The sequence below is a fragment of the Notolabrus celidotus genome, chromosome 3 (assembly GCF_009762535.1).
Source record: "Notolabrus celidotus isolate fNotCel1 chromosome 3, fNotCel1.pri, whole genome shotgun sequence".
Lineage (NCBI taxonomy): Eukaryota > Metazoa > Chordata > Actinopteri > Labriformes > Labridae > Notolabrus > Notolabrus celidotus.
The window spans coordinates 40,068,863-40,187,896 of record NC_048274.1 but is presented as its reverse complement, the minus strand read 5'-3'; the positions used below and the strand labels follow the sequence as shown (position 1 = coordinate 40,187,896).

General features: G+C 40.7%; 6 protein-coding genes across 12 annotated transcripts; 3 read left to right on the top strand and 3 right to left on the bottom strand.

Annotated features, from left to right (window-relative positions):
- Positions 1–5,712: 5,712 nt before the first annotated feature.
- On the top strand, positions 5,713–18,472 carry zgc:158785 (uncharacterized protein LOC791214 homolog). Its single transcript, XM_034679929.1, has 5 exons — positions 5,713–5,813; positions 9,076–9,281; positions 9,676–9,871; positions 13,898–14,104; positions 17,122–18,472. Exons 2-5 carry the CDS (start codon positions 9,100–9,102, stop codon positions 17,278–17,280), a joined length of 744 nt encoding a protein of 247 aa, XP_034535820.1. The 5' UTR covers positions 5,713–5,813; positions 9,076–9,099; the 3' UTR covers positions 17,281–18,472.
- lmnl3 (lamin L3) lies at positions 18,043–33,473 on the bottom strand. Its single transcript, XM_034679928.1, has 11 exons — positions 32,861–33,473; positions 32,360–32,516; positions 31,122–31,247; positions 30,748–30,918; positions 30,522–30,647; positions 25,575–25,795; positions 25,215–25,434; positions 22,338–22,445; positions 22,065–22,181; positions 21,553–21,660; positions 18,043–18,163 (listed from the first exon to the last, which is right to left on the bottom strand). Exons 1-11 carry the CDS (start codon positions 33,247–33,249, stop codon positions 18,128–18,130), a joined length of 1,779 nt encoding a protein of 592 aa, XP_034535819.1. The 5' UTR covers positions 33,250–33,473; the 3' UTR covers positions 18,043–18,127.
- A 3,210-nt stretch (positions 33,474–36,683) lies between these two features.
- efl1 (elongation factor like GTPase 1) lies at positions 36,684–65,946 on the top strand. Of its 3 annotated transcripts, XM_034680684.1 has the most exons (24): positions 36,751–36,767; positions 36,915–36,971; positions 37,301–37,400; positions 38,405–38,472; positions 38,562–38,646; positions 39,585–39,718; positions 39,969–40,106; positions 40,272–40,489; positions 43,220–43,343; positions 46,603–46,682; positions 47,363–47,499; positions 47,622–47,744; positions 48,433–48,532; positions 49,695–49,852; positions 49,965–50,128; positions 51,207–51,342; positions 54,160–54,291; positions 54,783–54,930; positions 56,217–56,346; positions 57,935–58,061; positions 58,593–58,797; positions 60,134–60,639; positions 64,565–64,749; positions 64,950–65,946. In XM_034680684.1, the coding sequence occupies exons 3-24, from the start codon at positions 37,310–37,312 to the stop codon at positions 65,136–65,138; spliced, it is 3,378 nt and encodes a 1,125-aa protein (XP_034536575.1). In that variant the 5' UTR covers positions 36,751–36,767; positions 36,915–36,971; positions 37,301–37,309; the 3' UTR covers positions 65,139–65,946. The 3 variants fall into 3 exon arrangements, with proteins under 3 accessions (XP_034536573.1, XP_034536575.1, XP_034536574.1); XM_034680682.1 differs by lacking the exon at positions 36,915–36,971 and having other exon boundaries at positions 36,684–36,767; XM_034680683.1 differs by lacking the exon at positions 36,751–36,767 and having other exon boundaries at positions 36,838–36,971.
- A 2,252-nt stretch (positions 65,947–68,198) lies between these two features.
- mex3b (mex-3 RNA binding family member B) lies at positions 68,199–73,453 on the bottom strand. The gene is made up of 2 exons (XM_034679550.1): positions 72,861–73,453; positions 68,199–70,830 (listed from the first exon to the last, which is right to left on the bottom strand). The coding sequence occupies exons 1-2, from the start codon at positions 73,081–73,083 to the stop codon at positions 69,446–69,448; spliced, it is 1,608 nt and encodes a 535-aa protein (XP_034535441.1). The 5' UTR covers positions 73,084–73,453; the 3' UTR covers positions 68,199–69,445.
- A 7,931-nt stretch (positions 73,454–81,384) lies between these two features.
- Positions 81,385–99,347, bottom strand: LOC117810648 (plakophilin-3-like). The gene is made up of 13 exons (XM_034680573.1): positions 98,916–99,347; positions 94,990–95,078; positions 94,083–94,681; positions 93,778–93,904; positions 93,493–93,697; positions 93,180–93,339; positions 91,707–91,815; positions 90,402–90,566; positions 88,020–88,199; positions 87,769–87,922; positions 87,358–87,553; positions 86,913–87,000; positions 81,385–83,435 (listed from the first exon to the last, which is right to left on the bottom strand). Exons 1-13 carry the CDS (start codon positions 99,115–99,117, stop codon positions 83,394–83,396), a joined length of 2,316 nt encoding a protein of 771 aa, XP_034536464.1. The 5' UTR covers positions 99,118–99,347; the 3' UTR covers positions 81,385–83,393.
- fah (fumarylacetoacetate hydrolase (fumarylacetoacetase)) lies at positions 98,544–118,812 on the top strand. Of its 5 annotated transcripts, none has more exons than XM_034680576.1 (15): positions 98,544–99,187; positions 101,818–101,934; positions 102,451–102,561; positions 103,454–103,575; positions 104,765–104,814; positions 105,008–105,098; positions 108,405–108,502; positions 109,854–109,906; positions 110,080–110,179; positions 113,027–113,157; positions 114,220–114,295; positions 114,510–114,556; positions 115,840–115,941; positions 117,922–118,039; positions 118,369–118,812. In XM_034680576.1, the coding sequence occupies exons 2-15, from the start codon at positions 101,854–101,856 to the stop codon at positions 118,443–118,445; spliced, it is 1,257 nt and encodes a 418-aa protein (XP_034536467.1). In that variant the 5' UTR covers positions 98,544–99,187; positions 101,818–101,853; the 3' UTR covers positions 118,446–118,812. The 5 variants fall into 5 exon arrangements, with proteins under 5 accessions (XP_034536467.1, XP_034536466.1, XP_034536465.1 ...); XM_034680575.1 differs by having other exon boundaries at positions 101,695–101,934; XM_034680574.1 differs by having other exon boundaries at positions 98,544–99,205; positions 101,695–101,934.
- The last annotated feature ends 222 nt before the right edge of the window (positions 118,813–119,034 follow it).

Sequence of the window (119,034 nt, the reverse complement as noted above, 5' to 3'; positions counted from 1 at the left end):
TTACTGTCATTCTGCAAAAAAAAGGTATCATTAAGTTTGTGTTTGAATATGTGACTGAGCAGAAAACAATGACGCAGTAAGGTTTGAAGTGCTGAAATAAAAACATTAGATCTGGTGTCTGGGGAGGTTTTTGGATCTCTTCTCCAGTCAGCCACTTGCCAATTCTCTTATCTGTGTTTTAAAAAAAGACCCTTGAAAGGTCTGCTAGCATCAAATCGTTTGTCGCCGAGATAAAACACTCAGCGACCCCTTTCCTCACTTCAAACAGCCTTGGCAAGCCCAGTCTGAGTCCCTGCTCAGGACTCAAACAAGCGGCTGCTAAACAAACCAACTCAAGCAACCAGTGTGGCATGGATACAAATTTAAATCACATGTGGAACTATATTCTTGAAACAAATCTCTTCTTTGATCAACTTACTGTTGAGATATATAATATGTGTTCTCAGGAAGGATTGAGGACCTACATGCATTATCTGGTAAAAACAGATATGCCATCAGAAAGCAAGCACAAGATACCACGCTAATGTTTAAACTACTCTGCAGTTTACCATTTGAAGACATCAATCTAGCTGTTTCTGTGCATCTATAGCTCAATTTTGAAACCCATCCAAGAAACTTTCCAGTCATGAAGTCACTGTCAGCCACACAAGTATTCTGAAGGGGACATTTTAGGCCTTACATACTTTTCTTGACGGTTACAAGGGCAGTTGTTTGATTCTCAGAGAAAGATGTGTCACACAGCAGCATTCATTTCAAATGAGATTTGGACACCTTTTACTTCTAAAAAGTCAAGTTTGTCTAACAATTTGGAGACATCTTGCGCTTTCAATTGAGTAATAAGTTATTTTTCAAGCCTTTACCAAGGTATTTGTGCAAAAGCAGCAACCTCTGGTCTGAAAATATGAAGTCAATGCTGAGGTGAAGTGCTAAAAACTGCAGTTCATCGAGCGTCCGCTTGAGGCTGGCTGCAGAAACACAGGAAACCACATACACACCCATTCAAAAGAGACGATCTTTACAGCAGAAATAAACATGTTTACAGCCTGGTTCAAAAAATGGCTCAGGTCTGAGTAGTAAATCTCTCTATCAGCACACACTGTACAGAGGTGAATTTTTCTATAACTCTGTATTTAGGAAGATATTAAACTTACAAGTTTTGCCCAAATAAGGACATGGCTGACTTAGCGAAAAGGCTAAAGGCCCGCCTCTTTACCTCACAGTAGCTCGGACAAAGTTAGGTTGTGTTCAGCATTACCAATATGGCTGACAACTGGCTTCAAAACAGGAACAGATGGGTGGCTTCACGGATACTACGTCCATTTTTTTATACAGTCAATACTCCTCATTTGTTTTTCACACCGAGGTTGTGTAATATTTGACAGATTAAGTAGTACTTATTGTCATAGCAATAACAACCTTATTGTATTGTATTGTATTATATAGTGCATAATTATCTTATCTTATCTTATCTTAGACCTTAGGCTCCAAGGCACCAGGATTTCCACCATTTGATCATTTAACCACAGTATAAACATTAGTAGCTGCTCAGGTTTGTCAAAGGTAAAACTGTGTGGGCTTCAGACAATGCACTGAACAACCAGTCCTTCAGAACAGACCCTTTATTAGAGGAAACACACATAAGTCAGCTCCACATGTGTAAGGTTTATCCTGTTCACACTTAAACCGAGTAAGATAAGTCATAAAGTGGATTTTTTGATCTAAAGAAACATCATTACCTTAATGAAGCATGTTGACCCTTTAATAAAGAGTCCAAGCAGGATACAGGGAGGTAACTTTGAAATCAAGAACATGTTTTTGCATGCAGAGTCCCTCATTTATAAAAACAAAAACAAGAAAAATATTTGTTCAATTGTTTTATTTGATAATTGTTAAAAGCTTTGAAAAAGAAATATATGGAGAAGTTGAGGCTCAGTGATAGAGTCATTCATCTCTACAACAGGATGTTGGGGGTTTGATCCCAGGCCCCACTGTTCATGGGGAAGACAATGAACCCCAAACCCTCCCCGTGGCTGTGCCAGCAGTTTGTGAATTGGGATGAATTAATACTGATGGTTTTTCCCAAGCAACAACCTCCAGTCTAAAAATATGAGTCCAATGCGGAAGTGTTAAAAACAGTTGTTCATCGAGGACCAGCTTGAGGCTGGCTCCGGAAGAACCGGAAACCACATACACACCAATTCAAAGAAGCCGATCTTTACAGCAGAAATAAACATGTTTACAGCCTGGTTCAAAAGACCAGTGTAGTCTGGAAAGCTCATTCTTCGATCGGCACACACTGTGGGGGGGGGGTGAATTTTTTTATAATGCAGCAATTTCAAAGATATTGAGAATATGAGTCTTCCAATGAGAGGCACAGCTGACTTGATTGACAGGTTGGAACACTGTAGCTGTTGGCTAGAAGGCTCAAAGCCCGCCTCTTTACGTCACAATCACTCCACAGCAATATGGCTGCTGCCGACGATTTGCCTCAAAACAGCGCTTCAGAAACAGATGGGTGACGTCACGGATACTACGTCCATATCTTATACAGTCTTGCTCCACATAGCGTCCATCAGTGTATGAATGTGTTGTGAACGGGTGAATGTGACATGTAATGTTAAGACTAGAGAAACAGCTACATAAACAGTCCATTTCCTGTTTTCTGAAGTCGCTCTCTCCTGATGATTACAGCAGTGTGAGTTAAGGTGCAGACAACCTCCTGATGTTTGTGTCTATCAATCCAGATTAAGCAGCACATTGGATTAGCATCTTTTGGTTGCTGTTATGGTACCTGATGAAGCGTAGGGTCAGTAGACTGGAGAGTGGCCCCTCACTCCTGCACTGGGCAGGATTAGAGAGGGCCCCAGACACATTTCACAAAGAGAAGTGGAGTGGGATAGACGGTTCCACAGATCACACAGAGCCTTTTGAATAGAGCCCAGACACAATACCAGAGCAGCCAGACCTAAAGGCTGAATCCCATCACTGGCCACAGACAGAAAGAGCAGAGTGCTGTATGTTTTTATCCAGCATGTCTGGGGCTGTTGTGCTGCTGTCCTGCCTCCGAGAGAGGAGTTATCCACCCTCTCAGTTCATGAGGGAACTCTCTGTGATGTGCGTACCCTCTGGGCTTTGTCAGGAGCAGCCTGGGAATGAACAACAGATTACAGGGAGAGGGAGTTAGATAGACTCCATCTCCCTCTCTCCATGTTTCTCAGTTATTTACTGCAGGATATTCACCTGAGCAGGTCCTGTGAGGACTTTTGATCTGGTAATGAAACAAACTGAGGTTAATACTGTTTAATACAAAAACAGTGACCATTTCTACATAGTTACAAATATTCCTCTTCACATTTTGGTTCTTGATATATTTGAATGTTAAATGTACAGGAAAACATCAGCAAAGACCGCTCTGTCCACAGGGGGCGCCACAATTGTTTGATATTGAGAGTTCCTCACAGGAAGTGTCAGTTTAACCATAATTTATGTAACCCTGATAAACATGGGATAAACACCAGCCTTCTTGTAGGTTAATATCAATAGAAGTACATGTGTTAGTTATGCATTGCTCAGAGTGTTTAAATAACAGTTTAACAAGACAAAGTCTAAATACAACTTAGCCTAGCATAACAGCATCATGGCAGGAGCTCTCTCTGATGCTCAGTGGTTGTGTTACAGCTTAGACACAACATGTCAGCAGTATTAAAACTAACCTTATAACAATGAAAGTATTAAAAACTTGATGAACTGACTGGTGATTCTAGTGCTGACTAGCGAGGGTGATAACATTTTATCGCAAAGACAACTTAACAAGCACATCATTGTCTCTTGTTTCATTAACTTCCTGCTCCCCTTTGTTTCCCGCTCTCTTGATTGCCCGGATGTGTTGCCCCTGTGTCTCGTTAACTCCACTCCCAGTGTTTATTGAAGCTCACTCTCCCTTCCCTCTGTGCCAGTTCTTCTTGTGCCTTGTGTCAGAGGTCCGGCCTTTTTCCTTGTGTTTATTTTATGTTTTTATTTATGTTTTTAAATGTTACCTTTATTTTACCAGGTAAAAATGTTTGAGAACCATTTCTCATTTACAAACATGACCTGTTTACTCCTGTGTCTCCTTAGTTTTGTGCTTTTTTGTGTGCCGTTTGTAAAATTGTGCACACTGATAATAACAGCAACAATTCCCTACATTTAGCTTCCAAACCTTATAAAAATGTAGTGTGAATTTTTAAAAGTCACTTTTTTTTATCACATTTAGAGCAATATTTTCCTTTTTCACATTTCATTTTGTTATGAAAAATATATTTTCGTTGCAATCACAGTTAAATCCAACTGCTAAGTATAAAAAATGAAATGTTAAAGATACATCTAAATGTTAAATATATATGTTGAATATAATTCTAAATGTTAACTTTATAACAAAATGTTAAATTTAACATTTAGATTTATATTTAGCATTTGGATTTAAGAGTGATTGTAAGTTAAATATTTTTCACAGCAACATTCAACATGAAAAAGATTGCAAATATTGCTCTAAATGTGATAAAAAGTGACTTCTGGAGCTAAATGTGGAGAATTGTTGCAGTTATTTTCAGTGTGCACAACTTTACAAATGGCACCCCATACTTTTGACTATAATTCTTACCTCTAGTCTTTGCTGCCTGCCTGCCTGCCTGCCTGCCTGCCTGCCTGCCTGCCTGCCTGCCTGCCTGCCTGCCTGCCTGCCTGCCTGCCTGCCTGCCTGCCTGCCTGCCTGCCTGCCTGCCTGCCTTCCTGCCTGCCTGCCTGTGTACATCATTTGTTATTAGATTAAATGGACAGATTTCTGCCTGCCTTCCAGTCCTCCTTTTGGGTCCAATACTTGGTACAGTTTCACAGTTTGGGCTCTGAAACTCCTTTTAATTTTTCACTGTTTGAAAACAAGTAGGTCTGTGAACCCAACTTAAGAGCCATCTTTTCTTATACATATCCCTCATCATGTCAAAATGTCATTATTCAAAATGATTTGAATTATTCATGAAAAATGTGATTTTACACCAGAGTGACAACTCTTTGGAAGGACTTTTGCTCTAACACTAAAACAAGACACACCAAGACTTCATTAATTTAGGAAAATAAGGCAGCAAAGCATGATGTCAAAAGAGCACATGTAGACCGAAGAACTAAAGGGTCCACATCTTATCCAACAAATGGAGAAGATGGTGATAAAATATTTCTTATTTCTGTTTGTTTCTAACATCTTTATGTTACCCTGGCTGTCATGGGTGTTATGACTTAAAGGAGTTCATCAGCCTTGTAAGTTTCAAGCTGATTCTCCAAGCATTCCAGAGTCAAAGACAGAGACTGTCACTGACTAAATATCCCCAGTGATTATGTATAAGACAAGTTTAAAATCCTGAGTCTTATCGCCTCTCTTCGGCTTCAGACCACACCAGCTAACATTACCATAGCAGCTGGGGGGCCAGGGAAAGACTTGTTATGCTGCCGGCCTGGTAGACCCCTAACAGGATTAAGGAAGGCATGGTTAGGTGGTGCTCCTTCTTGGTGTAACTCACTCTGATGTGATTTTCATTTGTCTGGCTGTGCTCCTACTTTCCCCTCTGTCTAATCCTTCACTATTCTCACCACCGTCCATCAGCCTGACTAATCTGCTGGCAGGAGGAGCAGAGACTTCCACACAGACACACTCTCTCTCTCTCTCTCTCTCTCTCTCTCTCTCTCTCTCTCTCTCTCTCTCTCTCTCTCTCTCTCAGATAAACACAGGAGGAAAGAGCTGGGAAAACACACCTTATCAGAGTTTTGTGGACATCAAACTAGTGGTAAGATAACAGTTTAAAATAGACCTATAGCTATTCACAAGGTGCTTTTGTCTTACTCCTCAGGATTAGCCGTCATTAGCTCGACTGTATGTGTGATTGGCTTTGCTTAGCCACGCATCAATGTTGTGTGTCATTTGTCAGTCCTAGTTTGTTTGTGATTGTGCATGCACAGTGTTGGTATCATTGACATTGTTGCAGCTGAGATAGTTGTTTTCTTTAATTGCACCAGGGTTTAAAGCAGTGGTTCACATGGAGGAGAGACATGTAAGACAGTAAAGGTCTGGTGCACATGTTATGGATATGTGATCTCACTGTAGAATATCATTCTTTGGACACAGGTAGGTACATTCACTTTTCAAATCTGTGGGAAATGATGCAGTTTATTGAGCACTTACTGGTTTGACATGAAAATCTAATTGTTTTTTTTCGATAAAATCATCATTTTATCACACTTTTTTAACCGGTTGAACATTTCTTGTTGCATTGTGACTTTTTTTGTAAAAATATCACTTACAAGCCCATCCTTACGTGTCCTTCCTTTTAGCTCAGGTTTGATCTCTACCATTTCGTCATCTACATGTTGGCAGTGAACCAGCACTTTACTGTTGGCTCATCAAAGATCTTTGAGAGTAAAACTAAATTGTCTTTTGCTGACTTTATCCCTTTGTGATTTGCTTCTAATAGCACAGACCTGGTTCATCAGAGTTTCAGGTATACTGATATGAGACAGTTTAAAGATGCTGGTCCATATGATTGGAAGGGTAAATGAGTTATTTAAGGCTTCAGGGTGCACATCAGGGTAAATCAAATCCTCTGATAATATAAAATATGCTCTTGTGTTAACCTGACTCTGACTCTGCTACCACGAGTTCAACAGCCTCTGACCTGTATTCATGTTTCAAACATTTAAAAAGTAGTGAAATGTATGTGAGGTCTTTTGTGGTGGAATTTTGAGGAGAGCAACAGAAGTCTGGCAGTCTGGGAGCTTTTCACAGACGTCTGCAGCCACTGCTGAAAGACACTTTCGACTGAAGTTTTTCAAACACAGATTGTTTGATTGAAAAAGTCCTTCAGGTGTTTATTAGTACTGTGAGCATCCAGGGATCTGTCAAACGTTCTATGTTTGTATTTAGAGTTTAAACAGCCACACAGCTGAAGTTCTGGCTCTTGCAGCCTTTTTTTTTTCTTCTTCTGTGGTGGATGTTTAAACTGTTCTCTTTAAGGCGTCTCTGAACCTTCTTGTTTATATCAAACCCATAGTGCATTATTTAATGCTTTTGTATGAAAAACGTTGAACAAAGTGATGTTTTTGTGAAGACGAGGTCGAAACTACTGCTAGAAAATGACCTTGAAGAGATGCTGTCAAAATCACAAGACAGAAATGTGTTTTCAGACACATTGATGGAGTAACTGAGCTGAAGCTAGGTCCTGAACATTCAGACCTGATTTCAAAGGTAATCCTGGTCTGGGCTCTCTGGATAAACATGCATTTATTTCCAGTGGTGGAGTATTATTTTTATTGAACTTATTACTTTGACTCCATTTAAAGACAAATCTCATCCTTTTGACTCCTCTACATTTCTATCAGTGCTCTAGTTACTCTCTACTTTATCTTTGAAGTCAGCTGATGAGTCTTCTTTTCTGAAATCAGATCCCAAAGACCGTAAACTGTTGGTGTCCTTGTGTTTGGTTTGTCTCAGTGGTGTAGCCGTACCTGTCAGTAGATCAAACGTTCTTCAGATCAGTGCGTTCATTTAGTCGTGGTGATGATGGCTATGACTGAGAAGGATGATGATTCTCTACCTGAGCACCACGGCCATATTTTAAACCCACGTTTGAGCTTTTGAAATAAAGAATGATTGTTTGTATTGTTGTAAATCTCTGATCTGTTTACCACACAAACTTCATCACAGCCTCCAAAACATCAGCATCTAACCTGAGAAAGCATGTGGAGGTCTGGAGCTAACACACTGCTTTGATTCCAGAGGAACATTGGAAACTTGTCTGTGCTTGTAGTAACTTAGTTTAGATTTCATGGTAGACTTTTTAGATATGAAATCATGTTTTCTAGATCAACAGAACGGAGCAGAATGTTCACCCATGCATTCTTGACTGACCTCATGCTTTGTGAAAATACATTTAGAGATATTTTAAAAAGTCCTTTGAATACTTCAGTATTTTTAAAATCAAGTACTCCAGGACTTTAACTCAAGTCAGAATCTGACTGAACAACTTTCACTTGTGTTGGAGGAATGTTTGACCAGGAGGATCTATGACTGAAGTCATGAAGACGTGGACGTGTCCACCACTGTTTGTTTATTTCCCTTTTTGCCGTGGGATCTGTCACATGAAGGCACCTGTAGTTTATTGCTCTAAGAGATGAGAGACCAGAGCCAGCTGGCCCTGAACCTAACCATGACTCTTTCTTTAACCTGCAAAGTTTCAACATATCTATGTATCGCCCTATTAGCTACATTTTGCACACCAACATAATATTAAGAGCTATTGTTAGATAGACGTAGCAGTAAAGGTTAATAGCAAACAAAGACAGTAAGATATAGATGAAGTGAGTATGCTGTCAGCCTTGCTCTGAAACGAAACCCAGCAGGAGTTTGACTTAATTAAAGGTTTGTCGTCAGAGGAGGAGGCCAGGTGAAGCCGTGTTCTGGACAGCATTTTAACAGCTTTGTTCTGCTGTGGTTAGGATTTGTTGAAGTCTGCAACACGATTGATCGTGTGTTTTTTTTAACTGTGGATGATTAATTTATATTTAACAGGGCTGTTTTAGTTTCTGATCAAATGTATGCTGAACAAAAAGCAAATCAGATTTATGGAATCAGAATTGGAACATATACCATTTTTTTTTGGGGGGGGGGGGGGGGGGACATATCCACACAGAGAGACCTGTTGAATATCATTGCAGAAGGAATGATGAGATCAGCTGTAAAATATCATATTTGAACTTAGTGAAAATGACAAATTGAATTGATGCATTATATATCAACAATAACTTTTTAAAAATGTAGGTTTTATGTTCCCGTTGATGCTGCTGTTCTTTACACAGTGTTTCATGAATGGTCATTTTTCTGTTGCTATTTTTACCTAATATCACTGAAAGGTCTTCGAGGAAGATAATGCACAACTGTCAAACTTTATTTGTTGAAACACAACTTGACTGTATGAGAAAAGAAGCTGCAGGGATGGTATTCCCATGCCATAAATGTTATGAAAATGAATTTGGTGTCTTTGTGTCTGACAACAGATTTGATGCTCCGGGCATGAGTGAATGGCCCCTGACAGAGCAGACATGACAACAGAGGAAACTCTGGACCCATGGGTATCGAGTCCTGTGGGGGAGATCAAGTCGACACCTGAGCAAGGGCTTGAGGAGGAACTCAACAGATTCAACCAAGAAACACACACTGCGACAGACACGCCTGGTGAGGAATGTGCATCCATCAGTGACAGGTAACACAAATGTTTAGAGGGAGGATACTTTGGTTTGTGAATTTCTGTGTAGTGTAAGATCTGATATTTCTGAAACTACTTGTGGATTTTTTCTATATCTGCACTTCAGGCTTAAGTACATTTAAATCCTCTTGAGTCTTAGGTTTTATTTTTGAATCAGTTATAGGAGAATAAACATTTCTCCATGTCTGCATGGATGAGACCTTACCTCAACTTCAGCACAAAGCATTGAATTAGTGAACTAAATAGGCAGTTTCTTTGATGAGGTTGAGTGGTTGCCTTACATGAAACTGTCTATGAAGCCTTCTCATAGAGCTACCATCATAGCTCAGTCAGGTCAGCGTTGGCACACTCTCTTCTTCCCTGTGACATGACACTTGTCTTTTCTGTGCAGAGACGAGTTGTTCTGCAGGATCTGCCATGAAGGCGGGGAATCGGTGGAGCTGCTGTCCCCTTGTGAGTGCTCTGGAAGTCTGGCCATGGTGCACCAGGCCTGCCTGGAGCATTGGCTCACTGCCTCCAACAGCAGCCACTGTGAACTCTGCCATCATCAGTTTGCACTGGAGCGCCTGCCAAAACCTCTTACTGAGGTAAGCCTTCAGTATTGTTGTAGCTCAACACACTGCTCCTCCACTGCAGTTCTTCACATGTTTTATGTGTGAAGTCATGAAGTCATGGACATTTGTGACACTCAATGGAAACTTCACAAAGAGGACAGGCGACTGGTTAGGGCCCTTCTTTGTGGCCTTGAGAATAACATCTGATTTTCATGTATTTCATCCAAAACTCCAGAATATATACTATGTTTCTTCATACAATTAACTGCGTACGTCCTGGTTGTGGAAAATGAAAGCAGACAAGGCACCACTAAAATCAAAGTTGAGAGTTTAGAAGTCATCTTACTTCTTGTTTTTGTGATCAAATTTCTAATTTATTGATGTTTGTATATGCATTACAAAAACGAGATACAATTATCAACACAAACAGTGCATGCACAGCATGCACAGGTACGATGCTCTTTGTGTTGATAATTGTATCTTGTTTTTGTAATGCATATGCAAACATCAATAAATAAGAAATTTGATCACATAAACAAGAAGTAGGATGACTTCTAAACTGGTTAGAGAAGCTATAAAACTGGCCTTTCTTTGAGCTAGTTGAGTATCTGGAACATCATATTTGTGGGTTCGATTATACTCTCAAAATGGCCAGAAAGAGAACTTTCATATGAAACTCCACAGTCTATTCTTGTCCTTAGAAATGAAGGATATTCCATGCAAGAAATTTCCAAGAAACTGAACATTTCCTACAACGATGTGTACTACTCCCTTCAGAGAACAGCACAAACAGGCTCTAACCAGAGTAGAAAGAGCAGTGGGAGGCCCCGGTGCACAACTGAGCAAGAAGACAAGTACAGTAGAGTCTCTAGTTTGAGAAATAGACGCCTCACAGGTCCTGAACTGGCAGCTTCATTAAATGGTACCCGCAAAACACCAGTGTCAACGTCTACAGTGAAGAGGCGACTCCGGGATGCTGGCCTTCTAGGCAGAGTGGCAAAGGAAAAGCCATATCTGAGACTGGCCAATAAAAGGAAAAGATTAATATGGGCAGAAGAACACAGACATTGGACAGAGGAAGATTGGAAAAAAGTACGGACAGACGAATCAAAGTTTCAGGTGTTTGGATCACACAGAAGAAGATTAGTGAGATACAGAACAAGTGAAAAGATGCTGGAAGAGTGCCTGACGCCATCTGTTAAGCATGGTGGAGGTCATGTGATGGTCTGGGGCTGCTTTGGTGCAGGTAAAGTGGGAGATTTGTAAAAGATAAAAGGGATTTTGAATAATGAAGGCTATCACTCAATTTTGCAACGCCATGCCATACCCTGTGGACAGTGCTTGATTGGAGCCAATTTCCTCCTACAACAGGACAATGACCCAAAGCACACTTCAAAATTATGCAAGAACTATTTAGGGAAGAAGCAGGCAGCTGGTATTCTGTCTGTAATGGAGTGGACAGCGCAGTCACCAGATCTCAACCCCATTGAGCTGTTGTGGGAGCAGCTTGACCGTATGGTACACAAGAAGTGTCCATCAAGCCAATCCAACTTGTGGGAGGTGCTTCAGAAAGCGTGGGGTGACATTTCTTCAGATTCCCTCAACAAATAAACAGCTAGAATGCCAAAGGTCTGCAATGCTGTAATTGCTGCAAAGGGAGCATTCTTTGATGAAAGCAAAGTTTGAAGGACAAAATTATTATTTCAACTAAAAATCATTATTTCTAACATTCTCAATGTCTTGACTATATTTTCTATTCATTTTGTAACTCATTTGATAAATAAAAGAGTGAGTTTTAATGAAAAACACAAAATTGTCTGGGTGACCCCAAACTTTTGAACGGTAGTCTATATATATATATACAAATATATACATATATATGTGTGTATATATAAATGTTGAACAAAAATGATGACCAATAACTCAGCTAACTTCAATCAATCAATCAATCAATCAATCAGTCAATCAATCTTTATTTGTATAGCGCCAAATCATAACAAACATTATCTCAAGACTCTTTCACAAACAGAGCAGGTCTAGACCACTCTATGTTAAATTATGAACAGAGACCCAACACCAAGACATGATAAGACTCAGTCTGACCCCACCTTAATCCACCATGAGCATTGCACCTCACAGTATTTAGCTAGTTACAGCGGAGAGGAAAAACTTCCTTTAACAGGCAGAAACCTCGAGCAGAACCAGACTCATGTTAGACAGACATCTGCCTCGACCAAGTTGGGTCTGGTAAGAGGGATAGAGGAGAATAAGAGAGAGAGAGAGAGAGAGAGGGGTGATAGTCATCATCCCCGTCTGTAAGTCCCAACATGCAGTTTGCATGTTGTAATTCTTTTTTTTGACCACTTGAAAGTCTTTCTACGTAATAAAATGATCTTTGGTAGCCTATGTGCGTACCTCTTTGTGTTGGCTTTTAATACCTGTTGACATCCCAACATCTTATTTTGCTTTTATTTGTAGTGGCTTTTTTGTGTTATCTATTGCATTTTTAATATCTATTCGTTTTAAGTAATATTTGTTTTTATAGATTGTGTTTTTAAAGCTGCTGTTGGTATATATACATCAGTTCAGAGAGAGATTTTGAATGTCAACACTACCGATAGTTATTTGAGGCTGTCATCAGTGACACGTCACATGTAGATCTGGGCCTGAAATGCAGTCACCCAAACTTAGCTGACTGACTTAGCTGTGCTTGAGACCCCTCAACAACATGACTTATCCCAAAGTATTGCACCAGCCCAGTATAAGTGTACAAAGCCATTTACACTGAACTTATAATAAAACAAGCCTCCTATCACACCTGATATCCACTGACCTGTTGTTGTTTTTTTAAATCAATGTGAGAGCACATGTAATCATCAGTAGACTGAGACTGTTAACTCATGCAGCCTTCACGTTGGAGGACCTGCTGCTGCTGCTCACTGGACTGCTGGAACCCACAAAGCCACTTAGCCTGAAAGCCAGATTAGATGGCACTTCCTCCCCTTGCTGCTCCGTAGAGGACACTGCAATTGAGTGTATTAGTGGCCACCTTCACTTCCTCAATGTGCTGCATGTGTGGTCACAGCCACTAATCTGATGATTAGGCACCATGTGCTCTGTCAGGTTAAGCTACACAGTGAACAGCATAAGCCTTCTGTCAGGCAATGACATGCACATATACACATCCATACTTCGTATTGGTGATGTAGTGCAGCTGTCCTGGAGCCAGGGTGGATGTCCATCAACACTGACTCAGCAGCAAGCTTTGCATACATTCAATGCATTCAGAGGAATTCCCTGATTGCACACACCTTGTTACTCTCAGTAGTAGAAGGTTGATCGTGTCCTCTTGGTTTTGGGATCTTTATTACATTTAGTAGAAACTCACATCGTCATAAGCACTCATCTGAGCTGCACTAAAGCACCTTTGGCCTGTATGGCAGTCTTAGATATACATAATAAAGAAACTGCTGTTGCTCATAAAAGGTCTTTTTACTTCATTACTATTTAAATTAGCCTAAATATGAGACCATGGAGACTTTAGAGAGTTAGGAATAATTAAGATTTTTTGTTTATAATTGACCTTCTATCATGGATGTATTTAAAGATCATTTTAAATGCAGTGGAACTTTAATTTCTCAGCATAATAACACCTGTATTGACAATACATACCAAACAGTGATTCTAATACAATATTTTTTTATTTCATGACTTCAATATTTGAGAATTGGCATGGACCCACTTAATATTTATGTTAATCAACTCTCATATGTTGACAATTTATTTAACAAAATAATGGACTTTATTCATAGCCCGATATGCATACGTGATTTACAACATACTTGAATGTAGTCTGAGTAATATTTGCTTCCCCTGCTCACTCTTGTTCATTCCTCAATATCCAGGCTTCAAGTTTTGATCACCACCTGCTGGCCATGCTGTGTTGTCTTCGGCTGTCATTTGTTTTTCTGTCCATAGTATTTGAATGATGTCTTCATGATCCCGGGTTGAAGTTGTCTAATTTGCTGTTAACCTGTCTCATTGTCTCTCTCTCCACAGTGGCTGGGTTCTCCGTCTGTGCAGCAGCAAAGAAGAACGCTCTGCGGCGATGCAGTGTGTTTCCTGTTCATCACACCCCTTGCCAGCCTTTCAGGGTGGCTGTGTGTTCAGGGAGCCAGAGACCTCTATAACACCAACGGCATGGAGGCCCTGGGGCTCCTCGTCCTCACCCTGGCCCTCTTCACCATATATGTCTTTTGGACTGTGGTGAGTTCAGGGTTTAATAGATCATTCAAACAGAGCATATGTTGTTTATATATCCTTCCTGACATTAAGTGCAATCAAGCAGATAATAAATGAGAATGATGTACAGAATATGAACTGGGATTAAGTTATACAGTCGTGTGATTTAAATAAACATTTTATAATTTTAATGAACACATTTATAAAAAAAAAAATGTTTAACTGCTAATATCGGACTAAAGAGCTCTCTCTCTCTCCCTTGGATTACCAGTGATCTCTGCCTACTAATGAAAAAGGACCAGGCCAGAAAATCACTTCGGAAATTACACAGATATTTTTAATTATAAAGAACTTCAAAATAAAAGAATAAACTGCTAGCATTAGCATCTGTTAGCATTAGCATGTAGCAATTGTTAGCTTATGGCTAGACTAACAACAACACAAGTTAAGGTAACGGCCCCTACAAAGCTAAACATGGGTTATGTATTATATAATCTTGCCGCAGTTTTTTAAGCTTCCCAGTGTGCATGATTTCCATCTCTGCAAGTCCCGCTGGATCTCCTCCTCAGTGTACACTGCAAGCAAGGCCTGCACCTCCTCGTCGCTCCACCGGTTGTAGGTCCTCTTCTCACTCATGTTGAATTTGAAAGAAAAGCACCAAGTAAACACTGCAGCATGACTTGCAGTGTTTTAAACATGGTGGGTCCAATGAAACCACTACAAATGCCAGACCAATCCGACACGTTCAGCATTGCAGGCCCTGCCCCCCGAAAGCCCCCGGACCTTTGAAAAGTGCTACCCCCCTAGCAGACCCTGGGTCCACCAATAGTTCAGGGGTTAAGTCCCTAGTTCCAGGGTAAAGTTCCTCCGGTCAAAAAAACGCCTGTAGTCAGAAAACGGGGGAAAGCAAAGGCCGCCTATTTTCCAAAGTTAAGAGTTAGGCGAATATAGCTAATCTCTTTGGAGACATGTTCACAGGTTAACTAAACAATCATCTCTGATAGCATGGAGGAGGCAAATATATTAAATACCTACTTTGTACGATCAGTGGAGGAACTGGCAGAACATTTTCAACCAGTAGTTACATAAGACATCTACAACTGATGAATGCAAAATTCAACAAAAAATGTTAAATGTTAATTAAATTATTCATTGGCTAAAATTTGGACTGAATATTGAATTTATAAAGAAGCACAGCACTCTTATATAACTAATATATAATGTGGGTACATGATAAAATGACCCATTAATGGTGGAGAACTTCAAATATTTAAACTAGGAGTCATAAAGCCTGCAACTACACACCAATATCAATTCTTTATGCAATCTCCAAAAATCTTGAAAAGTTAGTGACAGAACAACGGATCAATTCTCTTTTTCAGTAGACAGCTTCCAAACTATCTATTTTAAAGAAAGCATGAAGAAATCATAAGATGGCAAAATGTAGAATCAGTATTTTTGACCTGATACTGTAAAGCATGACTATTATTTAAATTAATTAAAAAAGCTGAACTTCTCTGAACAAGATCTCAGCTGGTTTAAGCTATAATGCCTGAAATCTCAAAAGCAATGTGTTGATGCAAATAGCTCAATATCCTACGTTCAAAAATGTTGGCATGTAACAAGGCTCTATTCTGGGGCCTCTTCCAGTCAGTGTTAAACAGTGGTCAAAAAAATGTCCTTCTTAAACCTAAATTGTGCAAAAACTGTTTCCATGTGCTTTTGCATTACACCAAAAACACAAGTGACTAACATAACTATAGATCAGGAAGAAATGCAGACAGTAAATGAGTTCAAATATTTGGGTGTAGTCTTTGATTCCCAATAAAAATTTGAAGCACACATCAGAAATGTGTCCAAGTCCACCAAGACTAATCTGAACCGCTTTCAACTTATGAGATCTTGCTTATCTATTAAGGCTGACCAGCTATGACACCACCTTGATTTGAACCACACCACTCTTATTGTGTTCCAGTCTGGGTTCAGGCCACCCAATCAATAACAAATCAGAAGCCAATGAAATGGCACCATAGCAAAATTCAACAGTGTAAATTTTATCAATATTTTACAATTTCATAACTTTCTCACTCATAAAACTGAGTTTTAGGTGTGTGAATAACTTTGCCCCGGAACTGATAAACTGAGACCTCTACAAGAGGAGAGGTTAAGGGGGACCGTAATCCAGCAACAAGACCAGTCGTCCTTCTTCATTAAAGGTCCGCAGATTAAGAATACTCAACAATCACAAACAAAAACAAACTGACTCCAAAGCTTTCAATATTAAAACTGTAGCCTAAAAAAAAAAAAGGCAAATCCATGACCACTAAGTTACATGTTATTTCTGTTCAACAGTTAGCTCTTATGAGTGGATGTGGCTATGTCTGCTTTAACTGTAAGTTTTTAAGCCAAACCGGTGTTCTGCAAATCAGCCAGGGGTAGAAGTCTTAATACATTGCATCAGTTTGACTTTCATTTAGCTATAACAATGCCTACAAGTATTGTCAATTGATCAATCTTTATTTGTACAGAAACCCAGTCCCCAGTTACCGATCTTAACTCATCTTAATCCACCATGAGCATTGCACCTCACAGTATTCTGCTAGTTACAGTGGAGAGGACAAACTTCCTTTAACAGGCAGAAACCTCCAGCAGAACCAGACTCATGTTAGACAGACATTGGCTTTGACTAAGTTGGGGTTGGAAAGAGGGATAGAGGAGAATAAGAGAGAGAGAGAGAGAGCGATGTTAGTGATATTGTTCCTGTCAAATAAAAATAATACCCAAAAGATTACCTGACAGACTTTGATCCCAGAGAAATGTTCACCTTGACTAGGATAAAACAAAGATGGGCTGTGTATCAATCTGAACAGTTAACATTATTTCACACCTTAAGAAAATCTCAATCAAATTTGCATACATCACACAGACCAATAATACGCTTTCCATCCCTTCCAAAAAGCAAATAAAAAAATATACCTTCAAACATTGCCTTGTTTTTAACCTGTACAATCTGATCTGAGACATGGTTCTGTGCTTCACAGGTGTCTGTGCGCTACCACATGCACCTGTTCAAGACATGGAAGACTACAGACCAGAGAGTGCGGCTTCAAGTTCCCCCTCCGGCCAACGGCACACAAAATCCACAGACCCTGTCCATAAATACCCTGAAGAGAGCGACCAACAAAGAGACCATGGTTTAAAAGAGAGACTATGATTCTGAGTATGGCTCGAGGAGAGGAGCAAAGTAAAAGGACAAATCCTGAATGAACAGCAGTGAGGACTCTTTCAGGAGCTCGAGGACAGTTGGAGCTTCAATAACCATTGCACAAAGTAAGATTTGGGTCAAAGGAAGAAACTATGATGTCTCGCTACTTTTGAGTGTTTTTCAGTAAAAGCTGGCATCAAAATGAAAAGTCATTATGGTACCTTTAGAAATGTACAACCATTTTCTGATCCACGTTGACGAGGAGCATCAAGATATCCTGACGTTGACGATTCAAGTGGAATAAACCCAACCTTGCCAAATTGATGACAAACTGTTTAAACTGACATGAAGGACAAGTGTTAAAAATGTAAAAGGCACAAGCAGTCCTGGTATTGCACATTGTTTCACACAAATAGTCAAAAAGCTTTGATAATCATTTATGCCACATCTGATTCTAAAGTCAGGGGAGAGGAAGAGTTGAACCCACTTTGGAGAAGACCTCATGCTGCTCAAGAAGTGAAGAATGGAGCTTTGACAGGCAAGCTTCACAGTTGGTGTGTGGTTTATGTAGTTTTGAAATAAAACATTTTGTTTAGAGGTTATCTTGGCAAACCAAAGCTAAACCATGCCGCTAACAATACGAGTCAGCACGAGCATTTGTTAACTGGGACTATCTTCATGCCCACCGCTCGTCCTGCCAACTTCAACTCTTGCTACATTTGTTGTGGTAAACAGGCAATAAAACCCACAGCCGACATTCTGACTGAACAGTAGAATAACTTTATTATGAAATATTTTTTAACAGTTAGATAAAAGCATAATGTAAGCAGCAGATTTTGTATTCACATGACAGCACAGCTCTCCTCCTTAGAGAGATCCTGAAAAACATACAGTCTTTGTTAGCACATGGGATCAGTTTTCATCATTAGACACATGCTGGGGTTGTAAAGTTAAAGGAAGCACAACCATGCAGTTAGGCACAGCGACTAAAGGGATAGAGTCAATGCACAATACATCCTCACTTGTGGACCTATTAGAGTCCAGACTAGATGACTGATGGATTCTGTCCAGCCTCCAGCTTTTCAAACTCTTCTGAACCAAAGAACTTCCCATAATTCAGAAACCGTAACACTTCTTTTGATTTTGAGCACGTCATTACTGTAGAACTGTTCAATGTTTTCCTGTGATATGTGTCATTTTTGCATCATATGTACTTGTACCTAAACATTACAGATATAAAGTTACATTTTCTAAGTAAAGCCACCTGAACAGCACTACTCTTCATTCCAACAGAAATATATTTTTAGACACTGTTAGACGTCCCTGGACCATGACTTGATACAATTACATTGTGTACTATAGGTTTAGTGTAATAATGAGTAATTAATGTTCTCTAAAGCCAACAAATGTCATCAGGCAAATAATGTTAAGGTTATCTGTGTAGGAAAGAAGACTCCAGTGACCTCTGCATGGTCGTATCACTGATAATCCAATGTCTTTTTTTAACAACTCGAAAAGTGCTGTATTAGAAGCTCTTCCTTAAACGAGTTAGTCTATCCACTCTGGGACAGGCACTAATATTTTCATAAGAGTGCCACCGTTATTATTCCTGGTGTCTACTTTGACACAGAAGCTTCCTGAGGAAAACACACTTGGAGCAGAACATTTTAATAAGAGTAAAAGTCGGTGTAAGATCGAGAAGAAAACATCCTGTCAAATCAGGGGGGCAGACAAATGAGATATTAGCATGGCACATGAGGGCAACGTCTTCTTGAGGGTAGCATTATCCCATCAGTCCCACACTGTGTCAGTTTATAAGTTACATCTATGAATGAGGACTCTGGGTCTGCAACATGAGGTAAGATTTGTGAATGTAGTAACACTCTTGGGCTTCTCTCAGGTTCTCTAACATGAGAGCTGGCTCCCTAAACTCACTGCTAAACATGTTTGACATTCAAGGTGCGCTTCATGATTGTCCGCCTAAATTGGAACCACTTTTGAACTCGCATTACAATGTTGGTTGTAATTCAGCTGACTTAACTCAAACAGAACATCAACATGACAGGTCAGCGGTGCAGCTTAAGTTAGAAAAGGGACACAGCCAGGTTACAAACAGCCAGCATCAGTGCACAAAAAAAAAAACACATACAGTGGGGCAAAAAAGTATTCAGTCAGCCACTGATTTTACAAGTTCTCCCACTTAGAAAGATGAGAGAGGTCTGTAATTTTCATCAGAGGTACACTTCAACTATGAGAGACAAAATGAGAAAAAAAATCCAGGAAATCACATTGTAGGATCTTTAAAGAGTTTATTTATAAATTATGGTGGAAAATAAGTATTTGGTCAATAACAAAAGTTCAACTCAATACTTTGTAACATAACCTTTGTTGTCAATGACAGAGGTCAAAGGTTTCCTGTAAGTCTTCACCAGGTTTGCACACACTGTAGCTGGTATTTTGGTCCATTCCTCCATGCAGATCTCCTCTAGAGCAGTGATGTTTTGGGGCTGTCGCTGGGCAACACAGACTTTCAACTCCCTCCACATATTTTCTATGGGGTTGAGGTCTGGAGACTGGCTAGGCCACTCCAGGACCTTGAAATGCTTTTTACAGAGCCACTCCTTCATTGCCCGAGCGGTGTGTTTGGGATCATTGACATGCTGGAAGACCCAGCCACGTTCCATCTTCAATGCTCTCACTGATTGAAGGAGGTTTTGACTTAAAATCTCACGATACATGGCCCCGTTCATTCTTCTCTTAACACGGATCAGTCGTCCTGTCCCCTTTGCAGAAAAACAGCCCCAAAGCATGAGGTTTCCACCCCCATGCTTCACAGTAGGTATGGTGTTCTTGGGATGCAACTCAGCATTCTTCTTCCTCCAAACACGACGAGTTGAGTTTTTACCAAAAAGTTCTATTTTGGTTTCATCTGACCACATGATATTCTCCCAATCCTCTTCTGGATCATCCATATGCTCTCTGGCAAACTTCAGACGGGCCTGGACATGTACTGGCTTAAGCAGGGGGACACGCCTGGCGCTGCAGGATTTGAGTCCCTCTGGGCGTAGTGTGTTACTGATGGTAGCCTTTGTTACTTTGGTCCCAGCTCTCTGCAGGTCATTCATCAGGTCCCTCCGTGTAGTTCTGGGATTTTTGCTCACCGTTCTCATGATCACTTTGACCCCACGGGATGAGATCTTGCGTGGGGCCCCAGATTGAGGGAGATTATCAATGGTCTTGTATCTCTTCCATTTTCTTACAATTGCTCCCACAGTTGATTTATTCACACCAACCTGCTTGCCTATTGTAGATTCACTCTTCCCAGCCTGGTGCAGGTCCACAATTTTCTTCCTGGTGTCCTTGGACAGCTCTTTGGTCTTGGCCATGGTTGAGTTTGGAGTGTGACTGTTTGAGGCTGTGGACAGGTGTCTTTTATACAGATAACCAGTTCAAACAGGTTCCATTAATACAGGTAACGAGTGGAGGACAGAAGAGCTTCTTAAAGAAGAAGTTACAGGTCTGTGAGAGACAGAAATCTTGCTTGTTTGTGGGTGACCAAATACTTATTTTCCACCATAATTTACAAATCAATTCTTTAAAAATCCTACAATGTGATTTCCTGGATTTGTTTTTCTCATGTTGTCTCTCATAGTTGAAGTGTACCTCTGATGAAAATTACAGACCTCTCTCATCTTTCTAAGTGGGAGAACTTGCAAAATCAGTGGCTGACTAAATACTTTTTTGCCCCACTGTACCTCCCTTAGCCCCTGAATCTCGCTTCATGGTACATCCCTCTCCTCTTTCATTTACACATGTTTGGCATGTTGCTGCCTAAATCACAATGGCAGGAGCAGTTCTAATGAGCAATAAACAAGCCATGCACCAGAGCAAATCAGGTATAAGCAGAGGAGCAGCAGGGAAATGCCTCCTCACCTACTGTGCTCCACACTCAAGAGACAGAGCAACACTTCTTCTTTTTCCTTGGCTGAAAAACAGTGATCACAGTTCACAGTACAGCATCAAGCGGTCGTCTTTGATGATTATATATATATATATATATATATATTCTTGTTGAAATTCTTGTACTGTACACTTTTGTGTTTGCTGCTGTAACTCCATGAATTTCCCCATTGTGGGACGAATAAAGGAGTGTCTTATCTTATCAGTGCTCAAACCATCTGTGCGAGTAAGTGCTCGTTTCTACACGTCATGCTGAGGTTTTTGGAATTGAGCTACATCTGCAGGTTATAGAAATCAGTGTGGTTACCTGTCTGTGAAAGCGCGGGCTGTCACTCCCTACGGCAAACTCTTCAAACTCTTGTTCAGTTTCATCGTCACCTCTGCTCTGCACATACACCCTGCGTTCGGCTACTTCCTAAAAACACACCACATGACACCCGTTTGTGAGTTATACTCCACATTGTTAGATACTCTAAACATCCCTCTTATCAGGAGGAGAAAAGCTGCTCTTTAGCAGATGCAAGCACAATCACCTAAACAACTAAAGGTGATCCATATTGTAGTTGTATAACCTCAAAGCTTAACATGTTGAAAAGCTATGACAGTATTTGTATGTGCTCTCATGTATAGCTCTATAGTTCTGTCAACATTTGAATGAAGTAAGATGACGCTGCAGAGGTGATTTATGAAAATTCATAACAGACCAAGATTTGTAGAGGACAATTTTAAAAAATGTGACAACATTTTTAAGATTTAGACAGCAATTATTGGAGTAGAGTGAACAGGTGCATTCTGGGAGGTGCAGTTTGTTTCACTTACCTCACGGTTGGGGTTCAGAAGGATCACCCTGACATCAGTGATGGGACCCCAGCTCTTATGGCCCAGCAAAACCAGGTCTCTAGATGCAGTTGCTGCACCTACACCTTCTGCCCAGATCTAATGGGACACACACACACATGCACGCACCCACGCACGCACGTTATATCAAATGCACCTACCAAACAGCTCAATCATATTACCCTCTAATGCCTTCTGTGGAGACTTTCTATCTGCAGGGGAAACAGTCAGACATGAATCACAGTAACTACTCACTGTGAGCGTCTCCCCACAAGCCAGAGTGCAGGACAAAGGGAAGTTGAAGGAGATGTCCTCAGAGTCTTGGCAGATCCTCTGAAGCACCCAGCCACCCAGTGGCTGCTCCTGAAATAGCAGCAAGAAGAGAGGAAACAATGCATCTTTAGTTCAACCTATGCTTTAAATGAACTACACTGCTCAAAAAAATAAAAGGGAACACTTAAAAATTACAATGTAACTCCAAATCAATCACACTTCTGTAATATCAACCTGTCCAGTTAGGAAGCAACACTGATTGTGAATCAATTTCGCCTGAGGTTGTGCAAATGGAACAGACAACAGGTGGAAATGAGAGGCAATTAGCAAGACAACCCCTATAAAAGGAATGGTTCTGCAGGGGGAGGCCACAGACCATTTCCCTGTCCTCATCCTTTCTGCCAGATTTTTGGTCACTTTTGCATTTTACCAGTGCCCTCACCACTAGAGGAAGCATGCGGCGGTGTCTGCAACCCACAGAAGTTGCTCAGGTAGTGCAGCTCATCCAGGGTGGCACATCAATGCACGCTGTGGCAAGAAGGTTTTCTGTGTCTCCCAGCACAGTGTCATGGAGGAGATACCAGGAGACAGGCCAGTACACCAGGAGACATGGAGGGGGCCGTAGGAGGACAACAACCCAGCAGCAGCACAGCTATCTGCTTGTTTGTTCAAGGAGGAACAGGAGGAGCACTGCCAGAGCCCTACAAAATGACCTCCAGCAGGCCACTAATGTGCATGTTTCTGCTCAATCTGTGAGAAACAGACTCCATGAGGGTGGTATGCGGGCCAGACGTCCACAAGTGGGGCCTGTACTCACAGCCCAACACCGTGCATGCCGATTGGCATTTGCCAAAGAACACCAGGATTGGCAGAGTCGCCATTGGCGCCCTGTGCTCTTCACGGATGAGAGCAGGTTCACACTGAGCACATGTGACAGACGTGACAGAGTCTGGAGGCGCCGTGAAGAACGTTCTGCAACATCCTCCAGCATGACCGGTTTGGAGGTGGGTCAGTGATGGTTTGGGGAGGCATATCCTTGGATGGCCGCACAGACCTCCATGTGCTAGCCAGAGGTACCCTGACTGCCATTAAGTACCGGGATGAGATCCTCAGACACATTGTAAGACCATATGCTGGTGCAGTGGGTCCAGGGTTCCTTCTGATCCATGACAATGCCCGACCTCATGTGGCTGGAGTGTGTCAGCAGTTCCTGAATGTTGAAGGCATTGATGTTATGGACTGGCCTGCCCGTTCCCCAGACCTGAATCCAATAGAGCACCTCTGGGACATCATGTCTCGTTCCATCCACCGACGCCACGTCGCACCACAGACTGTCCAGGAGTTGATTGATGCCATGATCCAGGTCTGGGAGGAGATCCCTCAGGAGAACATCTGTCGTCTCATCAGGAGCATGCCCAGACATTGTAGAGAGTGTATACAGGCACGTGGAGGCCACACACACTACTGAGCCTCATTTTGAATTGTCTTGGAGGAATTTCCACAGAAGTTGGATCAGCCTGTGATCTGATTTTCCACTTTGATTTTGAGTTTGATTCTGAATCCAGACCTCCATGGGTTAATGATTTTGATTTCCATTGAACCTTTTTCTGTTATTTGGTTCTCAACACATTCCACTTTGTAATGAATAAAGATTTTTAACTGGAATGTTTCATTAATCGAGATCTAGGATGGGTTGTTTAAGTGTTCCCTTTATTTTTTTGAGCAGTGTACATCAAGGGTGGACATTATAAACCAGACATAATACAAGATATGATGAAAAAGGTCAAGGGTTGTAGACTGTTTGCTAATGTATTCCCACTTTGTTTTGAGTGAAAAATGCAGTACCACACCATCGAGCAGTATGCTGATGTTAAAGAGTGGACTTTCAGAGTCTGAATGAGTTGTGGTATCACCCTTAAGGTCAATTACAGTCATTCTAATCCGATCATCCAGTTCCCTAGAGCCATAAAAACAATTGTAACTGATTTCCTGATTTCTAGTCCTTAGTGCGAGTCAAGCTCTGAAAACAGTGGATCCTACATTTCCCACAATGCAACCAAATTGAAGTTAAACCTCTCTTACCAAGTAAATGCTTTTCTATCAGACTCTTAATGTAATTAAGTCTCTGTGCAGAAGATCAGATCATTTTGATGACATCACCTTATGTTGTCAGAGTAACTCTTCAAGAACTACAGGAGAAATTAGAAAATGACGTGTCTTTCTAAAAATCTGTCTTAAACTTTACAAGCAAAATAGGGAAAATAGGATATTACAAAAAAAAGCACAAACAGCGCTGCCCCTCCCTGTAAGCAGAACACACTGCACATCGGACATCATCTGTGAGGGGGTTCACGTTTGCACAAGTTGTTGGAAGAAGTTGTGCATGCAATCATCAGGCTGGTGTCTGCTACATGAAAAATATCTGAGGTAATTAACACCCACTGTTGACCTTAGCAAAGACTTTACCTTGGCATCAGTCAGCCACCAAAGCATGTCAAAAATACAGTTAATGCCATATACGCGACACTGTTCACCACAGAGGTAAGCAGTGATCAATGATCAACTATCTTACTTCATGGCAAAGTTCTGTTTGTTGGAGGGAACAAGGGTCTGGATTCTACAAGTTTGTTTTGATGGAAAATATCTGTAGTTAAAAGATAAACTATTTGTGACCTTTCTTGATTTAATATGAACTGATATAAGACACATTCAAGTTACTATTACTTTGTTGTGCACTCATTTTGAAGGAAACTAAGTATAGTGTGTCAGATTTTGCTCAGCCACTCAGGCCAGAGTCTACCCTAAGTACAAATATAGACTAAAGTAAAGAATCATCAACCTGGTGCATGAGAGTCTTACCATTTCAGAGCTGTTCTTCAGTCTAACGTATTTCCCTTCCGTGTCTATCTCTGCCACACTAACAGCTCCGTGCTCTGCTGAACGACTGGACATTTTATAGGCTGGCAAGCTACTGGAGGCTCCTTCGTGTTTCCTCTTCTTCCCTCTGATCTTGCGGCTACTGTGTTCATGTGTTCGAGGTGAAGCCGTGCGCTGGGAGGGGCTGGGTGACATCTGCAATCTGAAAAATATATCCAGACTTATTTGAAAAAAATTAAAACACAATAGAACCTAAAGCAGAAAACAGCAAGAGTGACCAAAGGTCAGAATGTTATGCCGTGTTTTTGATCTGTAAATTGTGTTCACAGCTCAGAGCCACACCTCTGCTCCTCCATCTCTAGCATTTTTCTGTATGCATTGATCTCCATGTCCAGAGCCAACTTGACATCCAGCAGGTTCTCGTAGTCTTCCAGCTGGGAGTGCATCTGGCTTCTCATGCTCAGCAGCTCCTGCTCTTTCTGACCAAGTTTTTGCTGCCAAATTTCCCGCTCCCTGTCAAAAGTCCTCTCCAAGTCCTGAACGCGGCTTTCCAGCAGCATTTTCTGCAAGAGAAGGTGGAGAAGAATAACAAAGTCTTCTTTCTTGCAACCAAACAGTAAAGTATCTTGAGTGTAACTTTTTTGTTCTTTAAAAGTTTTCAAACTAAAGAGCTAATCCGAACACAAAGATTACAAAAGAGCCTGTGTTATGAATAACCCTCTGCTGGAGGATTAGGGGTCAGCATTCTAGACCAGTTGTAAGTAGAATTGGTAAGATTTGATAAGGCAGGTAAAAATAATTACAGAAGTTTATACCTAGTGAGGTCACAGCATGTATACATTTCTTCATATGGTTCTCAACCAAGGAAATCTAAGTTTTTTTGTGTCTTTGGTGCAAAAATCATAACTGCCAGTGTCCACACGTATTGGAAAAACTGCATCAAAGTTTTGTAGACCCAACTGGGAGGTTGAAAATAAAGCAGCAAGACTGCCTTTTTCTCAGTTACCTAATCAGGCCTGCCTGATTGATGAGTACAGGAAATAAGGAACAATAACACAACTTCTCTTTGGTCTGCAAAATGTTATTTTCAATCCAGCTTCACAATGCAGTATTACGTGATCAGTCATCTATTGAATTAAAGATACATCAGGTTATTGTCTGTAAAAAAAAAAAAGAAGAACAGATTCAGCCTCTGCAGAAGATCTACAATCTCTCAGTTTCTAACCTCCTTGCACTGATCTGAGTGGGCAGGGATACTAATGATAATAAGGCTCTGCAATGATCGGCTGCCCATATCAATCAATTAGCTTGAGGGTTGAGCTCTGAGCTCTGAGCTTATTCTGAGGAGAGTCGGACGAGAGACTAAACCTTACTGACCAGTATGACATTAATGATTGTGCTTTCCACACTTCGAGAGACCAAAACAAGAGTTATTTAGCTGTTGCACTAATGAGATCTAAAATTATGTAAGCTTATCCCTTCAAATATGTCCAGGATTACTGGAACTGTACACAAAATATTAAATTGTTATGGCTCTGCCACTAGCTAACATTTTCATGGTTGTGTACTGGACAGATGAATGGAGAAACTGCGTCAGCCTGAATCACTTGCGCTCCAGTTTGCTTCCTCCCTCTCCCACATACAGGTGAATCATAATAACATGGTCCCAAAATAATGCAATATTTACCAACAGTTATTTAAGAAAGAAAATGTAAGATTTTCTCAATTCATTACATGTAAACTAAAATGAGTCAAGGTTTTTTTGGTTTTGAAAGATAGGGAGAGGTTTACCACTCTGTAAGAGACTGTGTGAGCAAATAGTTCAACAGTATCAGAAAAATGTTCCTCAGAGTAAAATGACAGAGTTAGAGTATTTCATCATCTACAGTTCATAACATCATTCAAAGATTCAGATAATCTGGAGACATCTCAGTATAAAAGGGGACAAGGACCAAAACCAATACTGGATGGATGTGATCTCCAGGCCCTCAGACAGCACAGCTATAAGAACAGACATGACTCTGTAGTGGAAATCACTGCATTGGCTTAAAATTACTACCAAAAACCATTGTCTGGAGACGGTTTGCATGGTACAGTTTTAACCTGCATCTGTGGACGCAGTGACAAAAAGGAAACCATATATAAACATCATCCAGAAATGCTAGCGACTTTGCCAAGTCCAAGCTCATTTAAAATTGAGTCAGGCGAAGTGGAAAACTGTCCTGCAGTGTGACAAAATACATTTTGACACTCTTTTTGGAAACCATAGGTGCTCCATCCTCCATTTTTAAAGAGGAGCGGGGCCATCTGGCTTGTTACCAGCGCACAGTTCAAAGCCAGAATCCCTGATAGTATGGGGATCATAAGTGTCCATGGTATGGGTAGCTTACACATCAGTGAAGGCTCCATTAATGCTGAACAATATATGTTACAATGTCACAATGTCATTTAGCAGACGCTTTTATCCAAAGCGACATACATACGAGAACACAAGCAAAGATCTAGACAATAGGAAACAAGATCAGTACGAGTAACAAAGTGCTTCAAGTCCATTTGGGTGCAATATATACATACAGTGGGGCAAAAAAGTATTTAGTCAGCCACTGATTTTACAAGTTCTCCTACTTAGAAAGATGAGAGAGGTCTGTAATTTTCATCAGTGGTACACTTCAACTATGAGAGACAACATGAGAAAAAAAATCCAGGAAATCACATTGTAGGATTTTTAAAGAATTTATTTGTAAATGATGGTGGAAAATAAGTATTTGGTCACCCACAAACAAGCAAGATTTCTGTCTCTCACAGACCTGTAACTTCTTCTTTAAGAGGCTCTTCTGTCCTCCACTCGTTACCTGTATTAATGGCACCTGTTTGAACTGGTTATCTGTATAAAAGACACCTGTCCACAGCCTCAAACAGTCACACTCCAAACTCAAACATGGCCAAGACCAAAGACCTGTCCAAGGACACCAGGAAGAAAATTGTGGACCTGCACCAGGCTGGGAAGAGTGAATCTACAATAGGCAAGCAGGTTGGTGTGAATAAATCAACTGTGGGAGCAATTGTAAGAAAATGGAAGACAAACAAGACCATTGATAATCTCCCTCGATCTGGGGCCCCACGCAAGATCTCATCCTGTGGGGTCAAAATGATCATGAGAATGGTGAGCAAAAATCCCAGAACTACACGGAGGGACCTGATGAATGACCTGCAGAGAGCTGGGACCACAGTAACAAAGGCTACCATCAGTAACACACTACGCCGAGAGGGACTCAAATCCTGCAGCGCCAGGCGTGTCCCCCTGCTTAAGCCAGTACATGTCCAGGCCCGTCTGAAGTTTACCAGAGAGCATATGGATGATCCAGAAGAGGATTGGGAGAATATCATGTGGTCAGATGAAACCAAAATAGAACTTTTTGGTACAAACTCAACTCGTCGTGTTTGGAGGAAGAAGAATGCTGAGTTGCATCCCAAGAACACCATACCTACTGTGAAGCATGGGGGTGGAAACCTCATGCTTTGGGGCTGTTTTTCTGCAAAGGGGACAGGACGACTGATCCGTGTTAAGGGAAGAATGAACGGGGCCATGTATCGTGAGATTTTAAGTCAAAACCTCCTTCCATCAGTGAGAGCATTGAAGATGGAACGTGGCTGGGTCTTCCAGCATGACAATGATCCCAAACACACCGCTCGGGCAACGAAGGAGTGGCTCCGTAAGAAGCATTTCAAGGTCCTGAAGTGGCCTAGCCAGTCTCCAGACCTCAACCCCATAGAAAATATGTGGTGGGAGTTGAAAGTCTGTGTTGCCCAGCGACAGCCCCAAAACATCACTGCTCTAGAGGAGATCTGCATGGAGGAATGGGCCAAAATACCAGCTACAGTGTGTGCACACCTGGTGAAGACTTACAGGAAACGTTTGACCTCTGTCATTGCCAACAAAGGTTATGTTACAAAGTATTGAGTTGAACTTTTGTTATTGACCAAATACTTATTTTCCACCATAATTTACAAATCAATTCTCTAAAAATCCTACAATGTGATTTCCTGGATTTTTTTTCTCATTTTGTCTCTCATAGTTGAAGTGTACCTCTGATGAAAATTACAGACCTCTCTCATCTTTCTAAGTGGGAGAACTTGCAAAATCAGTGGCTGACGAAATACTTTTTTGCCCCACTGTATATGCTACCATCCAGATAATGCCTTTTTCAGGAAGACCTTACATATTTCAGCAAGACAATGCCAAACCACATTCTACATGTATTACAGCAGCATGGCTCTGTGGTAGAAAGAGTCCAGGTGCTGAACTGGCCTGCATGGAGTCCTGACTTGTCACCCACTGTAAACATTTGGAACATCTTGACACAAAAATACAACAAAGGAGACCCGGAACTGTTGGGCAGCTGGAATCCTACATCAGGCAAGAACATTTCACTTTCAAACTCCAGAACCTGGTCTCCTGGGTTCATAATTGTTTACAGTGGGTTGTTAAAAGAGCTGATGAATCAAACTTAAAATTAACATATATTTTTCACAAAGGAATAACAGATTTACAACACTTAAGTTGTCTTTACTCTATTTGCCTATTATCAGATTGGAGTCGAGCATACAGATGTAGCTAATTAGACTGATGGCAGCTTGCAACCACATCACAAAAGCAAGCAGAGCACTATTTTTATTTAGGAGCGTGTGAATAACCACAGACCTGTGGTGGGACTAAATCAAACAAGTTAACAGCATTTGCTAAAAAGTGGAAACTTCAGTCCGGTCCAAATTGTGGAAGACTAAAAGGTTGGCATGTTGTGATATGCCTCACCATCATGGGAAACAGTTCCACAACAGCTGAGCAGATCAGTTAAAAGTAAAGAAAGAAACCAAACTGGCTCTCTGGCTATCACAGGACAACAGTGAGTAATTCAAATAACCCCTGAGTGCAACAAGGACTACAGCCCCTGTACATGGGGTGCACTTAACGCACTGAGCCAGCCAGTGCCCCTCATTGCTTTCATTTCAGAATCAAGACACTGATAAGAATTTTACAGTGTTTATATGGAGTCAAAATATGTTTTCTAATGGAAATTAACGGAAATCAAATATGCATTTAAAAGTGCAGCTGACTATTGAGTGATGAATTTACAAGAATAATCATTTGACAGCTCTAATAAGTAGATTTGTCCTGCTCCTTGATGTACATTGCCAGGCACAGCAGGGTTAATCTTGTTCTCCTCACTTCCTCAGTCCCTCCATCGGACAACAATAGCAACTGGTGTTTTTTTACCAGACTGAACTTACATCTTTCTGGTGCTGCTGGAGCTGGGAGCTGAGGGTCTCAACCCTTAACTTGGCTGTTTCAAGCTCCTCTTTGGTGGCTGATACAGCTCTGTTTTTCTCCGATGCAGCCTGCTGGGCATTCTGTAACTGTAAAAACTTGATATTAAAATCTGTAAAACTTAACATGAAGAATAAAGAGAAATTAAGGTACTTTTAAAAGTAGTCATCCCATGTTCTGCGTTATTACCTTTGAACTGAAGTTTCTATCCATCTCTTCTTTGTACTGCTCCAGCTGAGACTCATGGTCCTGTCGGAGCTGCTGCATTAACTCGGCTACTTTATTCTCATATTCTCTTCTTCTCCCCGAGTCCAGCTCCACCAGACGGCTCTCATGTCTGTTTCGGACCTCAAAGAGCTCCTACAGAACATAAATGGTTGCAGGCATGTACCTATTAGACCAGAAAGCCATGAGAAAGAACTTAACAACTAACGTGCTCACTTCAATATATTTTTAATACAGCATGTCAAATCCTCATCATTAATATCATCATATAATGTTATCCCACTGAGCAGTCATGCAAGTTTCAGGAAAATATGAATAGTTGTGCGTGTGTGTGGGACCTGCTCACTGATGTTCCTCTGGAGTTCAAGTTGTTCTTTCAGGGTTTGCACCTGGTTCTCAGAGTCAACCCTCCTCAGTATCTCAGAGCTCAGCTGGTTCTTTGTGTCGTCCAATACGCTCTCTACCTGGAGGCAACACACACACACACACACTCAAAACACAGCAAAACACTGCCCTGCAAATATTTAAAAAGCCCCAGTTATAACTTCTGTTGTCAGCATCACTTGGAAAATGTTCAGTACAGACTTTAAGTTCTACATCCATCGTGTGTAATGATCTATCTCACTCTTTTTTCTGGCTCAACATAAAGACCAGGAGCAGGAGGGTGCAGCTTGCTAAGGTCTATTCAGCAGAGACTGAAATAATGCTACTAAAGCTTCAAACTAAATACTGATGTGAGAAATCCCCAGCATGCTAATGTTGAGCAAGCAGGTAATCTACTTTGTTTACCAAGCCGAGACCCAACCTGAACCCTTTGGAACAGGTTGTTGGGACAGTTGCTCATTTTAACTTAAACCATAACCAACCAGTGAAGCTGGACAGGTAGCACCATGGTTACCTGACACAAAGAAACAACAAAGTCTTTTTTTCACAGAGCATGTGATTGACAGGAATCTATTTTGCTACAGCCAACAGAAAACTGCAAAGATGGTCACACTGAAAAACATCAAGTCATCCCTCCATCCAACTAGACATAGAGTGATGTCATAATTAGCATATGTGTGTACCAAAACTAGGTCTTGATTCAACAGAGAGACCATTGCCTTTTACAACAGATCTGTACTCACCTGGAGTTCAAGAAGACATTAGGGTCAAATATGATTACTCTTTCCTGGGGCTTATGGGATATTGAGTTCATAAAAGTTAAATATGTGGGGCTGATGGATAGACACCACAAAAACATACATCCTGGAGCAAAGACTGTCCAGACATGTAGACACAAGAAAGACCAGGCTGGCATTTTTCTTATGACTCCAGTATTTTTGTTAAACTAGACCAAAAACAATTGTACTCCAGCCCAGTAAAACAAATCATGTTTGGATATCTCAAACATGAAAAATAGCTCATTTTAATAAAACTGTTTCTAAAGTTAGGGTATGTGTGTGTGGCATGAATATTCTTTAAGACATAACCTCCCAAATATAACTTGTGTGGTCTGTTTTTTGCTGTATTTGCTAGATGATTGCTCACAAGCACCTGTCGTTAATAGGGACTATAAATGTAGATTCATATTTACGTGATTCAGCTGTTCCTGCAGGTCAGAGAAGTCTTCATTGAGTCTCCTGTTGTCAGACAGCAGCTTAGTGTGCTCGGCATCTTTGGAGCTTAAGGCAGCCTCAAATCTCTTACACTGGGATATAGCATTTGCCAGATCATTCTCGTCCTTTTGGTTCCTTAAGAAATCATAACTCTTTTATATGTTTCACCACATCATAGGGAATAAAAATGCAAGTCAGTTTTGCAGTAAATATTAAAGAGTTGTAAACTATGTCTGGAGCAATCAGCTCTTAGCCTGAGAAACAAAACAGACGTGTTAAAGTTGCCCCAAGTTGTCAAGCCTCAGGGAATCAGGGGTGTGTGTGAGCTGGCTACAAAATGATGACCACTACTGAATTAAATACTGCTTGATGCATTATGTAGCCTAGTGAAGATAACAAAGCAGATACATGTGTGTGAGTTTTGCAGGTGTGTGAATCAATAGTCTGACACCTGCATGCTCATGTGCTTTATTCCATACCTGGCTTGAAGATTCCTGTATTTCTCGCACAGATTTCCGTAGTCGATCTGTAGCCGGGCCCTCTCTCCGGCCAGGCCGTCCAGGGACTTTCTCACATCGGCTAGCTCCTCCTCGTACAGCCGCCGCAGGTTACACTTCTCCTGGCTATTCGACTGGTCCTTGTCCTCCAGCTGATGGAGCATGGTGGACCTCTCACTTTCCAGCTCTTGGACCATCTGGATGTAGTTGGCGAGGCGGTCGTTGAGGGATCGGAGCTCATCTTTCTCATGGATGCGGGACAGGCAGGTCGGGCTGGTGCTGGAGGGAGTCGGGCCGGCAGCGCTGCGGCGGCTGGCGGAGCGGCTGGAGCGGCAGCCGGGGCCGACAGGGGTGGAGGTGATAGCGGCCATAAATACAGACAGAACGGCACTCCTTTACGAGCTCACAGTTAACCTGCTGTTAGTTCTATCAGTGCAGCACATGGGGAACCTGGATCCGCTCAGCTGGTCTCATTAAGAGCTCTTTTCCCCCTGGGTTCAGATGTCCACAGCTGGAACTAATCAGATCCGATGAGACCAGAAGAGACGCACTCTGCCCAGGACGAGTACCGGACCGCGTCAGCACCAGATGACCCCGAATGACGCAGCACATTTCCGGTTAGGATTTTCAGAATCACAACATACAGACGATGTGATGTGTGTGTGTGTATGTGTGTGTGTGTGTGTGTGTGTGTGTGTGTGTGTTATTATTATAATTATAATTATAATTATTATTATTATTATTATTATTATTATTATTATTATTATTTATTTGAATCAGTATTATTTGAATCAATGCTTTGACATTTATTTATCTTATTTAATTATTTATTAGGGCCCGAGCACCGACGAGGTCGACGAAGGCCCTCTTGAAACCCGATGAATTATTATCATAATAATAATAATAATAATAATAATTATTATTATTATTATTATTATTATTATTATTATTATTATTTATTTCTTGTTTCTTTCTCCCGACTTTTGAATCCCCAATTTGCTTGCCTTAACGCGGCCCAAAAGTCCCCAACTGTTGCACGTGCACCAGGCCTGGTGAAAATTTCGATATTTTGGTGGTCCCGTGAAAAACATCCCAAAAATGGCTAAACAGCGCCCCCTTGAAGTTGACAATTTCAAAAGGGTACATATTTATGTAAACCCCTCCTAAAATTTTGCTCCGATCAACTCTAAACCACGCACATTTTGAAGTAGACAGATTGACAATCAAAAGCTATCAGACAGAATTTCTGTAAGTCAATTGCTGTGGGCGTGGCACCTCGCTACACTGGGAGGACATTTTGAAAAACTCTAAACAGTTATATCTCTCATATGCAATAATGGATCAGGCCCAGGCCTATCATGCATGATAAGTGCCCCAGCCTGAACGCCTCTATGGGCAAAAAAAAACCCAATATCATATAGCGCCCCCTACTGGCAGCAGAAAATCACATGTCCTCAAGATTTTATCCAATCAACTCCTGCTTTACTCACAATGTTGTTGTCACACTGCAGATGAACATTTGTCAAAGGAATCTTCCTAAATCAATGGATGTGGGCGTGGCGACCCCTCAAACTCTGATGTCTCGCCATGAAACAGGAAATACTTATAGTTCCTTCATACAGTGTTCAATCTGTTTCAACTTACATATACATGATCAGGGTCCATCCCTCAACACACCTATGGACTCATTCATCTACTACAGCCATAGCGCCACCCACAGGAAATACATGGTACTGACATTTACATACAACACCCGATCTCTTCCAAATTTGACATGTTTCATCATGGACCCAACCTGAACTCATATACATACACATGTTTGTCATATGAATAGCGCCACCTATTGGACACAATGCGTATTTACTCTCAGAACATGTTTTTAACATGCTTGTGATCACAACTCTTTCTATAATGATCTGTGATGAACAATCCTTCAGAACATAATTAAAGACACAGCAGCACCTACTGGTGACAGGCGGTACTGCAATGTACACTATGCTGATAATTACTCGAGTTTGCTCACAGTTTCATCCTAGGCAGCTAAGCAACACCTGCAGCACATCAGGCTGTGGCTTACATGAGGCAGTGGCTTACATCAGGCGGTTGTGCACATAAGGCGGTCGCGCACATCAGGCGGTGCTTGTACGAGGGCCCACACATATCCGCTTGTTTCTCTATTAATTATTTCTTGTATCCATCTCTATGGTGGCCCTGAAGTGCAAATCACAACGGCAAATCAGAAAACGCAACGACAAATCAACCAAAACACAATGACAAATCAGAATCTCCACACACATACCTCATTCGTAACAAATGACACTGCTTTCATGATTAATATATTTTCTTCAGATTTGTTTGAAAATGATAAATATTTTGTAACACAGTTATTTAATGGAAAAGGGCTATTTTGTCTACCTATCAGATTCCTGTCACCACTTAATAGTTTTCGGCAATAATGGATAGTCCCAAAGGTGTAATCATGTTATTCAGGTGTTATACGGAACCTTCTGCTTCTCCTTGTTCAGGGAAATTGAATCGCACCACTGTGGGAAAAAAATGTTTCTCAGACCTTCAACCAGAAATAAAAATAACTACTGTCCCATATGTTTATCCATAGCTGGAGAAACTGTGTCCCATATCCAAGGGGGAAAAAAGAGACCTTAACCTCTAGATTTTTAGTTACAAAAAACAGTGGTGTACTCAGGCTGTTTGAGAAAAAAAAAAGGGCACCTCCCTCCAAACCCCTGGTACTCACAATTTAGGGTTAATTTAAATGTACTGATTCAGCGTTAGCAAGAGGGGGTCTGTGGCCCTACCCCAGAACATTGTTTGCATTTAAGACTTAATTCTTTGCATCGTGGAAAATATTTTTGTGACTAATTGTGGTGGAAAGTTAACTATGAAAATTGAAACCACAATACCATTGACAAATTTATATGTCATTGTTTATATTATAATAAACATAACATAACATAACATAACATAACATAACATAACATAACATAACATAACATAACATGACATAATGAACTACTAGGTCAACCAGAAGGAACATTTTTTTTTACATTTATATCACTGGAGGGGCATCCAAAGGGTACTTTTGTGCATTTAATCCAACGAAGAGGAACCCAGAAGACTTTTTAACAATTAATTGACTGTAAGGCATCCAGGAGTAATTTTCAATGCATTGACCAATAAAAGGGCACCTGAGAAGGCAATTTGTAATGTTTTATCTAATCCAAGAGGGCACTTTAGCGCAGTTTATTTTCGGACATGAGGCAGGCGGGGGCCCTTAGGCCCCCCTGAGTCCACCACTGACAAACACACTCTGTTTCAAACTTCTCTACTGATGACATCCAACCAAACATTATTCATAAAAGATAAGAAGAAAGGACATTGTCAATTAAACTTCATCATGCTTGTTTGTGCTTGTAGAACTGTTCCTCCAATGTTGTTTTTGGAAAAGTGTTGTTGTAAAGTCGTTGTGAAATTCTTTAAAGCCTTATTTTCTTCTACAAAGATGTGTCGTCTTTACGAATTTAGCCAATCAAGACTACAAAAATACCATACTATAAATCATTTCATTACTTAAACTAAATTTCACATCCAAAAAAGAAAATGTAGAAGAGCCAGATTTATTTGGTATTTTCAGTGAACTCCAAGGCCATGAAGACTCTTGAACCTTTTAGATTGTATTAACTGCTAATATTGTTTCTTTTATTTGTTTTACTCTATGCTGAACTTTATCTCATGACATGTTTGTTCCTAAATGCACCATTGTATCTCAATCAATGTTAACAGGACACAGAGTAATAAAGTTTACTTTGAAAAAAAACACGACGTAGGCAAATGGGCGTGGCTTACAGTCCCTCAGTTCCGGGGAAATAAGGTGAGTTGAAAATGAGCACATGTCTTTGTGTTATGAACTCGTTCTGATAGTTATTCTGCACCAACTTCGTATCATTAGGTTATGTTATGCTCTTATGTAGAGATATGTAACGCCAGGTTGAGCTTTTATGATCTCTGTCATTCACAGGAGTTCAGTTTGGACTAACTGTGAAGACGTCACCCCCTCATTCACAGGCTCATTCATGTCAGTCGCTCATTCGCAGTCCAGTGTCAGTCTATCCCTCTGACTGTGTTGTTGTTGTTGTTGTTGTTGTTGTTGTTGTTGTTGTTGTTGTAACCTCCTGTTGTGAACAAACAGCGGTTTGACATCTCTATCTAAAGTCAGACACTGTTGACATCTTTGCTGCGTCGTTGTATTAAGCTAACGTGATATCCAGCAGCAGCGTACAGTGAGCTCAGCCTGGAGTCATTCTACTGTTGTCCTCATGAAACTGTCCCCACACCTGACTGTTACAATATACAGACCCCTGATTAATAAGCCGATCAATTAATGAGGTATATGTTTTGATTTAGGTGCCAACCATGGGACACATCAGCCTTGATAAGATCGTGGCTCTCCAGAGAAACCCTGCAAACACTAGAAACATATGCATCCTTGCACATGTTGATCACGGTGAGTTATTTGCAGCAGTTAGCCCTGATTGCGGCATCTCTATGAACAATATAACATTAACCATTTCATTTCAAATCCAGCTCACTCAATGTTAAGAAGCCCAGCTTGTTTGCAGAAGTACTGTGTATTGTATGGATAGTAATTATATAAAGAATAGAATCAATCTTTATTTTCTTGTTGTGAAACAATGAAAAGCAGTTTAGCACCTCTTCACATAGCAGCACATAATTTAACATTTAAGAAAACATTATGACAATAGAAATAAAAACAAGGCACGTTAGAGTGAGAACATAGTTAAGAGAATAAAGTAAATCAATTAAAATGCACTGTGTGTCTGTTCAGGTGTGTATGCCAGTCATATAAATAGTTATCTTTACAAAGTGCAAATACTGCTGTGCAAGGGATTGAGGTTGATGTTGATTTAATGCTGTCCATACTCAGGCTCTGCTGGGGGAGGGGGGATAGGGCGGAGTGGGGGGCACACTACCGTAACAGCTTGTGGGAAGAAGCTGTTTTTCAGCCTGTTTGTGTGTGCTTTGATTGTCTGGTATCTCTTTCCAGAGGGGAGGGGGGAAAGTAGTGACCAGGGTGTGTGGGGTCCTTGCTGATGCTGCTGGCTTTCCTGCGTAGTCAGCCAGCAAAAATGTCATTGAGGTTAGGTAATGTGGTCCCAACGATGCGCTCCGCAGCCCTCACCACCCTTTGTAGGTATCTCCTGTTCTGTGCTGTGCAGCTGTTGAACCACACCGTGAAGCAGTAGGTCAGGAGGCTCTCTACTGTTGAGTGATCAAAGTTGGTCAGCAGGCGTTGAGGGAGTTGGGCCTGCTTTAACTTCTTCAGGAAATATAGTCTCTTCTGGGCTGATTGGGCTTGAATTGTAAATTGCTGGAGTGTTAATTCACACTGAATTGACCTATGTGGCCAGGGTATGATAACATGTCAGGGGATATGTTCAGATCAAAGCTGGAAATACAGACTCATCTGGAACCGTCTCGTCTTTACAGGTAAAACTACTCTGGCTGACTGCTTAGTGGCAAGCAACGGCATCATATCAAGTCGACTGGCTGGAAAGGTACGTTACTTCATTCTTTAGAGAGAACTGTCTGACGGTCATGTGGTGATCAGTTTTGAGTTGTGTTGTATGATGTGTTGATCTCTCAGTTAAGGTATCTGGACAGCAGGGAGGATGAACAGATCAGAGGAATCACCATGAAGTCCAGTGCAATCTCTCTTCACTTTGGAAATGGTGAGACCACCTGGGTTAACCTGGAGTACATGCACTAGATCAGGGGTTCTCAAACTATTTGGCTTGTGTACCCCCTTTCAAAAACAACTTCAGCCAAGCACCCCCTTGTATGGCAAAGGAAACTTTTTAGGATATGGGAATATAACATGAATAAATGTATGCATGTGGTTTTACAGTGTCATAATAACAGTGAAATGAAAGCTGACACAAATTCTATTCTGTTGTAGTGCAATATTTTTCAGAAATAACTAAAGATTGAGGCAGCTAATACCTTTGATGGCCTAAGGAGCACACTGATTTATTTCTGTCAAACAAGAAGCATTTCAACCACCTGTCCATTGTTCTTCTCCTGGCCAAGCTTTTATTAGCATGCAAATGTACGTGATTGTGTTCTGAACTATTGACGTCAACAGACGGAGGCCGTCTGGTCCGAGCAGTTTTGCAAATAATATATTTTATGAATGAATATGCTAAATTTGGAAATAGTGCCCTATTTGATGTTGCATTGAAATAAGAATTAGACTCTGTTGATAAAGTTTTTAATCAGATTTTTTTTTTACATTTGTCACGTACCCCTTGCGGTACTCCCATGTATCCCTAAGGGTAAGCGTACCCCCATTTGAGAATCTCTGCACTAGATTATCTTTCTGTGTGGTGTTCATTACCCGCCAGAATACAAAAGTTATTCCTGTTCTTTATCCTGATTTACCTGACTTATCTGACATAAAGAAATACCATAAAATAAAAATAAATGATACTTTCAGTTTCACATTTCATGTCCACTCTGTGTATGAAATATCAAATTAAAATGTGATATTTCATATGCTGAAGCTTGTTTGAACCTTTGGTCCGTGGTGCCGTTCTTGATTGTACTCTTACATGTGTGAAAGACAACAACTGTAAGAGTTTAGGTGTAAGCATGTGCCCTCACTCCACAGGGGATCAGGACTACTTACTCAATCTGATCGACTCTCCTGGACACGTCGACTTCTCCTCAGAAGTTTCCACTGCTGTCCGGCTTTGTGATGGTGCAATTGTAGTTGTTGATGCTGTGGAGGGCGTGTGTCCGCAGGTAAATAACCTTGTTTACTTATGTAACAATACAAAGTATTTGATTTGACATATCAGAGTTTGTTGAACTAAAGTTAGATTAACGAATTCATCTTAATCAACTAGCAGTTAAGTGTGATGGTGGGCGAATGTCAATACATAATAAGTACTATGATAACAATCAACCAGTGTGATCTTTACAATGACATTTCATACAGTGCTCTATTCATGCTTTATGCAAAAATATGATGCAGTGTTTTGTATGTGTGCAGACCCAGGTTGTACTCCGTCAGGCGTGGCTGGAGAACATCAAGCCTGTTCTGGTTATCAATAAGATAGACCGACTCATCATGGAGCTGAAACTCACCTCTCAGGAAGCTTACGGCCACCTTCAGAAGATCTTGGAACAGGTGAGGGGCCCAGCTGCTGTACAGGCAGTATGTCTTCTTACAGGCACTCTCTGAAGTTGCCCGCTTGTGTACAGCAGCCTTTAAACACCAAAGTTGGAAGAACATGTAAAGAGAGATGTGTGTACTGCTGTATCTCTGTGTTAAGGTGTGTGTTCATCCTTTTAGGTGAATGCAGTGACAGGGACATTGTTCACATCCAGAGTGCTGGAGGAGCGGGCGGAGAAAGAGAAGGATGAGGAGCAGAAAGAGAGCAAGCCGGTGAGTGGAGATCAGCTGTATGATTGGAGCGCTGGGCTGGAGGAGGCTGACGACTCCCATCTCTACTTTTCTCCTGACCAAGGCAACGTGGTCTTCGCCAGCGCAATAGATGGGTGGGGCTTCAGGTGAGTCTAGCTTCTTTATAAATAAACTTAATGTTAAGTAAAAGGTCAAATTGTAAATCAATCATCATCAGTGAACACAACAGACGCATGCAATCAGTCCAACAAGCAGAACAAATCACAGCTGACTCTTCAACGTTATGGTAGTAGACTGGTTCCAATAGATGCAGCTATACAGATAAGGGGCCATTTCATTACAACTGTTTGTTGGCAGAAATGTACCTAATGTTACTCATCATCTCTATATCATTAAAAATCAAGGCAAAGCAAGTTTATTTATAAAGCACCATTCATACAAAGAACAATTCAAAGTGCTTTACAGAGTTAAAAAGAAAAAACAAAACAGTAACAATCAACAAAAACACACAGCAAACACTTCAAACATTTTCTAAGCATTTCAATTTCTTCTTCTAATTCAGTTCATATGATTGTTTGTGCTGCCAATATATTTAATGCACTCTTTCTCTCTCTACTTCTATAACTTACATACATACTCAGTAGTGTTGGGTTTGTTTTGAATGGGCAAGGATTATTCTAAATAATCAGCACACCTCACTGCTCTGAAGTCCGTAACTTGCAGAGTCTTACTGTTCTCACCAGACACAGAATCAAAACTGATCTTATCTCAACCCAAAAGAACCAAAACTGATCTTATCTCAACCCAAAAGAACCTTTAATTATCCCTTTATCTCAGAACATCTTCCCAAAGGATTAAGACTCACTCTTTTCTGGTTTGAGTCGCAGCATGAAGCTGGCTCAGACCTCTTGCAGAGTGCCCGACAGCCAAACAAATATTGGAAATATGAAATTAAATCTTAAAATTTCCTGTTTAAAATATGACATTAAATTGTGAAATATCTTGTTTAAAATATGACATTGAATTGTAAAATATGAAATTAAATTGTAAAATAACCAGTTTGAAATATGACATTAAATCGTAAAATATCCAGTTTAAAATATGACATTGAATTGTAAAATATGACATTAAATTGTGAAATATGCAGTTTAAAATATGACATTGAATTGTAAAATATGAAATTAAATTGTAAAATAAGCAGTTTAAAATATGACATTGAATTGTAAAATATGACATTAAATCGTAAAATATCCAGTTTAAAATATGACATTGAATTGTAAAATATGACATTAAATTGTGAAAAATGCAGTTTAAAATATGACATTAAATTGTAAAATATGCAGTTTAAAATATGACATTAAATTGTAAATATCCAGTTTAAAATATGACATTGAATTGTAAAATATGAAATTAAATTGTAAAATAAGCAGTTTAAAATATGACATTGAATTGTAAAATATGAAATTAAATTGTAAAATAAGCAGTTTAAAATATGACATTGAATTGTAAAATATGACATTGAATTGTAAAATATGATATTCAACGAACAAAAGCATTAAAACATAAAATATATTGTATAATATACTATCATGAAAGAAAGTAAAATGAATTGATTAATACATTTCATTAAAACTCAGTTTGTTAAAATAAATTAAAAGGGAATCCTTAGAGTTTATGGAAAGTTGTAAACGTTTGTAATTAAAGAAATAAAAACTAAAGTTTAAAATGGCTTTGCATCCATTAGAGTAGAGAGAGTAAGCAGCGTAAAAGTACAGATCAGCAGAAGAGCCACACATAGCAACATCACAGGACTTGATGTCTTCATTTTGGGAGTGGTGCCTGACCTTGGCATGACATCAACCAGTTTGCTTACCAGCTGCTGCGGTTCATAGGTTTCTAAAGTTTCCAGCCACTCAGCATTTTCACTTGCAACAATTTTGTTGTTCGGAAATGACATTTTATATGATAAAAGTTGACAATGGCGGGCTATATGGTGTGCCTTTACGGTGTCAATTTTGAAACTGCTTGTCCCAACAACAAAAGAGACCACCCTAAACTTTTCAGTTCAGGTAACTTTATTAATCTCTGAAGGACAATTCAGTTTACAGATTACCCTGCATTAAACAAACAAATGCAAAAAAATCACAGCAGCATATAGAAAACCACATTCACATTCACATGTCAGTGCCAGCAGATCAGAAGGATCACCAATAAATGCATGAAATACAATGCATTAGGAAGTAAGACACACCACTTTGCCTCTCAGTATTTAGCAGGCTGATAGCTCAAGGTATAAATGAGTTAGATAATCTCTTTGTTTTCCTTGGGGGTGCATGATAGCGCCGCCTAGAGGGCATAAGAGAAAGGTCAGAGGAGAGAATGTGGCCAGGCTGATCTTTTGTTCCTCTGGCTTTCTGGGCCACACATTTCTTCCAGAGGGAGCTCAAGTCCTTCAGCTGGACTCCAATGACCTTGGAGCAGACTTTCACTATCTGGTTCAGACTGTCCTTTACAGACAATCCATTGAACCAGCAAATGAAGGGAAATGTTAAAAGACTTTCAATAAAAGTCTTTTAACATCAAAATGAAGAACTATATTCATTAATTTACCTCCACAACAAATACACACTTGTGTAAGAGCCATATCTTTATAACAATGGGTGATGGTACTTATGGGTAATGCAGTCTTCATCCCTGAAAACAGTTTAGCCTGTCACTTCACAACACATTTCAAACCCAGCGACATAAAGAGTTAGTCCTAAATATCAGTTTATAGTATGTTATGAATACCTGCATGAAAGAATGATGCTTTCTGTTATTTGTAAACCACTCAAAGATGCAAATTCCAAACCTGCACCTTTTCTGTGTTTTTGTAGTGTCCAGCAGTTTGCACACATCTACAGCCAGAGAATGGGCATTAAGGCAGAGGTGCTACTGAAAACCCTGTGGGGAGACTTCTACCTCAATGCAAAAGCAAAGAAGATTATGAAAGGAGCTCAGGTAAAGTAACTCCAGGGATGTTAAGATCACTACAATATAACTCTCACACTCAGATAGGTATGATACTTGTGGTAACACACTTACCTGAGTATGTTACTGTCCATAGATCCCTATCCCTGACTTAGCAGCAGACTGTATGATGACGTGTTTAGCTACGTTAGATAGATTGTGCTCATTTTAACTGTTTTTCTGATAGTTGTCTTATCTTTAGACGGGCTGATTTATATAACAAGCTTGATCAGAAAAGGCAGCTGGACTTGGTAGAAACCAACTTTAGGAATCTTAACGTCTTTACACCTCAATACATTTTTGTCAGCGAAGAAAAATTGGGAAAGCCTTTGTTGTTGTTGTTGTCTTTTTGTCAAGTATGTGCACATTTTTGACTGCCCTCTGTTTGTGCATGCACAGGTTACTGACAGGGACAACATTTCCAGAAGCCAATAACTGCTAATAGGAACTACCAGTTTTCAGCAACAAATCAAGCAGAGTGTTTGACTTGAGTTTGATGTTTCTTTGTGGATTTATTTATGAGAAAAAAGAGGTGTTATGGTCACAGTGATCGACCAGCCAAACTAAGCCCCTCCAGATTCAGTTAGAGGAGTCTGAGTCTTGTCTTTCTCTGATTTTGTAATTTTCTAAATGGGAGAAACGCTGAGAACGCCTATCTAAACTCTATCCTGCAATTTACTCCTAAATTCAGAGGCTGTTTTTGAAACCACCTACTCTGCTACTAGGACGTACTGATCTGGCCAAAATTCAGTGTGTAGTATGTGAACAAGAGCAGAATCTCCATGACTTGTCTGACAGTACTGTGACATTGATTCTGATTTATTGTTTCTTATGCATGATAAGTTATACTTTAAACCAGGACTGACAACTTCAGTGTACTGAAACTGGCCCCTAGCAGTGTCTCCTAAAAACTGGTTCTTCATTTTTTAAACTCGTGTATTAAATCTGTATTGTTTGATCTTATTGGGGCGGCTGTGGCTCAGTGGGTAGAGTCGGTCGTCAATCAATCGGAAGGTTGGCAGTTCGATCCCAGCTCTGACAGTCACATGCTGAAGTGTCCTTGAGCAAGACACTGAACCCCAAATTGCTCCCTCTGTTGTTCAGAGGTGTGTGAATGTGAATTAATGAGATAAGCTAACACTGATGGTCCCTCACTACATAGCAGCCTCTAGCATCAGTGAGTGAATGGGTATAAATGGGTGAATGTGACGAGTAGTGTAAAAGTGCTCTGAGTGGTCAGACAGACTAGAAATGCGCTATATAAGTACAAGTCCATTTACCATTTACCATTTATTGATACTGTAATTAACCCTCATGGAACCTGTCCTGTAACAGCATGCACAAAGAAGGATTATGGCAGTCAGTCAGCAAAGAGCTGAATGTGCAGAGAGGTCTGAGCTGGGATACATTTGAACCAAAACAAAAGATAAAGAGGAATCAAAAAGCAATTTTTGGTACCATGTAATCTTTTAAAGGGGGGACACTGCCAACCAAAACACAGCACCATGCACTGACTTTGTTTTGAAAAAACGTAGTCTACTGCTAACAGTCATCCTCCAGTGATCTACAGAATATTTCAACAGGCCTGAGTCTTCTAACCAGAGTAGTTTTTCTTGCCATTAGAGTGGCAAGTTTAGTAGCCCCAGGAAACCATTGCCTTTGTTTTAAATCATGATGCTACTCAGCCAATCAGAGCTTTTACTCAGATCAGCCTTACGACTTGTGTGTATGTGAACAGTACGCATGCACTCAGGATCCAGCCCAGAGCAGTGTTACCGAGACACAGCAAGAGAAGAGAAGTGAGTCAAGAGGTAGGATCAAGCAGCAACCTCCGTTCTTAAAATATCAAGCCCATGCGGTCATTCTAAAAACTGCAGTTCCTTGAGTGTTCGTTTGAGTCTGGCTGCAGAAACATCAGAAACCACATACACACCCATTCAAAGGGGATGATCTTTACAGCAGAAATAAACATGTTTACAGCCTGGTTCAAAAAACTGTTTGGGTCTGAGTAGCTCATCTCTGTATCGACACACACTGTACGGGGGCCCAAAATTCTTTATAACTCTGTATTTTCGGAGATATTAAACTTATGAGTTTTGCCCAAATAAGGACTTGACTGATTTGATTGACAGTCGGGCACACTGTAGCTGTTAGTGAAAGCCTAAAGTCCCGCCTCTTTACCTCACACTAGTTCGGACGAAGTCTGGCTCTGTTCAGCATTTCCAATCTGACACCTGCTGATGATAGGCTTCAGAACAGCACTCAGGAACAGACGGGTGACATCACGGACACTACGTCCATTTTTTATTCAGACCATGGGTAAGATGCATGGTATGCTTTAATATGACAAAAAAGATGATCAAAAAAGAGCTTTGTTTTCCCAATGGACCCAGATGTCTTATGTACTCTGATACATTGGCGATTATTAAAAGAGACGAGATATACAAGCATCAATATGAATCAAAGCACAAATACCTAAACTGATGGCACTGAAAATAAGTGAACTGAAAGCCCAATATCATGTGTCCAACAGTGTGCCAACAGTGTCCCTGTGTAGTGTCTTCTTTCATTGGTGTGTAAATTTTAACTATCAACCATGTCATAGCACCGTGTTGTGCTGGCTGGATTCTGCTGCAGTGATTTTTCATTTTATGTTCTACAAAGTTATTTGTTGAACTGTGAATACATTTTCAAGTTCAGGAATTTTCCTCATGGTCTGTCAATGTTGATATTTAGTGAACTGTTTTTTTACGCTCCTTGAAATATTTTTCTGTCTGATTAAATATTTTTGCCTTTTGTGAAATGTTTTGCGCTCATTTGGCGAAACGGTTTTAGCAGCCATGGAATCTTTGTGCCATTGACCTTCAGGTGAGGGAGCGTTTTACACAGACCTCTCCCCGTAGTGTTAGAGTGGGAATATAGTTGTAACTTAGAGTCAATCAGTCAATCAGTCAATCAATCAATCAATCAATTTTCATTTGTATCACGCCAAATCACAGCAAACGTTATCTCTGGACGCTTTTACAAACAGAGCAGGTCTAGACCACTCTATGTTAATATGAACAGGATGGAGGGATAGAGGAGAATAAGAGAGAGAGAGATGGTAGTTAGTACCACTTCATAGTGATTTTCAGACTTGGCCCATGAAAAGAAGGGGTTGCATTTAGCTGTGATTGTTTACTCTATGACTACATTTAAAGATAAAAGCTGATTCACTGAGTTCATGTTGTTGTCTCTGTCTTGATTTCAGGCCAAAGGAAAGAAGCCACTGTTTGTGCAGCTTGTGCTGGACAACATTTGGAGTTTATATGATGCAGTTGTGATTACAAGGTGAGTTTTGGATAGTTCCTGTTTTAAACTCTGAAGCAGTGTTTTTTTTTTTCATTTTAATAATATGACTTAGCAATCAAAATGGTGGTAGAAGTAGAGCTCAGGAGTTCAAGCAGTTTAACATATAGATTTTATTTGGTTTGCGGACAGTTGGCAGAGCGTATTCTTTCCCTCATCATTTCTCTGATCCTCACATATTAAATTGCACACGTCATTCGGGCATTGTTTGGCATTGCCACTTGGCTCCTAATATGAGAAACACACCTCACACTTAGTGATGAAACAGGCCATAGGTGCAGTGATAACCACAGACTTTATGAGTTTTGACCCTGCTATGGGTCAGCTTTAGTGCTGCTGCTGCTGCTGCTTGGGTCTTTATTACTGTAAAATCAAGATGTTGTCATTCACTATTCTCACAGATGAACCCTGTCAGAATGGCCTACCTGATTGAGGGAACAGGGATAACATTATCCCTCTTGAAATGGTCTATGTTGCAAAACTTCAATTCACTTCTTTTAGTCTCATCTTTTCAATCCCTAACACAAGTTCTTGAGCTTTGACACTGTCTTGATTTTGTAACCAGTGAGGGCACTTTCAATAAATAACAAGCGTGTAATAGGCACAGATCAGGACATCCTCTGTTCTTTGTATGAATATATGTCTTACATTTCTGTCTTCAGAGACAAGCAGAAGGTGGAGAAGGTGATGACGTCACTTGGAATAAAGGTGATGGCGAGGGACTCCAGTCACTCCGACCCCAAAGTACTGCTCTCTGCTATCTGCGCCCAGTGGTTACCAGTTTCTCAGTCGGTCCTTGGTATCCTTTTGAACTATGAGTCCGTATCAAAAAACATGTATACTTTGATTTCCTCTCTGTTTGGATGCCTTCCTTGAGTATTTTTGGAAGTTGTGGTGTTTGATGTCTTTAACTGAGAGCAGCAATGGTGTGTGAGAAGCTTCCAAGCCCCCTGGACATGGTGGCAGAGAGGGTGGAGAAACTGATGAGTGTTGGTGCACGACAGTTTGAATCCATGCCCCAACAGACACAAGAACTCAAAAGAGGTTAGAACACGCACACAGCAGGTATACATGCACCAACTGGACTGAGGATGACCTCTGTATGGAAGTTTATCACAAATGTATGTCCATGAAACACCACCACCAACCCTTACATGCACCCAAATGCACAGCCCCAGGTACAACAAGATCAACTGTGGTTAAATTATCTTGCTAAATTACAAAAGAATGAGTCATTTTAAAAGCTTGTATAAGAAGGAAGTTCTCTTTTGATCATGACCCTGCTTTAATATGGAAAAATATGAACATAGAGAAATGTAGTACAAGAGAAAAAGATCTAACTTCCAGATCCACTACCCAATCAGACTACGTGTCTTACCCGGTGCTACCGGTAATGTCTCTCTGATGGAGCTCTCTGCGGCTGTGTGTTAAACTCTCCTCCTCAACATTTGAAGTTTTCAAATCCAGGTGGAACCAAGTTTCAGAACACTTAAAGGAATCAAATCAAAAGAAATCAAAGTTACTTCCTCTGGACCTCATCACAGATGTCAGAGGGTCAGACTCTGAAGGTTAATCTGAACTACATGTGTCAGGTCTAATTACTGAAACCTCAGATTTTAATGCCTGATAAATGTAAGTAGTGGTGCTTGAATCTGAGGTTAGTTTGAGAAGTCATGTTGGTTTTGCTCAGGCTCGGTTTGAGACTATTTCTATCTGTTTGGTTATGTTCTAGCCTTTCTCCAGTGCTCCAGTGAGGAAACAGCTCCAGTCATCGTCTTTGTGTCCAAGATGTTTGCTGTGGACTCCAAGGCATTGCCCAAGAACAGACAGAGGTAAATGTGTATGTATGTGAGAGTAGTGTGGACAGAGCTGCCAGAAGATGGTGCTGCAGCTCTCTTTCTCACTTTTCCCCTGTGGCTGGTGACCAATATGCTTTGCAAAGGATCTAAAGGAGTGACAGGAGTTTGATTTATTGTCTTCATACTGACATCAAGTTCTTGTGACGGTCACATGAGGTCCATTTACTCAGAATCTCCACAATTACGTGGCCAGAGGGATAATAGTGAACATCAGAACTACACGTGGATCATAAACTTTGCTTCTTTTTTCACCTTTCTTCTGCTTCTTCTAAAATGTTTTAGTTTAGAAGAAGGATGGAAAAATATTTTTTGTCTCAATAAAGGTGTGATATGAACCCCTGTCTCAGAATAAGAATTTAGATGAGAAAATTAATTTAAAGTAATGATAATAATAATAATAATAATAATAATAATAATAATAATAATAATAATAATAATAATAATAATAATAATATCAACAAAAACAATAACAATAATAATAATTAAATGATAAAACAAATAATAATATACAGTATATATTTAACTTCATGTCCAATATGTGAATGCATTTTTAAAAAAGAAACAAAAAAAAAACCCAAATTCCATCATCAAGCACTGAATCATTTTAATTGATGAAAACGAGTAGGAAAAAGTACTCAGCAGAAGAATACTCAGTTTGTTGAACATGTAAATAGCTTTTCTATTTGGCAAAGGATCATCCTGAGGGAAAAAACCTGTTCATGGACCAGCCCATTACAAATTAATTTAGGTCAGGTTTTGTAAGGAATTATCTTGATCATGATCATGCTAACTGTTCTATATTCAGCACTTTGTCATTTACTGGTCTGTCTTATAATGTCCAAGCAAAGAGTGCTCCAGAAAAAATACAGTGTAGTCCATGGTATGATTAGGCTTCAGACTCATGGATCAACTGCTCCAGCAACATTGTTATTGGCTATTGTTTTTATTGTTTTTGATTAAAATGACAGATTTGAACTATTTCCTTATAGTCATTTTACATTTTAGCTAACTGCCTGCTTTTCACACTGCATCTCAGATCTCTATGGAACAACTGTTAACAGGGAGTCTAATTGGAGTTCAATCTGTGTTTTTTTTGTGTGCGTGTGTGTATTTATCTGTGTGTTTGTGTGTTCAGGCCATTGACTCAGGAGGAGATTGCCCATCGTAGGGAACTAGCAAGACAGAGACACGCTGACAGGATGGAAAGTAATCGGGTGTTAACAGAAAGCCAAACAGAACCTACCCACTCAGGGACGACCCCACGGGAAGGCCAACCTGTACAGCCCAGTCCAGGTAAGCTCAGGTCTCACTTTTTATACACACCTTACCTACTCTGACTGAGATATGTACTGGTTTTATATGTAGATAAAACTATCTTATATGTTGTCTCGTTTTTCTCCGTCAGCTCAGACAGAGAGTCTGATGATGCAAGACTCAAAGCCAGAGAGGGAAGATGAGCAGAAGGAGACTTTTGTAGCGTTTGCTCGGGTCTACAGTGGAACAGTGAAGAAAGGACAGAAAGTGTTTGTACTTGGACCAAAGTATGACCCTGCTCAGGGCCTGAGGATGGTGAGTTTTGTTATTTATCCACGCTAACAGTCTTTATGTGAACAGTTCTGGCTAGCACTACAAAGAACAAGGAAATTATTTCTGTGATTGTTGTGCTGGATGCTCGCATGCTGATGAATCCTTGTATGATCACCTCGGGTGGAGAGGGCAGACCAAGCAGCAACCTCCTGTCTCAAAATATGTAGCCTATGCGAAAGTGCTAACAGCTGCAGTTCATCGAGGATCCGCTTGAGGCTGGCTCCAGAAACACTGAAACCACATACACACCCATTCAAAGAAGACGATCTTTACAGCAGAAATAAACATGTTTACAGCCTGGTACAAAAGACGAGTGGAGTCTGGATAGCTCATTTCTCGATCGGCACAAACTGTACGGGGGGTGAATTTTTTTCTAATGTGGCAATTTAAAAGATATTGAGATTACTAGTCTTCCAATGAGAGGCACAGCTGCCTGCGGGAACACTGTAGCTGTTGGCCAGGAGGCTCAAAGCCCGCCTCTTTATGTCACAATCACTCAACAGCAGCAATATGGCTGCCGCCGCCAATTGGTCCCAAAACAGCTCTTCAGAAACAGATGGGTGACATCACGGATACTACGTCCATATTTGATACAGTCTATGATCTACACACATCAGAGTGCTGCAGTCTTTTAGTCATTTGGCTTTTGTTCGTTGACAGTTTTTGAAAACAACATAATAAAGAAGTCTCAAAGTGTAACACAATATAGCTGTTCAGGAATGGCTAATTGCTAGCCTAAATGCTACTTCACAGTTGGTAGCTCCCCAGTGATTCAAGGATTAAGCCTGAACTAAACAGCCCAGTTAAAGAAGTTGGCTTTGTCTCTATTGTACACTGTTTCATCCCCTTTGTTATTCACCTCATATAAAAACACATGCTCAACACTCAGTCAGTATTGACATATGTGCAGCAGTTGTTCCTGATACATCATGGAGACTGGCCTTATACCTGATGTTCATTTATTGTCTGTGCATTTTAATCCCAAAAACCTATAATTACACATGTTGCATATGTGTCCCTCGTCTCTCATCATGCTTACTCCCTCTCTCATACCTGCCAGCTGCCTGATGGTTGCACTGCTTCTGAATGTGAGCTTGAGGTGCCTCATCTGTCCTGTTGCTCAGTGGAAAGCCTCTACCTGCTGATGGGCAGAGAGCTAGAGGAGCTGAAAGAGGTTCCTGCAGGAAATGTCCTTGGTGAGTACGTCTTTTCTCTGGTGTATAACCTTCCAGTAAGAGGTTTTGGTAAGCAGGTTGTTTTGACCATAAGTCATGCATTAATAGGTGAAGCACAGTCTTCCTCCATGAATGAACACAGATATGTTATAAAGCCTATATGTTGATGCTGACCTCACACAGACTACATGTCCACATGTTGGAATGACACAAGAGCAGTAAGAAAAAAACTGGGACACAGCAGAGAAATATCAAATCAGTCAAGCTGGTGGTCTGTTACTCACTGTGATTGTTGCCGTGGATACAGGCAGCGTGGGTGGTCCTTAATGTGGCCCAGAACACATGAGTGTACACACTACCAGAGCAATCTGCACAAATGCCTCCCAGACCACCTCTGTATGAGGGCTGAGGGATCAGATCCCAGGAAGCATCGATGAGCGCTATGGTCTAATCACATAGAACTGGTTTGAATGCTGAGTGTAAACATGGTCTGTGTGGTTGTCTGTTACTAATCACTCTGTTTAGTCATTTTATTTACTGCCACTGGGGTTGTAGATTGAGCATTCACCTGACACCATACCAAAACACCTGCATTTGGTGGGTGGAGGGTGGCCAGTTTGCAACCCTGGCCCTCTGTGTGAAGTTTGGTGCTAGGGCTTGGCTGGTCATACGCAACTGCAATATAGGGGCGATAAAAGGACTTTAGTACCACCAAGTGTTGTAGCACTACTGTTAGGTAGAATTGCCATCCGTCCCATTTTTCCCAGAATTGTTCTCTTTTTTCACCAGCTGTCCCGGGAAAAAACAAATCTCTCCCGGGACACAGTTTGTCCCGTTTTTTGGGGAAAATACAAAAACCTCATTTGATTTCCTTCGTTCTGCAGTCTAGAAAGGTCCCCCGTGCTTCTACGGCTATTTAAAATTGTCCCTGTTTTCTTCCCGTCTATGTGTACATCACACTTGCGGGCCCTAGTGCTCAAAGCAGCTCAGGCAGGGAGGGAAACTTGACTGAAGAGAGAGCGCAAGCTGAATGAACTGACGTAGTCATAGGTCTTCTTTTCACCAACTTTTGGCGTCTCCATTTGAAATGGGAGGAGAGACGACTGACGAGGGAGGAGATGGAGCAAATACATGCAAGACACCAGCATGAAAAAACCCATCTACTAGTTACAATCCTGACCAGGCGACACTGTCAGAGTGTTAATAAACCATATACTAGTTACAATCCTGACTGAGTGACACTGTCAGAGTGTGAATAAACCATATACTAGTTACAATCCTGACTGGACGACACTGTCAGAGTGTGAATAAACCATATACTAGTTACAATCCTGACTGGGCGACACTGTCAGAGTGTGAATAAACCATATACTAGTTACAATCCTGACTGGGAGACACTGTCAGAGTGTGAATAAACCATATACTAGTTACAATCCTGACTGGGTGACACTGTCAGAGTGTGAATAAACCATATACTAGTTACAATCCTGACTGGACGACACTGTCAGAGTTTGAATAAACCATATACTAGTTACAATCCTGACTGGGCGACACTGTCAGAGTGTTTTGTGTACGGCAAAAATCTCCGTAAAATACGAAGGGAAAAACTCACTGGAGATCCACGCAAAAACAAAGAAGCATCAAGCTGTGGAATCAAACAAACAAAAACAGGCAGCCATTACAACTTTTAGGACCAATAAAGGTTCACCAGGAAGGACGGCCTCCCCGAGGCTGTGGATCCGACATGTTGATTCATAGTGTAGGGAGCCACTTACACACAAGTCAAGGACTGAGCTCCCTCTTTGCTAGGTCACCTTGCTGAGGATGTGAGGAACACCCTCTGACCCCTCAGGCAGGGATATTGCACAGTGTATAGCACGTTATTGCACAGAATACAGGTTATTTTTCAAGGATCAGAGGGAGGAGTTGAACAGTCCGATGTCCACAGGCAGGAATGACTTCCTGTGGTGTTCTGTGGTGCATTTAGGGGGGATCAGTCTTGCACTGAATGTGCTCCTGTGATTCATCAGCACGTTGTAGAGAGGGTGGTGGATGTTGTCCATGATGGCGTGGAGCTTTGACAGAGTCCTCCTCTCTGTCACCACCGTCAGAGAGTCAAGCTCCACCCCGACAACATCACTGGCCTTACTGATGAGTTTATTTAGTCTGTTTGAAATGATTTCATTTCCTCCTTTGTTCCAGGTGCTTCCACTAACAGTTAACAATGCAGCCTTCTATAGACAAGCTCACTTAGTAACATTTCCTCTGGCAGTGAATCAGAATGTCAACAAAACTGCATCAATGAGTGCTACAGCAGATTTTTCTGCTTCTTCAGTTTCAGAGTCTGATATTGGGGTTCACTCCACCGACATTTTTTTTCCATTATCAGTCATTATAACCCAGGTTAAAAACAGCTTCTACCCCAGAGCCATCACTGAACTGAACTGGATTGAAAACTCCCCCAAACATGACTTTCTTCTATTTCAATCCCTGAAGACATAAACCTCATCCCTTCATGAGAGTGACTCAGATATGAAAGATTTTCAAAACAAAAATTCATTACAGCCTGTGCATAGTCACGTGTTCCTTTGCCTTTAAAAGTTTAGTTTCAGTTCATCATTGAATGCCAACAACATAGGGGTAATGGTGCTGTGATTGACAGCTGCTCTGAGCTACATGGATGCACCTGCAGACATGTTTACATGAACTTAAAGGAAAGAATAGAATGAAGAAAATGAGAGGAGACACATTATCGTGTTTGTAAGCTACACAATGTGTTGGCTTGTGACATGGGAAAAAGAGTGCTATACCCAGTTTCTCTCCTGTTCTATTCTTCAGGTATTGGAGGTTTGGAGGAGTGCGTCCTGAAGTCTGCTACCTTGTCATCATCCCCTGCCTGTCCACCTTTCACTCCACTCAACTTTGAGGCCACACCCATCGTACGGGTCGCCATTGAACCCAAGCATCCCAGTAAGTCATCTGAGTCATAACTCTGATTATGGATTCATATTTTTGTAAGACATTCATTATCATGTTTACATAAGTGTATGTGTTTGTGAGTATGTAAAGTAGATTTTCTTCTGGCAGTTATTCTTACTATACCAATCTCATAACTGTGATTTCTGGTCACTTCTGTATCCTACAGTTGCATCGTGTCAGTGTCTCTCTTACTTAGCTCCTTGAGAGTTTAAACATACTTTGCTGTCTCTCGCCGTTTCTTGTCTTCTTCTCTCTGCTGTTGACTGGTCAGCCTTTTATCACCAGTTAAAGTTTTGTGCACTTCCATTAAATTGAGAGTAATAAGAAACTTTTAGGGATGCTTTCAGGAAGAAGTGGTGAAACCATGAACAGACACTAGATATGCCGTTAATCTTTCCTGTGGTGCTGTTTTTTCTGTAGATGTCAGGGTCCACCGGCATCAAGTCACTTCATTTATTTCACTCTTCTTTGTGTGTGTCAAGGTGAGATGCCAAAGCTGGTGCATGGCATGCGCTTGTTGAACCAAGCAGATCCATGTGTTGAGGTCCTGATCCAGGAAACTGGAGAACACGTCCTGATCACTGCTGGTGAGGTGCATCTCCAGCGCTGCCTCGATGACCTCAGGAATAGGTCAGTGTGTGCGCTACTTCTCTGAATGAACATGTGTATCTTTGTCTTTCTACTTTCTTATGAGTATACTGAAATGGTCGAACTTTGCTCGTCATAACACATGAGTGTGTGACTCACACTCCTCTGTGCTGGTGTGATTAGGTCTGATTGCAGGTGGGATGAATGACCTGTGGTAGCACTCTTTCCTGCAGGGTGGGTGTCTCAGTCGAATGTTGAAGGAGCTGCTCAGGGCCCCCACAGTCTCATGCAGGGGGTGAGGAGGACTGTTCATGATGAATGTCAGCTGGGTTAACATCCTCCGATCAGCTGCCTCCTCTTTGGAGTCCAGAGAACAGCCCAGGATAGAACTGGCCCTGAGTTTGTTGAGCCTCTTTCTGTCCCTCTATGTGCTCCCTGCTCCCTCACAGACCACTGCATAGAAGAGTGCAGATGCTACCTCAGCAGTCATGTTCAGAGATATGCATCCTGCATCTCTGATGCATTCATATCTGAAAGGATGCAGTAGAATCACCACCCATGCACCCTTGGGACGCACCTCATCTTTCTTATGCAAAGCGATCAATTGTGAACTCAAAGTGTCGCAATCTCAAACTCAATTATCAGACCTGAGCCAATCTGGGCATTTTTGAACGGATCTGCATTTTTGCAGAGTTATGTTTTTTAGGTGGCATTTTTGCCTTTATTGGACAGGAAACGTGGGGAGTAGAGCCAACGACCTCTGCGACAAGGACTATATTCTCTGTAGATGGGACGCGCTTAGACTGCTAGGCCAACATCGTCTCTGATCAGTTACATCAGCTGTCATAAAGTTAGCACATTTTGCGGCAGAACCCAAACACGTAGATTCTGGACCTAAAGAGGAGGGATGAATATCCTTCAGAGAGCAAACATGTGTATCATTTAACAGCTCTAATAAGAATGTATCTCTTTTTGTGGTGAATATTAAAGTTAAACATGTTACTACATTCTGAAAAGAGTTTAGATTTTTTTTTGAGCACTTTGTTAAGAAACACACACATGCATTCATATTCATGAGGATCCTTGGTGGGATGGGGTAAGAAATCACTGTATGGACCCAAATGTAGGTGTTTTGTTTTCCTTGAAATACATTTGGGTGAAAATGCTTGTAATAATATCTCATTATATCTTAATATCACATTACTAGGCATGTGTAGTGCATTATAACTACAAGCAAAGGGCTACAGCACAAAGCTGAGTGAGGACAGAAATACTACGTTGTGTTTTTGTGAGTATCAGTGACAGGAGTCTTTCTTGTTTTTTAACAGGTTTGCACAGGTTGAGATCAGCTCGTCCAAGCCTATCATTCCATTCAGAGAGACAGTGGTCCGTCCCCCCAAAGTGGACATGGTGAATGAAGATCTGGGCAAGCAGCAGAAAGTAGCAATAATTCACCAGGTGAGTCAATCTTAGTCTTTATACTGCAGTGATATTCAGTTGCATGCAGAAGTTTGTATGCAAAATGTTAAAATAAATATTATATGGTGATTTGCAAAACATCAAAACTCTTAACTGAAAACAGCAAAATGTCAACATATCAAATATTAAATCTGATAAATGTGATTGTTTTTGGGAACTTATAGATGTCAGCAACACATTTAGAAAAAGTTAAGACAGTGAACAGTCTGCCTAAAAAATCTTTACCCTCTCCCCTTTGAAAACTACTGCATGATGACATCACTGCATCTTTCTCTCTGACCTCTTTTTAATTAGAGTTAACAGTTAAAACTAGTTTCTTGCAACAAATCAGTCTAAAGTGTGTGCAGTTCCAAATATCAGTAGCTGCAGTGATGCATGCTGCTGATGTTGGTAAAGGCGAAATCAACGTACAGGCTCTATGGAAGGCTGTTTAAGATCGTCAAATAGAGTTGCTCCAGACATTTGATGAGGAAACAAGAGATATTTAAAATCATCTGTGCCTCAGTTAGAGGCTACCTGATCACACACAGTGAACAGATAGAGGCAGCAACAAATCACTGCTAATCAGGACGGCATTATGTGACATATGTGGAGTGTTTCAGAGGGTGGGTGGCTGATGGTCTGTGTGTTTGAAAGTGAGTGTGTGGAGTATTTAGACTGTACAGATGTGGGACCACATACACGCAGCTGTGGCTCAGTGGTACAGTAGGTCATCTCTTAATCGGAAGGTAAAGGGTTCAATGTGAGGTCCCGCTGTCCACATGCCAAAGTGTCCTTGGGCAAGACACTTAACCCCAAACTGCCATCGGTGCTGTGCTATCGCTCACCAATCTGGAATACTGTCAACAAACAAGCTTTAAATTTCACAACCTGCTCATCTCCAACACGTCCAACAACACAGACTGATGTCTCTGGTTTCTTTCAAGAGTTGTTTGTTTTGGCTCTTCTGGAGTTTAATAAGATCTAAATATATTAGCATGTGTGGCTTTGCCCTGGGTTTGGGATAGGGCGAGACAAATCAAATCAGTAGTCCTTTTTGTTGTCTAAAAATACATTTTTGCATGGGGTAAAAATAACAAATGACATAACTAAAAGTTCAAAGAACCTGGAGAAATCTCTGTACACACAAGACAAGGTAGAAAACCAGTATTTGAATGGCTATGATCTTCAAGCCCTCAGACAACACTGCATGGGATTAGGAACACAGTGAGTCGCTGCATTTACAGATGAAAGTTCAAACCCTGCCACACAAAGAGGAAACTGTATGAATCAGGCCACAGACTTAACCTTCTTTGGGCACAAGATTATGTAAGAAAAACTGAGGTGAAGTGGAAACTGTCCTGTGGTCTGATGGGTTCAAATATAAAATCCTGTTTGGAAATGGATGCTACGTTCAGCATGTTGTCTTTGTGCTATTTAAGTCAGTTAAATGTAGGGTGTCAATGTTTGTCAAATCATCACATTGTGTTTCTATCTAGATTTATATAGAGGGCTCCAACTCTTTTGAAAACAGGGTTGTATGATGAACTCATAACATCACTTTGTGGGTGTTTACGTGTGTTGTCAGGTCAAAGAGGAAGCCTCTCAGGGTCGCTTGTCTTCTGCCCTGCATGTGGACACCAGTGGCCTCGTCACCTTGACAACTCCAAACAGACTGGCCACCATCTGCATCCGGGCGATTCCCCTCCCTCAGGGTAAGACCAGACCAAGGAGGCTGAAGTTTGAAGTGTGCTTTAAATAAACTAGAATCAGCACGGGGACTTTTAGCCTTTGACTTTGTTGATAAAACAACAGAATGACTCATCACAGCCCAAGGACAAACTGAACACTTATAACAATGATTGGTCTCTAAAGAGGATTGAGTTCAAATATACATGTATGCAGCATTTACACACAGCACATACTATGTTTCATTCCAAACCCAGTGATCAAATCCATCCACCAACAAAACATAAACTAGGATTTTAAAATGATATAGCATTATATATTATTACAATGTTATTACAATGTTATTGTAATAATATTATTAGTATTATTGTTATTATTATTATTGTTATTATTATTATTATTATTATTATTATTATTATTATTATTATTATTATTATCATACATTATAATTATGTTATTATTATTCATTATTATTGTTATATAGCATGATTTAAACTTAAGAAGGGTGTGATTCCTTAATTTCACTGTTCTGAAAATCTTGTGTTTTCCTCTCTCAGAAGTGACCTGTCTCCTGGAGAGTAGCACAGAGCTGATTCGGACTCTGGAGCACATAAACATGACATTGAGGGAGGGTAAAACTCTGGAGGTCAGTCTCAGGACCCTTGAAGCCATCGCTGGACTCAAGGCCCAGCTGGAGAGCCTGCTGCAGGGGAGGAAGTGGAGGAATGCTGTGGAGCGTATCTGGGCCTTTGGGCCTCGCAGGTCTGACTCTGAATGTGACAAAATATATACATTATGGCCTTAGAGGTCTGACAGGGATATGGTTTACATAGGACATAACACTTAAGTAATTATGCTAAATTAAGAAGCTTACTGCTTCATATGCTTTAACACCCCTGGACCAACTCTAGTCCGGATTTTTGTGACTCTACTTGGGCTCGAACACTGATGTCTGGAACTTGTACTCAGACTCGAGCATTGGTTGAATTCAAAAGCCAAAGGGGAGGACTCTTATATATTGATAAAGACAGATTTTGTATATAATCTATTCAGTTTGGAGCAATGATTTTAACGTTTGTTCGCCTGCATGCGCGCACATGCATCGTCTTGTTCAGCTACAGTTCCTGTCAGGCTAAAGAGACGCTATGAATCGTGCATTTTGCTTCCAAAGATTTTACAGTAATTACAAACAAGAGCAGAGCAACATGTTGGATATGAAAAAAACATTGAAGAGAAGACAGAGACAAGCTCAAAGTGTAACAGACATCTGTCCAGGATGAACCCAGCAAAGAGAGATGCTAAAGTTACTCAGACTGTTAATCACGTTACTGATGTTGATCACACCAGCAGGGATCCCAATGCAGCAGAATCAATAAGTGTGTCCCCTCAGTGACTTTATTGATGGTTTTAATCTCCTGACACGCTGACAGGATTTACTACAATCTAATGTAGATCAAGAAATTTGTTTTCTACACATCCAAAAGCTCCCACAGTCAGTTCAGGTTCAGACACACACTGAGGTGATGGGGACTCGACTCTGACTTGACTTGGATCTTCTCTGGTGACTCAGACTCAACTTGCCGCGTCTTCACAGCAGAAATAACATGTATAGCTCATTTCTCTATCGGCATACACTGTAAAGGGGGTGCATTTTTTAAAACTCATTATTTTGATTTGACATTAATGTTACAAGGTTTGCATAATTAAGGGCATGGCTGACTTGACTGACAGACAGACACACTGTAGAGGACTAAAGGCCCGCCTGAGCCAAAAGTTAGATTGAGTTCAGCATTTTTCAATATGGTGACTGCTGTATGATCTGCTTCTTAACAGCGCTTCAGAAAAAAAAGATGTGTAGTCATAGAGACTATGTTTAATACAGTCTATGGAGTAAAGTCTAACTTACAATAGGTACAGCAGATGTAGAAAACCAAGGAAGAAAGTATAATAGTTCATTGGTCTCAGGAAACACAGCTCTCCAATTCTTTTTTCATCTTGACAGATAAAAATATCTGCATAAGTTAATCAGCAAACTATTACAATCAGGCTGTACTGACCATAACCATGTCACTCTTCAATGTTCTTCTTGTGATTTTAGATGTGGTCCCAACATTCTGCTGAACAGTGTGGAGGGCTACCAGCGGCTCTCAGTTTGGCAGTGTCTGAATAAAGGAGGCGATGATGCTGGCGGTCAAGCTGCTGTCATACGAGACTACGATAACAGCATCATCAGCGGTTTCCAGCTCGCAACTCTGTCAGGGCCAATGTGTGAGGAGCCCCTTATGGGAGTCTGCTTCTCTGTGGAGAGGTGGGACTTTCAGTCTCCACAGCATCAGGACCCTCTACCCATAATCCATGAAGCGCCAGCAGACACTACAGGAGAAGGAGGAAACGAGAATTTAGTTCGGGCTGAGGGCACACCGACAGGGCCGAGCCAGGCGAGGAGCAGGCCTGAGGCTGCCTCTGCAGACTGCTACGGGCCTGTGTCCGGCCAGCTGATCGCAGCCATGAAGGAGGGTTGCCGTCAGGCGTTCCAGGCTCAACCACAGAGACTAATGGCTGCAATGTACACCTGTGAGATTATGGCCACAGCTGAGGTGCTCGGTAAGTGAACAACATTCAGACACTTTCTGAAAATGATATGGTCTGACAATGTTTCCTGTAGTCTGTTTCTGTTTTCAGACACACACACACATATAAAGTATACAGTTGAAACCAGAAGTTTACATACACTGTATAAAAAGAGACATAACCTTTTTTTTCTCACTGTCTGACATCAAATCAGACTAATCTTTTTTTGTTTCAGGTCAGTCAGGGTTGCCAAAATTATTTCTATTTGCTAAATGTCAGAATAATGACAGAGAGAATTTATTAGAGATTCCAGTATTACTTTCTTCAAAGTCAAAAGTTCACATACACTATCATTACTCTGCCTTTAAACAATTTTTGGGAAAGCCCAGTTGATGATGTCATGGCTTTGGAAGCATTTGATAGGTTTATTGACAACAATTGAGTTAACTGGAGGCACACCTGTGGATGTGTTTTAACAGCACAACTCAAACACACTGATTCCTTGTGAGACATCATGGGAAAATCAAAAGAAATCAGCCAAGATATCAGGAAGAGAATTGTCGACCTCCACAACTCTGGTTTATCCTTGGGTACAATTTCCAGACACCTGAAGGTGCCACGTTCATCTGTGCAAACAATCATACACAAGTATAAACACCATGGGAATGTCCCAGCATCATACCGCTCAGGAAGGACACGGCTTCTGTGTCCCAGAGATGAACGTTTATTGGTGTGAAATGTGTGAATCCACCCCAGAACAAAAGCAGAAGACCTTGTGGAGATGCTGGCTGAAGCTGGTAAGAAAGTGTTATTGTCCACAGTCAAACGAGTCCTACACCGACATGGGCTGAAAGGCCACTCAGCAAGGAAGAAGCCATTACTCAAAAAGCAACATAACAAGGCCAGATTACAGTTTGAAATGCACACAGGGACAAAGACCTTCATTTTTGGAGACATGTCCTGTGGTCTGATGAAATGAAAACGGAAGTGTTCGGCCATAATGACCATCGTTACATTTGGAGGAAAAAGGGGGAAGCTGAGCCTGAGAACACCATCCCAACTGTGAAGTATGGGGGTGGCAGCATCATGTTGTGGGGGTGTTTTGCTGCAGGAGGGACTGGTGCACTTCACAAAATAGATGGCATCATGAAGAAAGAACATTATGTGAAAATATTGAAGCAACATCTCAAGACATCAGCCAGGAAGTTAAAGCTTGGGCACAAATAGGTCTTCCAAATGGACAATAACCCTAAGCATACTGCCAAAAATTCCAGCAAACTATTGTAAGAGGCTTGTGGAAGGTTACCCCAAACGTTTGACCCAAGTCATACAGTTTAAAGTGAATGCAACCAAATATTAGGGAAATGTATGTAAACTTTTGACTTTGAAGAAAGTAATACTTAAATCTCTAATAAATTCTCTCTGTCATTATTCTGACATTTAGCAAATAGAAATAATTTTGGCAACCCTGACTGACCTGAAACAAAAAAAGATTAGTCTGATTTGATGTCGGACAGTGAGAAAAAAAAAGGTTATGTCTCTTCTTCTACAGTGTATGTAAACTTCTGGTTTCAACTGTATGTAAGGTCAAAAATGATAACATAATAGAGTGATTTGCGACTGACAACAGCATAGATTGAATCCGGGTTTACTTTGCGCCCTGCCCCCTACACCTCAGACTCTTCAGAGTAGAGCACCGCCTTGGGATGGGGGATTTGGGGTAAACTTGCACTCTTTTTTCTAAGTTTGATGTTGGTAAGTGACAGTGCTGCAGGGATTTGTGTCTCCATTACAAGTCAACCTGCTTGTAAGTGTTTAAACTGATGTCTCAAGTCCACATTGATGAAAAGAAGCAGGCTGTGGCCGTAATTCATGGTCAAGGGAGCGACTGTAGAAACTCCCAGCTCTGCTGAAGCTCTGTGAATTGGATGATAAACACATCGTGTTCCTGTCCCCTGTTGTTATATTATTGAAATACATTCATTCTGAAACAGTCATGTAGGAAATTGCCTGATTCTGTTACCAAAAAAAGCACAAATAAAAAACCCAGTGATATAAATTTAGGTAACATCGCCCACCCCTAAGCTGCACCAAACTACACCCTTGAAGCAAAGAATACATCAGCATCATTTGTGGATATGTTCCATATCTTTCTTTCTTTGAAATAGAAACCTTGACACCAGCTAACAAACCCTGTGATGGAGCTGTGTGTTAGTGTGTGTTAGGGAGAGAGTCCTTTAGTAAGATGAATGTCTCTCCCTGTTCTCAAACCCCTAGGTGAGGTACAACTACCTCATGAGACGTAACATTCCTGTTACTTTTCACCTGTCTGTAAATGAGACACACCCAGACACCTAGACCCACCCATCCATGTCCTTATTTATCAGGGGTTATTACATGGTAAGGAAAAGGTTAGGGTTAGGGTTTTAATGTAATACTCATGTGCTTCATGTATTGAATATAGGTATTGCTCTCTCAACAATCCTCTTTTGTACACTCGTTCTTAAGATGTTCCCTCTTAGCAAAGAATGGAAGACAGAGAAAGCTCATTTCAGGCTATAAAGATCTTTCTGAATCAAAAGATACTAAAGATGAATCTTATGTTTTTAACACTTTATAGCTCCTTTATTTTGCTGACTCAACAATGTGAAGTCTGCCTAATCCCTTACAAATCTACAACAGTGACACATCGTTGGCCAGTGGCCACAAAGTTTGACCTGCCAAGATGTTATATTTAGCGAACTGTTTAGAGACAAGGTCAACAGGAGTGTTTACCATTCACTGTCTATTTTAGTGCTGAACTCTTTTATAGTGTAAGAATAACTTTGAGGTTACTCTACTTTCTTGTGGGTTTCAGCAGCTGAGAAGACAGTGACGTATTTTTCTGTAGAGGGTTTAGATAGCAGCATCTGTCACTCACAATTCTATAGAGACTGTTATTACAAAATAATAATAAATTATAGATCTAGTGGTATCATACTTAAAACACTTAAACCATTTTCCTGAATGATTAGGTTACTGTAATCAAGGTATTCTAAGATATCCTATAGTTTGAACTCTTGATGTTACTGTTGTTGTTATCAGCTGCTAAATTAAACCTGCAATTGTTCTTGTGAAGCACACGGGGGTCTTTCCCTCTGACTCATCCAGGAGTCATGAACAAGTTACTTAGTTCTTCAGGTGACACAACCAGTCAGTGACGGGCTCTATCTGTCTCTTTGCATCCTGCTCGGTGTGTCAGATGATAAGCAGCTCCTCTGCCTCAGACAGTGACACTGGTACATGTTTAGAATACAGTTTACTGACAGGAATAGAGGCAAGACTTGGGGATTTGGAAATGCCTGCACACCATGGGAAGTCCATCAATAGCTCCTAGGGCCAGCCAGTTCCCCCTCAGACAGTGCAGGTCAGCTTAATTAACTGAAGCTGTCTGCCAGCAGGTCTCCTGGCACAGCATGGAGAGAGCAGGTGAGGAAGTAAAGAAAGACAGTAGTCTGACAACTACTTATGTATTCTTGTTTCTAAATGGATAGCCATGCTGCTGCAACCAGCCTCAACAGATCACTGTGATAACTCTTCAAAGAAAAAAAGATAGAACAAGCTAAAGATGGAGTGCTAACTTTGAACTCAGCTCACTGCTGTACTTATTTAACCTCATCACTTAGATGAAACTATAATTATCATTCTTATGTTCAATTCTGCATGTGTTAACTGATGCAATGCAGCTATACAAAGACATGAAACAGAGAGACTAGTTCAGAGTGCACTGAGACAGCTTAGCTTCAATATGGGTTAAAGATAACAACCTTAGCTTGAGCTCAGTCCCCGTTGTTTTTCTGCAGATTCCACTCAGTGTGGATATCAGTCACAAATTAAACTTGGGGACTGACATTTGTTTATTTAACATTATCAGCACATAGATCATGGTCAAAAGATAACAAGTGTGTGCATGTTCCAGGCCGAGTGTACGGTGTGTTGGGAAAGCGAGAGGGTCGCGTCCTCCAAGAAGAGATGAAGGAGGGAACCGACATGTTCATCATCAAGGCTGTGCTGCCCGTGGCCGAGAGCTTTGGATTCGCTGATGAGATCCGCAAGAGAACCAGCGGACTGGCCAGTCCACAGCTGGTCTTCAGCCACTGGGAGGTGAGTGTGTGTGGGTGTGTCCACTACCACCATCACACCTCACTCTGCCTCCTCAATTTTGTAATCTCATATTTGGCATAAAGCAAAATGTGCATAAAAACTTTTAGAATCATATTCCAACTTGTTAAGTGTAAGGATGTTGTCTGTTACTATTGTAACCTTCCATCATTTTTCTTCCTCTCCACTTCTCTGTCTCTCAGGTGATAGCCAGTGATCCGTACTGGGTTCCCACCACCGAAGAAGAATACCTGCACTTTGGAGAGAAAGCAGACTCCGCCAACCAGGCCCTCAAATACATGAACGCTGTCCGACGCCGCAAAGGCTTATACGTGGAAGAAAAGATAGTAGAGCATGCAGAGAAGCAGAGAACACTCAGCAAGAACAAGTAGAGACGAACAGATGTCTGAAACTATTTTCAATTCAACGGGTTATTTTGTTTTTGTTTGCTTTTAAGACAACTATATGTTTAGGCATAAAGATAGCATATGTGGTAACTACTGGCCAATCAAATGGCCCCATTGCAACTTAAATAATGATCAAACGAGTGTGTTGGAATTTGTAAATGGATAGAATTTGTCATTATGCCAAAGACTTGATATTATGTTTCTATTAGAGAATTAAATTACATATTGTATATTATTTGAACAACTTTAAAACAATCATATCAAAATAATGACGGAAACGTCACATTTCAAATGATGACTGATTCATTTGTTCCAGCTTTAAGCACAGTCAAATTGTATTGAGGAGCCGGTCCCAACAGAGCCTCAGCCTCTGGAGCAGGGATGTGATGATGGCAGTCTGTGATCTGCCTGCTTTTGCTCCACACATTCATTGTTTTTCTAGAGCCTGCTGATGACCAATACTTCTCAGAATACAAACAGGAACCAGAACACTTTCATGCTGGAAATCCAGACCCCTGAGGATGGACAAACCCAAAGTTCAAATGAAGAAAATTTGAAGTTTGAGGACCAATACTTCACTTTGAAGTTTGTGTTGCAATAACAAAAAGAATTGTTGTGAAAATGTTGTTTGACAACAAATTCAGACTGAAAAGTGAACTGTTGAAAATAAAGGACATTGATGGGAGTGTTCTCATGAGCTGTAGAACTGATAAGAGGAAATATGAATGAATGGTGAAGTGAACTGACCCCTGTTAAGATGCTAGGTTTTATTAAATGAAATATGTAAATCTGATCAGAAGAGTACTGTCCTTTCACTGTCTCATGAACATTTGCTCTGTGAGCGTTAGAACTGAAACGTTTCTTTCCACTTACAATACACTTTAAAACAAATAAACATTGTTACAAAAATGTATCAATATCTATACAAATTACTTTGTGTAAAACAACGACAACAACTGCTCTCTCTTCTTCTCCGCCTTCTTCCAAGGTGAATTTCTGGACCGGCAACTTGGCACAAAATAACAAACGCGCTTTGCTCTGTTTTGTCCGCTCTGAGCCGCTGTAGAAACATGATGGCAGGGTCGACCCCCTCCTTATGTAAATATACGTACATACTTATTGGAAGTTTATAAAAAAGAGAACTATAGTTTTATATAGGTGATTATACACAAATTTGAATATAGATATAAATATTAGATCCCATTTCCACCTAATCATTTCTGCTAAATGCTGCTAACTTCAATACAATGCACCTTTAAGTAGTTGATTAAAGTAAATACTATCAAATAAGTCTGTAAACAATAACTTCTTATTTTTGAAAATGTTCTGTCTCAGTCACTTAAAAGAATCTGGAAGACTTTAATTTACTTACATTCTTTCTGAGAGCAGCTAAACGTCTTTTATTGCCACTTTCTAATCAAAGCAGACCTCATCAGGAGGGCTGGCTCATGCTGCTGCTCTCATGATTTTTAATCTTTTACCAGGTACGATCTACTTCTAACTTGTGGTAGTTTTCATCCAGAGCAGGTCACAACTGTCAGGTGTAAGATGGGCAATTAGACAAGCTACAGAGGTAGGACTGATCACCAGGGCCCAGAAAGAGGGAGGGGCCCCTGATGATTCCTGAAATAAAAATGGTAAAGGTTTCTTTTGTATTTTTCCAGTATCATAAGCAAAATGAGCTGAAAAAATATAGTCTCTCTCTGAGGCATAGTGAACGTGTGAAATGGTGTCATGGATCTGACAAGCAGTCAGTAGAGTCAAATGACTGATGCTGATAGTCTGTCCCTTTGAAAGCAAAATCAGGATATCAAAAAGAAAATAGAAACAAGTATTGGAGTTAAAAACATTATTGATGAGGACTGATTATAAATATGAAAGTTTAAAGTTTAGTTTATTCTTTCCTTAATTTAAACCACAGCTTTGTCTACACAATGCATGAAATGCCTGCAGGTCTGCACATGAAGATTTGTATCCAAAGGTGGAACAGTGTTAAATATATTGAGGGATCAAACTGACCTCATATAATAAAAGGAAGTTGTAGCTGAGTGCTACATAGATGTTGTAATATGATTGACCCTGCTCTGCTCCTCATTTTTAGTTTTATTTATATTTATTATATTTTATGTAATAAATAAATGTCTTTCTTTTATTACATCATTATTAGTTCATATTAAAAAATAAAGCATCTTCTTATACAGAACCTCCTGCTCAGTGAAAAAATTAAACAGAACAACAAAAATATGTTCAATCAAGACCAAGTATATCATTTTTCTACACATTTTCAAGAGATATTTGTTAACTTTACAAAAAGTGTCATAATTAATATTGACATCAAAGTGTTAATGTGACATTAATGATTGATTCAGAGGGATGTTTATCACAGAGCATAAAGCCAACGGTGTATTATATTGCAAATAAAATGTTTGTACTTGTCTACATATCTTTGTAGTACTGATGAAATCTTATGTTTGCAGATTAAATTTTACTACAGGTATTAATAAGAAATATCAGGCTCCCTCATTCAAGCTCATTTAACCTTAATTTTCAGTGTAACACATAGTAATTTAAAGTTTTTTGTTTCTAACAGGTGTTAGAAAATATCCCCCCCCATATCCTGTATCTGCCACACTTCTGATCCAATAAAGTCAAATCGCCCCACAATGGATCTTGTGAAAGGAACTCCTCTCTTCAAAGTGTGTCACGGTGAGTCAGTGCTCAGGGATTGTGTCTGTTATTCCTGTACATGTCACATGTGGGATTATATTTCCCCATCATGATCTTGGTACCTGGCTGGCTGCGAAGGAAAAGGTTTGCACGTTTGTAATTAGTGATAAGGCAGGCTCACTCCCACTCTGTCGGATCGTCTCAGTCTGCTCTCAATAATTAGGCCACTGTGATAATCCTGCTGCTTCCAGGCTTACCTAAGGGAGTGAAGGGGGTCAAATGTAAAGATAACTGTTACACTTATATAAATCGTCCTCAGCAGCCTCCTCACATCTGCCTGCCCTGATCACAAACACACTACACAAGACACACATGCTCCTGAACATACCTTTTTATTGGACTTGTATATAAATACTTAAAAAATGTGAGATAGCACCGTTACTTAAGATTTACATTTTATCATTTATGAGTTAAATGTCAGAAAAATAAAACTCTTGATACATTTCAAATCTGGTTTCAGTAAATATAACAATAATATTTGACCGTTGATCCTTTATCATAAAATAAAGTATACTTTGTTCTTAAAATCTGCTTAATAAATGTCATTACGCTCAAGGAAATCCCCCAACATATACATAAACAAGTTGTAAACAAATGTATTAAAATAGAAATACTAAAACTACAGTGGTGCAACAGAAGCCTGAAAGTCCCACTGGATCTAATTCATACAAATTTAAGACAGCATAGATGTTTCCTTTGAGTTGAACTTACTAAGTTAGGTACGTTTCAATGTTATGCTAAATAGCATAAGTATGCTTTTAGATACTGAATAAAAAATATGCTGGGTGAAGAACATTTAAAATACTTTCTTTTTTTGCCAAACATATAAAAACTCCATCCCCAAAAAATAATGCAATGCATATTTTGTGGAATTACATCCCCCCTATAATCATGCAGTAAACATCGCCATAAGGCCATAATAAAAATAAAATTCAACCCAGCTACAAAAAAAGCTCACTGAACTTAAATAATGATATCTGTAAACATCTTTGCCATAACAAATATAATCTTCAAGTCAAAAAAGAATAAAGTATTTCAATCTGTTTCAACATCATTAAAACCTTAAACTGGCAGAAATATACACTTCAATGTAGGATATGTTGTTGCTCTCTCTCTTCAGCAGCATAATCTTTGTAAGTCAGGAGTCCTGTTGGCTGGAACCTTCAGTGTTTCCCAGCCATGGCTTGCCCCCCTTTTTACATTCGACCACTAATACAAGACAGCTCAGCCTGCAAAGAGTCTGCAGGTTGACCTCAGTACATCCAGCGTCACACCCCTGGGTTCTCTTCATAAATAAAGGGTACACTTTACAAGAACTATTGGTTACTATGCTGTTATAATTTGAGCATGCACTTGATGATAAAAATATTTCCCCAGGCTACAGCATATTATGATCAACTACTACGCAGCCTCAAAGGGTGCCTGATGCTTCTTTGTGACATATATATACATATACCTTTGTACAAACCAAACTGATGCTCGGTTGAGTCTTTTAAAGCAGAGTGAGAAGTCCGTTGTCACTACTGCAGCCAGTCTTATTGGTGAAACAACACAAGTTGCAGTTCTTATGAAAATATGCGTATAGCCTGAGTGACACCGGTGTGGCAGACGGGGCATCTGGGCTCAATCCTCTCACAGATACGATTGGCACATTCCATACAGAAGAGGTTGTGCCCACAAGGAACCAGCGCTGCAATGACCTCGCTCTCAAAGCACATGGAACAATCGCGGCTGCCTTTTCGGCTGGTGCTAGATGAAGAGGAGGAGGAAGAGGATGATGATGAAGAGGCAGAGGAGTCGCATGCAATCCCGTGGAGATGAGAGTCTGGCAGGGAGGCAATAGTGCTGGAGTAACTGTTAAAACTGAGGGGGCTTCCTCCTGGGTCGCTGCACGCTCTGCGGGATAGCGGGTGCTCAGCGGGGCCTCCATTGTGACTGTGGAGGGGAGGTGACAGACTTAGCTGAGGGGTGCAACCATCGACCCTTTTCTGATTGACCACCATTCCATTGGCATTCATAGTCATGTTGGTAGGGAACATGGCTGAGGTGGAGGAGGGGGAGCTGCTTCCAGTGGAGGAAGGGGTCATTAGACTATCACACTGGGACCACAGGAGGCCATTTGGGGTTGTTGTCAGGTCAAACCCTGGTGAGGAGTCAAAAGAGTGGTCGGTGCAGGCAGGTGAGATCACTTCCCTTCCGTACTCGTACATGTTGCTGTTTGTGTTGATGTTGTTATTGTTGTTGCTGTTGTTGTTTGAGGTGGTGTAACTTGGTGAAGGCCCACTCGGGCTGTTGTCGGCGATGTTGTTGCCAAAGTAAGAGTCACTGGAGGCACTGCCCAGGGAGGAGGATGAGTCATTGCGGTAGTTAGAGAAAGGTTTACGTGCAGAGTTAGGGGTCATTCCAACACCAAGCTTGGACCACATGTTTGAGTGCCCATGGAGATCTGCACCAACATCTGTCCCATTAGCATGGAAGTCATTGTCGTCCTGTACCTCAATAAGGCCTCCTGTCCTCACGGCGATGTGGGCTTCAATCTCTTCACGTGCTCTGTCTACATTCTCCGGCATTCCCGTCACCTCGAATACCGGCTCTTTGTCTCGACTGGGTGTCACAATGTAAGTGTGGGTCTGTTGCTGGATGCGCTTGATTGTTGCACCCTTTGGACCAACCACCAATCCAACCACACGGTAGGGCACCCTAACCTGTATAGTGGTCTGTCCAGGCAGGTTTGGCGGTCCAGGGGCTGGGGTGCCGCTCCTGTTCAGGCTGGTGTTTTTGTTCCTAGAGGCCCTGATCATGGAGAAGTGCTCAGCGGCAGAGATGATCTCCCTCCTGGCCATCGCCACATCCTCCCTCCTGCCTGTCACCACAAACACAGGCTCCTCGCCTCGAACGGGGGTCTTGATGTAGGTGTTGGTCTTTCCTCGGAGCGCTTTGATCTTGCAACCTGAGGCAGAGAAGCAAAAGGCAAAAGTAAGGGAAGGTTGCAGAATAAAATAACCCAATATGAGTCACCATCACTTTTGATCTATTCAAAACACTGCGTGTTTATTATCGTCTCTGTTGAAACCTTTGGAGGAATAATTTAAACCACACATGGCAGCACTGTAAAAACAAACAAAGGGATGAAAAAAGAACTAAAAAGTACAGCAACAAAAAAAATCTCCTCTGGATCCAGGAGGATTTTTATCAATGAACTAAAATGTATACAGCCTAACAGCTGCTCACAGATTCTGACTATACATTCAAAAGACTAGGACAAATCTACTTCATGACTTTATCATGTGAAACTTGTACACAAAGATGAATTCTAATACAAATCTCCTTCTGATGGAAAAAGAAAAAACACTACATTTTAAATCTTAGAATCAAATAGATGGGGGTTAAATGAGAACAAGGCCATTCATGAAGTTTACTACCATACTAATAATAATAATAATAATCTATATTTATAAAGCACTTTTCAAAGCAGGGATACAAAGTGCTTTACAAATAGGAAAGAAACTAAAAAAGAAAAGAGAAATGTGAGGGAAATGACTAAAAGTTTAACAGGAAAATAATAATAATAATAATAAGAAGAAGAAGAAGAAGAAGAAGAAGAAGAAGAAGAACAAGAAGAAGAAGAAGAAGAACAAGAACAAGAACAAGAAGAACAAGAAGAAAGCTGCAGGGAGGTGACAACAAAAAGAATTGACAGAAAATAGGATAAAAAGGTTAAGTTCACAAAGAGGTAAAACAATGTTGGAAAAAAAACAAAATATAAAAGAATAAAACAATTAAAAGATCGGAAATATGAAGTATAAAAATATAAAAGAATAAAAACCTGCCAGTGATACTGACTGAAAAAACTAAATAATAATAATAATAATAATAATAATAATAATAATAATAATAATAATAAATAAATAAATAAACACCTGGATTAAAAAAAATAACGTCATCCAAGTCCACATAATTGAACTGCTTCATACTCTTATAACGTCTGAAAAGAAGGAGTCGTTGAAGGTACTATCTATAATAGATAGATCTTCTGGAGGCTAGGGTTTTTGTTCTGGGAACAACAGTGCAGTGATGCTGCAGGGAACAGAAACCAGTGCCGCCCTGCAGCCCTTCAGCAAGGTCTGTGCAGCAGTGAGCGCCTCCTGAGGTGAGCTCAGACCCCCACACTCATCCCCTTATGTTCCGCACTGGTGGTAATTACATGTGACTGGAACACCCTTTATCAAACGTGTTCCCTCTGAGCTCGTGGTGACCTGTCAGTGTTTAATACGGCAGAACAAAAGCCTACCCCTCCCTAACGGACTGGAGTCAGACGTTTTGGAGGTGCTCTTCATTGAAAAATCAGTCGCAAGGAGTTCCCTATACGCACCATCCTCTTTCTCCAGTTCTCTCTCTCTCTCTCTCTCTCTCTCTCTCTCTCTCTCTCTCTCTCTCTATGGACATATTTATTATATATCTATATATATCATGTGGGCTCTTACCTAACCAAGAAAATGTATCACATCATGACCTACTGTCTCATTACATGATTCCCTGCAGTTATTCCACAGTAACACCAGGTTAGATATCTAATTCATTGACATGTTATTTTATGTGACTCGGTGTATGCTGTTGTAACCCACCCACCTGTTTGCATTGATAGAAAACACCCTTCATGACTGACTGCTGATTATGTATTAGTATGTGTTGTATTGAAATAACAACAGTCTGAATCTTGGTGTTGATGTTCTGCCTCTCTCTAGAATAAGGCACAACCCACCCAGCCTCACATTCAGATAATAAGCCTCATTATAAGGCAGGGTGCCCTACTTTAGACAGGCACCAGTAGGTTCAACGCGTAGAGTCTTGAGTGTGGCATTCTGTTCCTCCCAGCTCGGGACGTTTTCATACCTTCAGTGTTTGGGTGTCGTTTCCGTGCTGCCCACCTGCATGACATGAATGTGGGTTAAACAGTCAAGAAAAGGTAAAAACACACACCCTGTCTGCCCACAATCTCGGCCACATGTTCGGAGCTGGGCACTGGGACGCACTCCGTCATGTTGACGCTCCTTTTCTTGGGCTCCTGGTCGTTGTCGAAAAGGAGGTTCTCCTCGTTGTCCAAGTCGAGGAGGGACAGCTGATCCAGGGCGATCTGCAGGGCTCTTTGGTCGTCCAGAGCTTCTCCCTGGACGCTACTGTCCGCGAAGACAGAGCTGGGCATCTTTGCAGCGTTACTGTGTTTGATCGAGGCCGAAAGGGAGGTGGGAAAAATGAGTAATCGGTGAAAAAGAGAGGATAGGGAGGGGGTGCGGTTCTCAACGATAACTGGTCGGTGAAAATAAAGCAGTGCGGCTGACAGGGAGAAGAAGAGCAGTTATAGGAGCTCCCAAAAACATGCACTCCTTTGTGTCCCTACAGAAAATGGATGTCCATGACGGAGCGCTCCTTGGACGCACGCAGAGCCTTCGAAGAACAGCCGTGTATGTTCCAGGGCCGGGGTTGAAACGGTGACTGTATCCCTTCCAGACAAAAGGCCCCTCCCCGGCTGGCTCCCTCAGGTTCTCTTACTTCTGTCTGAGTCTTTGCAGACCCAGACAGAGGGATGGTCAGGTGACGTCACCGCTGGGCAGGGACGATGCGGTGCAGAGAGGTACTTTGCATATTGGTGAGCTGATTGGCTACACGGTGGTTGATTGGGCGAGGCTGAGTCTTAAAGGACAATTACCACGTTTTTTCTTCTGTTGTCTCTTCATTCAAACACCTCTATTCCACAGATTATGGGCATGAATGATACAGATCGCCTCGTACTACCGCAGTGATACCCACTCTGTTTATCAACAGATATGAAACACATTATACATTTGATTATCCTCCTTCTATCTCTCCTATGTTGTCTGTTTGGTATTTCCCTCTGGATCAGAGCATCTCATTATGCATGTTATAAACAGTGAGCTCCTCTCACGTTACAACGCATTAATAACATGTCATCACCCATTAAGACATAGAAACACTGAGAACAATGTGGAGAACTAAGAATCTACATTTCCAGCTATCCTGATAAACATTGGCAAGCACGTGTGAACATCCTAGTGTAAAGATATTTATTGTATTTATTTATCTTTATTTAAACTCCAAAATCATTGAGAGCGAATCCCTCATTTACAATGACGTCGAGCATATAAAAGACACATTAAAATGCATGACAAGCAAATAAAAGATAACACCTTAAAATAATGATGATAAATTAACAGGCAACAATTAAAAAGTCACGTTAAAACCATTCAAAAGTAACGTTAACACAGTCAGTTGAAACAGGTGCAATCAGAGGTTCAAAATTTTAAAAGTAAGGATTTAAAATGACTAAAAGAAACAAATGCATTCATTTTCAAAGTGATTTGAAGGGAGTTCCATGCACATGGTGCAAAAAAGCAAAAGGCAGATTTTCCCAGCTCTGAATGAACTCTGGGAACCTGGAGAGTAAGCCAGTTAGTTGACCTTGTGTGTTGAGCTCCAGAGGACCAAACTAGCATCGAAGATAAATATGATATATTAGGTGCTTTATAAAGAATGAGGTCACATCCATTGTGACCTGTATTATTGTCAGCATGTGTCGAACAGTTATACTTATCCTACACCATGAGATATTTTGAAGTAGGACATGTTGCTCCTCTTTTCGTTCCATAATACTGTAACCCTGTGTAAGATTACACAAGGGATACCAAAGTGACCGCACTACTTTGTTCCTTGCCAACCTTTTCTGTCCCAGTGCATTTTATACAGAGGGCAAGGTCCCTTAAAGGCACACCATGAACATCACCATGCACTTAACTAGTACTGGTCACTTCAGTTGGTGCGTATCTCAGGTGATAGTTCCCCAGTAAAACTGATGCTTCACAGTTTTTCTCATTTGTAAGAGTGACTGAGTAGTGACACAAAACTAAAGACATTTGGAGTCTTTGGGAAAATGTGAGGTACTGGAGCCCCCTTATAGCTGAGTATGGGCTGCACTGAATCCTGAAAGAAAGACTTCTGTTGCAGTGACCCTGTACAAACCCACCGTGTCTTACTCCTCTTTCTTGGCCCTAGATACACGCTGCGTGCGGCCTCATCACTGATGTTTGTTGTTTGGTATTAGAAGTGAGCCAGCTGCTTAGGGGTGATTACTCGCATGCCTTTAAATGAGAGGGAGAAAAGCTTAGCCTGGTCTAACCCAGAGAGCAACGGAGACAGCCAGGGCTTAGTGACTGCTCTGCCACTCACGATACTGCAGACACAGACAGTGGGTCACAGTAAACAGCAGGTCACAGGATGCAGAGCAGCCTGTCTGCACACTGTTCTTGTCACACTCTGACCTCATATAGCCTAACTACACCATGACATAAATAATACAAGGTCTTCTTGCTGCATCCAAGGGTTATGAACATTAGAGTGTAGTGTTGTTAAGGCACCTTTGAAGATTTGTCACTGGTTATTTAACAGACTAAAGATAATAAAGTGGCCTCTCTTATATGGCTTTGAGTGCTTATATAGGTTACAAGAGCACAGAGATGCAGACTTATCATGATTTCCACAGGGTCAGACAGGGAGATTTACAACATGCATACCTTGACTTTCATTTTGAAGCAGGGGGCCAGACTTGTTCAAATGGGACCTATAGGGGCTGAACTTATCTTTACCCACATGACTCAACACATGGATATATGGGCTGCTAGCTGTTTTATTATTTGAAATCATCCAGTTCAAGCTACCTGCAACTTGGCACAAGAAAATAACAAATGTTAAAATGATCTCCAACAAATCTGAACACATCAGGCAGAAATTATTTTGCAATCAAAAAATATAAAGTACAGATTAGAATGTCTTTGAAATTCACTGATGATGGATTTGAAAGCATGTATGTTTTAGCTTTAAAACACAACATTTGTGTATGTACAAACTGAATGTTGGCACATGGATATAATGCAACAGTTCACCAGTACTGTAGATACAAGTATAAAAAACAGCCTATAGCTATTGGCACTATAACCCCTCATCTTAAAACTCTGCACTGGCTCCCTGTTTCTTTTAGAATTGATTTTAAAGTCCTTTTACTTGTTTTTTAAGCTCTTAACAGCCTTGCTCCTCCATACATCACTGATCTCCTGTCATTTTATGTTCCAGCTCGATCACTGAGGTCCTCGAATGCTTCCCCTTTAAATGTTCCTCATGTGTCTCACACAAGCTGGGTGTTTTTAAAAGTAAACTGAAGACTTAACTTTTCAATCTAGCTTTTGACTTGGAGTAACCTATTTTTTGCCCTGGGCTGCATTATTATAAACTTTAGTATTTTTATTATTTTAACCATTATTATTTGAATCATTCCTTTCAACTATATTTACATTATTTAATTATTTATTTATCTTATTTATTTATTTTATTCATCTGATCTTGTTAATGCTGCCTTTTTTAAACTTTTCTTTCCACTATTACTTGTTTTATTAATTTTACTGTACTGATTTTATTTTATTTTCATGTGTTTTATTTATAATAATGTTGTTTTCTGTCTCTCTGTTATTCTATGAAGCACTTTGGGCTGCATGTTTATATGTATGAAAGGTTCTATATAAATTAAGTTGAGTTGAGTTGAGTATGAGTTTTTTCTATTGTCTAGTCAACTGTTAAAAACGATCTGTAAATTCCAATCTACAGTGGGGCAAAAAAGTATTTAGTCAGCCACTGATTTTGCAAGTTCTCTCACTTAGAAAGATGAGAGAGGTCTGTAATTTTCATCAGAGGTACACTTCAACTATGAGAGACAAAATGAGAAAAAAAATCCAGGAAATCACATTGTAGGATTTTTAAAGAATTGATTTGTAAATTATGGTGGAAAATAAGTATTTGGTCACCCACAAACAAGCAAGATTTCTGTCTCTCACAGACCTGTAACTTCTTCTTTAAGAAGCTCTTCTGTCCTCCACTCGTTACCTGTATTAATGGCACCTGTTTGAACTGGTTATCTGTATAAAAGACACCTGTCCACAGCCTCAAACAGTCAGACTCCAAACTCAACCATGGCCAAGGCCAAAGACCTGTCCAAGGACACCAGGAAGAAAATTGTGGACCTGCACCAGGCTGGGAAGAGTGAATCTACAATAGGCAAGCAGGTTGGTGTGAATAAATCAACTGTGGGAGCAATTGTAAGAAAATGGAAGACATACAAGACCATTGATAATCTCCTTTGATCTGGGGCCCCACGCAAGATCTCATCCCGTGGGGTCAAAATGATCATGAGAACGGTGAGCAAAAATCCCAGAACTACACGGAGGGACCTGATGAATGACCTGCAGAGAGCTGGGACCAAAGTAACAAAGGCTACCATCAGTAACACACTACACCGAGAGGGACTCAAATCCTGTAGCGCCAGGCGTGTCCCCCTGCTTAAGCCAGTACATGTCCAGGCCCATCTGAAGTTTGCCAGAGAGCATATGGATGATCCAGAAGAGGATTGGGAGAATATCATGTGGTCAGATGAAACCAAAATAAAACTTTTTGGTAAAAACTCAACTCGTTGTGTTTGGAGGAAGAAGAATGCTGAGTTGCATCCCAAGAACACCATACCTACTGTGAAGCATGGGGGTGGAAACCTCATGCTTTGGGGCTGTTTTTCTGCAAAGGGGACAGGACGACTGATCCGTGTTAAGGGAAGAATGAACGGGGCCATGTATCGTGAGATTTTAAGTCAAAACCTCCTTCCATCAGTGAGAGCATTGAAGATGGAACGTGGCTGGGTCTTCCAGCATGACAATGATCCCAAACACACCGCTCGGGCAACGAAGGAGTGGCTCCGTAAAAAGCATTTCAAGGTCCTGGAGTGGCCTAGCCAGTCTCCAGACCTCAACCCCATAGAAATTTGTGGAGGGAGTTGAAAGTCCTTGTTGCCCAGCGACAGCCCCAAAACATCACTGCTCTAGAGGAGATCTGCATGGAGGAATGGACCAAAATACCAGCTACAGTGTGTGCAAACCTGGTGAAGACTTACAGGAAACGTTTGACCTCTGTCATTGCCAACAAAGGTTATGTTACAAAGTATTGAGTTGAACTTTTGTTATTGACCAAATACTTATTTTCCACCATAATTTACAAATCAATTCTTTAAAAATCCTACAATGTGATTTCCTGGATTTTTTTTCTCATTTTGTCTCTCATAGTTGAAGTGTACCTCTGATGAAAATTACAGACCTCTCTCATCTTTCTAAGTGGGAGAACTTGTAAAATCAGTGGCTGTCTAAATACTTTTTTTGCCCCACTGTAAATGTCCTTATGATTTCTTATCATACATTTCAAATGCTACTCAACCCTGAGAGAAAAAGGGATGACAGGAGGGAAGGACTTCAATAATCAGGTTTGTGAAAGAATACCCACATTTACTTGAGATCACTTCACTTTCACTTGACACCTGAAACTCTTTGCCTTACACCAGCCTGTTGACATCAGTGGATGATGTCTGTGTTGTAGCATTGTCATTATATGGAGGTGTGCATGTGTGTCAGCAAACTGTGCAGCAGTTTGGACCCTGACATTAGGCTTACCACGACAGAGCCTGCTCACATTTAAACACGTAGTCTCAAACATACAGAGTGTTTTTACGTATATGTTTATTTCATGTCAGGCATTAATCAAATGATTCTAAACAAACAGATGAATATTTTAAACCGTGCGTCACTCCTACACTGCTCTGTTTGACCAGTTCTGTTTGAAGCTTTGAGTGTTTGTCCTGTATCTTCTTCCAGTCCATGCTAATGTAATCCATCTCTGTCACTGGCTTTGAACTTCTCTTTGGACAGCATGTTTACTGAGCTAACATCATGCTAACACCAACAGCAGTTGTGTGTTTGACAAGACAGTTTGAAATCCTTTCCAACAGAGCAGTCATCTTTCAACAAACCATGTTGTCATATTCTGTAAATGTTGAATCATTGTGAGTTGATAAGGGTTTTCATAGGACTGGCAGTCCTGCTGATTTCAGGTGATGTCACCATAGACTGTGGATGTCACACACTTATGGAACCGCCCCCCCTGGTGGGCAAGAAAGGCTACCTACTGCTACATGCTACCGGGGAAACTACTGGTCTCTGCTGCCAACTATATCTGAATATTTCAGTCATTGTAGGCCCATGTTTGGCCAGCTTATCTTTACATACTCGTTCTGACATGGTTGGTGTGCGTGGACCGATGTGAACAACTCCAGTGATAACTTTTTATGACACTTTAATCCTTATAGTCTGGTGACTAAGTGGTCTGAGGTGAGGGGTCCGTCTGAGGGGAAGGTTTATTATTATTGTCAAGGCATGTCAGAGAGAGACAGTTTTAGCGTCTGCATGAATGATACCCCCCACCTTAGCTCTGATGATGAAGAATTTCTCACCCTGCACCTTTCAACTAGAGCTATAGTGACATTTAGCTGTCTGTACTTGCATAGGCTTGCAGCCTGGTGGAGGGGTAAAAGGAAGACGTGAAGTTCATACAAGGACTTAGCTGTTGAAAGCTAAGCTGGCTGCAGTTCTGTAGTGTTCCATGGAGGCTGTTATATTAATGCCCTCAAGGATTCTGCATTAGTCATGTGACTGAAAACTTCAATTCATGGAGAGAAGTTACCATTTAATAAACAAAAGGAAGCAGACAGCCAAAATGCAGTCAGGCAGCCTATAAATACAAAACTTAAATTGGCTAAATAATCATTTGAGATATTTTCCATTAAATCACAGAAATGAAACAAATTTTAAATCTTGATATTCAGTGTCAGCCTCCAGCACTGGACAGTATTACAGTTTCCCGGCTTCTCTTCACATTAAAAAAGTGCAACAGTGTGACTAGAATGCTAGACTGCCTTAATATGTATGCTGTTATTTCTGTGGTTATGATCAGTCATGTCAAACCCCCCAAACAAACATATCCCGCCCCAATAATTAAATAAATATATACTTTGCTACCAGTGTGTCACTATTATCTCTATCCTTACTCTTATGATGTTTATTATTATTATTTATCTAACTTCAATGATAACACACACTGTGAATGTGAGGCTTTGAAAGTATTATACATTTAAGCTCTATTATTAAGAAACAGCACAAGTACACCTATTATGTATTAGACAAGTTTGATTTTTATGATTCATGATTAAGATTTCAACTATCTACATTATTACTAACCTACTAAACCCTCTTTAGCTTTACAAATAATAAACAATATGCTACTGCCGTCATTTGTATTTTGCGTCTTACTTTATTTCAACCATTTGTTTATTTGATTTGAACAATTTAGACCCCTTCCTCAAAAAATAAAAAATAAGAATATTTCCTCTCTGCAGGAAGCATGAATGAATTAAGCAAATATGGTATACATTTTAGAGGCCTAAGGTAGGTAGGTAGGTAGGTAGGTAAGTAGGTAGGTAGGTAGGTAGGTAGGTAGGTAGGTAGGTAGGTAGGTAGGTAGGTAGGTTCATTTGGATGCTGTGAAAGCAAGCTACAGCCAGGTAAGTACAACCTGCAGAGTCCGATGTCACAAAGGAGACAATGAATTTGGAGTTCTTGTAGCCTCAGCTTCACTGTTTGGATATGAAAAGAGTGCACAAGCTACATGAGCAAAAGTATATATATAAATATATATATATATGGCTGTGGGAAGGTATGGATTAAAAACCTGATGATAAAACATGTTAAATACAGAACAAGTACACAGCAGATACATTTCAACACGCTTCACTGAACCCTCTGTGGCCCTCACTGGACACTAAACAGGTGTACACGCTGCCTTTGCCTGCAACAAAGGCAAAATAATATATCAAATCAACACTCCACCATTTACAAAGAAAAAGTACATATTGTGATGTTTTTTGAAAGCTTATAACAGCAAGCTCATGAACAGACACCTGAGACATCAAAACCAGGAGAGCCTCAAACAGGACACACAGTTTAACATCAAAAGATAACTGAAAGTAGTATCTATCAATGTCTTTATTTACCCATTGAATTTTACACGTGAAGACACAATCACACCACACTTGGAGGAGTAACACCCAACACTAGCATTGCTCAATGCTGCCACTTTGTGACCAAAGTCCGCAACTGCATTTTGTAACCCACTTACAGTCCAATTCTCTTTGTGTTAACTATTTAATATATCCATATTTTAAAAACAGAGGAGAACACTTAACCTTACAGTGATTTTAGAACAAAACAGCCAGTTACACAACGTCCCCAGAGACTACAAATATGAGCTGAGTAAAATGCTCCCTGCAAGGTCTTTTCAAGGAGAGCAGTACCAAGGCCTGTTAGTACTTCAGAGACCATGTCTGTTCTGATGGAGACAGCATGTGAGTGAAACTCAGCAGTTGCTTCTTCTATTGGGTCAATAATCTGTTGAATGAAATACATCAACCAATGACCAATATGTTAGCGAGCAGGTATGGTTTACAAATGTGAGGGCACGTGAGCCAGTCATATCTCCATTTTCTTATCACAAACAACAGACACTGACACAGTTGGGTTGTTTCCTGTTAATGAAACTAAAACATCTTTATTTTTATTTCTTTATTTTACACAAAATGGTTTGAAAACACAGAAAACTTAAAGGTCCCATATGATGGAATTGTTTGCTGTTTACATGTCCTTGTTATCTTACAAGCAAGGTTTAGTGGCAAAACACATCACAGTTTCAGCCTCTGTGGAGGATCTGCAGCTTCTTAGTTTCTGACCCCTTCATCCATGCAGGGATCTGAGTGGACAGGAATAGAGACCTGGTAGATTTTATGTATGATATATATGTTAAAAATATTAATAAAAGTTAATAAAATAAAACTGTGCTTTCATGACATCATACTTCAACAGAGACTGCAACAGATGAACATTAAAGCCTTTAAGCTTCTGCACTTTTTGATATAAAACTATGCAAGGTTGTCACTTTGAATCCTTTTTTCAAATACTGCTCAGTTAGTTTCCATCTGGGCTGCAGCTGAAACATTCAGTCTAAAACTGTCATACACGCCACACGGATAAATCAGAGCAAAAACCTAGTTTCAGGGAATAAACAGTCAGATCTAAAGCAATACTAGTGATGAGAAACTGATACATGTCTTAATCTGAGCATTGACTCTCAGCATTATTTTTTTCTATCGCTTGCTCGCTCTCTCGCTCTCTCTCTCTCTCTCTTTTTACTTTCCTCTATCCCTCTTTCCAACCCCAGCTCGATCGAAGCAGATGGCTGTCCAGCATGAGTCTGGTTCTGCCTGTTAAAGGACATTTTTCCTTGCCGCTGTAACTAGCGAGTGTGCGAGGTGCAGTCTCTAAAATCTGACAATCTGTTGATGGCAGACTTCTTTATGTTTGCGGTTGCTCACACGTTGCTAATTCCACCATGTTCAGGTGAAGTGTTGCAGCCACAGTTCCAGTAGCATGTCTCTGAGTGGTACGTTAACATTTGAGTGTTATTCCTACGGTCTTGCCTGTCGTGTGTAACTTTATGCAGTCAGCCTCTGTCGTTGAAACAGTCTGAGATGAAGTGCTGTTTATAAATAAACAAATTAGCACTAACTGTAGCCGGGACGTTGTTGTTAAAATAAAGAACTATCCCGTTTTCTTTGGTCCTCTAGTGCTGAGACAGAATAAAGGCATTTGTGTTCATTTTTGTAACAAACGAGAGTAGTTGTTGTACGTTGCTCTGATCTTTTGTCATTTTCACTCTGCAACATCCAAGCTAATCCCCAATAGCATAGGAGGAAGTTGAATACTGTGTTATGCAAATCACTCCTGTTATGACATCACCACAGGAGCAAATTCAAATCGCCCCGTTTTCCAAGAAGATGGGCGACAAAAACAGTGCAGAGGCTTTTTCTTCTTCACATTCTTAGGGTTGCTCTGCTGAAGGATGAATACAGTGTGAATATGAAGGCAAGGAAAATGGGTTTCTCATTATGCGGGACCTTTAAACAAAACAGCAACAAGCTTTTCATTTCCATTCATTAGTTTGTAAGTTGCAGATGTTTGAGGCTACAGACACATGTTGAGCTATACTTTTTGGGGTGTTTATAATACTTTTGACATTTTCTTTGCGCTATGATTGTGAATGAATTATGTTAGTACATCAACCTGACTGATACAGAGTATCCAGGTCTTTAGTTTTAATGTTACCATGCACACCTGCCTCTGGCTTCCCTTCATAGCAGGACTGAGTGTTTATTTGATTTCTTACTTTTATCTAAACATAGAGTCAACTCAGGTAAGGAGCTGTGACATGAAGTCCATTCATATTAGTAAGTTACAAATACACAGGTCTGTGGATGTTAACTTTAAGTTAACCAATAAAAACTAAGTGAAGCACAGACCACATTAAATGTCAGAGGACCGACTATCACTCTATTGTTTTGTTAGCTCCAATCCATCGTCCATCAACGTTAGATAATCTGCTCATCTTAAGCCTTCGTTACTTCTCCACCTTAACAGTAACCATGGCCCCAAGGTCAATGGGTCATGTACTGTATAGACAACAGGCGGTTACTCAGAGGGTGACATCTGTGAGGTCTCGTCTGCTGAATCCTTTCTGAAAAACATAATAGCATAATAACACAGTCAAACAAAGTAATAATAACACAGTCAAACAAAGTAATAATAACACAGTCAAACAAAGTAATAATAACACAGTCAAACAAAGTAATAATAACACAGTCAAACAAAGTAAAGGAATCTTGACATTTACTCTCTTATACTTATACTTCCACCCATCATCCACCACACACCTGTCTCCCAGTGTTGCTAAGAAAGAGGCTCATTACTCCTTAAAGCTGGAGGGCTAATTAACACGTTCCAGTCAGATGTGTTGTTACTTCTTTTCATCGTCTTTAGTATCTGAGGCTTCATCCTTGTTTTGATTCAAGAGGACTCACATCCATCAGGAGCACACATAAAATAATCATACTGCCAACTAACAATTTAAGTATATTGCCTTTATGAGACATTAATATGTTACAGTTGTATTTGTGGCTTGTTGTAAAATGACTCTATGCATTACCTGCTACTTGTCTTTGTTCAGGTCAGATGTGATGTTATGGAAGCACTTCATAAACCCCTTAACACAACATCTTGCTTTGTTCCCTGAGTGTACAGACTTACTTCCAAACACACTTATGACGAGTGATGGATATCATTAATCCTTATCAATATATTGAGTTGACACCATTATGGAGAATCCTAAACGATCTTTATGGAGTGGACTGTTGATACTTCTCTATTGTTTGGTGAGACATGTCTTAACATAGTGATCAGAAAACAGGTTACTGTCTTTTGATTTAAATATTTTCTTTGAAACAATCTGTTTTCATGATGTATTTTGGGCCTATGAGAGCTCATGTTAGGGAGTCAAACACGTTGTAACTCTAATATGTAAGATCTAGTTCACATTGCTTTGGAAAAGCAAATGTACAAATGTATTATTAAAACTACATTTTCTTTTTCTTTACGTAACATGTGAACACACCATGATCAAATTACCTTTGCCTAACTGTCATTTTACTGACTCAGCCCAGTCCACAGTAATAGATGAGTGGAAACCGCTAAGTAGTGATGGTGAGATGAAGCCTCATGAGGCTTCGAACCACTTGAGCCAATTGGTTCGAGAAAGGGTTCATTACTCGAAGCTTCATGTGCACACGAAACCACCTACTGGCCAGGTTTATCATTACAAGCAGCTGGATCTTAACCACATAATGTATGGTGCATTGAATTTTTGTGTCTGTTATGGGAACGACTATGAATTACAAAAAAATGTATGACCAAATAATTTCTGTACATAAATTATCATATATGTGTATGATAAAATATTTTTGAATGTATTCTGTGTGTGTACATTTTCCCAAAATGGTATTATCATATGATATGGCAGGTTGTGTAATTATATTTTCTGTCACTTTAGGAAAATGGAATTGGCTTAAGCAGACAGAGGACAGTGAAAGTGATTGTGGAACTAGGAAGAGGGCACTGAATATGCTTGTGTTATTAGGAGTTAGGAGTTATTAAATCAAAATGTTGCCACACAGGGGAAATCCTCCTCTTTCTTTCTTTTTTAAGTTATATTTTTTGGGCTTTGACTCCTTTTATTTATAGAGGAGAGGACAGTGTAGAAACTGGGAGAGAGTGGGGGAAAAATGTGATTAAAAAGCTGCAGGCTGGGCTAGAACCCAGGCCAATTATATCATAGGCGTGCAACTTAACCATTAGGCCAAGACCGCACCAGAGTCGCAACAGGTCCGCACCTAACTCCCCTCTTTCTAGCTGGCTCCGTCTTACCTGTCCTCCTCTCACTCCTAAATCTTAAACCCATCTCTCTCTCTCTCTAAACTCTCCAAACTATATAAACGCTGTCCAAACTCTAGTGTCCAAACTATCAAAACTCTATCCGAAGTCTGAACAGACCGCAACTCTCCATCAAACACCCACATTTTGAACGGAGCCTGAGGGGTTTATATTGCTGTCAAACCTCGCAGCAAAATCTGAACCACTTGCCGAAGCAGTCACATGGTACAGCCGGGCAGCGAGGCTTCGGACGTCATCATTTTCGGCCCCTCCCCTCAATGAAGCAAGCCTCGATACACGCTTCACGGAAACGCCCCCTCCATTACTCGACACACGCTTCGAAGCCTCGGCACATCTCGTAACATCACTACCGCTAAGCAACATATATACGTAGTGTATATACAGTGGTGGCCAAAATTAGTAGAACACTGAACCCTGAAAGTTTTCAGTTGTTTTTGTTGAACTGGCCATTAAAATACTCATAAAATGAATGACATATCTACAGTCATCATCTTGCTCTATTAACCATACAACAGATCCATGATAGGGAGATTTAGGTTATTTTCCTTATAAAAACAAGCTAGGCCTATTTCACTGTCAATGTCACACAATCATGTTCCCTCACAGAAGAAGCCAGCGTACCTGTGTAATTATTGTCAGGTGTGATCGTGGTTAAATTGGTGGGGATGTACGAGTCTTAGGACACAGCTGTGTGATTCTTTTGAATGTAGAGGGCCTATCCTGCTCATTAAGTGCTTGGTAACATCAGGGTTTTGTCACTGAGGCCACACCACCAGGTATACATTCAGAGCCTCTAGAAGAAGTCTTGAATACATGTTGCTCTCTGAACATGGCTAAGGTGAAGAAGAAGCTAACGAGTGAGCAACGGGTTGGAATAAAGGCCCTTTATGGATGTTACTGCCACATAGACAGGGACCTGAGATGCAGTGAAAGCAACGTAAAGAAGACTTTAGACCGCCATGATGCCACTAAGTCACACCGGAAGAAAAAGGGGAGAGGTAGAAAAAAGAAACTTTCAGAAAGACCAGTGAAGCATCTCAAAATGTCAGCCTCAGGAACAGGTGACTTGGTGGAAATTGATGGCATCATGGATAAGAAAGTATACCGCAACATTCTGGTGAGGCACAGAGTACCATCTGGGAGTCGTCTTATTGGGCCAAGATTTATTCTTCAAGAGGAAAATGACCTTCAACACTCTTCAAACTATTGCCAGAACTACCTGTGACAGAGGGGATCTGCTGGAACATTGAAAATGAAGGACTGGACTGCTCAGAGTCTGGACCTTAACCCAATCTAGCAAATTTGGGGCGAGTTGGAGAATAAACTGGACAGATCTATTGTACATTCAGAGGAAAGCCTTTAGCTTGAGTTGCAGAAGGCATGGGATGACATAAGTGTTGAAGTTCTCAGGAAATATAGTGATATTATGCCAGAGAGATGTGCTGCTGTAATTGCTGCAAAAGGTGGACATACCAAATATTAAAGTTAAAGTGGATAAAAACACTACGACTCCCTTTATCTTATATTTGTTGTGCTCAGAGCAACCAGCTGCATGTCTCATGAACATTATCAAATGAAATTATGTATCAATCAGTCAATATATTCAGATCTATCAGGTGTTCTAATCATTTTAGCCACCACTGTAAGACATACAATATGTTACTGATGAAGTCTTTGGTGTGTTGGTATCAGTATGTGTCAGGCTCACCAGTCTGTAGTCTTTGTGCAGTTTGCTGTACTGGAACATGTTGCAGAGGACAGTGGAAGCTGCCCTGGCAGATTTCAGACTCCCGTAACTAAATCAAGACACAGCGAGAGACATATTGAGACAAGGACAACTTACAAGGAGGAAATAAAGTGCATCAGCAGTGTCGAGCAGCTCTTTGATTAAAACTGCAAAATGGCCCCAAATAATAAAAAGCTGACACTTCTGTTTGGTCAACAGCCAGAGGGGACAGCAGAAACGCTGTAGTCATGACCATGAAACAGTGTTTCTGTCAGCTCACTTCTGCTGTGAATAAAACACAGTAGGATATTTAAATTATAAGAAGCATAAAAGAATAGGTTCAAATGTAAGAATCAATTCATAGGGTTTCATAGGTCCTGGATCACTGACGGAGCTGCTGCACTGCTTGGATATTTGAGGGTCCTACCTATTATCATGGGACGTCTTGATGCCCACTAGTTTTGGCAGGCCGTCGAAGTGTGAGATTTCGTGGGCTGCCAAGGAGCTGACGGTGACGAGGTGATTCAGGGTTCCACAGATGTTGACCACCACCTCGCTGGATGGCTTTTTCTGGAGGCCGTCACTGGGCAGCTTGGAAACCAGAATGTTCACCATGACCCTGGCTGAGAGGACGAAGAGAGAGGAAGGTTGTTTTTCAACCTGTTTTTAAATCACCTTTAATGTAAGCTTTGGAAAGGTCTAACTGCTGTTTGGTTTGCAAATAATCACTTGTGCACTTGAGTACTTATTATTAGTACTAATGTACTTGCTTCACACTTTAGCTTGAGTCTAAATGTTTTACACACAACACCTTCAACACCCGCTCTTGGACTCATACCCATGTGGTCTTTGTTGGAGTAGTTCCTGACCAGATTTCTCAGCAGGCCAGTCAGAGGCCTCAGCTCACTGTCACTGTGCGTGTCCAACAGGTCCAACAGAATGGGCATCATCTTCTCCTGGTCTATCACCACACAGCTCAGCACTGAGCACCACTGGAGAAGACAGAGAACATGAAAAAAGCAGGTATAATGTAATGAGAATACGAACATGTCTGCATAGAGAATATTTCTATAGTCTGTGAAATCATACCCGGGACTCTCCCGCTGTGATGTTTTGAAGGGCTCCTATGGCAGCCTCACGGATAACCGAGTTACTGTAGCCGTTCTGCAGAACCAGCTTGTACAGCCCAACGACCTTAGGGTGCCACAGCCACTCGGACCCATTAGGCTGCCGAGACACCTCCGACAGGACGGACAGACTCTGATTGTGCTGTTATGAAAGAACAAAGAGAGAGAGACATTTTAGAAAATGTGTAAAAAGTATTATTCATTTTAATAGATTCATATTGATTCCCCTTATATTTCTATACATGTCACATATTTCCATTGCATCATCACTTACACACAAAAGGCTACAACTTGAGGCAAGGACCCATAGACTGGAAGTAAAAACCAGCTCTGGACTCTGACCCCGCCCAGTATAAGACATTTGTTATGTGGAAATGTAAGAACCCCCAGCAACAGTGTTGTGATGCCTTAATCCTAACTCATGATATTATTCAGGATATCACATCAACACTGATGTCAACTGGATGTTGTGTTTGTAGCAGAGGCGGTTTTGGGAAGAAACCTGTAGAGAGGCCTCAGCCCCTTAAGAGACTAACATACAGAGTTCTTTACAATTAACTAAGATTTCTGTTAGTTCCAAGATGTTTTTACATTTCTCCACCCTGCCATTTGTCATAGTGAGACACCTGATAAATACTGACCAGGGTGTCGGCTCTCCAACCTCAGTTCAGCCACAGATCATAGAAATCCTCTTATTGTTTCAATCATTGGTTGAGGTGATGCACCAAAACAGGCTCCTCAATTGAGCTACTCCCCTTTGCTAAATCAAGTAGCAGTAGAAACACAAGTGATCTCCTCCTGCTAACAGGTAGTGTACTTAAAATATGGATGTGATATAATTATTGATGATGTAGGCAGTATTTTCAACAACAAGACAGCCACAAAGCTTTGATCCACTTCATTTACAACTTGACTTCTGGGCATCTCCTCTGTAGCTTCAGCACAAAGGGTAGTTGTATGTTCAAAGTTATTATTACAGCACATTGAAGACACCAAACCAAAAGAAGAAAGAAAACTTTTCTTCATGTAGCCGACTCACCCGGAGTAGAAGCAGAACAACCCTGGATTAATGTCCAAATGAACAGAGATCATGCTCAGGAAACCAAAGTAACCTGCTGTTTATTTTTTTATGTCGTCATCACCTGATCTTGCAATTTCCTGCATGATCTTGCAGTTCTTTCCCATGATCTCATGAATCCAGCTGCTTTGGACTGTGCTATGGTTCTGCTGACTGAAATCGTAAAGTGTAAGATAGAGCAGAGCCAAGGGGCAGATGGAATCAAAGGCCTTTCTTACACATGGGGCAAAGCGTCTAGGTGAGGGTTAGGGTGAGTGCTATTTTCAACCTCACAGCATCCAGCACCTATGATGGCATGGTAATATCTTGGTGTCATAGACCAACTGAAACCTGTCTGAAGTCTCAAATCTTTCACAGGGTGCTTTATTTCTATTTAAAGAGCTCATAATTGAGATAGTAAGATTGGCATTTAAGATCACAACATGAATCCCTCTGCTCGTCCCACATCCAGAGACACGCAGCAGCACTTCTTCTCATGAAGAAATATTACCTGCTGATGCAGGCAAAAAAAGATGGAGAGCTTTTGTTTCCCTTGTCTCCTTAAATCATGAAACTCCTTTCAGTATGGGGCCCCTCAAGGGTGCCAGAAGACAGGACAACACTCACCATTATCTCCACAAATGCCTCAGCCCTGCATGGTCCAAAAATTCCAGCCTGAGGTCAACATCAAGCTCTCCATCATACACACATACACACAGACACACTCCCACACAACCAAGAGAGGAGTTTTTTCATCCTCATTTTGTCCCTGACAACTGTTCCCACAGATCTTAACAAAAAATGTTCATGTCTGTTGCTCACACAGCGGCATAAAGACTACAGCCATGTGATCCAGCTGCTGTATGGGAGGTAGGACCTTTAGTTACCAGGCCCTTCTCCATTGGAATCATTTACCAGTCAGGGTCTGGGAGGCAGACACCCTCTCTACTTTTAAGAGTAGACTTCAAACTTTCCTTTTTGATAAAGCTTATAGTTAGAGCTGGATCAGGCTTGGACCAGCTCTTAGTTATGCTGCTATAGGCTTAGACTGCCGGGGGAATTGGCACACTGACACACTGGGATCCTATCTCCCCCACTCTCCCCCAATCACTTACTTTAACTCTCCCTGTCCCATTAAAGTTAATAACCATAGACCTTTCTGGAGTCCCTGAGCTCCCTTGTCTTGAATGAGTGTCTGTCTTACTCTGAAAAGTCACTGATCATGATGATTTAAACTGTGTGTGGTCACAGGTATAAAAAAGGAGGAGTGAGTGTGATGAAATTTACCTCATTTTTCTTTTTGCTATACAGAGAGAAGCAGCCAATGGCATCGCTGCCCCTGGAGCCGGAGGCTGTCTTTGGACCTTCCAGACGAAGTCGGACTGAAGTAGGAAGCTCCATGTATAGCTGGTAGGACAGATTCCTCATCACACACAATGAATTCTCCAAACCCTGAACATAAAGACAGAGATGGAGGAGTCACATGGGGTGTGACAAGATGGTGTTAGTGGACAGCTGTACAGAAAGCGGTAACCCTAACCCCGAAAACATTAACACCTCTTGAAGTTTGCTGACATTTATGTAACATGAGTACCGGCAACAAAGCATGTCTTTGTTTTTGGTTCAGAATATATTGTAGGGATAAAGGCAGCCAGCATCACTGGAGCTCACACCGCTCTTCACCCCTGTGCCCACGGCTTGGTAGGACGTTGTGTTGAGTCTGTCCGCTTCAATAGATGAAAAGAGGAACAAGAATGGCTTCCCAAAGATGGGGACGAATGAGCATGTTATGTTATATTCCCATGCTGCAGAGCTTCTGTCTCACAGAGGCATCCCTTCTGCTTTTTGTGCACTTTTTCTGCCAGGTCTGGATGTGGCTGTGACTGCTCTTAACACAACCACCTTGAGCCTGTTGTTTAGAAATTCCAAAATCATCGTTCTCTGTGGTACCTGGTTTCCTTCTTTGGGCTCTTTCCAGTATTAGCTTATGCTTTCATTACGTGAGGCCCAGTGTCGCCTGTATCCAGTTCTTAAGAAAACAGAATGAGTCATCCCCTTCTGCCCCCTGTGGATGTTTGAATGTTTGACCTTGCCAACTCTGTCACTTTGTCTTCCAGCTCTGCCTTCATCATCCAGATTCAGACCTCTACGTTTGTGTACACTCTCCTTTATCCTTCCTCACTCCTTCAGTTGTGTCCAGCATTCTGTCCAATAAACCTAAAAAGTCAGTCTTTAGATCTGGAATGGCTTTAAGATTTACTTCCCTCTTTACTTCTTCTTCTTCCTGATTACTTTCATCAGTCTTGCCTGGTATCACGTTAGCTTTAGTTTTCCTACTGCTGAGCCAGAGTATGATGTTTTTGGGATCTTTTTTAAAATACTGTTGTTTGTTAAAATGGAACAATACAGAAAAGCATAAGCATGACATCCACGTTCAAATTATATTGTTAAATCTCAAAAATGCCTGATAGTATTTTTCTATGTTTGACTGTTTCTAACTATTTTTAGGTGAAGCTAATAGCTGCTGTCAATGCATAGCTGCTGTCAATGCATAGCTGCTGTCACACTCTGTGATAGTGCAGGTAGAGTTACCTTGTCATCCGCCCTCTCCTCTTGTTGGATGTAGCACACCAGGGACTCCACCAGGCCGAGCATATCTCTCATCTTCTGTCTCGTCCTTTCGTTCACTGAGCTTAAGTTTCTGTACACAAAAACAAACCAACATTGTTCTGGGGCTTAAAAATCAAAGTAATAAAGCTCTTTCTGCAAAGACCGTAACTTCATGAGGTCGTCTTGATTCCATGTGTTAACTGATCCCTTTCTCATGCATTCAAATATTGCTAGCAATGCCACAGGAAGCAGTTTGAGGTTTAGTGTCTTGTCTAAGGACATTTGGCATGTAGACTGTGGGAGCAGGTATTTAACCACCATCTTTGAAATTGAGAAACAACTGACCCTAGCACCAAGCCACAGCCGCCCATTACAAACTTAAATGAATAAAGTTGCAGCACATAAATTCAGCTGAACTTCATGGGCAGGAAACAACTAATGTTTCTGGGAAATCTCATACTTTGTCATACTTACTCTCCAGAAGCACAGACGGGCAGAGCGCACGTCCGCAGAGTTTTAACGAAACTGAAAAGGAATTCGACCCAGACATTGTAAACTGAGAATCATCCCAGACCACAGTGGAAACATTTCCAACCCCTAACTGAGGCCTTAACTCAGGAATTTGGCTATCTCTGTGCAGGTGAGGGAGAGGGAGAGGTTGGAGTAGGAGCTTACAAAAGAGACATGGCAGAAACAGGAGAACGGGAGGAGAAAGGGAGAGACATCTCTGTCTGATCCCTGTGTCTCAGTTCTTCATAATGATGTCTCCTCTGCCCTCAGTTAAGTTGGAAATAGTTACAGAACCAGCATGTTAAGGAGCGTCCCATGGCCCCTATTGCGGCTCAGTGGGGAGAGGATCGGGGAGAGAGGAGGGAAACGGAGGAGCGATAGCCAAGGTTACATGAGAGCAACTATCACAGAGGTCTCTTCACAGAAACAAGAATAGACAGACCCTAAAACTGAAACTGAACCTCCAAACAGACCAGAAACACAAGTTGTTTTTAAAAAGGTGGTATGTGATGAGCTGGGATTAAAAAAGTGTGTGAAGAACAAAGATCTGTGTCTAAAGAAGGAATATAATGAAAGGCTGACTTTCGAGCACTCATACAGGTCTGAAAAAGGTTTAATGCTGGACTGTTTGTATCTGTTTGCTCCACTTCTCAATGATAGATTATAGTATTATTTAACATTAAGAGCTGCACTTTAACCAGCTAATTACACTGATAACAACTATATGTGAAATAAATTATAAGGTTTGAAAGGTTTAATCTCACCACATTTTCTGTTTCTTATGAAGAGATCCAAAGAAAGTAATACATTGTCCATATAGCAGGACTTGCTAAGACCCAGCAGATACTAAATTACATGTTAGAGGTAAATTTGACCAACCCCATAATAGAATAACCAATTTTACACAGCTTGCAGTAAGTCCAGAAGGGTCCTGTATGGACATACCTAAGGCAGCCAGTGGTGTTGTTGAAGATGTCTCTCTCAGGTGGGCTCAGTGGGATGCTGCGGCACAGAGGGATCAGTACTTGCTCTGTCAGCTCTGTCAAAGCTTCATTGGACAGCTTCTCCTTTAAATTATCTTTGGAGGACAGATTCCACAGCACACCTGCAGCCACAATAAATGTTATTCTGATATGTCAGTCCATGAAACCAAATGTGTAGAAAACTATAAATGAGTGATTCAAAGTGAGTTGTATTATTCAGTTATAACCTGGAATTAACAAGGTTAAAGCTGTTTTGGATGTAAGACTTTGACTACCTGTGACGGTCTTTCTTAGTTCCTCATCAGTTTGATTTAGGATGTTAACAAGTTGCATCACACCCCCTGCGTTGACAAGTGCTGTCTTGTTGTCAGTGTTCTCGTAGATGAGGTTCTGCATGGCACCTGTGGCGTAACGCTGGACTTCTTGGTTGTCACTAGAGAATAGCTGAACCAGAGCTGGAATACCATGCAGAGCACGGACCTGAGAGACACAACACACACTGAATATACTCATATACAGAGATGAAATGCCCGTGGTTCATTATTTGAAGCTCTAGTTACCTGGTTTTTAGCATTGCTGCTGTGGTAACAGTGGTGTTGTATGTATGCACCTCCAACGACCTGCAAAGCAGGATCTGACTCAGAGAGATATCTGACAGCTGTAGCCATGTCAAGACCCTGGATCATGCTGCAGGTATATTTATATAGAAAGAGAGAAAGAAAGAGATAGAGAGCTTTAGGTATACTAGATCTATATAAAAAATGTGCAGTGAATTACACTCAACATTTCATTCATGTATTTAAAAAAGCTAGAAATGAAGATGAGTAGTGACTCAGACAGACATATGATGAATATTTAGCCTCACTCTTGAAGTGGATTGTTGCTTTGTAACGAATCTACATCCAAGACATCCAATCCTTTCCCCACACTCCTGACACTTCGGAGCGAGGCGGCCCTGTGCAGACTGGCTTGGTAATGCCCTGTCCCGGGGACTTGGTCATCCCTTGTTACGTGCTGCTGCCACTGTGTCCCCCAGCCATCACCTACAGTGGGAACCCTCCTGCCGGTCCCCACCCAACCCTCATGGCCAACGGCAGAGCTCTGTTGTTGGCAATGCTGCTGTCGATTGGTAATGCGGCTGATGGTGCGATGGGAGGGGCCTTTATAGATGTATTGATATGCAGGCTCCTCTTTGGCCAGCGTCCCACTGAGGCAACGCTTTTGGGGGCAAGGAGAGTTTGCAGTGATTGAAAAGGAGGCTGTCTCTGAAGGAACCAACACTGTTAGAGGATACGCCCTTTCGTCCTCCTGACACAGCGACTTGGAGCGTCTGTTACTGCTGTGGGACTGGGATGTCTGGAGGCCGCATTGGATCACGTTGCTTCCTTTATTTCTCACATGAGAGCTGGATTCCACAGCAGAATAAGAGGAGAAACCAGACGAGTGATGGCTTACTGTGGGCACCTGCAAGGTCATCGGAGGAGCAAGAAACAAAACAATGAGCAGAGACGATGTTGAACACTTGAGGAATTCTTGCAGAGCTTCTTGTTTGACAGGTTTTTACTGAAGTTTGAATGTCATGTTCTCTACAGTCACCTTTGATCAACAGGAAGTGGGTCATAACTTAGTTCACTGGTACAGTGACCTGAGGCACTCACTACTCCGCTACACTGAATGTGTCCACAATCTAAAATAATGTTTTCAATGACCTGCTCTATAAAATGTTGTCTTGGATGTATTACTTATGCAGGACTGAGAGTGAGTATACTTACAGCTATGACACGGCTCGGTTTGTGTGTCATGGAACTGGAACTGAATCCATGGACATGGCTTGAACTCTTAAACTCAGAAGCACTGTTGTCTAGACAAAAAGAAGACAGAAAGAAAGAAAAAGAATCAGATTATAATCTAGGAATCCTGGGGAGGGAAATCTGGGCAAACAGTTGCTCTTCTAACAACATCATGGTATGATAAAATACAATCAAAATAAAACAAATATAGACAACAAGAAGTATAAAAAACAACAAGAAAAATAAACAACAGTGTAACCCACTCTCCTTTAAACAACATATCAGAAACCTAACCAAAACATCCTTCTTCCAGCCCCTCAATACTGCACAGCTCAGACCCACCCTCTCCTCCTCTGTTGCAGAAACACTCATCCACGCCTTCATAACATACAGACTGGACTACTGCAACAGCATTCTTTACAGCCTCCCCTCTACTAGGGTTCCAAAGGGGTGGAACATTTCTGGAAAGTTTCCAGTAAATTTCCATGGGAAGTTAAGCTGGGAAATTATGGGAATAAACTGTGAATTGAGGGTAATTTAATGGAAAGGTATTAAATCAGAGCATAAATATTTGTTTTGTTATAAGCAGACATCCATCCAAAATAATACAATTAAAACAGATTGATTTGTAAGTAGAACTTTATCAAGTGTGAAATATTTTATTGAACAATCAATTCTTTCATTTCAAGAACAAAAACATGAATGTTTAGTTAAATATTACTCATCCCCCCGACCCAACCCATTCAAAAATTAACAAAAATGCAATCCCAACAAAGTCCCATTCAAAATGTTAAATGAAAAGAGCCGCTCTCCCTCCAACAAAGTCCCATTCAACATGCAAATCAAAAAGCATCTTCCCTCAAGCTTCTCAAGCCTGCAGGATTCTAGAAATCATCTGTGCTTCATGTGGAGGAATGCACAGTGCATGTAGGGGGCGTGGTCTGAAGAGACCTGCAGTAAGCAGTGTGCTATGTGCATGTGATTGAGGAATAGCAGAGATATTCAACTGTACTTGGTGAAATCTGGTTGTTTTAGTCAGGATTATGATCAAATATATTTTCCCCAACTATATTTAAGTTCCCTATAAAGAGCCAACCTTCAATTTAGTGAATTCCTGCTTTATTCCCGTTTATTCCCATAAATTCCTGTTAATTCCCATGGAAAGTTTCCAACTTGAAAATTCACGGAATTTTGCAACCCTACCCTCTACTGGCCTCCGAAAACTACAACATATCAAGAGCTCAGCCGCCAGTTTACTCACCCACCCCCGGTCCAGAGCTTACATCACACCCATCCTTCAGCATCTTCACTGGCCCTCCATACAGCACAGAATCCACTTCAAGATCCTGATCATCACCTACAAAGCCCTCAATAACCTCACCCTGACGGACCTCCTCAAGTACCACTCCCCATCTCGCCGCCTCAGATCATTAGATGCCAATCTCCTATCCCTTATCACCAAGACCTTGACGGACAGAGCTTTTGCCATCGCTGCCCGAACTCTGTGCAACTCCCCCCAAACATCTGCAACTCTACCTCTCTTCACTCATTTAAAAACCAACTCAAGAACCGTTCACATAAGCTTACAAAACGTGACCTTGGCTCCTTCCCCATCTTTGCTTTTTGTATTTCATTTTTATTTTTTGCTCTTCCTGAAAGTGTCTATGAGTATCTCTAAAAGTGCTCTAAGTCTTATCAATTATAAAAAAGCACAGTGTTGCACAGCTGAGGTATTCAGATAAGGAGAAGGAGATAGAAGTAAATGTATAAATCCAAACATCTTTATTTATAAAGAACCAATTAACAACAAATGTTATCTCAAGATGTTTTACAAACAAAGTAGGTCTAAATCGTACTCTATGTTACATTATTTAGATCAAGACCAGATAAGATCCAGTCCAATCTTACAGAGAGGACTCAGTCTGATCTCATCTTCAGGACACTCTGGGACAAGGAAAACCTTAAACTCTATTAAGAGAGGGCAAGAAGTGAGAGTGAAGTTCTCATTAACTGCTGATATATGACATATAGGCAAATTGTCTTCATTGTGATGGTTGATTTGTTTTATCATTAAGATGCAGCCTGATATAGGATCACATGGCCTTCCAGACAGACTGACAGACAGACAGGCAGACAGGCAGGCAAGCAGGCAGGCAGGCAGGCAGGCAGGCAGGCAGGCAGGTAGGTAGGCAGACAGACAGACAGACAGGCAGGCAGGCAGGCAGGCAGACAGACAGGCAGGCAGGCAGGCAGACAGACAGACAGGCAGGCAGGCAGGCAGACAGACAGACAGGCAGGCAGGCAGGCAGACAGACAGACAGGCAGGCAGGCAGCAAGCAGACAGACAGACAGGCAGGCAGGCAGACAGACAGACAGACAGACAGACAGACAGACAGACAGACAGATGGAGAAAGGGAGAGTAGTGAGATAGGAGTAGTGTAATAGAGTTGAGCAGCTCAGCACTGTATTAACCTAAGAAAAGTGTAATGTGTGACTGTTAACGAAGAAATAACAGTTTTTAATTGTTGCAGTAGACTCAACAAATCAGTCCTGACCATAGGTCCTGACTGGAAAATGTGAACATTTTCAACATGCCATGTTTTTATTTTAACACAGGGAGGAAGAAAAACAGGAAATGACATAAAAGAAAGTTCTGGTAACATAATATGTGTCTATGAGTCACACGGTTAGAAACACTAATTCAGACCTTGTTAATGATTTTGTTTCAGTCAAGTTGTAACAGCGACGAGTCACAAAGTTTTCTATATTCAGTGTTTAATGTTTTTTTGTGTGTGTAAAAATTGACGCAGGCTAGGGACACAGACGGTCAATTTTCAGAGCAGATCAACTGGAAAGCTCTTCACTTTTAGGATTAGTGACTTGATTATTATACCAATTTAGTCTGTTGATGTTTTATCTCTCTAAGCTTACGGGTGAACACTGGAGCTGAACCTGGTACTGCCTCCCTGTCATGAGCTAAACAAGCCCACCCCTACACTTAACAAGAGTCTGGCTTTGGTCCATCAGTGAGTCAAATGTTATCACAGGAAGGTTTCTTACAAACAAAACTAATGACGGCCAAGCATTTCAAACTCCCACATCATCCGTTTCCTGCATGTCTGTGTAACACAAATGTCAAATTTTAGCTGCAGAAAAACTCAAGTTCACATCTGTTTTTATGAATTAAGAAATGAGTTATAGAACAAAGGAGTGATAATATTCTAACAATGCCTGTAGTTGTTTCTGACAGTTGGAAACTTTAAAATGAGTTTGGTATGAAACCTTCTCTGATGTGATTAACTCCATGAACAGAAAAAAACAACATCTGGCTGCCAACAGCGAAGTTCTGCCAAGTATGTCGACTTAAATCTAATCAGAAACAGTCTGACAGACACACTGAGGCCTGTTTACAGAGAGTGGTCAGGTCCGTACAGTACAGTACTCGGCCTGTCGGTGTATATTTTACTGAGGACCCTGTAAATCTTATTGCGTAATCCTGAGCCGTTAAATGGCCTGGCAGGCTTTATCTACTGAGGAAAACAACTGTTTAATAGTCGCCAGTGCTCTCAGCGCAGTTTGTCCTGACTTACTGACTGAGAGTTTGGTCTCCATGTTTTTAAACACACTGTAGGCCTCCATCCAAGATGTTCAACTGCAACCCTGTCCCTGTCTTATCACCTCCTCTGATAAAGTCTGGATACTTTACAGAGTTTTTTCTTGTTTAAATGCAGTCTTCAGAGAGTTTCCTTAGACTGATTCTAGTTTTCCAGAGACTTCTGGCCTGCTTTACTTGTTTTTATGTTGACTGCAGTTTTCTTTTTTAACGTTTATTAGTTTTTACGCATCCCCTGTTCTCCATTCTCACGCACCACGGCGTGAAGCCGACCGTTACACGGAGTGAGGCTCACCTGTTGATCCCACAGAGTCGTTCAGTCTGGGCAAGGAGGAGGACCTCTTCTCAGCCAGCCGTATGCGGACCTGCTCCCGGACCCTTCGGGCTCTAGCCATCGGGTCAGGAGAGGGGCCGTCCGATGGAACAACATAAGCGGTGCGGGAGGAATTGGGCTGCAGCGCGGAGAGAAAGCAGCCCTCTGCCACGGCTGTACTCATACTTACAGAGGAGAGTAGGAACCTTAACCCTGCTGAAGAAAGAAACGCAAGGGAGACAGACGAGCCCGAGGTGGGTGCGGCGCGTCCGGTAAGGGGTCTATTGTTTGAATGTCCGCAAAGAAATGGAGAGATCAGTCCACTAGACTGACTGTAGGCGGGACTTGGTCACCCCGGTCAGTCTAACTCAACCCAGTCACGGTCAGGCCAACAATCCATTCCTCCCCTCGTTTAACCTTAACTCTCTAAACTGTACCTGGACTATTTGTTGAACATATTCTAGTTTATGAGGGTTAGACCCGATATCACCCGTTCTTCTTTTTAATAACTATCAGTGTCTGGTTGGTTTGCATCCGGTGAGAGATATTACCAGGATTTGGAGATATAAACAGTGTTATCTGCTCTGAACGTCATGTTTCTACCATGAAATGCTGTCTATGTTTATGCATTTCCTTCCAAGCGTCCAAGACATAATGGGAGCAGTTTTGAATATTCACAAATGCAAAGACATGTTCCAAATGGATTTGTAACACTTGCTTTTGATATAAAACTATGAATCTTGTTTCTGGTTAAGCTACAGAGTGACTGAGTGACTGAAGGCACAAAGTGAGCACCAACTGGTTTCTCTAATTGAAAACAGGGTGAAATAAAGTCTGAACTTGGAAGCAGGGCCGGCTTTGACAGTCACAGTGCCCTGGGTAAGATTGGGGGGCCCCTTCTCATTATATACACCACACTCACAGAGATAAGTTCCAACATTGTGCTGTCAAAATAACACAGTAAAATACGAATAACAACAGGTTCATAAGATTAACGCAGATTAATTGCACATCAGTTGGCAGCTTTGTAAACATGATGGAAACACATGACACAACTTGACTTGGATACTTTCATTTTACAGTATGCACATGAGAGAAGCAATCAAATAAAAAGAAGACAATCTCCTCCTTATCTGCACCACACCTGTCTGGACCAAGCAGTAACTGCCAGCGGGGAGACTTGAAGCCAATGATGAAGTGCTAAAAACTGCAGTTTCTTGAGTGTGCACTTGAGGCTGGCTCTGGAAGTACCGGAAACCACATACACACAATTCAAAGAAGAAGATCTTTACAGCAGAAATAAACATGTTTACAGCCTGGTTCAAAAAATGAGTGTAGTCTGAATAGCTCATCTCTCGAATTGCACACACTGTACGAGGGTGAATTTTTTTTATAACGCTGCACTTTTGAAGATGTTAAGATTACAAGTCTTCCAATGAAAGGCACAGCTGACTTAATTGACAGGCGGGAACACTGTAGCCATTGGCTAGGAGGCTCAAAGCCGCCTCTTTACGTCACACTAGCTTGACATTAGTTAGGTTGAGTTCAACATTTCCAATACGGCTCCAAACGCCGATTGGCTTCAAAACAGGGCTTCAGAAAACAGATGGGTGACATCACGGATACTATGTCCATAAATTCTACAGTCTTAGGTCTGGACACATGCTCTGCAGATAAAACACACATAATACAGAGGCCACCATATGATATGTATAACAACACAATGATTATGGGTAATGATGACCATGTCAGATGCAGAATTTTCTACAACAGCTGTTCAGTTTTTTTGTTGTTCCCAACAATTGTACACTTATTTAGTGTTGACTTCTTCAATGTGATCTGTTTTTGTAGATGTATTCCACGAGTTCCACTTTGGCAAACTACTATCTTACCTTTGGAAGCATTCTAATTTCATGGAGGATTTTTTGCAGGGTCTAGGATTGAGTGTGAACTATCAGACACTAAACTGTTACTGACCATCACAGGTAGCAACCAAAACTTTAAAGGTGGACTGCATAAAATAAACTGATCCATGCCAGCCATACTGAACCATCAACTAGCCTTGCTTCATTATATTTCTCTAATGGAAATAGGTAGAAACAACAACTAACTTTTTTGTTTTCATTATCTTTAAGAGTACACCACTACATTTTAATCAGGAGAGACACAGTTTGAAGATTAAAGGTTATTTGTTACAGCTGAATGAATAATGAAACTTGACAGAGATCTTTGGCGTACGGACTCTATGGGGATCATGTTGTGAGCGTAGGATGTGTGAATTTGGCAGCTGAAGAAATCCCCCTAGAGTCCAAACACTAACAATTAAGCTTGGTCCAATCTTTAATCCTATGCCCTGACATCCTCCTGATACTAAATTACATTTCTTCAAGACTCAACATTGCATACTTGGCCATTTTTATTTACTCTGAGTGATTGTTTTTCTTTTAAATGCTTTATCCACCATCATGAATCATTAATCATCATTAATACCCCCTTATTTTTTAAACTTCTGTTTCCCTGAAACAATATTAGTCTCTGTTGTATGTAGTAATGTTCCCTTTTCCCTTTTTTGTATATATATTGATACTTTTACTTACTTACTTACTTACTTACTTACTTACTTACTTACTTACTTACTTACTTACTTACTTACTTACTTACTTACTTGTAGTGACAACTGTAATGAAAAAAGCTATTTTTGGCCAAACACTTCTAAAAACTTGCTTAGTCATTTACCAGGCTGTTTTGTATTAACCTTCAGTGGTCTGGAATAGGGCGGATACTATGAGCAGCCTGCTATTGGTAGATCAGAAAGAGGCGGGTTTCTCCACAGTTCAACATCTGGAAGCCCTTACAGCAGGGGCTCAGTCATTCAGTAACTCAGTCTCTCAGTCCAGAGTGGAGTACCACAGCCACAGAGATGTCTTTCATTAAAGTGGATGCCGAGTCCGACTTCTCCTTTCAAAACCTTCCTTATGGAATATTCTCCACTTCTGATAATGTAAGTTTATTCTCTCATATATACTGGATTTACAAGCAGTTTGATGATGATGAACGTTTGATTGACAGATGTGTTATGCTGTTTTAAAGTAAGGCACATTAAGTACTTAAGGTTTTAATTTTCAAAATAAAACCTCATACTGATTTGGTCCGGTCTGAAAATGTGATGCCTTCAGGGAACTTTATGTTCACATAGAACTCAGGCATTTGTGCAAAGTGGGTTAAGGTGTATATGGCAGCCGTGACTACAGAGGGTCCTTGAGGCCTTTATGTGCTGAAGCTTAAAGTCTAACTAGCATGCTCATCAGAGAATCCTGAAATAAAGCTGCTAGACTTCGGACACCCAATAAAAAAGCATTAACAGAGAGCAACAAACTTTAGTATACTAAAACTGATTCATCATGAATGCAAACACTTTCTTTCACAGTACATTTTGTTGGTGTTACAAGCCTGCTGTACCAAAGATCATTGATGCTATCTGAGCTGGAACATTGATTATTTTGTTTTATGTCTTCAGCTTAAACATCGCATCGGGGTTGCTATTGGAGACCAGATACTGGACCTGAGTGTGATAAAGTCTTTGTTTCAAGGGCCTGTGATTTCAAAACATCAGGATGTCTTTGAACAGGTAAGTTTAATAACATGAAACTGAGCCATCCACACTTCAAAAGAAAAGGCACCATAACTGAGTTAACCTATTTTGTCTAACATGAAAAATATGCACTGTGGCATCATAGACGCACACATGTATTGAAACAACACAGTACTTTGACACGTTGTATCTGTATTGTGAAAATGTCTTCAGGGTTGGAAGGTGTTTGAAAAAGGAACCTGAGATGTCTCTTAATTTAGCATCTTTTCAGAAAACAGAGGGGGCAGGGGAAGGAAATGCATTTTATCCCCCCCTCACCTGTGGATAAATCAATGACCTATGGTAGACCTCTGAGGGGTTATGTACGTAAGCATTACTTTGGAGGGCCACTCGACAAGCCTGTTAGGGGTTTTTTTGGCTCCTCCTGCACATAACATGCTAGTGGTTAATTTTATTATTACATTGTATCTGTTATATCTTGGCTTGTGTTACTGCACATACAATGTTTTGTTTTTTTCTTTTATATGTGCAATAAATAAATGCATGTATGTACCCAAAGAACTGCATCAAAACTTTTCAGATGCAACATTTTCTGTGATGGCAGTCCTCAGATCCTGTTTATAAAGCTAGTGTAGGATTCATTGTAGCAGACATATCAGCCATGAAAGGAGGCTTGACCACCTACTGTTTTTTTTCCGTCTTTAAAGAAACTGTCCTTCATTACAGATACAGGATCATGCCAACTTCATTTCATTGGTTAAGTAAAATAGAGCTCAGAGAAAATGTGATCCAGGCCACTACTTTTGACTGTTTTACTTCTATTTATGATTTAAAAAATACAACACTTATTTTGCATTAAAAATGTCAGTGTATTGACGTGCTTAACTAAGTATGAAATCTTACATTGTTATCTGTGTCTGCCTGCAAGACAACACTCAATGCCTTCATGGCTCTTGGCTATGAGGCCTGGAGGGAAGTCAGGAGGACCTTGCAGGTGTTGCTGTCAGCCAATGAGAGCACGCTGAGGGATGATTTCAGCCTCCGGAGCAGGTCAGTACAAACAGTATGAGGTATAAGGCTCTATATACAGCGTGTTCCAAATTATTATGCAAGTTGCATTTTTGTGAATATTTTAAAAACTATATTAACAGTCCTTTTCAAATTAGTCAAGAAGTCAGATGGTGAATATATTTCTTCAACTGTGTGGTTAAAATGATGCTTTTCAAATTACATCGGCTGTATTTAAATAAATGCAGAATCTGCAGAAATGAGCGTGACAAATTATTATGCAAGTTGCATTTTTGTGAATTAAAAAAAATGTGTTAACAGTTGTTTTTAAATTTGTTAAGAATTCAGAAATGAGTGTGACAAATTATTATGCAAGTAGATGATAAGAGCAAATAACTTGTGAAAATTAGAAACTAGACACCATTTTAAACGTTCTATTGATTGAAAATAATAATGTTTACTACAACTGTTTTCAAACTTCAACAAAAACAACAGTTTTCTTTACATTTGTATCCAAAATAAAAGTGTTAATGTCTTTGAAACATTTCAAATCTAAAGTGTTTCTCTAATGTCCAATATAACCTCCTTTTCTTTCAGTGAGGGTCAGAGGTCACTGTAAACTGATTTAGTTTCTGATGACTTCTCTGCTGACTCTGTGAGCTGTACCTTGTATGTCTTTCCAAAGATGCTCTTTGAGCTGTATTTCTCACCATCACTGTAAATTATCTTCTTTATTATTGACCACAAGTTCTCAGTCAGGTTGAGATCAGGTGAGCAGGCAGGCCAGTTCATGAGGCGATGATCCTGGAGAAAGATTTAGTTCTTGATTTTAATCACACTGCAACACCTAAAGACAGGCAGTAGTAAGGTTGAAGTTTTCAGTCAAGTCAAGTACAATAACTGTAGTCATTAAAGAACCTGTTTAAAACACAGAGCGTACACATAGTGACACTAACAAAACCATCATGGTAAACAAAGTCATTTACCTGATTTATGAAAATGTCTCATTTGCTCACTGTTTCCCCAATCAGTTATTTGGTAAGTCTTTTATTGTGCAGTGACACTTTTCACATTAAAAAACTACAGACAAATATTTGAAATGTGTTTGAAATGTCTTCAGCCTCATTCTTTGAGTTTCTCAAATGCAGCATGTTGCAGAACAAAATGACTGGTTGGTTTTTGGTCCTTTCTGGTTTTCTTATTTCATCAATTTCTCTCCTTGTCACTGCAGAGCGTTTGTCCATCAAAGTGTGGCCACCATGCACCTTCCTGCAGACATCGGTAAGTCTGTCCTGAGCTTTAAAACTCTTCTTATCAGAGCAGAGTCATAAAGATGTGACTCATCCCACTCTAGCTAGATGTCAGCACCAGTCGGCTCTGTTTGATAGACATTTTTGTTGCTCTTTTGGTGCTGATGGATTTTTAAAGATAATTGAAGGCCACCTATAACAAGTATGTTTTCTGTTTTTCACAGGGGATTACACTGACTTCTACTCCTCCAGAGATCATGCCACCAATGTGGGCACCATGTTCCGGGGGAAGGAGAACGCTCTGATGCCGAATTGGTAAACAATCAGTTTTTACTAATGTAGATACAAATCAGCTGCTGATGGACTGAACTGAGAAGCACTGTGTCGTTTGGAGTGTTGGGTGGAAATTAAGGGACAGCTTGAACTAGAATGTTAAATCTCTCTGTATAGTTTTTTTGTATTTAAAGGGCTGCTACAATATTTCTAAAGCAGCAGAACCTGTCATACACAGAACAGGCAGCTCTCAGTTATGTTTGGACTCTTGTGGCTGTTCTTTTTCTCTTTCAGAATCTTTAATGTAACATTTTGTCATACACATGATTTTGGTTCATATTTTTGACTTCCAGTAGACATCCTTAGCGAACTACAGATGGGCAAAATTAAGAATAACCTTGTAGAAAACCGAATGCCAATGAGCAGCTTTTTTATCAAAAGCACCTGGATGTTTGTCACTTATGTGTTATGCAAATCAATCAATCAATCAATCAATCAATCAATCAATCAATCAATCAATCAATCAATCAATCAATCAATCAATCAATCAATCAATCAATCAATCAATCAATCAACCAATCAATCAATCAATCTTTATTTGTATAGCACCAAGTCACAGAAAACGTTATCTCAAGACGCTTCTCCAAACAGAGCAGGTCTAGACCATACTCTGTTCAATTATTAACAAAGATCCAACATAAAGACAGGATGCGATCTAGTCTCCTCTTACTGACAGGACTCGATCTTATCTCCAATCTAATCCACTTAATTTGTACAGCACATTTTAAAAAACAATCAAGTTTAGCAAAGTGCTGACAGTGAGGGAAAGTAAGTTAAAACACAGAACATAAAACACTGTCAGAGAATAAAATAGAATAAAATAAAAGAATCCTAATAAAACACATAAAACACTTTAAAAAATAGTTCAAATAACACAAAAAAATAAATAGATAATGAATAAATAAGGCGGGATATAAAAGTCAGTAATGTTGGGGACAATCTAACATTGGGGGGGGGGCAGCTTGTTCCACAGTTTTGGGGCCACTGCCGAGAAGGCACGGCCACACCTGGTTTTCAGCCTGGTCTTAGGGACCACTTCTGACCAGTAGACCACAAAGACCTTGTGGGAGTGTAGCTTTGCAGGAGGTCGGTGATGTACTGTGGAGCTACTCCATTTAAAGATTTAAAATCAAATCAAATGTTAAAATGAATCCTGAAATGAACAGGGAGCCAGTGGAGGGAGGCGAGGATGGGGGTTATGTGCACTCGCTTACAGGTGCCTGTTAAAAGTTGAGCAGCAGCATTTTGGACTAGCTCATCTTAATCCACCATGAGCATTGCACCTCACAGTATTTAGCTAGTTACAGCAGCAGAACCCTCAAGCAGGACCAGGCTCATGTCAGACAGCCATCTGCAATTATCTGAAATTATTCTGATTACACACAGGATTCTTCTGCCTTTAACATGCACTGTGAACAGCAATATCAACAACCTCTTAACTGTACAGAATATACGTAATGTTGAATATCAGTCAACTTTGTAACACACTGCAGCTCGTTGTTTTCTTGCGCAACAGTAGCTGTTTTCTGCAAAGAGGTCTAAAAACCCTTCACAATCTGCTCATCACAGAACAGCACACATAGCTGTTAGCAACTACACGGTGACCACAGGGGAAAAAAGGAACAGATGTTTCACTTTGGGAGTCGTTATATAAAAGAACTATACCAAGTGTTTATTCACCACTTGTCTCTGCTCTACAGTGGAAAGACAAACGCTTCTGTACAGACAACTGCTACCATACTTTCATTTGTAGAAGGTCAAATAAGCTCAGCACTGTTCCTAAGCATCACAAGCTTAGATGTCACTCTCATATGTTTAGCAGTATCCTCACAGTACATTGGTAACTGCAGCGGGAGACTTTCACACGGACAAACTTTAGGGCTCAGATCAGATATGCGTATGACTTATCATACCTCAGTGTCTGTAAGGGAAGATGATTATAAAACACATCTTTTGATGGATGATTTATTAACTTTAAATTTCAGCACATTGACTGAACAGAGATCAACCATGCAGTCAGCACCTCAGATTCTGAGGTCATTATTAGCCTATTATTATACAACTACAGTAGTAGATTTTACAAAGTTGTGGTCTCTAATAATCCTGAGTCTATTAAATCAAACATTTTTAAGAGAGGGGAGAGACTATTTATCCATCTTTTTATCCAGATTGTTCCGTCTGGTTAGAATCGTGGATAAATATTAGGCCCACAGGTGTGTTTCTAATCAACAGCCATCAAGGCAAATAATCTCAAAGTTATCAGAAAGTTGCCTTGTGTTATAGCGCCTCCAGCTGGGTAAAAGTGTAATGGCATACGGCCTTGTCTCTTACTCCAAACCTCAAACTCTTTGCAAACAGACTGTCCAACATCTAAAAATACAACTTCATACTTATCAGAGCACAGAGGGTGAAATAACCCCAACAACACTGCAGAGAACATAGTCAATCAATCAATCAAACTTTATTTGTATAGCACCAAATCACAACAAACGTTATCTCAAGACTCTTTTACAAACAGAGCAGATCTAGACCACTCTATGTCAAGTTATGAACAGAGACCCAACACCAAGACAGGTGTTCCCCTCTTACTGACAGGACTCAGTCTTACCCCACCTTAATCCAGCATTGCACCTCACAGTATTTAACTAGTTAAATACACTTCCTTTAACAGGCAGAAACCTCCTGCAGAACCAGACTCATGTTAGACAGCCATCTGCCTCGACCGATAGTGTACTGTTGTGTTTAAACAATCCAGGCAGTATTTATGCAGATGAGGTTCACAGTGAAAGCTTTAACAATCACAAGCAGTTACTCTGGAAAACACTGAGGTCTTCATAGTACTGATGATCAGGTCTGTTGGTGCTGCTCTTTTGAGTGTCTTGAGAAATGAAATACTTTATAAATTAAATACTTTATAAATATATTTTGATGATATTAACGAACCCTCAGACATGTATTCTTATTACTGTATCCCCTGTTAAATAGATGTGATACTTATATGAAGAAAATGTTGCGTGCTGCACTGGCAGACCTTTTATCTTAACATCCATAGGTCAGGACTCTTGGCTTGTGAAATCATGAAATAAGATTCTGATATTGTCTTGTGGGGTCACAGTGGCTTTTATTTATAACTTTTAATGAAGAACAGTTTCAGAAAGGCGTTTGTGTATACTATTAACACAGCTGCTGTGCTAAAGTTTAAGCTAAGCATATTTCGTTTAGTGTGATTTTGTCTTTATTCTCTCACTGAGGTCTCTGCTGTGCTAACTTCAGTGATATGTCATGCAGGTTGAGGCTTCCAGTGGGATACCATGGGAGAGCGTCATCAGTCGTTGTTTCTGGGACCCCTCTCCGCCGGCCCTCAGGCCAGATGAGACCAGACCAGAGTAAGATCTTACTTCAAAGTTCAAAGTTCAAGGTCCTGTAATGGTGCGTTTAGTTGCAGCAAGTAAAAGCACAATCAAATGAATCTACCTACAACCACCAACTGTGCTAACAAGAATGAAATAGACACAGAGAGAGAGAGTCATAGAAATAAAAGGACACAGTGAAATACAGCAATATAAATAAAGAATGAAATAATAAAGATAAATAAGGACTGACTGAAAGATAAACCTAAGAGCATATCAAGTTTTAATTTTGTTTTTTTTTATTTTTAAAGTGCTTTTGAAATATAAACAGACAAATTAGAAAGTCATAAGAAATATATCTTCATTAAGTGACTTGGGTAAAGTGTAAGAGAGTTCTGATAGGCAGAAAAATGTCAAACAAGACTCTGATTGACTGTCAGGAACTGCTGTTTGCTATGATTCAGGTCCTGCTCGAGGTTTCTGCCGGTTCAATGGAATTCTCTGTTGCTAAATACTGGCACATGCTGCTAAGTGACTGCTGATGGCTAATGTGTAACAATATCACAGAAGTCTCTGTAAATAATAAGAGAGAATAAGAGCTTGGTCTGAACCTGCTTTTATCTGTAAACTGTCCTGAGATAACTTTTACTACAACAAATATATTGAACTGACTGATTGAAACTGACTGCAGGGCTCTGCATAGAGAACCACATAGTCAGATAATAAGCGGCTGTAAATGTGTCACTTTAAGAATTGTCATGACCATAGTGATTATTACAGACTCTGCTGCTGTTGGAGTTGTTGGAGACCAAACCAGAGCTCAAAGTAAAGTGAAGATTGATCTTTAAATTGTTACCATGGATTAAACAGGTTATTTAAGCCTAACACTAAAGAGGCTTTTAATGTATTATTGGTGTTCTTCTTCTTCTTTTACTGCTGGGTCACTTCCCCTTTCTGCTTCAAACCCCCTTTGTTGCACAGTTTTCTAGAACAAAGGTATGAGGTAAAATCAATACTGTGACACAGTGCCTCTGGGTCAAAACACCCCTTTGGTCCTGAGCCAGGATGATGTAATATTGCATCAGCGCTTTATTGACTCCACACTGTGATCATTTTTAACCCCATGACTTCTGATTTAGTCTAATGACGACAAAATAGGGTTTGGTTCAGATTTAGCAAACAGCTGATTTCTGTCTGTAATCCCTGAGCAAGGTTTGAATACTGCTAATTTGTCTTAACTGTGGATTATGCCATTAAATGATCTTTTGATAGATTCTTGTGTGAAACAATCTTTTTTTTTTATGTCACCTGAACAGATTGTGGTTATTGTCTGCACAGTGTTGACCTGAAAGCTGATGATAAACATGTTTTCTCTTCCCTCCCTCAGCAAATCCTCCAGTGTTCGGCGCCTCTAAGCAGATGGACATTGAGCTGGAGATGGTGAGTACAGTGTTTACTTAATCAAGTCGACTTTACGTGACATATGTGATCCTCTGGACTCCCTGACTGAAGGCCTGAGCAGCCCTCACCACTGCTTTTTAGTTGACTGTGTGATCCTAGAGCCCCACTGTGACAGTATTACACAGCTAATGTTCTCTCTCTTCTTCAACAAGGCCTTCTTTGTTGGTGGGGGGAATCAGCTTGGGGAGCCCATACCCATAAATAAAGCCCATGAACACATCTTTGGCATGGTTCTGATGAATGATTGGAGTGGTAAGAGTTTCTGTACCTCACATCACACCAACATGTTGCTCTATGTGCTTGTAAATGGTTTTGTGGTTCACCCACATCCTGGAAATCCTGTGATTCAATGATTTACTTTTCCAGTCAGAACATATTCCAGATCTACTGAGAGCATACAATATATGTTCATTTCTTTTGTTAGAAACTGTGCTCTTTTGCACATAGTCATGGTTCACTATCATAGCCACAGCCAATTCATTGTCAAGTTCCACCTTTACACAGATGTTACCACTGCTAATATTCATATCAATGGAGAGTCCTTATTCATAAGTTGAATAAAAACCAGTACAAAACAAACCAATCTGGGCTTTGGTTTGGCCTGATGGTTAATTCGGGCGCCCAGTAGTGTACTTAGACTGACGGGCAGGGGCGAAAACAAAAAAACAGAGGGCACCTCCTTCCAAACACCTGGTACTCACAGTTTAGGGTTAACAAGAGGGGGGTTTGTGGCCCCTCCCCCAGAATATATTGAGCAGCTAAAATTTAATCCCTGCATTCTGGTGAATATTTATGTGACCATTTGTGCTGGATATTGAGTAATGAAAAAGAAAAACACAAAACTATTTAATTTTTAAATTTTATTATTGATCATTTGAGGAACATCAGGAAGGCATGCAATTAGTGGCATGCAGAGGGCACTTTTCCTACTTTTTCTACATTTGAGGAGCATGTAAAGGGCACTTTTCCTACTTTTTCTACATTTGAGGGGCATGCAGGGGGCACTTTTTCTACTTTTTCTACATTTGAGGGGCATGCAGAGGGCACTTTTTCTACGTTTGAGGGGCATGCAGAGGGCACTTTTTCTACTTTTTCTACGTTTGAGGGGCATGCAGAGGGCACTTTTTCTACATTTGAGGGGCATGCAGAGGGCACTTTTTCTACGTTTGAGGGGCATGCAGAGGGCACTTTTTCTACTTTTTCTACGTTTGAGGGGCATGCAGAGGGCACTTTTTCTACATTTGAGGGGCATGCAGAGGGCACTTTTTCTACTTTTTCTACGTTTGAGGGGCATGCCGAGGGCACTTTTTCTACGTTTGAGGGGCATGCAGAGGGCACTTTTTCTACTTTTTCTACATTTGAGGGGCATGCAGAGGGCACTTTTTCTACTTTTTCTACATTTGAGGGGCATGCAGAGGGCACTTTTTCTACATTTGAGGGGCATGCAGAGGGCACTTTTTCTACTTTTTCTACGTTTGAGGGGCATGCAGAGGGCACTTTTTCCACTTTTTCTACGTTTGAGGGGCATGCAGAGGGCACTTTTTCTACTTTTTCTACATTTGAGGGGCATACAGAAGGCACTTTTTCTCTGTTTTCTGCATTTGAGGGGCATGCAAAGGGCACCTTTCATGCATTTTCCTCTGAAAGGGCACCAGAGAAGGCAATTTTAATTTGTTTTCTACTACTGTGGAACCAACATGATGGCTCTCAGTTTCCTCCCCTATCCACTGTCCTGTCCTCTCCAAATAAAGGTATAAAAGCCCCAAGGCAATCCGATGAATAAGTCAAGTCAAGTCAAGTCAACTTTATTTATATAGCACATTTAAAAACAACCAGTGTTGGCCAAAGTGCTTTACAAGGAAAAAAGTAAAATAAGTCAATAAGTCCAACGTAGTATACCTCTGTGTGCCAGAAATATCCAGCCTTAACCAAAAACCCAACTATTTCTGTTTAGTATTTAAGTACTCAACTACATGCTTCATGTTTTTTATCCAGCCCACATTTTGGACACTAAGTTAGTTTTACAAATGCATTTCCTGCAGTGTAGTCTCCACCTTTCTAAAAGTGAATATGACTTCAAGAACCTGTTAGCTGCTCCCGTGAGGAGGCTATGAGTTTATTATATTAGAGTATCAAACTGTAAGACTGTTGAAGCGTCTCCTCTGACAACACTTGTCTCTTGTTTAAGATGAGTTAACCACAGGTTATTGGGGGAAGAAGAGCACAGCACATCTTCATCACATTGTTGACCTTTAGCTTTTTTCTACTATCCTGCTCGTGAGCAAGAAAAGCATGGGCAAAGTTTGAACAGGGGGCAGCAATGATTTCAAATCAATTTAACAGATTCAGATAAGTTTGATTTGACCAGACTTTGAAACACACATTAGATGTGTAAGTAGATATAGACTTTGAATCCAAAATGAAGGAAAAAGCTAACAATTGGAGTTGAATGAAAATACAACTTACTACAATAGCCTTGAAACATGTTCTTATGTTGGCTTGGACCTGCACACAGAACCCCTGAGAGAACTTAGGGATGATGCACATAAAGTTCATTTGATATTTTGCACTTGCTTTCCCTGAGGGGATTATCTCAGTGGATTCAGTGGAAACGTTTGACAGCCTCCGTCATGTAGATCATATTTCCTCCCCCCTCTCTTCCTCTGGTGTTTTTTTTTACAAGATGTGTGTGTGAGTTATGACTTGGAGACTGTTACTGTGGAGTGAGCTAGGAATGTGTGGATGTGTAGGTGATCCTACTGACAGAGTCACTGGTGTAATCAAGGTGCCCCAAAGTTAACATCCCCACACATACTCTCCTAATAAGAAAAGACACATCCACAAAAGAAGATTTAATACTGGGTCAGAAACTGCTATTCTGTCACTCTTATTTTCCCTGATTCCTCCAGCACTGTATCATCCTTTGTATCAGCTGAGTAATGGGGAATTTCAGTTTAAAACACACATTAATCTTCTTTTTTAATTCATCTTTGTCAAAAAGGTCAAAGTAAGCACAGTTTCCGGTTTGCTGCTAGTTCAGATGCATCTTTTTTCTCTGTGATAACAAACTTAAGGAGCTGTCTCTGATTTCTATCTCAGCCAGAGACATCCAGGCTTGGGAGTACGTTCCTTTAGGTCCTTTTCTGGGAAAGAACTTTGGAACCACCATCTCACCGTGGGTCATCCCAATGGAGGCGCTGTTACCATTTGCAGAGGCCAACCCCATTCAGGTTGGTTCAACTTAGACCTGCAGGGATAAGGGTCCAATAGGTGCCTTTGACTTCTGATTGTATTCAGTTTAAACCATCATGTGGACACACATCATGACCTGGTCGATACTTCCTAAATCTAATTTCAGGCATCACTTTACTTTATTCTTGAAAGAGTTGACAAACCTGTATTTGCTTCTTTTCCCAGCCTCAAATCTAACATTTATGTGAATAGATCACTTTGTTTAAAAAGAAACTCACTGAATGACCTTCATTTACAGTCTATGGTGGGGACTAGTAACAGAATTATGGAAAAAGCAGGATCATCACATATGTCTTATGAAAATAAAGTCTGAGCCCGAGAGTGCAACCTGACACTCTTATTTCAATCAAAACAAATGTTCAAGGTTTTAACAGGGTTTGTAATCATCATTATAGTCGTGGTGTGGATGACCCTTTAACCTGCTGAAGGTAGCCTAGTGCTACCTAGTGAAGGAGAAAAGTTACATGAGACTGGTCATGCCAGAATGATGGCTGAAATCTGCCCAGCGTGCCTGCCTGCAGGTGCACCTGTCCTTTTAAGGGAATGAGATCAGACACACTGAACGCTTTGATTCATATTACTCTCAAAACACACCTATAGGGGCGCTGGTGGCCTGGCAGTCTAAGCGCCCCACATACAGAGGTTACAGTCCTCGCCACAGGGGCTGCTGGTTCGATTCCCGGCCGGTCAACCATTTCCTGCATGTCTTCCCCTGCTCTCTACTGCCCACGTTTCCTGTCTCTCTTCAGCTGTCCTATCAAATAAAGGCAAAAAGGCCAAAAATATAACTTAAAAAAAAAAAAAACACACCTGTAAACAGTCAAGGGACTTGAGCGAACCCTTTGGAGCCCCCCTCCTCACTTAGCTTACTAATCTTAACCAACTGTGTGCCACTTAACTAGCAAAATGCAGGCAGACATATCCTGATAGACTTCATGCCATGCACTTAAAACTGCCATTTAAGATCCATTAAAACAGACCCTAGAACTCACCGAGTTTCCACAACTTGTTTCACAAGCTTTCTTCTTTTTGTTTTGCAGGATCCGGAGCCCCTGTCCTACCTGCAGCACCAGGATGCATACACCTTCAACATCAATCTCTTTGTGTCTCTGAAAGGTACTGATCTCAAACCGAACTTATCTTCATTAACTGAAACGTTGATTTGTTGCTTTTGTGGAGCATAAACACTCAATACTCCACTCTTACTCTTTCAATTAGCTCCCATGCTAGCCTTACACATTTCAGTTATATCAGAAAGGGGATGTACAGATGGAAACACATGTTAATAACTGTTCCAAATGATTAACACTCTTGATGTTTGCATTTTAAGGACAGGGCATGAAAGAGGCAGCAACCATCTGCAGGTCAAACTTTAAGGTAAGCTTACATTTTTAACCTTTATCTCAAGACGATGAGACTCAGGAGCATGAGACTCAGACTCATACAGCTTCTTTCCTTTCATTGTTCCCATGTCCTCACAGAACACAAGCTAAGCCACCATATGCAAAATTGCCATGCAGAGATTAAAGTCATTAAAGCTGTAGCAATACCTTTGCAGCAGAAAGTGTCCGAGACACTGAGCATAGCAACGTCACTTCATAATTAAGATCCTAAGAGACACAGCTCTGGTCAGGATCCAGAGATCATTAGTGTTCTGTGTGCTTATCGTAGCAGAATGGTAGAAGTAGGCTAGTTACATTTTCTACTGAATGGACTACAGAGAGTCTTTTTTAATATTGTGGGCATTAGTAGTTCTGTCTGTGGCCCATGTGTACCCTTAGTTGTGTCCTAATGTGTATGTTTTGGCGTGTACCTGCGAGAGCTTGCAGCAGAGTGGGATTGGCGTTGGTCTTAGACTGGAGTTGGCTTCAGTGGATATAAATAAACTGTGTCCATCACTGTACTTGATACAGTGTCCTTTGTCTGCATGTATATGGGGAAAGTGGAAGGGAAAAGTCACAGGGGCTGGCTGGACTCCAGTAGATAGCAGTAGTCATTGAGTGGTAGATAGCATGTGCGCCTGGCTTTATAAAGAAATGAGAGATGACACAGATCGTTTGATCATGTGACTCCCAGAGGAGACGTGTAAGAGAGGGTTGACTTGACACAACTCCTTTGGATTCTGCACTGGTTTCAATATGCTCCAAATGACCTTGGACCATGTGCTTCAGACCACATGCTTTAGGATGTTTCAGTGGGGCCTTTAGTCACAGATACTGTATATGTTAACACTTGACTATACCACCAACACATCCAACCACGCCTCTTTATAAGACCAAAACAACCCTGAATGTAATATATGTTTTATCATTATTATTATATTCTAAGTATTTTTATATCAACAAACTGTAGAAAAGGACTCTTATGGAAGTATACCACAATATATCAAAGACCAAATCATTAAAGTATAAATCCATCCAACTAAGGACTTGTCAGTTTGTTAAATTAAACACATTCATCCTTCAGGTTTTTATGAATGTAGCATGATTAATCATCTACAATAAGTCTTCACTTGTATCATGAACATGCCTTTAAAGGTTTCTTAGAGTAGTTGTTAATTCAGCCTTCCTCTCTTCTCTCAGCCAACATCAACATATGTACCATGTTATGTTTATCTTTACACATATTCCTCTGTCTCTCTCTCTCCTGTTTGTCTTCAGTACATGTATTGGACCATGAAGCAGCAGCTCGCCCATCACACAGTGAACGGCTGCAATGTCAGACCTGGAGACCTGCTAGCTTCTGGTACAATCAGTGGACCTGTAAGTATCTGCATGTATGATTGACAGTATATATTATGTAAGGGCCATTTCAAGATTTTTGTGTGTGTGTGTGTGTGTGTGTGTAGGACACTAAGTTGTCCACTAGAGGTCACCCCTGTTTGGTTCTCATGCATACTTAGGGAGGAACCTTTCACCAGTCAACAGGTGTGTTTCTAGATGGGGGAGCACAAATAGTTTTTTGACCGCAATGTGCCGTAACGCCCGAATGCTGGCTGGGTGAAGTGTTCGTGGAGTAAATGTGATTTATGGATTTTGATGGACACTTACTGTATGTTGGATTCTTGCATGTAACACATTGGAGAAAAGACGGTGAACAATAAATCATCCATAAATGCAACCAAAGGACGTCGGGTACTTCTTTTCACAAGACACAACGGACGGCGAGCGCGTCAATTATCTGATCTTATTTTATTCTGTAATTGTTTTATTTTAAAGTATTTTGTATTACCATTGTCTATCTTCTTTGAGCCTTTTAAAGGTGACATATCATGCAAAATTGACTTTTTAATGGTTCTCTACCTGAAATATGTTTCCCTGGCATGTCTACAAACCCCCCGAGAATGAAAAGAATCCATTCTGCCCCTGTTTTGATTTCTCCACCTTTCTGTAAATGTGTGTGAAACGAGCCGTTTCAGACTTCAGTGTTTTTGTTACGTAACAACAATATCCGGTCTGTCACGGAGTCAGAGCTCGGAGCTTGTTCAGCCCATAGACTGTATAAAATAATACTGAATCCCCCCCCCGTTTTTCATTACCTGCACAAATGTGTGCTAACAAGGAGCTTAGGAGGGAGGCATGCTAGTTGTAGGCTGTCTTAATAAACACAAAGGTCGGTTTTACTCCCCACGTCTGCAGATTTGAAGATCTAGTGGATGATTTTTATTTGTCATGGATAAGTGCTAGCGCTAATTAGCATAGCCACATAGCTATATGTTCATAGCTGTAGCTGTAGCTGTAGCTGTAGCTGTAGCTGTAGCTGTAGCTGTACCTGTAGCTGTAGCTGTAGCTGTAGCTGTGTACCAAGACACACGTCGACATACTGACAAATAAAACAACAAGAAACACTAAATCTGTGACCAATCCTTCATAAAAGGTCCTGCTGCCTTTCTGGCAGAGGTCGGTTTTACTCCCCACGTCTGCAGATTTGAAGATCTAGTGGATGATTTTTATTTATCATGGATAAGTGCTAGCGCTAGTTAGCATAGCCACATAGCTACATGTTCGTAGCTGTGTACCAAGACACACGTCTACATACTGATAAATAAAACAACAAGAAACACTAAATCTGTGACCAATCCTTCAGAAAGGTCCTGCTACAGGCGCCTCTCCGTCAGGATCAGATTCAGAGGGTTGAAGTAACGTGATCTCTGAGCAGCCGTGTATATTCAGCCAACATGTAAACATTAGATCAACGTGCTGGAGAGCCGAGGCACATCCACTTCCTGAGGGGGCGTGGTCAGAGAGAAAACAGAGTGTTCTGAGGAGGACTGAAGAAGAGGACTTTTCAGGCAGACCAAAATCTGATTTCAAAGTGTTTTTTTGAGCATAAACTTTAAAGACATGTTTTGGGGACCTCTTAGACCAATATATATTGATGAAAAAAGCGTGATATGTCCCCTTTAATATTTCACCTATTGCTGTTATCTGAGGTCTCTCAGTTGTCTAGTGAAACACTGTATGCTTGTGTGTATGAAGGTGCTATATAAATAAAGTTGAGCTGAATTGAGGATTATAGTTAGTTAAGTAAATGTTAACAGAATGTTTAAGACATGTTGCATATTTTTATACTCCAAGGTAGATATTGAAGAATAAACAAGAGCAACTCTTTTAATGCTGTCAGAAAAAAATACAATTTATAAACAATGGAGTTTTAAACCTCTAACCAACAATTGGACCACTTGTATATTGTGGACATCAAGGAGAAAACTTGTATTAACTGTATGCTCTGTTTCCCAAAAGGATCCAGAGACTTTTGGCTCCATGCTGGAGCTGTCCTGGAGGGGATCGAAGAGCATAGATCTTGGAGGAGGAGAAACCAGAACCTTTCTGAAGGACGGAGATGAGGTCACCATCACAGGTTCGACTTAACTTCAAGCTTTACTGCAGCCAAATGACATTTTGTGATTTTCTGGTTTAAAAACTACTCTTGAGGACAGAATTATGCAAGTAGGGATCAAACAGGTGTAGAGTGTTTTACTTAGAAATGTTAGATTTACTTGATTTAATTTTTCAGTCGCCAAGATGATATCAATGTTACATATAAACTTCAGTGTAGCTTATTATATCTGAACAGTGTTATATGTTCATCATGTGATATCAGATGAGCTCACATGATAGGATCTTGCAAATGATCATGCAGACAACTGTGTATAACTCGAATGATTTGTTAACGGTGTCTCTGCCCAGGTTTCTGTCGGGGAGAAGGATACAGAGTGGGCTTTGGACCCTGCACTGGAACCATTCTTCCTGCACTGCAACACTGAAACACTCATTTTGTCTATGTGGGCATTTTTTGTGCAGCATGAATACTGAAGCATCCACCGACAGTATTTCTGACCCTGCCTGTAGCTTTACAGCAGATTAAGTTACCCTCAACCAGGTGTGCTAAAGAACGATTCCTCTCACCCAGAAACCATCTTTCTGTTGAAATGTTCATTTCTATTTTGGTATTAAATTGGTAAGCTCTGCCCAGTTGTGCTGTTTTTGATGTTTTTATGGAAACCTCTGTGATTTACATTCAGCATGGGTTTTTCCACATCAGAGTAGGAGCTGTACGGTGACAGGTGTTACTGATGTTCTGTGTCCTGGCTGCTGATTTTTCATTAAATCATTGAATCTCTGTCTCATTGATTCTGTGTCTTTTTCCTTTCTACTCACTGTGTCCATCAGATGTCAGGCAGAACTGAATGCAAATTTCTAGAATTACTCATTCACAAGTTACAACTTGTTTTAAAGTAAACAGCACCCCCTGGTGTTTATTATGAAGCCAATGTGAAAGTCCAAAAATGGCTGCCACTAAAGAGTCTACATCTTAGATCTTTAAGTTGGACTATTGCATATGACTGTTTTGTT

What these genes read in the sequence shown, in the direction of transcription:
- zgc:158785 (XM_034679929.1), top strand. Translation starts at nt 9,100, where the DNA reads ATGGCCCCTGACAGAGCAGACATGACAACAGAGGAAACTCTGGACCCA. An exon ending in TGTGCATCCATCAGTGACAG is followed by an intron (nt 9,282 to 9,675) that starts GTAACACAAATG and finishes TTTTCTGTGCAG; the next exon opens with AGACGAGTTGTTCTGCAGGA. An exon ending in TGCCAAAACCTCTTACTGAG is followed by an intron (nt 9,872 to 13,897) that starts GTAAGCCTTCAG and finishes CTCTCTCCACAG; the next exon opens with TGGCTGGGTTCTCCGTCTGT.
- lmnl3 (XM_034679928.1), bottom strand. Translation starts at nt 33,249, where the DNA reads ATGGCCGCTATCACCTCCACCCCTGTCGGCCCCGGCTGCCGCTCCAGC. An exon ending in TACAGGAATCTTCAAGCCAG is followed by an intron (nt 32,517 to 32,860) that starts GTATGGAATAAA and finishes TGATTTCTTAAG; the next exon opens with GAACCAAAAGGACGAGAATG. An exon ending in AGAGGAACATCAGTGAGCAG is followed by an intron (nt 30,919 to 31,121) that starts GTCCCACACACA and finishes TATGTTCTGTAG; the next exon opens with GAGCTCTTTGAGGTCCGAAA.
- efl1 (XM_034680682.1), top strand. Translation starts at nt 37,310, where the DNA reads ATGGGACACATCAGCCTTGATAAGATCGTGGCTCTCCAGAGAAACCCT. An exon ending in TTGCCCAAGAACAGACAGAG is followed by an intron (nt 48,533 to 49,694) that starts GTAAATGTGTAT and finishes TTGTGTGTTCAG; the next exon opens with GCCATTGACTCAGGAGGAGA. An exon ending in ACCTGTACAGCCCAGTCCAG is followed by an intron (nt 49,853 to 49,964) that starts GTAAGCTCAGGT and finishes TTTCTCCGTCAG; the next exon opens with CTCAGACAGAGAGTCTGATG.
- mex3b (XM_034679550.1), bottom strand. Translation starts at nt 73,083, where the DNA reads ATGCCCAGCTCTGTCTTCGCGGACAGTAGCGTCCAGGGAGAAGCTCTG. An exon ending in CGAGATTGTGGGCAGACAGG is followed by an intron (nt 70,831 to 72,860) that starts GTGTGTGTTTTT and finishes TCTCTGCCTCAG; the next exon opens with GTTGCAAGATCAAAGCGCTC.
- LOC117810648 (XM_034680573.1), bottom strand. Translation starts at nt 99,117, where the DNA reads ATGAGTACAGCCGTGGCAGAGGGCTGCTTTCTCTCCGCGCTGCAGCCC. An exon ending in AACACCACTGGCTGCCTTAG is followed by an intron (nt 91,816 to 93,179) that starts GTATGTCCATAC and finishes TTTTGTGTACAG; the next exon opens with AAACTTAAGCTCAGTGAACG. An exon ending in TGCACAAAGACTACAGACTG is followed by an intron (nt 83,436 to 86,912) that starts GTGAGCCTGACA and finishes TATGTTTTTCAG; the next exon opens with AAAGGATTCAGCAGACGAGA.
- fah (XM_034680576.1), top strand. Translation starts at nt 101,854, where the DNA reads ATGTCTTTCATTAAAGTGGATGCCGAGTCCGACTTCTCCTTTCAAAAC. An exon ending in ATCAGGATGTCTTTGAACAG is followed by an intron (nt 102,562 to 103,453) that starts GTAAGTTTAATA and finishes TCTGCCTGCAAG; the next exon opens with ACAACACTCAATGCCTTCAT. An exon ending in TGGACATTGAGCTGGAGATG is followed by an intron (nt 109,907 to 110,079) that starts GTGAGTACAGTG and finishes TTCTTCAACAAG; the next exon opens with GCCTTCTTTGTTGGTGGGGG.